Source organism: Hippopotamus amphibius, chromosome 16, assembly GCF_030028045.1.
Source record: "Hippopotamus amphibius kiboko isolate mHipAmp2 chromosome 16, mHipAmp2.hap2, whole genome shotgun sequence".
NCBI classification, from domain to species: domain Eukaryota; kingdom Metazoa; phylum Chordata; class Mammalia; order Artiodactyla; family Hippopotamidae; genus Hippopotamus; species Hippopotamus amphibius.
The window spans coordinates 61,368,510-61,484,268 of NC_080201.1; the positions used below are offsets into that span (position 1 = coordinate 61,368,510).

Sequence of the window (115,759 nt, forward strand, 5' to 3'; positions counted from 1 at the left end):
TATATATTTCCTGCATTTGTTCTTTACAGTTTCGTTACCAAAAAGAAGCAAACAAAAAATGTTCCTTTTGGCCCAGGCCTGGGCAGCAGGGCCAAGATGCAGTTTCAGGATCCATCAGGCCAGAGACCTAGCGGTGTGGTTGCCTCTGGAGCCCCCAGGGCAGTGCTGGCTCAAGGCATGGAGTGGGAACCCAGCTTCTGGTGTGACCAACCCAGGTTAAACTGAGGTGGGGTCAGTAGTGTGGGTGGCGTTCCTGTCACACGTGCCCGGTGGAGTTGGGGGTCTCGCTCAGGCCAGGGTGAGTGGCCTGACAGCACCATTTGGGGGTCTCCGTCCACACACCTTCTCCTCTTCTCCGAGGTTTAAGTAGGCCACTTTGGGGTCCAGATTACGTTCTGGCACCTGCTGAAGCCATGCACCTTGGATTGGGACTCGAACCCATGGTCTTTTAGTTAGAATCACTCGCCTGGTGTCCGGACTTACTGAGGCTCAGGCTCTTTGTGTCTCAGCGCAGAAGGAATTCAGCAAGAGGCAAAGCAACAGGCAAGAAGTAGATTTATTAACATAGGATGCTTGTGAGAGATGCAAGTGGGCAAGGGAGGAGGCTCGGCCCCAAGGATTAAGTGGACTACAATTTCATGATCAAAGGAAAGGGGGGACTTCCCTGGTAGCGCAGTGGTTAAGAATCCACCTGCCAATGCAGGGGACACGGGTTTGATCCCTGCTCCAGGAAGATCCCACATGCCACAGAGCAACTAAGCCCGTGTGCCACAACTATTGAGTCTGTGCTCTAGAGCCCGTGAACCACAACTATTGAGCCCGAGTGCTGCAACTACTGAAGCCCATGCACCTAAAGCCCGTGCTCCACAACCAGAGAAGCCACGGCAATGAGGAACCTGTGCACCACAAGAAGAGTAGCCAGCCCCCGCTTGCCACAACTTAGAGAAAGGCTGTGTGCAGCTGTGAAGACCCATTGCAGCCAATAAACAAATAAATAAATAAATAATTTTTTTTTTTTTAAAGGAAAGTAGGGGAGGGGAAAAGACCGCCTTCTTCATGTAGATTTCAGGCTTACATCACTAGCTCCTCCTTCATGTTGGGCAGGAGAGTGTCTGACCCTATGAGGTCAAACTAGGACTGTCGTAGCACTTATTCAAATCAGTAGAAGGGTGGTAACATTTCTCTTTCACCTACTGACCTGGGGCATATCTCCTGATTTTATTGATGGCTTTATGGTTAAGTAAGCCTGCTTCATTCCACAATGTTCAGATAGCTTTCCTGAGTGATCATTAACTTACAGTGGTCTCCCAAAGTTTCCTAGGTTTCCCCCTCTGTCTATCATCCCCTCCTTGGATTTCTACAACTACCTATAAAACTATCCTATTCTATCCCTATCATTACTGCTCCAGGTTCGGGATGACACACAAGGCCTGGTGCAGGATGGGTTTGGTCTGGGGCTTCTCACTGTTGAGGTGTAGCCGGCACATGCACCCCAGCTCCTTAAAGGCCTCACTGATGTTGGGACCGGCAGCCTTTACTGCTCGTCATTGGCCGCCTGGCGCTGCTTCTGCCGCTCATCCTTCCACTTTGAGAGGAGAAGGTCTTCCTCCTCCCGGCTGGGTCCAGGCGCGCGGGTCCCTCAGGTCCTTCTCCTCCTTGCAGGTGCCGTGTTCTCCTCGTCCGCCTGCTCCTGCTGTTTGATACCGCCTCCCCAGGCACCACACCCGAGATCGCCTTAGGACTCAGGCGGCAGGGAGAGGTCGGGGAGGCCACGTGCTCGTGCACAGGCCTCCGCTGCCTGGGAGGGCCTCCTCCGAGTGGCCGCCTCCCACCAGGCTGGTGTGCCGCCCCGGCCCAGCGGCACGACAGGGCCAGCAAACCCCGAGGCCAGCGCCCCGTGACCAGACCCAGCGCCCACGTGCTCCGCTGTGCCCAAGGCTAGGCTGCGGAGGGCGTGGATGACCTCTTCCAGGTGGTGCCACATCTTGCTCTGCAGGCCGTGGAGACCCCCATCAAATCTGGGCCATAAGGCACCGGGGGCTCCTGCTCTGGGCCCCTGCGATGTCCCTGCAAGGCCCTGTGGGGAGCCCACGGGGGGGTGGGCGTGATGGTGGAGATGGATGAGAAGTTATTGCTTGAGTGATCCAGAGAGTAGATTGAGGCCAGTGCCATCCCAGGGGTATCCCTGGAGCTGCCAGACGCCAACACAGTTTCAAACGTTGCATAATAATCTATCTAAGATACATCCCCAAATTTCTTCCAGTCACTGCATCTTTTAAAACTGTGATGTTGTTTGCATATTGTCTTACACCAGGACATTCTGATAATTTTGTCTGAAAATATTTTAAATATGCTAATATCCCTGTGTAAACATCATAATTGATTGCTATTTCTCTATGGATGAAATATTCCACCTGTAGGGATGTGGCAAAATATATTGTAGTAAATGTATAATTACAGATGTTGCCATAGAAATATTGAGGGCAGAAATGAAATTATTGCATAGTTGATAATCTAGTTTTACCTTCTCTAGGGTTCATATTAAAGAGAATATACCTCCCCAGTAAATGCCCTTAGAAATATGGCAAAGTTAATTATTCCTTAGATGAAAATAAGTCCCAGTGTCTTCTGAATATTATATATTTTACAGACTCTTATCCACACTTGACAGAACTTTTAGCAACAGAACACAAAGAGCTAAACTACATTACAGTTTAAAAATAAAAGGTAAATTTCTAATTACTCTCACAATGAACGTGTAGTGAATTTGAAATTGTTTCGTATTTAGTTATTATTGACTTAAATATATTAATGTAAACAAGTTTTTCTCAAAGATAGTTTAAGGTAATTCAGCACAAGTGAGGAATAGGATAAGTATTTTACAAAATAAGGCAATTATTTTGGCTCAAAGCCAAAGAATCGTTATTACGAAGGAGAAATATATGATCATATGTGTAGAAGAATCCAAATATATATATACGTCAATTCTCATCAAAAGAAAAAAATCTGTTTCTTTTATTTCCCTTTCTCATCTTATTTTATCTATATGAAATGACAGATGCTGATTAAATATATTCTGGTAATCATTTCACCATATAGGGAAGTCAGACTATTTTGCTGTACACCTTAAACTTATATAGTGATGTATGTAAGTATATTGAGTCGTTTATATAATTCTTATATGTCACTGTGTAAAGAGTTGGTTTTAAAACGGCACATGGGGGACTTCCCTGGTGATCAAGTGGTTAACACCCTGAGCTCCCAATGCAGGGAGCCTGGGTTCCATCCCTGGTCAGGGAACTAGATTCCACATGCCACAACTAAGACCCGGCGCAGCCACATAAATACAAAAACAGAAACAAAAAAAACAAGCCGGCAAATGGGACTTCCCTGGTAGTCCAGTGGTTAAGATTCCGCGCTCCCACTGTAGGCGGTGCGGAACTAAGAACCCACATGCCTCCTGCTGCGGCCAAAAAGTAAAAAAATGAAAACAGGCTAACACGGCAAATAATTAAAACACGTTAGCAAAAAGAAAGAACAATACAATTTATAACATTTTTTATCTTATTTATTTATTTTTTTCTTGAGGCCGCCCCTGAGCGGCATGCGGAATCTTAGTTTCCCGACCAGGCATCCAACCGGTGCAGAGTCTTAGCCACTGGACCACCAGGGAAGTTCCAATTTACAACAATTTTAAAAAACATTTTGCTCTTTTTAAAGCAATGGTTGTGCTTGCTTCGGCAGCACATATATTAAAGCAATGGTTAGTGTCCTAAATTATCAATCGCCTTAGTCCTCCAGTCTCAGACCCTATGTCTTGTCCCTGAGTCTCTGGAACTGAACAGATTGTTGAATTTGGCCTCTGGAGGGAAAGGGGAATAGAAACGGAGGAGCTGTTCTGCGGGGTGTCAGTTTGAAACAGCCCATTCAACCCAGGGAGAGTTTTATGTTTCTCATTCTGGTGTGTAATACAGAGACAAGTTCAGTTCTGAAATTAATTCTAATTGCACAAAGTGTTCCTGGATCCAACCACTCCCACGTGTCAACCAGTCTGGGAGACCCACATTTCCAGAAACCTGACTATCTCTGGCCTCATTACCAGGACACCAGAGCAACATGCTGGGAAAAATAGCTTTTATTTAAGTCGTTTTCAACTTGTTTAGAGGCAACATCTTAGTTTCCGACGTAACGGGCCCCCACAAATGTAATCTTTAGCTTAAAAGTGTTACAGACTGCAACTTAAGATAAGCCCGTCTAGCACCGGGAAGCACCTTCCGGGCCCGCCCCCTTCCCGCCCTCCCGGGGGGTCCCTGCCCAGACCACCTCACCCCAAGGGCCCTACCGCCCCGCCCACGCCCCGCCCACGCCCCGCCCCTTCACCTTGCGCATGCGCACTTCTCTTCGGACCCGGAAACGGAATGCTTGGAACGAAGGTCACACTGCAGAGCGTAAGTTTCTCTTTTCTGGTTTAAATCTGTGCCTCGCGGTCCCTTCACTCCATCCTCAGGGTCTGGGCGTCACTGCGGTGTTTAAATTCCCACTCCCGCCCCTCGTCGCCATATAAATCTAGACGTCACTGTTACATATCGTCAACCGTTTCCCTTTGGAGTTTAAATTTCTGAGACCAGTACTGAAGCCCTTGGCTTCTCTGCCTTCTCTCCACGTAGACACCGCCTTTCGCTGCATTTTCCTGCTTAAAACCCTTTAATACCTCCGCCCTCCCTATAAAGTCCTCTTCCGCGAGGAGAATTCGCGCCCCCAGCCTCTCCCTCCATCCCTGGAGGTCAGTGCTGGCCGCCCGGTTCCCAGGCAGGCCGCGTCCTCTCCCTGGTCCTGGGATCCTAGGGAGCCCGCCCCTCTCCTGAGACCCCCCCCCTCCCTCCCAGCGCCTCCGTTCTCCTGTCCTCCTCAGGCCGGTCCTTCTGCTCCTCCAACCTCCCCTTCCTGGTCAGCCCTTCCTCTGACCCCGCGCAGGGGGAGGTCACCTGGGCCAGCCATGTGACAGACATGTCCTGAGTTACAAACGGTCTTTTCAAGTACGCGGGCATCTTATTCAGTCGCCATGCTCGTAAATACAGGGGCGAGGGCGATCGGGAGAAGCAGACACAGAGAGTGACTGAGAGAAAAATTGAGGAGGATAAAGAATGAGGGAGAACCAGTGGGAACACAGTGGGACTTGTAAATAGACTGTAAAGTGAAAGTGGTTAAGCCTGGAAGGTAGCAGGTGAATAAAATAGAGAAGTAAATTTAAAAAGCCAGATCTCCAGGGATTGGAGAGCAACGAAGGGAGAGGGCCTCTGGATCTGTGGTTGGAGGGTTGTAACAAAGGTGAGGCATTTCACCCATAAGATTTGGGAGAGGATTAAAGGTGATACCATGGCCTTCAGAGCATCATGGTGATGGGAGAGAAGGAGAGGAAAAATATTGACTACAAGAGTAAAGGGAGAGAGAGAGCAGGAAGGAAGCATTGCCACTTGGGTGCCAGAGAGTAGGGAGGAAGGAAGTGTAACAGGGAGAGAAGGGGTGTAATCTGAGGACAGAGAGGGAGCAGAGATGGGGGATGAAAGAGGCAGAAATATGTAGAAATGTAGGGTAATTAGATAGAAAGGTTAGGGAGAAAGAGCATCGAGAGGAGGAACAAGTTGCAGAGTGGGGCAAGACAGGAGTGACAAGATAGGAGTGCAGAAACAGCAGGAGAGCAGAGGGGAACAAAAAGACAGACAGAAGGAAACAGGGAGACATAAACGGAATGAAATGGAAACACATAGTAGTGTAGGTAGAGACCTAGAGATTATCATACTAAGTGAAGTAAATCAGATAGACACATATGATATCACTTATATGGGGAATCTAAAAAAATGGTACAAATGAACTTATTGACAACGCTGAACTAGACTCACAGACATTGAAAACAAACTTATAGTTCCCAGAGGTGGAAGGAGGGGGAGGGATAAATTAGGAGTTTGGGATTTACAGATACGCACTACTACATACAAAATCACTAAACAACAAGGACCTAACGTATAGCACCGAGAACTATATTCAGTATCTTATAATAACCTATAATGGAAAATAATCTGGAAAAAAAATTCAATAAAAAAAGGATAACCTACACTATTTGTTCTTCAAAGATCTATCATGCACTGAAAGAAAAAAAGTGTAGGAACTTACTTGTTTGTGTAGGAGTTTACTGTCCTGAGTCCCTCCTGTGACAGTGGGCAGCAGAGGACTGTCTATTCCACTTGGTGAGGTCTTCCCTGTGTGTGTGTGGTTGTGGCATAGGAAGTGGGTATATTGATTCTAAGCATTAAACAGCATGTTTTCAACTTTCAAGACTGACTTCTAAAGACTCAGCCTGAGGAAGAAGCCTGGACGGGGAAATAAAAGGAGTCAGGAATGGCTCTTTCTCAGGTAAAGTCATATTCTCTGTTGATTCTTCTATCTGTCCTTCCGGAGATGCCCTTCTTCGGACTCACTAATCTAGTCTGCCTCTGAAGTATCCTGCCTGACACCTATACATTCACAGTCACCTGGGGCCTCCCTCAGGGCCTGTCAGATCCCATTTCCCCATGACCCAGTGACCTGGAACTTGTGAAGAGGCTCCGCTGGGCATCTTCCTGGGCAGGGCTTCACACTCATGGATTGGAGACCTGGTGTTAGTGCTACTGGGCAGCAGGGACTGTTCTTTTTTTTTTTTTAAGATTTATTTTATTATTTATTTATTTATTTATTTTTGGCTGCATTGGGTCTTTGGTATTGCACTTGGCTTTCTCTAGTTGTGGCGATCGGGGGCTACTCTTCATTGCGGTGCACTGGTTTCTCATTGCAGTGGCTTCTCTTGTTGCAGAGCAAGGGCTCTAGGCGTGTGAGCTTCCATAGTTGTGGGTCACAGGCTCTAGAGAGCAGGCTCAGTAGTTGTGGCGCACGGGCTTAGTTGCTCCATGGCATATGGGATCTTACTGGGGCAGGGATTGAACCTGTGTCCCCTGCAAGTCAGGTAATAATATGTACTTATGCCCAGTAAATTTTAGAAAACAGACTAAATATGGCATGTTCCAACTTTTTATACTGCATTAGAAGCTAAATGGTTGTCACTGATTTAAAAATCGTATTGCTTGAGAATGGAATGAAAAGTTCAGAGATACCTCAGTGATGGAGGGTGTTTCATTCTATCATTGATTTTAAACTATGAAATCAGCCTAAATCTCTGACACATGAAGATTCTTAAACCATTTTCATCATCTCCATTCCTTGGAGATTAGCTTTTCACTGTGTTGATTGCCTCCTTTGACACTCAGAACTTTCTCACTTTGATGCATGTAAGGTTCCAGCTTTTCTACTTTGCTGGTAGATACCCAGCTTCCCAGTGCCATTTGTTACTGAGACTATCCTTTTTCTATTGTGTGGTCTCGGCACCCCTTGAAAATGGGTTTTACACACATGCAAAATTAATTCTGAGCGTTCTGTTCTGTTGCATTGCTTTACGTATCTGTGTTTATGCCAGTACCACACCATCTTGATTATTTCATGATATGTTTTGAAACCTATGAAGGGGGTCATCCTTTTTTTTTTTTAATCATACAAAGCCATTTTTTTTCTATGTCAAGAATATTTTGGCGATTTGGGGTCCCTGGAGATTCCCTGTGAATTTTAGCGTAATTACTTCTATTTCTGCAAAAATTGACATTTGATAGGAATTAGATTGAATCTACTTTGGGTAATAGAGTCGTTTTAAGAATAGTCTTTCAATCCATGGGTATAGGATGCCTTTTTATTTGTTTCTCCTTGTATGTCTTTTAGCAATGTTTAATAGTTTTCAGTGTACACGTCTTTCACCTCCTTGGTGAATTTATTACTAAGTATTGTATCCCTTTAATGCTATAGAAATAGGATTGTTTTCTAATTTTCTTTTGACATTGTTCATTGAGTATAGAAATGCTCCTGATTTTTGCACATGGACTTTTGTATCCTGCAACTTTCCTAGATTTGTTCCCTCCCCCCACCAGATTTGTTTTTGATGTAGCAGTTTTCGTGTGGAATCCTTACTGTTATTTACATATAAAAGTTGTCATCTACAAAAAAATATAATTTTACTTTTTTCAACTTGGATAACTTTGATTTCTTTTTCTTGTCTCATTTCTCTGGTGGAGTCTTTCTGTATTTTGTTGGACAGTAGTGCAGAGAGTGTGTATCCTTACCTTCTTCCTGATCTGAGAAAGAAAGCTTTCTAGCTAGTTGAGTGTTTCTATCTTTTTTTCTTTTTCTTTCTTTTTTTTTTTTGGCCTGCGTTCGGATCTTAGTTCCCTGACCAGGCGTTGAACCTGGGCCACAGTAGTGAAAGCGCCGAGTCCTAACCACTGGACTGCCAGGGAATTCCTGGAGTTTTTATATCTTGAAAGGTAGTTGAATTTTGTGAAATTCATTTTTTCCACATCAGTTGAAGTGATCATGTATTTTCTTCCTTTATTCTGTTAATGTGGTTTTCCACATTAGTTGATTTTTTATGTTATCATCTTTGCCTTATAAGAATAAAATCCACTTAGTCATGATGTAAAATCATTTTCATGTTTCCTTGAATTTGCTTTGGTACTATTTTGTTGAGGATTTTTGCTTCAGGATTCATCGGGAATATTGGTATGTATTTTTCTTTGGTTCATGTGACTTTCTCTGGGCTTGGTATAGAATCATGCAGACTCTGTAGAATGAGTTTGCCACTGTTCCCTCTACAGCTCTTCAGAAGCTTTTTATCCGGAGTAGAGGTAATTCTTCTGTAAATGTTTGCTAGAATTATGCAGTGAAGTGATCTGGTCTTGGCTTTTTCCTTGTTTGAGATTTCTGATTACTGCTTGAACCTCTCTAGTTATAATTCTTTTCAATTTTTTCATTAGTTAAAAATTAGAGCTTAGTAGGTTGTATGTCTCAATGAATTTAAATTGAAATCTCTCCTCTTTCATATCTGTTTTTAGTTATCTGAATCTTCTTTTTTTTCCCGTGCTCTAGACAAGGTTTTGTAAATTTAATTTTTTCAAAACACCAACTCTTGGTTTTTTGACTTTTTTTTTTGTTTTTTTGTTTTTAATTATTTATTTATTTTTTTCCTTCAGATTTTTTTTTTTTTTTTTGGTGGCACACGGGCTTAGTCACTCCGTGGCATGTGGAATCTTCCTAGAGCAGGGATCGAACCCGTGTCCCCTGCATTGGCAGGCGGACTCCCAACCACTGTGCCACCTAGGAAGCCCGGTTTTTTGACTTTTATATTGTTCTCCTTCATTATATTACATTTATGTCTGGTCTAATCTTTTTTATTTTATTTTATTTTTATTTTTTTGAGGTACACCAAGTTCAATCATCTGTATTTATACACATATCCCTGTATTCCCTTCCTCCCTCGACTCCCCCTCACCCTCCCTGTTCCTGGTCTAATCGTTTTATTTACCTCTTTCCTTTTGCTAAATTTGATTTTAGTTTATTCTGATTCTTTACTTACTTGAGAAATAAAAATAGATTTCTGATTTGACTTCCCTGTTAGTACAGCTTTCACATTTTAGAAATTTTTGTATGTTTTCATATTCATCCAGGTATTTTATTTTATTTTAATTTACTTTATTTTATTTATTTATTTATTTATTTAAAAGAATTATTTTATTATTTATTTATTTAGTTTTGGCTGTGTTGGGTCTTCATTGCTGCACACGGGCTTTCTCTAGTTGAGGTGAGCAGGGGTTACTCTTCATTGTGGTGCATGGGTTTCTCATTGGGGTAGCTTCTGTTGTTGTGGATCATAGGCTCTAAGTGCACGGGCTTCAGTAGTTGCGGCTTGGGGTTCAGTAGTTGTGGCACATGGGCTTAGTTGCTCCACGGCATGTGGGATCGTCCTTTCCCAGGGATCGAACTCTTGTCCCCTGCATTGGCAGGCAGATTCTCAACCACTGCGTCACCAGGGAAGCCCCCACCCAGATATTTTAAAAATTCCTTTGTGATTTCTTCTTTGACCCATTGGTTATTTATGAATATGTTGGTTTTTTTCCACATTTTTGGGATTTTTCTTTTTTCCTTCTGCTGTATATTTCTAATTTCATTGCTTTGTGGTTTGAGAAAATTCTTTATGCTCTCAGTCTTCTTAAAGTTGTTAAGATTTTTTTTATGGCCTAACATGTGGTCTCATGGAGAATGTTTTATTTGTTCTTGAGAAGTGTGTGTTTTGTGTTGTTGGGTGGAGTGATTTGTACATATCTGTTAGGTCCAGTCAGTCTATAATGTTGTTCAAGTCCTCTGTTTCCTTATTGATGTTCTTTTTGGCTCCACCCATCCAAAAAACTGGGGTATTAAAGTCTCATACAATTATTTTTCTGCTATTTCTCTCTTTTTTAATGTTTCCTTCATTTTTAGGGGGAGAGCTAATGTTAGATGTATGTATATTTATAATTGTTATATCTTCTTTTAACATTGTATTGTCCTTTGTCTCTTGTATCAGCTTTTGTCTTTATTTTCTCTGACATTATGTAGTCACCCCAGCTTTCTTTAGGATGGACTTTTTTCCCCATCCTTTCACGTTTAGCCTTTCTGTGTCTGTAGATTTGTGAATATTAACAGTTCCAACTCTCTGACGGACCCTCTCTGTGTCTCTCGCTCTTGCCCTCTGTTTTTCCTCTAGTGGTACCTGCTCAGGCACCCTGTACAGTGGTGAAAGGCAGGAGCCCTGGCCAGCCCCTCCACTCCACTGTAACTTCAGAGGGAATGCATCCATTGTTTTCTTATGCTCATGACATTTGGTGAAATATTCTTGCTTAATAACAATATATTTTTTCCATATTCCTTTTTATCATGATTTTTAATTCTCTAGGAAGTTTGTAACTTTATTATTGTGGTCTTTTTCTTAATATGTTCAATTAATGTATAACAGTAATAACTTCTAATTTTGAGTCAGTGTTTTATTAGTGGAATATACAAACTCTGCTTTGCATTTGTTAATACCCACCTATTTTAATTTTAGTGGATAAAATTGTGTTTATATTTTTGAAGGTAGGTGTTGTATAGAGATAGGAGTTAAAGTTTTGTATTTTTCTCTTTATGTTTGTACCATTTTACTTTTACTAGAGTACTATAGAATAATGTTGACAAAATAAGTGCAGGTAATACTTTTCTCATTGTTTGAAAATGCTTGAATAAACGTGGGTGAAAATGATAACGGAAAATATTATCCAAAAATATGTCAATAGACAACTCCTATCCTTTTTTTTTTTTTTTTTTTTTTTTTTTTTGGCCAAGCCAAGTAGCTTATGTGATCTTAGTTCCCGCACCAGGGATTGAAGCCAGGGCCATGGCTGTGAAATCACTGAGTCCTAACCACTGGACTGCCAGTGAACTATCTTTTCAATTAATTGTGTCTTCACACGTGTGCATGAATGCATGGAAGTGCAAGTCTGTGGTTTTAATAAAGACATCATTATTTCAAACGTATCTTTTTGCATTTGAAATATATCTTAAATATATTCCTTGGCCTCGAATTTTTTCTACAGTATCGTGTTAATGGTTTAAATAGCAATAAGATTACTAACATTTTATGTGCATCTGTGTGTGAGCCCACGTATATGATGACCTTTTATGCCCTTCCGTGTCGTTCTCCTTGAACTTTTTTCAAATATTCTCGGGGAATCCGCTGTCAGTGTGCTTTTAATGCTCTTTCTGTTACTCAACTGTTTGATTCTTTAGCTCCAGTTCCAGACACCAGCCCCCTGAGTGATGATATTTGCTGTGTCATTCTTTTCGTTTTATGACCTAAGTGTCTCCAAGTGTGTTTTACACAGAACTATCCTCTGTAAGATGGGAACAGGTCTCTAATGAGCTATTATGTTTATAACAATTTCATACATGTAAAGAATTTATTTAGAATGATATTTAGCATATAGGAATTGTTCCAACACTTCTAGTCATTGCTCTTCTTATCCTTATCATAACCACTATGGACTTTGTCATCTCTGAAGACACCACTGATACTGTAGCTCATCTAGATTTTGAATATCACACAGTGTGTAAAACATACTATGTAACCCTTCTGCATAGACAACCTGTTACTGAATTTTATTTCTGAGTTTTTCATGTGTTGTCCAGAAAAATGAAAAACCTACCTTGAATGGAGGATACCATAATTTCTATGATAAATGCATAAGAAGTTAAAATTATGGGGACTTCCCTCTTGGCGCACTGGTTAAGAATCCGCCTGCCAGTGCAGAAGACACAGGTTTGATCCCTGGTCGGGGGAGATCCCACATGCTGTGGAGCAACTAAGCCCACAATCCACAACTCTGCTCGCTGCAACTAGAGAAAGCCCACATGCTCGCATGCAGCAACGAAGACCCAGTGTAGCCAGGAAAAAAAAAATTATAGACACATAATTTGCTCCAAATAACTTTACATGAATCTGTCAGAATACATACTTCAACTGAATTGTTCCTTACCCCTCTTTCCTCTTCTCATTTTGTGTGAAAATAGGAACTGTCTTCATGGCCCTTCCTGAGATGTGTTTTCATTTCAGGCACCGTTGACATTCAAGGATGTTGCTGTAGAATTCTCTCGGGAGGAGTGGGAATGCCTGGACCCTGCTCAGAGGGCCTTTTACGTGGATGTGATGTTGGAGACCTACAGCAACCTGATCTCCCTGGGTGAGGATAACTTCACTCCAGAACTTGGGATCTGCCCTTGGGTATCATTGCATTTCCCTTCTGTACCCCTGGGGAGCCCCTGTTTTGCTTGACTGATCTGAAATCCCTGTTGACTCGGACAGGAAAAGCTTCATCATGTGGCATCATGAGTTTAAGCTTCACTTTTCTGCAAATGATCTATCCATTTCATGATACATCAGGCGTTGTTCCAGAGCTTAAGTGTTTATAAGGCTCAGGGCAAACTTTTCAAATAACAAATTCTCTTTTTTCTACCCCTATGCTTTTGCTTCACTACTTCTTGGAAGAGAGCTAATTATCTGAATATTACACTGTTCCCTCTGCATTCAGAAGGAGGCAAGTGGTGGATCGATCTGTGAAATATTTTTCCAGACCCACCTGTAATGTCCTAACTCCTCAACTGAACAAAGAGCTGGGATTCTGGAAAAGCCACAGCTCTTCACATTTCTGTTTTCTGAGAAGCAGAAATTTCTATTTCTGATCTGTATATTGCTTGCACTTTGGAACAAGAGGAAGAGCCCTAGCCTGTGAAGAGTGATGTTAAAAATAGCAAGAAACTAAGGGGGTGGGAATGTATCAAAAGAGTGAGCACAGATCAGATCTCAGGAGGGCAGAGAGGAAGCAGCAGCATAAGTTGTCTTTGGGTAACTCTACCCAAGTGGGAGGGTTCTTTCAGAAAACAGAAGTTTATTTATTGTAAACTCTGAGAAGTCATTTTTCTTATTCCTGGGTTATCATTCTGTCCTTCAACATGTAAAATGTATTCTTTCACCCTGTGGTGGGGGCTGCAGCTCCTACAGAGACAAAGACAAAGTCTTTATCATGATCTATACTCTGCCATCTGACCTCTGTGAACTAGTTTTTACTTGACTTTGAGGCGCATAAAAGGGTTGTTTTATTTTTTTTTTAAATTAAAAAAATTTTTTTCAAGTATATTTTATTTATTTATTTAAATTTTATTTTTTATTTTCTTGGCTGCATTGGATCTTCGTTGCTGCACATGGGCTTTCTCTAGTTGCTGCGAGTGGGGGCTACTCTTCATTGCAGTGTGCAGGCTCCTCATTTTGGTGGCTTCTGTAGTGTGCAGGCTCAGTAGTTGTGGCGCACGGGCTTAGTTGCTCCGCGGCGTGTGGGATCTTCCCAGACCAGGGATCGAACCCATGTCCCCTGCATTGGCAGGTGTATTCTTAACCAGTGCACCACCAGGGAAGTCCCTTTATTTTTTCTTAGAATTAATTAATTAATTAATTAATTAATTTTTGGCTGCATTGGGTCTTTGTTGCTGCCCACAGGTTTCTGCTAGTTGCTGCAAATGGGGGCTACTCTTCATTGCGGTGCACGGGCTTCTCATTGTGGTGGCTTCTCTTGTTGCGGAGCATGGGCTCCATTAGTTGTGGCATGTGGGCTCAGTAGTTGTGGCTCACAAGCTCTAGAGCCCAGGCTCAGTAGTTGTGGCACATGGCCTTAGTTGCTCCTTGGCTTGTGGCATCTTCCTGGAGCAGGCCTCGAACCTGTGTCCCCTGCATTGGCAGGCAGATTCTTAACCACTGTACCACCAGGGAAGTTGTGAAGAGCGTTGTTTTAAAGGGGTCTTTTGCCCCCCTTCATTTCTCTTTCTGGACTTGATTCCACAGGATACTCAGTTCTCTGTCCATTTAAATAATAGTTGATGCCTCTGGACTCCAGTCCCTGGGCCTTTCTCAGTTCCATCCCTACTTGTGTTCTTATTAGAACCTGCATGGAGCTATCTCAAACCCTGTATTCTTGTGCAGATTTCACAGCCATTTCTTCTGTTCTAATTTTGCCACACACTTCAAGAGTGTGTGAAACAGGGACATAGATTGGATGTTGTGTAATTTTTACATAGTAAAACTATGATGACAGTGGACGAAGAGATCCTCTTTTATTTCCCAGTCCCTCGTGGGCAGAATATGTGAATCTTTCATTAATTAATTCTTTCTGGAGTTTGGTTGCTTTACAGTGTTATGTTAGCTTCTACTGCACAGCAAAATGAATCAGCCATACATATACATATATCCCTTCCCTTGTGGACTTCCCTGCCATTTAGGATACCGCAGTGCATTAGGTGGAGTTCCCTGTGCTCTACAGTACAGAGTCTGAAATGTGATCCAGTTTCTTTGCTGTGATAATACGCCTGCAGCAGACAGCTACGGATGGACACTCTGTGGAGTGGGTTTACTGGGCAACACAGTTTTTTGGTTTTTTTGTTTGTTTGTTTGTTTAAGAACTTTTATTGAGATACAGTTAACAGACAATAAACAGCATATATTTAGAGTGTACAATTTGGTATCTCCATTGAATCTGAATGAGATCCTTGCTGGGTAAAGTATTCTTGGTTGTAGGGTCTTCCCTTTCATCACTTGAAATATATCATGCCATGCCCTTCTGGCTTGCAGAGTTTTTGCTGAGAAATCAGCTGTTAACCTTATGGAAGTTCCCTTGTATGTTATTTGTCGTATTTCCCTTGTTGCTTTTAATAACATTTCTCTGTCTTTAATTTCTGTCAATTTGACTACTATATGTCTTGGCGTGTTTCTCCTTGGGTTTATCCTGCCTGGGTCTCTCTGTGCTTCCTGGACTTGGGTAGCTATTTCCTTTCCCATGTTAGGGAAGTTTTCAACTATAATCTCCTCCAGTGTTTTCTCGGGTCCTTTCTCTCTCTCTTCTCCTTCTGGGACCCCTATAATGCGAATGTTGGTGCGTTTAACTTTGTCCCAGAGGTCTCTTAGGCTGTCTTCAGTTCTTTGCGTTCTTTTTTCCTTATTCTTTTCTGCATCAGTAATGATCACCATTCTGACTTCCAGGTCACTTATTCGCCCTTCTGCCTCAGTTAATCTGCTATTGGTTCCTTCTAGTGTATTTTTCATTTCAGTTATTGTGTTGCATATCTCTGTTTGTTTGCTCTTTACTTCTTCTAGGTCTTTGGTAAACTTTTCGATCTTTGCATCCAGTCTTTTTTCAAAGTCCTGGATCATCTTCACTATCATTATTCTGAATTCTTTTTCTGGAAGGGTGCCTATCTCCTCTTCATTTAGTTGTTTTTCTGGGTTTTTATCCTGTCCCTTCATCTGGTACAAAGTCCTCTGCTTTTTCATTTTCTCTATTTTTCTGTGGCTGTGGTTTTCAGTTCCAGAAGACGAAATTACTGCTGATACTGCTTGATACTGCTGTCTGCCCTCTTGTGGCAACACAGTTTTTGATGGAGAATGCTTTTCCTCATATGTTGTAATATTTTCCTGCTACATACTAAGTCACCACTTGAAATTACTCAATAGAGTGGTCAGCATGTTGTGGGATATAAGATAGAAAGTATCATGAGAGTCTGACTGCTGAGTCTTTCCCATTTTTTTCCCCAGCTTTGAGAACTGTCTGAAAAGCCTTTCTTAAGGGCTATGTTGTTTCCATATACTAATGACCAACCCCTGTAAGCCTCAGGAAATGGTGTAGGAATTTATCCCCTGACAACGTTGTCCAAGTTCTCCTCTTCCTGATGTCAGACCCCTGGGCTGGGGGAGGTCTCATGTGGTGCTCAGAACTCTCACTCCTGTGGGAGAAATATTGTGTTATCAAATTCTTCATTTTCTATATGCCTTATTTTGTAATTCTATACTGCTAGTTATTTAAATTATTCATTAGATAAATCTGTTTTGGATTATGTATGGTTACAGTACATTGTGTGTTCTTTAGCATTTATTTATGTACCATAGTATACATAATATATGTGCAGTATAGTATATTTTGTCTCCTCATTTAGGAGACCACAGTATGTTTATTGATCATTGGTATATGCTTTGGTGTCATGCTGGGAAAATATGCTTTCTTTGAGAGCTAACATAAGTTTGTCTAGTGTAAATGTTCTTGTCATGGTGTGTTGGAACTAGGCTACCCTAATATTAGTTTGAATTACATGTAATCACTCTTTCTTTAGTAAAGAGTCCTGTTCCTTTAGTGTTCCTAAAATTTTTAAGGTCATGATTGTGAAGTTTCATAACCTTGTTGGGTATAAGTATTACTTTTGGATTATTATATTTTATTTTGGCCATGTGAGTAGTTTAAGGGATCTTAGCTCCCGGACTAGGGATTGAACCAATGCCCCCTACAATGCAAGCACAGAGCGCTAACCACTGTACTGCAAGGAAATTACCTACTTTTGGTTTAATATCATATATTGAACATTAAACTTTTATTCATGAATTGTAATGAATAATACACCTTATGGTTCTTTGTATCCTGTAGATATCTCTCATATACATGTGATCAAGAAATTGCAATCAAGAGCAAAGAGTGATAGAGGAGAAGTGTTCCAAACATTGACGTCAGCAAGACAGGAAAGCCATGAAATGAAACATTTTTACTTCGCGGAAATCCAGGAAGATACCTTTGGGTGTCAGTGGAAGGATGATGAAAAAAATGACAAAGAAATGCCTGTAACCTATAAGGAAAATGTAACTCACAGACGAGATCGCCAAGGTAGGTGGAATGCAGGAAAGAGGCCTGTTGAAAATAGGCTTGCATTAAGCTTTCAGGATGAACTGCAGATATTTAAGAAAGGAGTTTACAAATGTAATGAGTGTGGCAAGTGCTTTAATTATAGCTCATCTCTCACTAGACACCAGATAATTCATACAGGACAGAAGTTATATAAATGTGGTGAGTGTGGCAATGTTTTTCGTCTAAAGTCACACCTTGTAAGTCATTGGACAACTCATACTCGTGAGAAAACTTACAAATGTGACGAGTGTGGCAAAACCTTTAACCATAGCTCATCACTCCGTAGACATCAGTTAAGCCATACCGGAGAGAAATTGTATAAATGTGATGTATGTAGCAAAGTCTGTAGTCAAAATTCCTCCCTTAAACGTCATCAGAGAATTCATACTGGAGAGAGACCTTACCAATGTAACGAGTGTGGCAAAACCTTTAATCGTGGCTCTCACCTCTCCATACATGAGGTAATCCATACAGGAGTGAAATTATGTAAATGTGATGTATGTGGCAAAGTCTTTAGTCAAAATTCATGCCTTAGAATCCATCGGAGAATTCACAACGGAGAGAAACCTTACAAATGTAATGAGTGTGGTAAGGTCTTTCGTCAAAATTCACATCTTGGAAGACATCAGAGAATTCATACCGGGGAGAAACCTTACAAATGTAATGAGTGTGGCAAGGTCTTTAATCAGTATTCGAATCTTGCAAGTCATCAAAGAATTCATACTGGAGAAAAACCTTACAACTGTAATGTATGTGGCAAGGTCTTCAGTCAGAATTCAAATCTTGTAAGTCATCAGAGAATTCATACTGGAGAGAAACCTTATGAATGTAATGAGTGTGGCAAATTCTTTAATCAAAAGGCATATCTTACAAAGCATCAGAGAGTTCATAACGAAGAAAAGTCTTACAAATGTAATGTCTGTGGCAAGGTCTTCAATCGAAATTCAAATCTTGAAAGTCATCAGAGAATTCATACTGGAGAGAAACCTTACAAATGTAATGAGTGTGGCAGGTTCTTTTCTCAAAAGCCAAACCTTGGAAAGCATCAGAGAGTTCATACTGGAGAGAAGCCTCGCAAATGTAATGAGTGTGGGAAGGTCTTCAGTCGAAATTCACTTTTTGCAATTCATCAGAGATTGCATAATGTAGAGAAACCTTTCAACGGTAATGAAGTTGAAATGCCTTTACTCAGATCTCAACCCTCACTAAATATTAGATAGTGTACATGAGAGAAACCATATAACTGTGACATGTGTGGGAAGGTCTACATTCAGAATTTGCACCTTACGATTCCTTGGAGAATTCATAGTGGGAAGAAGCTCAGCAAATGTCATGAATATGGCAAAGATTTTGTGCCTGCAAGCCTCACTTTCTATCAGATAGTCCATAGTGGAGAGGAACCTTACAAATGTAATGAGTGTCTCAAAGTCTTCTTCAGTCCAAATTCATACCTTAAGATCTCCCAAAATACTTTATGCTGGAGAGAAACCTTTCAAATGTAATGAGTGTGGCAAATCCTTCAGTGTTCTGTCAAGCCTGATTTACTGGTAAGAGACTTTAATAATATAGTGATGTGACAGGGCTTTTAGCAGGTGTCCACACCTTAGGCTTCGTTAGAAAATTCATTCTGAATAGAAACCAGATAAATGTATTCATTGTGGCCAGGCCTTAAGAGGAGGAGGAATTTATTAATTGAAGAACTCATTCTGGAGATTACCTCACAAATGCCATGAATGTGAAATAAGAATCTTATTTCTCAGGTAGGACAGTTTTTATTAGTGAGTGACAGACCACCTGGAGAACGGTGACTGAAAGAAGTGGGAGCTTTATCATTCTCACCTAACGGGAAGCCCAGAGGGTGTAGTGTGGGATGCCATGGGTCCTCTGCCCCTCCTACCTCTGTGAGCACTTAGTCCTTACATTCCTATAGAAACATGACTGCTGTATGACTGAGAAGGCTGAAGGTTGAGGACAGAACCTCTTTTCATTTTAAGATTCTGTGTTGTTTTCATGGAAACATTCATCCCAGATATATTCCCTTTGGGTCATGCTTTTGTGATGTGTCTAAGGACTCTGCACCAAGTTCTGGATTCTGAAGATTCTTTTCTATAACGCTTTTCCTAAATCTCTTATAGTACAAAGTTTTATAATTTGTTTTCAAACTTTGATTAACTTTGAGCTAATGTTTCTACTGATGTAAAGTTTAAATGGAGATCTTTTTTTTTTCTGCTGTGAATGTTTCATTGGTTAGCATCTGTGCTGGAAAGTCCTTCCTTCATTGAATTGACTGGGTACCTTTGTCAAAAAGTAGTTGGAAGTACACTTGACCCTTGAACAAAGCAGGGAGTTGGGGTTTTAGACTCCCAAGCAGTCGTAAATCCACGTGTAACTGAGTGTTGTCCCTCTATATCCATGGTTTCGCATCCGCAGATTCAACCGACCTCAGATCAGGTAGTACTGTAGTAGTATTTATTGCAAAAAATGCCCATTATAATTGAATCCAGACAGCTCAAACCTGTGCTGCTCAAGGGTTAACTGTACTGATGTAGGGCTGTTTCTGGTTTCCTCATTCTCTTCCATTTGTGTCTGTCACTCCACAAATCCCACACAATCTTGATTACTGTTGCTCTACTAGAAATCTTGAGATCATGTGGAGTGATTCCAAGCATTTCAGTATTTTTCAGGTATTTTATCTCTTGTTCTTTTGCCTTTCCCTATTATTTTTAGAATAATTTGTTTGAATCTACAAAAATTTTTATTAAAAATGCATTAAACCTCTGTGTCAGTTTGGGGTGTTTAAATATCATTTCTATGTTGTGTCTTTCAATCAATTAATGTCATATGTTTTGCTAACAATTCAATGAATATGGTATGTTTCTCTCAGATGACCTAAATATAAGGTCATCTTTGATTCCGTTACCATTGTAGCTTTCAGTATAAAAGTCCTTACTTTGTTAGATTTACACATTTTTCTTCCACTTTTACTTTTTTGAGCAATGTATTTAATTTCAGTTTCCATTTGTAAATTGCATGTATGTAAAATTACAATAGACTTTTGCAGATTGTATCCTGACACCTTGCAGATTATACTTTTTTAGAAATTTATATAGATTGTTCTGATTCTCCACAAACATTGTTTCATTAAATTTTCTGTTTCTACTGTAACATATTACCACAAACTTTAGAGCCTTGAAGGAACACAGATTTATTCTCTTATGGTTCTGGAGGCCAGAAGTGTAGAGTGATCCAAAGCACTGTGCTCCTTCTGGGTATTCCAGGAGAATATCCAGAATTTGTTTTCTTGCCTTTCCTGGGGGCCAGAAGCCACTTACATCCTTTGTCTCATGGTGCCCCTGTGTATTTGCATGACACACTTTTCAATTAATTAATGATTTTATTGAAATATCTTCTTAGCATATGAGCATTTCCTGAACACATTGTTTAAATTAGGACACCCTGTCACTGGATCATTGTACGTGTACACCTTCATCGTACTCAACACCATCGTATCTGATTTAATTATTGCTGACTTTTCCTTGTAGAATATACGCTCCTTGAAGTCAGGGTATTGATTTTGTTTCCTGCTAGATATCCAGTGACTGGAACCATTCCCAACTGACAGGTGAGTGAATGCACTTTATCAGTGTGAGGAAGGTTTCTCTAATGCATAGGCTCATAGATCAGTAAGTCAGATGGTCAAATAAACATGTAATTATATTTGTGGCACCAGATTCCTAACTCCATTAACATTACACCCAAATGTTCTGAATGTTTGTCATAAATTCTCACGGTATGATTTATTCACACATTGTGAATTTTCTCCAACACGTGCTAAATAGATATAACTCATCAGTGAAGAGATATTTGTCTTCATGAAGTTTTTTTAATCCACAACATTTTAAATTTAAGATTCTTTCACTAATGCTCCATTCTACACCTATGATGAAATAATAATTCTGTTTCTCAAATAGTAACTGAAAGAAGTAGGTTTATCCTTCTCACCAAACAGGAAGTCCAGAGGGTGCCATGTGGGGTGTTATGAGTCCTCTGTCCCTTCTACCTCCCTGAGCACTTTGTCCTCAGCGTCCGCAAAGCACCATGGCTGTTGGATGACTAAGAGTCAAGGTTGAGAGGCAAAACACTTTTCAGTTTTAGATTTTGTCTCATTGTCATGGAAACAATAATCCCATTTATTATTTTCTAATATTATTAGTCATTTGCATTAAATGGCAATAGATGTGAAATTTCAAATTTCATATTTCTCTCTTGAACAGAGAAAAGTAAAGGGGAAAATTCTAATTATATAGTAATAGAACTGCTATCGTAACTCTGTGTGTGATGTTAAATATTGGGAAAGGTACATTAAATATTTTCCATGAAGTACTTGAGGCTCAAATAGAATTTACTTGCTACTATACATAAAATAGATAAGCAACAAGGATTTACTGTATAACATATGAAGTTATATTCATGACCTTGTAATAACCTACACTGGAGAATAATCTAAAAAAAATTTATATAACTGAAGCACTTTGTGGCACACCTGAAACTCACACAATATTATAAATCAGCTATCATTCAATTAAAAAAGAAGTGTGACTTCCCTGGTGGTCTACTGGGTAAGACTCTGCTCCCAGTGCAGAAGGACCTGGTTTGATCCCTGGTCAGGGAACTAGATCCCATGTGCATGACTCAACTAAGAGCCCGAATTCCACTACTAAAGATCCCACATGCCACAAGGAAAGTCCCTCATGCTGCAACTAAGACCTGTTTCAGCCTAAATAAATAAATATTTATAAATAACTATTTATAAATATTTCTTGAAAATACAGAATATATTCTATTGAGGGTAAACACTTATGTTATCTCAAAGTTATGTTGTTCTGGAAATAGGAAATAATGCTTTCTTATTTTTAGTTGTTACCATACTGTTTATTCAAAAATAGGAGCTTAATTAATTCAAAATGTTAGTTTAGTCACAAATGATTATTTCCTGGATGATTCATTCTCATTTTAAGATATCATTATCCAATGTAGATCTAATTTTACTAGTTAGAAACTAAATATGATATACATATCTGTGCTACATTTCATCTTATTAATTAAACTAATTTATAGATGAGCACAGGTGGACTGGGAACATATATGGTAATTAGTTTTGTAGCAACCTTTTGTACAGAGTATAACTTTTGGGAAATTGTAGGTCCTACTATAAATTCTTATTACCACTTTTTTATTCATAGTTCACAATAAAATATTATTGATCCTTAAAAATCAAATCAGCCAGTTTTGCCAAATAAGATGAGAGTAGAAATAACGAACTACTCATCTGAATGACCAAATCCACATTTCTTAAAAAATCACAATAACCCACCAAGCAATCAACATTTACATATCTACCCAAGAGATTTGAAAACATTTTCCACTTTGACATCTTTTGTTGTTATTGTTGTTTTTATTTATTTTTATTTGTTTTTGGATTGGGTCTTCGTTGCTGGGCACGGGCTTTCTCTAGTTGTGGTGAGCAGGGGCTACTCTTCATTGTGGTGCATGGGCTTCTCAGTGCAGTGGCTTCTGTTGTTGCAGAGCAAGGGCTCTAGGTGCACAGGCTTCAGTAGTTGTGGCTCGAGGGCTCTAGAGCACAGGCTCAGTAGTTATGGCGCACAGGCTTAGTTGCTCCGTGGCATGTGGGATCTTCCCGGACCAGAGATCAAACCTGTGTCCCCTGTACTGGCAGGTGGATTCTTAACCACTGTGCCATCAGGGAAGTCCTCTACATTAACGTCTTGCAAAAGATTGTTGATAGAAGCATTTTTTAAATAATAGCCAAACTGGAAAGAACCCAAAGCTCCACCAAATGATAAATGTATAAACAGGCTGGAATGTTACTCATCAGAAATAAAAAGTTATGAGGCACTGATAAAAATTGCAGCATGTATGACCCTTGAAAGACTTACGCCAAGTACTAGAAGGGAGATGGCCGCATGCTGTCATGACTTAATTTATATGAAATGCACAGAACAGCCATGTCTGTAGAGATGGAAAGTAGCTAAATATCTGCTTGTGGTTCAGTGTAGAGTGCTAAATAAATACCAAAAGGTACTAATGGATATTTTTAAAAAATATTTATTTGGCTGTGACAGGTGTTGGTTGCATAAAGCAGGCTCTTAGTTGCAATACACAGAAACTACTTCCCTGACCAGGGATTGAACCTGAGCCCCCTGCACTGGAAGGGTGGAATCTTAACCATTGGGCCACCAGGGAAGTCGCTGGGTACAGATTTTTTTTTAAAAGGTAATGTTGAATGATGAAAATGTTGTGGTTGGACAAGATTGCAAACATCTAAATCCCACCACATGGTACACTTGAACACTGTATATTGTATGCAGATTATGCAATAAAAGAAGCATAAGCTAATATCTCCATATTGAATTCAGAAAATAGTTCTGATCCACTAACAATGGCCTGCAAGGTGTTGGAGATGTGAGTTCCGGTTTCCATTGCACCAGTGGAAGGAAGGCACCATGATAGGAACAATGGCAAGAAGGGGAGGAACTGGAGGGAGAGATACATTGGAAGATAAAATTAATATATCGTGTTTCCAAATATCCCAGCGAGGCAACCTGCATGTTAGCAACAGACCTCTTGCTTTGCCATTATGAGACTCTCATTATCGTATCATTCCAGTCCTCTCACTGAACTTGAAATCTGAGGAGCTTCTATCTTTATGGTTATAGAATTCATACTTTGCATCTGTCATTTCTCTGTGTACATTTTTTCATGCCACACAAATCTTAAAACAACCCATTGACTTAAGCATCCTCCAGGCATTTCAATGAAGTCAAACAGAAGCAATGCAAAAGAAATATATAAATTGGGCAAAACTGTGCCTTTAAAAGTAATAATAAAACATATGATTCACAAATTCAGCTTCCTCGGAAACCTGACAATAGAACTACCATTTGATCCAGGAATTCCACTCCTCGGTGTATATCTAGAAATTATGAAAGGTCTAATTTGAAAAGATAAAGCATCCCAGTGTTCATAGCAGCATTATTTACAGTAGCCAAGATACAGGAGCAACCCAATGGTCCATCAAGAGACAGATGGATTAAAGAAGTAGCAGTATATATACATACAATGGAATATTACTCAGCCAAAAAGAATGGAATTCTTGTTTGCACCACCATAGGTGGACCTACAGCATATTATGCTAAGTGAAATATGTCAGACAGAGAAAGACAAAAACTACATGATATCCCTTACATGTGGAATCTAGAAAAGAAGTGAATGTATATAGTGAAACAGAACAGACTCACAAAGAAAACAAACTAAGGTACCAGTTCAGAGGAGGAGGGGCAGAGCAAAATAAGAGATTGTTTTATCTTAATCCTGTAGGATTGAGAGAGCCAAACTATCAATACTATGTATAAAACAGATAATCTTAAACAATATATTGTAGAGCACCAGGAATCATAGTGGTTATTTTGTAATAAGTTTTATAATCTATAAAAATTCTGAATCACTGTGCTGTACTTGTGCAGCTAATGTAATATTTTAAATCAACTATAGTTAGATAAATCAATATATATCTTGCATATATATCACATAGGATTCACAAAATGGAATTTTATAACAGTTGAGATAATGCTTATTACCATAACTTCAAAAATTTTTAATAGCCTTATGAAAAGGCTCTTTTGAAAAATTATGATTCATATTTATAATCTGATAAGTTCCTCGATATATTAATTTTCATGAAACAATTGGCAAATATCTTAGGCAATTCATCTGAATAGTATTTCACAAGTATTTCTAACAATTATTCTGCAATGAGATCTGTGTGCATCAGGAAGAGGAATGTTGTGTGTTATTAGTGTAAGGGATATTGTGGTGTTTCCTAAGCAAGAAGTCAGGAGTTTCAAGAGTAAACATTCAGTTTTATGTGAGTATGACTCCATTTTTGAAGTCTGACTACTAACACCTTTAAGAGTTAACTAAAACCTCTGCCTCTTCTGCCCATGTATGCAGGGCAGGCTGATAACAAAGCCTGAATGCTCCATCCCTTGGCAGTAGTTGTAGGTTGACACCACAAGCAAGTACTATGACCCCATTGGGGTCCTGTATCCAAAATAACACAAGCCCATCAGCGTTCCCTGCTCTTTCTAACCATTTTTGGAACAACCTGAGAAGTTTAGCCTGCTCTCCCCAGAAAGCCTCCTTGTGTGACAAACATTCTAACACTTTGTGTATGGAGTCATTAATCCTGCCATCCAAGCTAAACTTTGAGTGGCATTCCATCCTTTTACAAAGGAAAAAGCAAAAGTGCAAACTAACAAAAAATATGCTAGAGAGTGAATAGATGAAGTTTTGACTTTAACAAAAAATCCCATTGTGGATATTCATTCTCAGAGGAAACTGAAGAATACCGATCTTTTCCAATTATTTCTCTGAGCACTCCAAGCACAAAAGATAGTGTCATTTTAATCCCCACTCCTGAAATTTTCTTTCCTCATATTTTTCACATGCTTATTATGTTTCTATTTTCATTTCCTATAAATGTGCAAATCATGGGTCTAATTTCAGCACTAAAGACGCATGTAGAAATATAATCATGTGGTATATATGCAGGCATGGAGAGGCAGGTTATAGGGAGCTTGTGTCTGAAGTCCCACTGCCATGGTGTTTTCCTTATGGCCACAGAAATGATCAGGGGTACACTATGGAGTTCATAACTCACATAAATTGTGAATATATATTTCCAGAATTGTAAGTTGTTTTGTATCTAACGTGGAAGGAAATTGCTATAGATACCCCTCAACCTAGAGAGCCTAATGATGTATAATTAGTGATCATTATGAAGTGCCCCAATGAGGTGGGATTTGCTTGGGTCAATAGAAAGCTTATGACCATTTACGACTTTAAAGAAAAGGCTATCCTTCATTAATTTAGACATGAGAAGTAATACATTCTAAATAAAATGATATTAAAATGCAAAAACAGTGGCCAAATTTGAGTCCCTCACAAGCACTCTCTACTCTTGTCCTTTTCATTAAACTAACTTTTATAACACTGTGTCTACAGTGTTCTGAAATAAGGCTGCTTTTCCTTAATCTGTGTATACGACAGGTATTCCCTTTTAAAACGGAGGGAGACCATTGTTCCCCTCCATTTTTTTTTCTGCCATGTGTAGCCCATCATGATACGCATTTGAAAACCTAATTTTCTCAGTGTCTGGTTCTACTCTGTTTCATGACCATCTGGTAGAGTAATCTTTCCTATAATCATCAATGATGGCCCTCATTCATAACAACAAATCTAGAGAAGGAGTCGTGGCCACCGGAAGCATGATATTTCACATAATAGGTTTATACCTATACTCTGCCTCTCCCCATGCTCTCAAGTTTATACCATATTGCATCTTAAAATCAGTGTCCTCTTTTTTACTGGTCACATGGCTATGAATAAACCCCACCTAATGCAATAGATCCTTTCATCTTACCCATCTTTTCCCTGAAACCATCATGGTGACAAATGAAAGGCAGGTAATGGAAGAATAACATCAACAAATTTCAAACTTCAGGTTGTAGGTCGTTAATAACAATGGATCCTTTTTGAGAAACCTTGTATAATTGAATTAAAAACAGTTTACAATCTGCAGATAATTAGATCTTCCCACAGATGTTCTTGCTCCATTGACAGGTATCATCTCATGGGTTTTATAGAATTTTAACTTAATTCTCTGTGGAATTTAACATCTGAGTTTGGTTAATCTTAAAAAGTAATAGACTGAGAACGGACTTGAGGACACCAGTGGTGGGGGGGGTGGGGGAAGCCAGGATGAAGTGAGAGAGTAGCATTGACATATATACACTACCAAATGTAAAATGGATAGCTAGTCGGAAGCTGCTGCATAACACAGGGAGATCAACTCGATTCTGGATGATGACTTAGAGGGCTGGGATAGGAAGGGTGGGAAGAGTCTCGGGAGGGAGGTGATATGGGGATATATGTATAAATACAGCTGATTCACTTTGTTGTACAGCAAAAACTGGCGTGAGAGTGTAAAGCAATTATATTCCAATAAAGAAAAAAAAAGTAATAGACTTAGTTCCCCCCACTATGAATTTCCTTATGCTTAAGTCCATTGAAAGCATTGTTTGAAGATTTATCTCCTTTATTATATTTGTCATCTTTCTGTCTAGCATGAATTCTTTGTGGTGTATCCTGAGGTAATTGCTGAAAAGTCTTGACATACTTGTATGGTTTCCATAGTATATGAATTCTTTCATGATCACAAAGGTGTATGGTTTTTTTTTTTCAGTTGATGCAACTCAGTAATTTTTATTGCAACTGGAAGACAATAAATCACAGAAACTTTATGGTAGGTCTGGGGAAAAGGGTTATTTACAATAAATGATGAAATACTTTGTCTTTGGCAATATGATTACATACAAAGAATACGAAATGCAAGTGTGACTTCCCTGGTGGTCCAGTGGTTAAGGTGTATGTTTTTGATAAAGTTGATCACATTCATTATATTTGCCAAGTTTCTGTCTAGAAGGAATTCTGTTATGTTCCAGCAGGCTTAAATTTGGATAAGCTGTTTCATATATTTGTGTGGATTTTCCTCAAAAATGTATATTCTGATATCAAGTGAGGTGTGAGCCCTGGTTATGGGCTTTGCCACATACATTTATTTTATATGGTATCCCTCCACAGTGGAGTCTTTTTTTGTTTTTAATTGAAACATAGTTGATGTACAATATTTTATTTCAGGTGTACTATATACTGGTTTAATATTTGCATACGTTATGCATTGGTCACCACAGTAAATCTAGTATCCATCTGTCCCCAAACAAAATTATTACAGTATTATTGACCATATTCTTTATGCTGTAACTTGTGACCTAGCTATTGTGCAATTGGAAATGTGCCACTCCTGAGCTCCTTCGTGTATCTCACCCCTACTACCCCTTTCTGGAAATCGTGTTTATTCTGTGTCTGTTTTCACTGTATTTGGCATTACTTTTTTTTTTTTTTGGTTCTGTGTATAAGTGACACCATGTGGTATTTGTCTTTGTCTGACTTTATTCACTTTGCATATTACCTTCTAGATCCATCCATGTTGTTGCAAATGTTATGCCTGAGTAATATTTCATTCTCTATATACGTACACCACATTTCCACTATCCATTCGTTCATCTGTGGTGCTCATCCCAGGCTTCACATTAGATCGAAGAGGTATTTTGTAAATACATTTCTGCCCCTTGTCCAGATATTCCCTTTCAAATAAACGGGGCGAGGCCCAACTTTAATTATATCTATTTGAGGTGCCCCAGGTGACTCTAATCTGTATATATCATTGAGCATTGAGTCCTCCCATTCCTGAGGGCTGAGATCTGGGCTGAGGGTGAGGGGCTTTGCTGTGCATGGGGATGGATCAGGGCTGGTCTGTGACCTGAAGGGGATTGTCTGGTGCAACTGAGGTGCCTACTGCTGCTGTGTATCTGAGGGCCTCACCAGTACCCAAGCATGATCTGAATAAAGTGGAAAAACTCACCTGTTGGTCTCTGTGTAGGAGTTTACTTTCCTGAGTCCCTCCTGTGACAGTCTGTTCCACATGGTGAGGTCTTCCCTGTGTGTGTGGTTGTGGCACAGGAAGGCGGCATGTTGAGTCTAAGCATTAAACAGCATCTTTTCAACTTTCAAGATAGACCTCTAAGGACTCATGTTGCCAGAGGAAGAAGCCAGGAAGAAGAGGAATAGAAAAGAAAAGGAGTCAGGAATGGCCCTTTCTCAGGTAAAGTCATATTCTCATTGGATTCTCAGTCTGTCTTCCCTGAAATGCTCTTCTTTGGACTTGCTAATCTTGTCTGACTCTGAAGCATCTTGCCTGACTGTGGAGGTAACCTCCACACGAACGAACCTGAATGTGAGTGGCACGGCGGAATTAAGAGAATTCACACAACAGTATAGGAAAGCATGGGGTCAGGGGACTCAAGACCAAGCCAGTCAAGAGCCCCGAGCTCTGATTCCCATGGCATATTTATTGAGAAAGATCAAAAGCATTCTAGCAGAGACCAAATTATAGAACAAAATAATGAAAAACACAAGGCATGAGACTTCAGAAGAGCCAAAACAGAACGCCTTGTGTATATTATCACTACTAGGGAGTATAGCTAAGCTTCAACCTGGAGCTGGCACCATCGGGCTACGTGACTGCGTTATCTCAGTCAGTTTTCCTTTGAGACTGGTTCTGTTTTCAGAACATGTTTACAGTCACTCAGCTGTCATGCACCCTCCGCAGGTTTTTCCAAGTTACTGTCCTCTGCGTCCTCTGGTTTCCCACACCTGACACCTGTACATTCACAGTCACCTGGGCCCTTCCCTTTGTGCCTGTCATCTCCACTTAGATTCCATCTCCCCACTAGAACTGTATTTCAGAGTGACAGTCATAGTCCTTTCTGTTAATCTCTCTGAAGATGAAACAGATTTGCAAAAGCATCAGAGTAATGCCATAATTGTCTATAAATGACAGAAAGTCTTGAAAATGCTTATTATTAAAGACCCAATGAGAGATCATTACAATGGGATTAAGTAACAAATCTGCTTGTTTCTGTGACATACATTTTATTTGTTTATTTAAGTTTTTGGCCACGCTGTGTGGCTTGCAGGATCTTAGCTCCCCGACCAAGGATCAATCCCCAGCCCTTGGCAGTGAGAGCGTTGAGTCCTAACCACTGGACTGCCAGGGATTTCTCTCTGTGACATACATTTTAAAATTATGACTCATAACATTATACAAGACATCTTAGAATTTGAGGAATTTCATGCAATTTTGGAACACTTCTATTAGTATATACCTATACAAATATAAGGTTGAAATATTTAGGTTTTTTTTTTAATTTGACAAAGCTCCAGTGAAATTTAACATTATATAACCCTGATTAATTCAACATTTTACCAGGTGAGAGAGAAATCCTTCAATACATTCAAGAGGACATATAGAAGAGCCTAGAATTATTTCACAGTAAAAAAGTCTTCACTCAGATCCTGATTTTTGATAAATTTGTCACAAATATCAAAAGGTTTTTTACATTTGCTCATACAGGACCACAGGTCATTATGAAATGATAATTATCTGTTCAAAGTAACAATGAAGGATTTCAAAGACAAATACAAACGGTTATAGAGTTGTAAGGCAAAACTTAGCTCTTCTGTATTGAGAAGTTTTAGTTTCCTTTAGTTATTATAGACCTGTTTAAGACAGTATGAAGTATATGAAATAAGTCTGAGCAGTTTATGTAAAGTTACAAAACCTTTCACAATCTCGTATTGTGAGCAGAGTAGTACTCAAAAAACTTTCCTTTAAAAGAATAAACATTTTCCTTTTGTCACAGAGAATACTGAAATTTGAATTTTGCACCAGGGTATTTTTAACATTAAACTCAACTCCCTTTAAAGCCAAAAGTGAATGAACCTATTTTTCGCGTTTTATCTTACTTGGGAATGATCTAGATATTTATTAACTACACAGCGTTTTAAGTTAGCAAACGTGTAATGTTTCATGTTGCCAAAGAGTTTGGGAAAGCTGTTTAAAAGGTTTACCGGCAACCTTTTATGTCATACACGTTGTCAATTCATTTGGACACGCGAGCAAACTGCTGTCAGAAACAGCTTTTTATTGAAACCGTTCTCAACTCGTTAGGAGGAAACATCTTAGTTTCCTATATAACTGGCGCAAGCAACTGTAAGCTTTCACCTCAAAACTCTAACAAACGGTTAATTAAAATAAGCAGTTTCAAGCTGCTGGGACCAACCTCCCCCTCCCCCTCCCCGCCCCTGCCCCGCCCCTGCCCCGCCCCGCCTCCGCCCCGCCTCCCTGAGCTTTGGAGGAGCGGGCTCCCTGCTCGCCCCGCCCCTCCCCGGTAGCGCCCCGCCCGGGCCCCGCCCCCAGAAGCCCCGCTTCTAAATCCGCGCGCGCCGTTTCTGACGGAAGCGGAAGCGGACAGCGGCGAGAGAAGGTCACCCTGCTGAGAGTAAGTTTCTCTTTTCTAATCTAAATCTGTGCCCCGCGGCCCCCCTTATTCCATCCTCAGGGTGTGGGGGTCACCGCGGACCTAAAATCCCAGCACCCGGCCCCCCGCCCCCGGTAAATCCAGACGTCTTCGTCACAGGTCGGGTGTGTTTTCCTTTGGGTTTGAAATCGCTCTGAGGCGGGTCCCGGTGCCCTTGGCATTTCTGCCTTTGATCCAGGTAGATACCGCCATTCGCGACATTTTTGTGCTTAAAATCCATTAAAGTCCTCTTCCGCGAGGTGGTTTCGCGCCCCCCAGCCTCGCCCTCTTTACCCTGTGAAGCAGTGCCGCCCGGCTCCCGGAGAGGCCGTGTCCTCTCCCTGCTCGTGGGATCCTGGGGAGCCCGCCCCTCTCCTGAGACCCCCTCCCTCCCTCTCAGCCCCTCTGTCCTCGCCTCTTCCTCAGGCCGTCCTAACCTTTCGCAGTCAGCCCTTCCCCTTGCCCCGCGTGGGGAGTGGGGGTGGGGGGAGTGACCTGGATCAGACGTGTGACACACAGTTTTCATCCGTCTCAGATTCCACCCCGATGGAAAATGGTCTCTTGTGTAGGCCGGCGTCTTATTCCGTCCCAGTCTCTGTAAATACGTGGGCCACGGGGATCAGGAGCAGCAGCAGAGAGAGCTACTGAGAGAGAAGTAGAAAAACTGATAGGTACAAAGAATAGGGGAGAACGGATGGAGACGTAGACGATGGCTGAGGAGCTTGTAAAGAGACAGTGAAATGAAAGAGATTAAGCCTTGAAAGTAGCAGGTGAATAAAAGCGAGAAGTAAATAAAAAAGCCGGATCTCCAGGGATTGGAGCGCAACTTAGGGAGAGAGGGCCTGGATCAGTGGTAGTAGGGGGTGCAACAATGCTGAGGCACTTCACAGAGAGTCTGGGAGAGGAAAAAAGGTGGAACCATGGTCTTCAGAGCATCCTGGTCCTGGAGAAACAGATGACAGCTTGTGGCTAGCAGAGCAGAGGAAGAGAGTAGGAAGTAAGCACAGCCACCTGCGCGGTGCCAGAGAGTGGGGAAGGGAGGGAAGGCGTGTAACCGGCGGGCAGAGAGGAAGTAGAGTTGGGGGAAGAAAAAGGCAGAAATGTATGGAGATTTAGGGCAATCAGAAAGATTGGGGGAAAGAACAACAAGAGGAGAAGCAAGTTGCAGAGTGTGGCAGTGCAGCAGAGAGAAATAGGCCAAAAGGAACACCAGGCCAGTAGAAAAGATCAAAAAGGAGGAGACAGAAACAGGGAAAGAGACAATGAAATGGAAACACATAGTAGTGCAGGTCGAGGGGAAACTGGGTCCAGGTGGGGCTGTGAGATGATTGGGTTTGGAGGATTAAGTTATGATATACTGCTTTCCGGCTTTAGAATCTAATAAGTTTAAGTTTTGTTTGCTTAAATTATACAGATGAGGATTTGTATTGCAAAACTGTAAATTTTGTGCATTTTGTAATTGTTCATATGACAAGATAACTTCCCTTTGTAATCCCTTTTCAACCAAGCGGATATGAGCTGACTCATACAGTTGTGGGTCACCCCCTTCCATTTCCTGGCATGGGGTAGAGGATAAGGGAGAGACTAGTGGGACAAAAAATGACTGACTCTGTCACTACATGGTACCACTTTACAGAAGGTTTAAAAGTGTTGTTTTTCTGTAATGAATTTACTTTTTTCCCTCTGGTTTCTTTTCATTTATTTCTTTTTGTTAACTTTGCATATATCCTAGTGACAAATACTTAATTCCCTGCAAATAATTATTAACTTGTCAAATAAGTTTGATGGCCTTATGTATTCTACTCATGTGATTCTTTTCTAAATATGATACATCCTTAATTTTTGAAAAACATCGACAGCGGGATTTTTAGATTTAAAAACATTCACAAATTATTTCTTTTTATTGATTCAGATATATTTGGCACCTAAGTGCTTTCCCTGCTTTATCTTTATATATTGGAAAAGTTCTTTGGTAACTAATAAATAGTTTTAGACTCTTTTGATGAGTACTTGGTAGATATGTCAATGATCTTTTATATTAACAGTCAAAACCTAGTTTAACCATTAGTCTGATATTTTTTCCCCTTTTATTCCTCTTTTCATGATGAAGAAGTTTGAGCAGAGCTTATATCTAAACTGAACCCTTACAATGTTTTCTGCACCAGCAGCTGTGCTTTTGCAGTTGTTTATTTTTTAATTATTTTGCTATGAGTCTTCTGGAAAAGAAGAATTACTTGTTTGGTGTCAGTGTGATCAAAGCTTGAAAGAGAAGTTTCCTTAGATCAGGTACCTGAAAGGTGGTGTTTTAAATTGGATGGGCGATAAGGACAAACTCTGCCCACCGACCCCTCAGGATCTCATTTCAGAATTCAGTTACACCTGATTCTGTTCATTTAACCAGGACTGTCTCAGAAATGTCTCCCTTCTGGACCTCAGGGAGCCCACTTGTAACCTGGGGATGAGACTAGACCAGAAACTCTCAGTCAGAGCAACACCGACCCTGAATTGATTGGCAATTTGGGTGTATGTCTCTATTCGGCAGTTCTTTTTGGAGAGAATGTCTAGTTTTATTTAGGATTGTATATGGGTCCCTGTATTCCCAGAATGAAAAACAAAAATGCTGGAATGGAGACAAGAACATAGGCTCGGAGTAGAAGTGACCGTAGTCAGAAATATTTCTCTGCATTAAGTATAATTTGAGGAGAGTTTATGTCAGCCCTGGCACTTAGACCTCCACTGGCCTCCATTTGTCCTCAGGACAAAATCCTGACCCCTTGTGGCTACTCAGCCCTGTATCATCCTCAGGACCCTGCCAGTGCATCCAGCCTCATCCTGGGAGCTGACCCTTTTCTCATGGTTTCACTGCCCCAGTCACACTCAGTTTTTCTCCCAAACACCAAAACCTTTTCTGTCAGATCTTAGTTCCTCTTCTTACCTTTTACCTTTGAGTCACCATCGCTCAGGCCCTTTTTCCCCTTCAGATTTAGGCTCAGAGAGGTCTCCCCATCCTCTCCTGATGACCTCTGTCACAGTAACCATGTTTATTGCCTCTGTATCAATCACTCTCATCAGAAATGCCCTTCTCCATTGATTATTTGGAGTCTTTCCTATTTTCCCTTCATTGAAAGATGCACTGTGCTCCTCTTCCCAGGATGACGGCACCATCTCACTCTGGGGAAGTGTTTAGATGATAGAAGTGTTTCCTTGAGAGATGTTTGGGTCTCACTGGGGCATGTGCATCATTGGAAATATCTTTCTTTTATATGTAGTTTTTGGAGATGTCTTTGGTCACTGTGGATGAAAATATAGTATTTTGCATCTAGTGGTTCCTTGGGTGTCTTCATACGTATTTTTCCCTCTGGCATGATTTAGTAGTGTGTGGGATGTTTTCTGGTATGTTATAGCAGGATGAGTTGATCATTATGGGTTTTATCAAGACTGTGTTGGAACCCATGAGAGTTTGTAAGTTCATTTGAACCTAGAAGGGAAATTATGAATAATAAGCTTCAAATGGCAGAAGGTCTTCATTAGGGAGATTCTCCTAGGTGTGTTTCTGTGGATACGACTTGAGAGGGGCCATTGAGTTATTTAATATAGGGAGAGATTGTTCCAAGAATCCGAGGGCCAGCAGCCCCACAGTGATCAGTAGTCCAGAGGCACATCCTTGGGGAGATGTAGCTGCTCCTTTCTTGCTGCCAGGCCAGTGCTGGTTCCTCTACTGTCCTTACTCTACCTGTCTCTCTCCCTCTCTCTCTCTCTCTCTCTCACACACACACACACACACATACAGAACAGGGAAACCTTGTGCTTTGTTGGTGGGAATATAAAGGGTATGGCTATTACGGAAAACAGTTTAGAGGTTCCTCTGTCTAGATATCTACAGGAAATGAAATCATTATATTTAGGTAAATATTTGCAACATGTACATCTAATGTTCATCATGCTGACTATAGTTAATCATCCTGTGTTTCTACATACTTGGAATTTGCTGAGACAGTACCAGTTCAGTGTTCTCAGCACACAGAAATAAAATGGTAGTTGTGAGTTGATGGATGTGTAAATTTATTGTTAATATTACACAGTGTATACATCTGTCTAATAATCACATTGGGTATCTCATATGCACACCAGTGTTACTCATCTGTTATGCCTCAGTAAAGCTGGAAAAGAAAAAGAAAGTGGGAGGTGTGCTGAGCTTGCCTCCTCTGAGTGCTGCTGAACTCAGGCTCCTCCTTGGATTGGTGAAGAATTTTGTACATGTGTGTCTTGCACCCTCTGACCAGAGATTCCTTTTCAGATTGTCACTGTGGGGTCCAACCTCATTAATAGTTAACATGCCCCAGGATGTTCTAATCTGGATCCGTGATTGAGCATCACAGCTCTGAGTCCTCCCATTCCTGAGGGCTGAGATCTGGGCTGAGGGTGAGGGGCTCTGCTCTGCATGGGGATGGATCAGCGCTGGTCTTCAACCTCAAGTGGATTGTTGAGTTCAGCTGAGGTGCCCACTGCTGCTGTGTGTGTGAGGGCCTCACCAGGAGCAGAGCGAGATCTGAATAAAGTGGAAAAACTCACCTGTTGGTCTCTGTGTAGTTTACTGACCTGAATCCCTCCTGTGACAGTGGGTAGCAGAGGACTGTCTGTTCCACATGGTGAGGTCTTCCCTGTGTGTGTGGTTGTGGCACAGGAAGGGGGTATGTTGATTCTAAGCATTAAACAGCATCTTTTCAACTTTCAAGATTGACTTCAAAAGACTCACTTTGCCTGAGGAAGAAGCCTGGAAGAGGAGGGAGAGGAAAGCAAAGAAGTCAGCAATGGCTTTTTCTCAGGTAAAGGTGTATTCTCATTGGATTCTCAGTCTTTTCTTCCTGAGATGCCCTTCTTTGGACTCACTAATCTTGTCTGACTCTGAAGCATCCTGCTGGACACCTGTACATTCACAGTCACCCGGGTCCTTCCCTCAGGGCCTGTCATCTCCACTTAGATCCCATCTCCCCATGACCCAGTGACCTAGAACTTGTGAAGAGTCTCCACTGGGCATCGTCCTGGGCAGGGCTTCACACCCATGGATTTCGATGTGTCAGTGCTGTTGGGCAGCAGGGAGTGTTGAGGGGCCCAGTCTGGGTGCACTGTCTGCTCTCTGTCAGGCAGGATAAAGAAACTGGAGATCAATTTGCATAGTATCTGGTAAAATGTGGAAAACAGACCAATAAGGAGTCATTTGTTTTCTTCACTTTTTTTTTTGGCTGCGCCCTGCAGTGGCTTGCAGGATCTTAGTTTTCCCACAGGGATTGCACCCAGGCCCACTGCAGTGATAGCGCTGAGCCCGAACCACTGGACCACCTGGGAATGTTACCACCAGGGAATGTTTATTCCATTCTTGAGTTTAAACTATGAAATCAACCTAAATCTCTTGACAGTTGGAAATTCTTTAAATCTCTTTCATCCCCTCCATTCCTCAGAGGTTGTCTTTTCACTCTGTGGATTGTATCTTATGATACAGAAGTTTTCACCTTTAATGCAGATAAGCTTCCATCTTCATTCTTTTGCTGGTGTGTATATAGTTTCTCAGCATCATTTGTTATTGAGACTTTCCTTTCCCCTTTGTGTAGTCTTTGCACCTGTACATTTGTCTATACATTTTACATATATTCTCGGGATTATATTTGGCATTCCAATCTGTTCCATTGGGTTGTATGTGCTTATGGCCATCCCACATCATCTTGATTACTTTGTAATATGTTTTAAAATTCAAAAATGATGGCCTTCACCTTCTTTTTCAAGAGTATTTTGGCTGGTTGGGGTCCTTTTAGATTCCCTATGAATTTTAGTATAATTTTTTTTTAAACTACAAAAATTGCCTTTGAAATTTTTTTTTAACACATAATGATGATTTTATGGTAAAGCATTGATAAATGAAGCTCATACCAAGATTTTTTTTTTGACACAGTTAACTTCTTACCCAACATGTGTTTCCAAGTCTATCCCAATATTGGGACTATTGTGACAAATCAAAGCATAGGTACTTTGGAGCCCTTACTTTTTCTCCAAGACCTTTGAGGAAAACCCCCATATCACATTGAAGGCAGTGACTTATCTTTCCTTTTTTATCTTTTGGTTCTGCCAGTCTCCTAACAATACAATGGTGGTACTACAGAACATTATAAAATTATGAGAAATTTTTATTATCTAATAAACTGAGATTCTCCATATTACCAGACATTTTTTTTCATGTCATATAAACTCATTCAATTTGATATTTTTTTTCTTATTAGTAATGTATATATGGCAATCCCAATCTCCCAATTCATCCCACCCCAACATCCCCACCCCCCCAGCTTTTGAAATTTTAACAGAGATTCTATAGAACACTTTAAGTAATAAAGTCATTGTTGTTGTTGTTGTGCAAAAGCTTTTAATTTTTTTTTTAAGCTCTTTATTGGAATATAATTGCTTTACACTCTTGTACCAGCTTTTGAGGTACACCAAAGTCAATCAGTTGTAGTAATAAAGTCATTTTAAGAATTTTTTTCCCCAATAAATGATATTTATTATTACATTTTCATGGCAGTTAATCTTTTTTTTTTTTACAATAAATGGAATTTATTTAAAGTGTACAATTTGATATATTTTTTCTTATTAGTAATGTATATATGGCAATGCCAATCTCCTAATTCATCCCACCCCAACCCCACCCCCTCCCCAGCCCCATCCTGGCCTTTGAAATTTTAACAGAGATTCTATAGAACACTTTAAGTAATAAAGTCATTTTAACAATATTAAATCTTCCAGTTCTTGAGTATAGGGTGTCTTTTAATTTATTTTTATGTCCTTGTATTTCTTTTAGCAACGTTTAGTAGTTTTCATTGTCCAAGTCTTTTACCTCCTTGGGTAATTTTTCCTATTCTATCTCTTGATGCTATAGTAAATAGGATTGTTTTCTAACTTTCTTTTGAATTTGTTAATTGTGTATAGCAAGCCAACTGATTTTTGTGTGCTGCTTTTTTTTTGTGCTGCCTTTTTTTTTTTTGCCTGTGCCTTGTGGGTTGTAGGTATTGAACCTGGGCCCACGGCAGTGAAAGCACAGAGTCTTAATCACTGGACCACCGGGGAATTCCCTGCTATAATTTTTCTGAAGTTGTTTTTTGAAGTGGCCGCTTTCTCAGGGAGCCTTTTCGGTTTGTACACATGAAACCTTGTTACCTGGAGAAAAAGAAAATTTTACTTCTTTTTCAATTTCTATAACTTTGATTTCTTTTTTTCTTGTCTAATGGCTCTGGTTAGGACTCTCAGTACTTTTTTATAAATTTATTTATTTTATTGGCTGTGTTGGGTCTCTTTTGCTGTGCACGGGCTTTCTTCACTTGCGGCGAGTGGGGGCTGCTCTTTGTTGTGGTGCACGGGCTCTTCATTGCCGTGGCTTCTCTTGTTGTGGAGCACGGGCTCTGGGCGCGTGGGCTTCAGTAGTTGCAGCACATGGGCTCAGTAGTTGTGGCTCACAGGCTCTAAAGCACAGGCTCAATAGTTGTGGTGCATGGGCTTAGTTGCTCCGTGGCATGTGGGATCTTCCCAGAGCAGGGATCGAACCCGTGTCCCCTGCATTGGCAGGCGCATTCTTAACCACAGCACCACCTAGGAAGCCCAGTACATTCTTGAACAGCAGTAGAGTTTGCATCTTTCCCCTTGTTTGTTGTAAGCATTTAGCATTGTAGATTTCCCTTGTACTATGGTTTTGACTGCCCGTTATTAATTGTGGTATGTTGTGTTTTTATTTTCATTTTCAGATATTTTTACCATTTCCTTCTGATTTCGTCTTTGACCCATTCCTTCTTTAAGAATCAGCTGTTTAGTTTGTACATTTTGGGGGTTTTCCTGTTTTCCTTCTGCTCTTTATTTCAGGTTTCCTTTCACTGTGGTTAAAGAAGATACTTTTTATGTTCTCAGTCTCTTTAAATTTGTTAAGATTTGTTTTCTGGGCTAAGATGTGGTCTGTCTTGGAGAATGTTTCATGTTTGCTTGAGAAGGATGTTTTTTGGTGTTGGGTGGAGTCTTACATCTGTTAGGTACAGTTGTTTTTTGTTTTTGTTTTTTAATTGATTGATTGGCTGCATTGGGTCTCCCTTGATGTGTAAGGGCTTTCTCTACTTGCAGCAAGCGGGGGCTGCTCTTCATTATAGTGTGCAGGCTTCTCATTATGGTGGCTTCTCTTGTGGAGCACAGGCTCTAGGTGTGCAGGCTTCAGTAGTTGTGGCACACAGGCTCAGTAGTTGTGGCTCTAGAGCACAGGCTCAATAGTTATGGCTCATGGACTTAGTTGCTCCATGGCATGTGGGATCTTCCTGGCCCAAGGATCGAACCCGTGTCCCTTGCGTTGGCAGGCAAATTCTTAACCACTGTGCCATCAGGGAAGTCCCACAATTGTTCTTTAATGTTGTTCAAGTTTTCTGTTTCCTTATAACTTTTTGTTTCCATGCGTAAATAAGAGTATTGAAGTCTCATACTGACATTTTGCTATTTTCTATTTCTGTATTTCTGTTGTTTGCTTCATATTTGGGTGAGCTCTAATGTTAGATATATATGTGTTTATAACTTATATCTTCTTGGTGAATTGACCCTTTTATCATTAAATATCCTTTGTCTCTTGTGTCAGTTTTTATTTTTTCTATGATATAGTCACCTCTTCTCTCTTTAGGATGGAATATCTTTCCTATTCTTTCTCTGTTCTTAGATTGCTGTGTCCTTAGATTTGTGAATGTTTACAGTTCCAACTCTGACGCATTCTCTCTGTGTGTCTCCCTCTTGCTTTCTCTTTTCCTCCTGTTACTTCCTCTAGTGGTCCCTGCTCAGGCACACTGTACAGTGCTGAAAGGCAGGAGCCCTGGCCAGCCCTCTTCACTCTACTGTAAGTTCAGAAGGGATGCATTGAGTATTTCCTTCTGATTATGACATTTGGTGAAATGTTCTTTCTTAATAACAATATATTTTGTTCCATATTCTTTTTAGTCATGAAATTTAATTCTCCAAGTAGTTTTTAACTTTACTATTGTGATAATTTTTCTTAATCTCTTAATGTGTAATAGTAGTAACTTTTTAAATTTTGAGTCAATGTTTTGTGAGGAATACAGAAATAAACTCTGCTTTGAATTTGTTAATACATACCTATGTCAATATTGTGGTTTAAATTGTCTTTATATATAGATATTCCATAGAGATTGCAGTTAAAGGATCCTATTTATTTGCATGTTAGTACCATTTAGTACAGTTGATACTTTTTCATTGTTCCAAAGATGCTGAAATTAACATAAATAAAAATGATTATGAAAAAAATCATGTAAAAATATGTCCAGAGACAGCTTTTTTTTTTTAAAGTTCTTTATTGGAATATAATTGCTTTACACTCTTGTGCCAGTTTTCATGTACACCAGAGTGAATCAGCTGTATTTATACATATATCCCCATATCCCCTCCCTCACATGACTCCTTCCCACCCTCCCTATCCTGGCCCTCTAAGCCATCACCCACCATTGAGTTTCTCTTCCTATGTTATGCAGGAACTTCCACGAGCTATCTCTTTAACATTTGGTAGTGTATATATGTCAATGCTACTCTCTCTCTTCATCCCAGCTTCCCCTTCGCGCACCACCCCCCCCCCCCCCACCTCCCCCAATCCCTGTGTCTTCAAGTCTGTTCTCTACATCTGCATCTTTGTTCTTGCCCTGTCACTGGGTTCATCAGTACCATTTTCTTAGATTCCATATGTATGAGTTAGCATACAGTATTTGTTTTTCTGGCAGAGACAGCTTTTGTCATTTCTGTTATTTGTGCATCTGCATGTGCTCCCATGAGTTCATGGGTGTGCAACTCCATCATTTTGATAAGAGACGTCATAATTTTATAACTATGTACTGTATTTTACTGCAGCTGAAATTATATCATAAATATATTCCATGGCCTTGAATTTTTTCTACACTGTCCTGTTAATGGTTCAAGTACTAGTAAGATTACCAACATGTTATGTGTATGTGTGTGTGTGCCAACATCTATAATGACCTTTTATTGCCTTCCATGTTGTTTACCTTGAACTTCTTTCAAGTTTTTTCGAGGAACCCTCTGTCAATGTGCTTCTAATGATCTTCTGTTACTTCAGTTTTTGCTTCAAGTCAAGACTCCCATCTACCATAATTCAGGTGCTTGCTGTATCATTTCTTAGCTTGAACTGAGTTGTTTATCCAAATATCTCTGACAGTTTTCTCCTCTGTAAGATAGGAACAGATATTTCTGTACTCAGCTATGATGCTGATAAAAAAAAGTTCATACCTATAAAGCATTTAGGGTAATACTTAGCATCTTTGAAGTATTCAAACACCTTTAGTCACTGCTGTTGTTATCATCATAATTTTAAGATTTTGATTTTTTTTAAAGCGTTGTGGACTTTGTTGTCTCTGAAGCCACCACCCATAGTGCAGTTCATCTAGATATTAAATAGCACTCGTGTGTAAAACACAATAATCTAACACTTCTGGATAGAGAACTCATTGTTGAATTTTATTTATGTCTGTTTCATGAATTGTCCACACAAATGAAAAATCCACATTGATTACAGGTCGTACTCTATGAAAAAGCATAAGAAATTAAAATTCGAGACCCACAGTTTCCTCCGAATATCTTTGTGTGGATCTGTCAGAATACATACTTCAGCTTGATCTTTTCACCTCTTCTCATTTTGTGTGAAAATAAGAACTCTCCTCAGGGCGCCTTGGTGAAATGTGTTTTCATTTCAGGCACGGTTGACCTTCAAGGATGTGGCCATAGAATTCTCTCAGGAGGAGTGGGAATGCCTGGACCCTGCTCAGAGGGCCTTGTACAGGGACGTGATGTTGGAGACCTACAGGAACCTGGTCTCCCTGGGTGAGGATAACTTCCCTCCAGAAATTGGGATCTGTCCTTATGTATCTTTGCGTTTTCCATCGTGTGGCTCTTGGGAGCCCCTGTTTTGCTTGATTGATCTGAAATCCTTGTTGATTCAGACAGGAAAAGCTTCAGAGTGCAGCATCAGAAGTTTAAATCTACCTTTTCCTCTCATGGTCTACCCACCTTGTGATAAATCAGGAGTTGTTCCAAAGCTTACATACATATAAAGCTCAGTGGGAAACTTTTAATATACCCATTTTCCTGGTTCCTAGCCCTGTGCTTTTGATTTAGGAGTTTTAGGAAAACAGCTACGTTTCTGCACATTATACTGTTCCCTGTGTATTAAGTTGGAGGCGAAGAGCAGGTGAATTTTTGAAATATTTTTCTATTCCCATCTACAGTCACCTGAGTTCTCAGTTGAGCAAGGGACTAGAATTCTGGAAAAGCCACAGCAAATCATGTTTCCTTCCTCCTATGTGGAGGAATTTCTGTTTCTTATCTGAATATTTTACCCACTTTGTAACAAGAGAAAGAGCCCTGGGCTGTGGAGAGTGATGTGAATACCTTTGGGGATGTATCAAGGTGTGAACACAGGTCAGATCTCAGAAGGGCCGAGGGGAAGCCTCATTATTAATAGTGTCTGGAGACTTTCCCCTCGTCAGAGAGTTCTATGGGAATAAAAAAATTTACTTATTATTTGAACTCTCAGAGGAAATTTTTCTTCTCTGTAACTTATCCCTCTTGTCGTTCCACATGTAAAATGTATTCTTTCACCCTCCAGTGGTGCAGGAGCTCCACCAGAGACAAAAGCAAAGTCTTTATCATGATCTATAACACTTGGCCATCTGGCTCCTGTCAACTCCTGTTGCTTGACTTAGAGGAGCATGAGGTGGACTTTTTTAAAGTGGCCTCTTACTCATCTCTCCTTCTTGATTTCATTCCGTTGAATACTCAGTTCTCAGACCATATAGATAAGAGCTGATGCCTCTAGACTACAATCCCTGAACCTTCCCTTGTTGCATTACCACTTGATGTTTTTAAGAGACCTCGTCAGAAGATGAGAAACTCTGGCTGCTCTTTGATTGAATCTGGCTCCTTAGAACCTGCATGGAGCTGTCTCAACCCTGTCTGTTTATTTAGATCCCTCAGCCGTTTCTTCTGTTCTGCTTTGGCCACACACTTATGGCTTGTGCCTTCTATCTTCTGCAATTATTACTTAGGAAAACTAAGGACAGTGGACAGAGAGATCCTCTTTTTGATTCCCTGTCCTAATGAGGAGCATATGTGTATGTTTCAGGCTCTTAGTTTGGCATCCGTGGCTAGAGCTGTTGGTTCCATCTAAAGGTCCTATGATATCTGACACACGTATCTCGTGTATTTTTCACTTCTGTACTACTCTACCTAGTCTGGGAATGTATTTGCTTCCTGATTTCATATTCTCCTAAGTTTGTGTGATTTTGCCTCTGAAACTTGTTTATGAAATACATAGTCCTAGGTCCTGAAATTTTATCCTATTTTTTTGCTGTGATAATCCACCCTTAGTTAATCAACAACTTCTGGTGGACTCTCTATGGGGTGGGTTTACTGGGTGACAGGTGATTTTGATGGAGAATACTATCCCTCGTATATTGTAATATTTTCCTGCTAGTAGAAAATCACCACTTTGGGCTGTAGCGAAGTGGTCTGCATATTCTACGATTCGAAATAGAAAGTGTCACCGGATCCTGGCTGATAAATCTTTCCAAGGTTTTCTAGTTTTGACCAATGTCACGAAAGCCTGTCTCCAGGGCACTGTGACAGTCTTGTTCACATGTACTGTGACCATCCCCTTTCAGCCTCGGTAAACGGTATAGGACTTTCTCCTCAGGATAACATTGTCCAAGTTCACATCCTCATGTTTGTGAAGCTGTTGTGTAAACTGTTGTTGGTGCCATTTTTTGGTCACCTGTGTGCCGTTGTTCTTTCTACAACAACAGCTAATTTTGAAACATCGAAATCAGAGAACTTATGAAGTGGGGTGATACCTTCAGTCTGAACCATAATTTGTTTTATTTAATAGACAGCCCTTCCCCCATTGAGTGGTCCTGACACTCTTGTGGAACATCATTTGATCATATACGCAAGAGTTTATTTCTCATGTCTCTGTTGTATGCCACTGGTCTCTGTGTCTTTATGCTGGTACCACAGTGCTTTGGTTAGTTTAGGTGTCTAGGAATTTTGAGATAATTGTGAAACCACCAACTTTGTTCTTTTTAACCTTGGTTTTGCTATTGAGTGTCTTTTGAGATTGCATTTGAATCTTAGGATGGATTTATCTATTTCTTCAAGACACACTATTGGAATTTTATTAGGGATTGGGTTGAATCTGTTGATCACTTAGGATAATATTTAAATCCTGAGAATATTTACTTCTAATGCCTGAACTTGGTATAGCTTTGCCTTAATTTGTATCTTTTCAAATATTTTTTAGCTGTGTTTTTAGTTTATAGTGCATGTATCTTTCCCTTCTGTAACGTTTTGCTGAGTACTTTATTTTTACAATGGTATTGTAAGTGGAATTGTTTTCTGACTTTCCTTCTTGATTTTTTATTGTTAATGTATATGAACAGTATTGATTTTTGTTTGTTGATTTTATATAGTCATTTTTCTGAGTTCATTATTTCTATCAGGTTCTTTTTGCAGAATCTTCAGGGTTTTTTAATTTTAATTTTTAATTTTTTGGCTGTGCTGTGTGGCTTGCGGATATCTTAGCTCCCCCAGTAGGGATCAAACCTGGGCCCCCAGCAGTGGAAGCTTGGAGTCCTAACTACTGGACTGCCAGGGAATTCTCCAGGGTTTTTTACATATTAGGTCATTTCATTTGTCAAAAGAGATGGTTTTCTTTCTTTCTTCTGTTGGGATTGTTTTCATGTCTTTTTATGCTACCTGCATGTTCTTGCTAGGAATTCCAGTAGTCGTGTTGTTTTTTTTTTTGTAAGAAATAGTGCAACTACCATATGACCCAGCAATCCCACTACTGGGCATATACCCAGAGAACACCATAATTCAAAAAGACACATGCACTCCAATGTTCATTGCAGCACTATTTACAATAGCCAGGACATGGAAGCAACCTAAATGTCCATCAGCAGATAAATGGATAAAGAAGATGTGGTACATATGTACAATGGAATATTACTCAGCTGTAAAAAGCAATGAAACTGGGACATTTGTAGAGACATGGATGGACCTAGAGACTGTCATACAGAGTGAAGTGAGTCAGAAAGAGAAAAACATATATCGTATATTAACACATATATGTGGAATATAGAAAAATGGTACAGAGCAACTGGTTTACAAGGCAGAAATAGAGACACAGATATAGAGAACAAACATATGGACACCAAGTGGGGAAAACTGGGAGGATTGGGGGGGAATTAATTGGGAAATTGGGATACCAAATTGTACACTCTAAATATATGCAGTTTATTATAAAAAAAAAAAATTGATGCAATCACTTTAAGTGGGAGGATTTTATGGTATGTGAATTTTATCTCAGTAAAGCTGTTAAACAGTAAAAAAAAAAAAAGAAAGAAAGAAAAAGAAATAGTGCAAGTGTCCTTATCTTGTTCTTGATCTTAGAGGAAAAGCTTTAAGTCATTCCCCATTGAATATGATGTTAGCTGTGGGCTTTTTTTTTTTTTTTCTTTCAGTAGGAGGGGCATGGATTTCATTTATTTTATTTGTTTTTTAAAGTTTACTTATTATTTATTGGCTACATTGGGTCTTCATTGCTGCACTCGGGCTTTCTCTAGTTGTGGTGAGCGGGGGTTACTCTCTGTTGCAGTGTGCAGGCTTTTCGTTACGATGGATTCTCTTGTTGCAGAGCATAGGCTCTAGGTGCTTGGGCTTCAGTAGTTGTGGCTCGCAGGCTCTAGAGCACAGGCTCAGTAGTTGTGGCACATGGGCTTACTTGCGCCATGGCATATGGGATCTTCCCTGACCAGGGATCAAACCTGTGTCCCCTGCATTGGCTGGCAAATTCTTAGCCACTGCGCCACCAGGGAAGCCCCCTAGCTATGGGCTTTTAATACATGTCCTTTATTATGTTGAGGTAATATATATTTTTTTCTATTTCTAGTTTACTGAGTATTTTTATCATGTTTTTAGCATTTCCCCCTGAGGGCATCTCTGGGAATTGGGAGGTTTCTGCCAGTTCAATGTCAATGCAATATACGAAGGAGGTGGGGAGTCAAAGGCCAGGAAATTGTTGTGAACTTTCCTACATTTTTCAGTTTAGTGCTTTCAGATTAGACAGTTGCTTGGGTACTGCCGCTTCTTTTCCTGGTTTGTAGAGTTTTCCTAAATTCTTTTTTGGTTATTGTTTTTAACTTGGCTTCCTCATGGCTACTGAGTGCCTGTGGTTTACTGTTCTGCTCTTCTGTTGACAACACTCCTCATGGTTTTGTTTTCCTTTGCAGAGTTTATGTTAAGAAATTTAATGATATAATTTCCAGTATTTAGAAAGGCCAGCTCAAAGAACATTGTCATGTTTAATAACAAGGAGTGTTAACATAAACATTTTATATACCAAAGTATGTTATGTAATTAATATTTTACTAACATTTTTTTCTTTCTTTACTTACTTAATTATTGTGATCGTATCCTGCAATTGCTCAAGGTTTGGCAAACACTTTCTGCTATCTTTGTTTCCTCGTACAAACTCTGCTCACCCAGAAATTTTGATCTCCCTACTTTACAGTACTGTTGATCTGATTACATTGTTCTGCATGTGTGTGTACAGAATAGACAGATCCTTCTCCTGCTGCTGGTCTTCTCCTGATTTTTCCTTCTCCTTTCTGCTAAGCATATTATTGCACAGCCTCTTGGACTGTTATATATGTTTTTACCAAATATATGCATGGAAATACAGCCTTTGGAATATTCAGTTTAATACCTTTAATACCTTTAATAGTGTAATAGGTTTAATTTCTTTCTACAGTTGTTTAAATTTCTTTTGTTTCTTTCCCATACTCATAGTATAATTCCCATAGTTAAAAAAACTGTGCTCTACTTAGACCCCTTCTCAGTCCTGACCTTTCCTTACATGGTACATTTTTTATTTTTCAATGTATATATTTTTAAATAAATTTATTTATTTATTTATTTATTTATTGGCTGAGTTGGGTCTTCAATGCTTCACGCGGGCTTTTTGTAGTTGCGGCGAGCGGGAGCTGCTCTTCGTTTTGGTGCACAGGCTGCTCATTGCCGTGGCTTCTCTTGTTGTGGAGCATGGGCTCTAGGCACGCGGGCTTCAGTAGTTGCAACACGTGGGCTAATAGTTGTGGCTCACGGGCTTAGTTGCTCCTCAGCATGTGGGATCTTCCTGGATCAGGGCTTGAAACTGTGGACCAGGGCTTGAACCTGTGTCCCCTGCTTTCACAGGCAGATTCTTAACCACTGCGCTACTAGGGAAGTCCCCTTAGATGGTACCTTGATGTGGATGGGAAGATTGTTATTTCCTAGCACATTTAAATTATTCTCCTGAACTTCCCAGTTTCCACAGGACTCCTTCAGCCATCCCTCCACCTTCCACATCATTCACGCTGTAAAACTAATGCCTCTTTATACATTGAACAACTTTCTTATGGCACAAGCTAAATCACTGTGTGCAGCTGTGATGACTCAGCAACCATTTCCAGGAAGGATGGCTGAATAACTTTAGTGGTTACACAGTTCACTTCTTGCATCTCCCTTGAAGTTTTCTTTCTAAAGTGCTGATATTTGTTGTTGTGTTTTGTAATCTGTACTGCTTAGGTGGGCAGTCATGTTTAAGAATATGTTGTCTCAGTCTGTCGGTCAAGGTTCACACCGTGGCTCTCACTGCTTTCCTGTACATAGACCTGTGATTCCACTTTCCTTACTTGAATAATTCTGATAATTTTCCTCAAGCTTTTCAAAAGAAATTAGTAACGTTTGATGGCTTGAAATAGTGTGGGTTTTTTTGGCCACACCGCGCTGCTTGGGGATTTTACTTTTTCGACCAGGAATGGAACCTGGGCCCATGGCAGTAAAAGTGCCAAGTTGTAACCACTGAACCGCCAGGGAATTCCCAGAAATAGTGCCTTTTTTTGCATTAATGAATCAAAAGTGGCTTCTGTATAAAAAGATATATTAATACGCTGGCATGTTTATTATGATATCCCTTTTTTTCCTCATATTCTATGCATTTCTTTTGCAATTTGTTGTATAAACCTAGTTAAATAAATTCACAGATTGCTCATTCTTCATTACATATATTTTGGAGTCAATGAACTGCATATTTTAGGGCGCTGCACAGGTAGGGAATTGTTCTATTTAATGGCTGTTAATATAAACTGGAGAACATTTCATTTATTAATGTTTAACTTAGATTTACAGAAGGTGGTCTTTCAGAATGTTTTACACTTCTTCACGGGTACATAGTTTTATGGGAGGTATTTAGAACAACATTTTGTTTTTAAAAAACTGTTCTATCGTATTGGCCATTTTCCGTGTGCTCTATTCATTTCCCAATTGAAAATTGCCACTCATTGAGATTATTCATTGACTAAATTAGTTTTGGATTATTTACTGTTACAATGCATTGTCCGGTTTTTTTAGCATTCATTTCTGTTTAACAAGTATGCACAATATATATATAGTATAATATTCTTTTCTCTTAAGTTATGAGGCACCAGTGTGTTTACTGCTAATTGGTATTTGCTTTGGTATCGTGGTTGAAAAATACACTTTGTTTGATAGCTAACAGAAGTTTTTCCAATGTGAGTGTTTTTATCACAGGTTGTTTGAAAATTGGGTGCCCTAAGTTTAAGTGGAACTGCCTCAGATCACTTTATCATCCTTTAGTAAAGAATCATTCCTTTTGTGTCTGTAAAGGTTTTAATATCATGGTTGGGAATTTTCATAACTCTGTTTTGTGTAAGTGCTAGTTTTAGTATAATATCCTGTATTTAACATGAAATATTTACTTATGAATTGTAATGAATAGGATACTTATGGTTCTTTATATCTTGTAGATATCTCTCATGTACATGTGATCAAGAAATTACTACTAAATTCAAACATTGATAGAGGAGGAGTATTCCAGACAGTGATGTTGGGAAGACATGAAAGGAATAAAATCAAACATTTCTGCCTCAGGGAAATCCAGGAAAATATATATGAGTTTGAGTCTCAGCCAAGAGATGAGGAAAGAAATTACAAAGGAAAGCCTATAACCCATAACGAAAATCTCACTGATATGAGAGATGGACTTGGTGGAAGCATCACAGGAATCAAGCCTGTTGAAAACAGACTTGCATTAGGCTTTTGGGATGAACAGCATATGTTTAAAAATGAAGAGGAAATTGATGAATTTAATCAAGCTGACAAGAGTAGCAACAGTAGTACCTCATTTTCATCGCTTCAAGGAATTTCTCCTACTGTCCAAACCAGCATTTCTAATCCAATTGGGAGTGATTTTATGTATCCTTCAGTACTGACACAAGACCAGAGCCCGCACACAGAAAGCCCTTACAAATGTAATCAGCGTGGTAAAACCTTTCATCAGGGCTTAAACCTCACTCAGCATCAGTTGAGCCATACAGAAAAGAAAATTTTTAATTGTGATGTATATTACAAAGGCTTTAGTCAAAATTCAGACCTTGCAATTCATCGAACAGTTCATAGTGGAGAGAAACCTTACAAATATAATGACTGTGGCAAAACCCTTAATCATGGCTCACACCTCAGCGCACATCAGATAGTCCATACAAAGGAGAACTTGTATAAATGCAATGTATGTGAAAAAGTGTTTACTCAAAGTTCATACCTTGCAGTTCATCAGAGAATTCATACTGGAGAGAAACCATACAAATGTAATGAATGTGGCAAGGTCTTTAGTCAAAATTCTTATCTTGCAAAACATCGCAGAATTCATACTGGAGAGAAACCTTACAAATGTAATGAGTGTGGCAAGGCTTTTAGTCAAAAAGGAAACCTTGCAAGTCATCAGAGAATTCATACTGGAGAGAAACCTTACAAATGTAACGAGTGTGGTAAGGTGTTTAGCATTAGATCAACCCTTGTCAGTCATCAGATAATTCATACTGGGGAGAAACACTACAAATGTACCGAGTGTGGCAAAACCTTTTATTTTGGCTCACACCTCATACAGCATCAAATCATCCATTCAGGAGATAAACCATATCAATGTGATGTATGTGGGAAAGTCTTTGGTCAAAATTCATATCTTGCGGTTCATCGGAGAATTCATACTGGAGAGAAACCTTACCAATGTAAAGACTGTGGCAAAATCTTTAATCACAGCTCAAACCTCAGGAGACATCAAATAATCCATACAGGACAGAAATTATGTAAATGTGATATATGTGGCAGGGTCTTTAGTTATAATTCGTACCTTGCGATTCACCGGAGAGTTCATACCGGAGAGAAACCTTATAAATGTAGTGAGTGTGGCAAGGTCTTCAATCGGAATTCAAATCTTGTAATTCATCAGAGAATTCATACTGGAGAGAAACCTTACAAATGTAATGAGTGTGGCAGCTGCTTTAGTCGAAAGGCATACCTTGCAAAGCATCAGAGTGTTCATAAGAAAGCAAAACCTTACAAAAATAAAGACTGTTGAAAAACCTTTACTTAGCTCTCAACTCTCACTACATATCAGGCAATAAATACAAAGGGGGAATCATATTAACATGATATATGTGGGAAAGTCTTCATTCAAAACTGACACTTTAAATTCATGGGAGATTCATAGTGGAGAGAAACTATGCACGTCATGTGTGTGGCAAAGCCTCACCATCACATAATCTATACTGGACAGAAGCTCTAGAAATGTATTGAATGTCTTAAAGTCTTCACTGAAAATTCATAGCTTAAGGTGCATGGGAGTTTCATATTGGAGAGAAACAGACAAATATGGTGTGTGACAAACCCATCAGGTACTTTGAAGCCTACCTTAATGTCAGATAATCCACCCTATAACGAGTTTTAAGCAAGGGTTTTAGCAGGTGTCCACGTCTTAGGTTTCATTGAAAATATCATCCTGGAGAGAAATCAGGTAAGTGTGTTTAATTAGTATGACCAGTCCTTTAGACCAGAAATTCATTCACCAAAGAATTCATTCTGAAGATTGTTACCTCACAAGTGCCATAAATGGGCAAAACATTTACTCGGGTTTCATATCCTGCCAATCATCCATTAATCTGTACTGGACAGAACATTACAGATGTACTGAATGTGGCAAAGTTTCAACTTAGTGCTCACGCATCACTAGATATTGGATTATTTATCCTGGAGAGAAACCACACAAATATAATGTGTGTGGCAAAGATTTTATCCAAAGATCACAAGATGGGAAGGTACTGGAATGATCCCTTACTAATGCAATGAGTGTGGCAAAATCTTTCCCTTGAGTTCAAGTATTAGGCAACAGTGGAGAGTTCATTGAAGAGGAACCCTGCAAGTGTATGAGCACAGGCTTTATTCTGGCTGCACAATTCATCAGATTTCTCAGTATCTATCTTTGAGAGATACCACACAAACTAATATGTGTACTAAGGCTTGTACCTGAAGATTAACTCTCTGCAACAGAGGATTTAGTTTGGAGAGCAAAGTTTCAAATGTAGTGAATGTTATAAAAGTTTTCATCAAGTTCACTAGTAATTACTGGTATAATGATATAATTCATACAGGTCAGAAACTATAGAGATATACTGAATGTGGAAAGAATTTGATGAAATGATGTGTCCTGAGGTTTCACCGCAGAACTCATCATGTTGGGGATAATCCTTACAAATGTAATGAATTGGGTAAATTTTTTTTGCACAATTCTTAGAACAGATGACGTATCAGCAAATCTATATTAGGAATAAATACGTCTTATTTGCCCAAAGTTAATGTGAGATACTATATGCTGCAGAATCATTGCTGACAATATGTTGAAACATATGACATGATGTGTATAGTACCGGAAGAAGGATATACGTGGAAATATGCCAGTATCTTCTCTGTATAAATATTTAATTATTGGTGTTATTTTGAAAAGCCTAACTTACTATTTATACCTTTCAGCCTCAAGTTTGAAGTCTTTTGATCTTATGGCTTCATTAGAGGCCTTCCATCATAGTCTGTGGAAAGGAATCTATAAAATCAGGGGTCCAATTTGATTAGGTGCGAGTCAGTCACATTTGTCTTTAGTTCTCCCAAGACTAATGTCAGATTGTTATGCACTTCAGAATAATTACAGGTCATAGTATGTTAAAAATTATGAAATGATACATATATGACAGGAAAAACAACATATGTGTAAATGGCCAATTATCTTCACTGTGTAAATATTCTGTTAATTGAGTTTTATTGAAAAGGCCACATTACTATTTATGGCTTTCAACCTGAAGTTTGAAAGTCTCTTGATCTTATGCTTTCATTACAGGCTTTTGATGATGGTCTCTGGGAAGGAATCAATAACATAAAGGGGCTGACTTCATTAGGTGTGGTTCATTCACATCCATGTTCCCTGGAAAAACAAGTACCTTGAATAACCACATCCAATAGTTGTGAAATTAGCAACAGGGAGGAGCAGAGAATAATATAAAGCTGCCTTGAATCATCATGCTGGTTATGTCTGGGGTCCGTGGATAGGTCACTGTGGGTTATAGGACAGAATTCTCTATCAGGTGACCATGAACTGAGCAATGAGGACATTAAGGGAGTGGACTTTTCATGCGAGGAGAATGACAGGTTACTAGGGACTGATTTTGTGGTAGGAACAATACACAGGAAAAGTTGATCACTTTCTCCATTGCATCTGTGTTTAATGAGAAATTAGTCTTATTCTTAGGAATTGAAGGGAGAACAGTTAACTTAAGAAGAAAATTTAATTACTGATGGTGAGGCTTGGTGAAGGATGAGCTTACTGTTTGACCGTCCAGTTTGTCTCAAAGGAAGGAGCCCTTAGGCTTTGTTATCAGTTTGTCCAGATAGGCTGAATAGGAACAGGTTTTTCTGGGGATTGAAAGGTGTCAGTAGTCAAACATCAATATGTGGCGTCAGGGGAATTCCGTGGCGGTCCATTGGTTAGAACTCCGGGCTCTCACTGCCGTGGGCCTAGGTTCAATCCCTGGTCGGGAAACTTAAGATCCCACAGGCTGCGTGGTGCAGCCAAAAAAAAAAAAAAAAAAAAAAAAACACAGAGAGAAAAGAAGACAGTGGAGTCAAACTCTTTAATAAAACACTTAAGGCAGAGCCCCCTCGCCTGCCCACATATATCCCTCACAAGTGTCCTATAGCAATGTCTCCTATATTAATAAGTCTGCTTCTTGCCAATCAATCCTTCTGTGCTGAGACACAAAGAACCTGAGCCTAAGTCCAGACACCAGATAGTGAAACCCCCACCAGGTGGGTGAAATTAATGATATGCTGCCCACAAGCATGTAGACCCCACACTGGTTGCAACCCGAAGCTTCATGATGCTGACTCCTGCTTACCTCACCACCAACTAGTCAGAAAGAACGTCCATGAGCTGATCACGCCCTCTTTGAACCATTACTGTCAAACTCCTCACTACCCCCTCCAGGTTGGGACACAGTTTCGAGGGCATTAGCCTGCTGTGGCCCCTTTGCCTGGCAAAGCAATAAAGCTGTTCTTTTCTACTTCACCCAAAAAGAAACAAAGAAACATTGAATGCTTACTCCTGAAATTCCAGAGTTCTTGACTTGGCAAGCCACACTTTTCTTCATAATAATAATTTATTACCTTCCTTATCCTGTAGCACACATACATTCCATTGTTCAATACGGTTCTTGAAAATGATTGTACAGTACTATTTAGATAACTTGCCAGAGGTATTTTTACCCTAGTTTAATAAAATTAATGTTTGGAAATCTTTATTAGATGATATAACTAAGTAATATACTCAAAGAGCAGTTTTCTAAATTCTGTTACAATTTGAGTTTCAAATTATGCAAGTACACAATGTGTTACATTGTTGGCTTTTCTATTGTAATAAAAAATATTTTGAATTGTTTCCTTAGCAGTAACTTTTTCTGTCACATGTATTTCTCCTATTTTATAGCAAGGGGTATGTAAATTAGTTGTTTAGGGACTTTCGTGACATGATAATGCCCATAGGCAATGACAGTTGCAAAGTAGGTGGAATATAAATATGAAGACAAACAGTTTGGGCTTTAGTTCAGTGAAAGAACTTGAATGGCAAAATGGTGACATGAAATCTTTCTTGTGGAAATTGGCTATGGTCAGGTGCTTGAAAATCAAGTGTGTGGAGTTTAACAAACATGCAGTGAAGTGAAAGAAATTATAAGGATAAATTAAAGGATAGGCCTCAAAATTCCAATTATAGTTTGTGACCAGAGACTCTCCATTCTCAAGTGTCTGGAAGCCGTGCTGCTCTTTCCCAGTGATGTATTTACTTTCAGAACCAGAAGATCTTGCAGAGGAAATAACATTTGTGTTACTTTTAGTTTGTCAACTGACATCCAGTATCCTCCTCATAGAATTTGTTCCCAACCAAAATAATGTATTTTCTTTGATAAGTCATCTCGATTATGATTATGATTATTGGCTGCACCCCGTGGCTTGCGGGATCTTAGTTCCACCACCAAGGATTAAACGAGTCCTAACCACTGGACTGCTAGGGAATTCCCCGATTTAGATTGTCTTTAATATGAATTATTTCTGTCTATGATTCATTTCTGTTACTAATATTTTATGATGAATTTTTGAATCTTCATGTGAGATTTAATTGGTCATTTTGTTTACTGTCTCTTTTTTTTTTCCATATTAACTTTGTCTAGTTTTTTATCCTAGTAATACAGGCCTTATAAATTGAGTTGACAAGTACTCCCTCCTTTTCTTTTCTTAAAAAGAGATAGTATAACCTGTTGTACAGCACAGGGAACTCTATTCAGTACTCTCAAATGGCCTATATGGGAAAAGAATCTAAAAAAGCAATGAAAAAAAGAGTGTATATGTGTATATGTATAACTGATTCACTTTGCTGTACACCTGAAACACAACCTTGTTAATCAATATACTCCAATAAAGTTTTTTTTTAAAGAAAGATATCGTATAGAATTACTGGTAATTTTTCATTATAAATTTGATAGAATTGTTGAATGCCGTTGTTGTGACTTTGTTAAATTACCTTTCGTAAAGTCGAGCCACTGAGTGTTGAATGTTAGGCATCTCCACAAAAGACTGCACGGATTCTGGAGGAGCTACAAGGTACAGCTGGAGGGAACATGTAAAAAGTCCAGGCAGGGTGCAGGCAGAGAACATGGGGCATGACCTGGGGGATATACCTTCTTTAGGGTCCATGGATGGGCTCTTTGAATTGGATTGGTGAATTAAAAAAGAATAGGAAAAAAAAAAGAATAGAAATTACTAAGCTTCAGTGGGGGAAGGGGAGACACATCTAAAGAAGAACAAGGGAAAGGCCAGGGGTGATAGGCATGTATGGTTATCATGAGGGCAGTTCAGGGAGTCCTATCCTGTGACTCTATGGGCTGTTACGTAGGATGTGCTGTCAAGGGAAAGATTGGTGTGTCAGTTGACCCCAGCAGGCCACTAGGCTACACCCAGGAGATACTGAAACAGCCAAATTATGGAGTAGTTTAACTAGGATCTCACAGTCACCATCTCTGCAGAGTTCTTTGTTGGGTAGTGGAGATTTTGAAATTACAATTTTACTTTGTAATTCAACGTAGTTATAATCTTTCACATTGGTGATTTGTCGTAGGTTATTCATTTAGTGGAATTAGTCTATTTCGTCTTAGTTTTTAAGTGTGATTGTGTAGTTTTTGTAAGATTTCCTTTCTATCCTTTTCATGTCTACATGCTCTGTAGTGATATTCCCTGTTTTATCTAATATCAGTAGTTTTAGTGTGAACAAAGAAGGGAAAAATCATTTCTGATAAAAAGCTGCAGTTATCATATGTAGTATGATATTATTTACAATCATTTATCACTCTTCTGTGAGATCATACTTTTGATATCAAGCCTTTTGATATCAAGCTTGGCCACTTGACTTAGGCAACCCTTCCTTTCACTTGAGAGGATTGCACTTCCTTGCCCTTTTTCGCATGCTTGACTTTTTGAGTTCCTGGGACAGTTTGGTGGGAGTAGAAAGGCATGTTTCAAGTTTAAATGGAAGCTTTCAAAGCTTGTGTTTGTTTTGTATAACCCTGTCTTCTCTACTGCAAGAATGGTCTTGGATAGACTGAAATTTTATGCTGAATGACAGAATCAAAATACAGAAACAAGCAAGAGGTGAATAATGATAGACATGATGTGAGGAAGAAATGAATATATGTTGTAAAACATTGAAAATTCAGGGATTCTTGTTACTTAGCAAAACATGTAAAAAGGTGACTGGTACATTTTCAATAACCTTTTCTTTTTTCATGCCCACCTTAACCTCCCAAAGTCAAGGTTATAGGTCATTGTCTCCACTAATTGTTCCACCTTTGAAATCTTGATTTCAAGAATTCCCTTCCTAGATTATTATCCTCATTTCTTCTCTCATATATTGCCTTTTTCCATTTAATTTTGATTCAACTACAAATATGTTACTTTCTTTTTCTAACTGCATTCGGGTGACTATGGGTTTTCAGTTTTAACACTTCCAACTGGTTTATCATCAAACATTTGTAAAATAACCTTACTGAAATTGCCCAGTTACATGGTGCTGCCTTCACCTGAGGAAGAAAGCCTCAGAACTACATGAGCTCAGTTCATACTTAAGTCCTGCTACAAATAGGAAGTTCACACTGAGGGCCAAAAAGCCAAGCAAATAAAAAAGTGAAAGACCCTTAGTCTTTTAGTGTATTGCTAAACTGCTCTTTCTTTCTGATGGGCTCTTATCAACTCCACATTTAATTTAATAATAAACTATAACAATATTTTTTAAAATTTTTATTTATTTATTTATTGGCTGCGTTGGGTCTTCAATACAGCAGACAGGCTTTCTCTTGTTGTGGCAAGCGGGGGCTACTCTTCATTGTGGTGTGCAGGCTCCTCATTGCAGTGGCTTCTCTTGTTGCAGAGCACAGGCTCTCAGCACATAGGCTTCAGTAGTGGTAGCACACAGGCTCAATAGTTGTGGCTCACGGGCTCTAGAGCGCAGGCTCAATAGTTGTGGCGCATGGGCTTAGTTGCTCCAGAGCATGTGGAATTTTCCTGAAGCAGGGATCGATCCTGTGTCCCCTGCATTGGCAGGCAGATTCATAACCACTGCACCACCTAGGAAGTCCTATAATGTAACAATATACCTGTTATATCTGAGGGATGTTCAGAATTGGAGAAGCTGCTTTAAGCATTTCCTATAGAATAATAGAGACTGAAATAGGATTTCCTTGAAACTACACAATATATTCAATTGAGGGTAGACACTCAAAATGTTATTTTAATTTCTATTTTATTATTTATTTAATCATTCATTAAAAGAAAAAAATTTGGCCCCACAGTGCAACTTGTGGGATCCCAGTTCCCCAACTAGGGACCAAACCCATACCTCCTGCAGTGGAAGCGCAGTCTTAACTACTGGACCGCCAGGGAAGTCCCACGTTTTCTTTTTTTAATAAGATACCTGGGACTTCCCTGGTGGTCCAGTGACTAAGACCCCAAGCTCCCAATGCAGGGGGTCTGATCCTTCGTCAGGGAACTAGATTCCACAATAGATCCAGCCTGCTGCAACTAAGACCCGACACAGCCAAATAAATCGATAAACATTAGAAAAAAATAAGACACCGGTCATACGATTTTAGGTGTCTTTTTTACAACAACAAAAAAGTGCTATACATCATATTTATACTTTGCTCGTTGTGTATGATAAGAGACCATTCCAGTCTACTGACTCCTCACTCTTACTAGCTTCTCACGCATAGCCTTGTATTCCCCTAATTTCTCAGTCTCCTTACCTAAAAGCAAGGCCATAAAACCAGTTTTGCCAAATGCAGAGATACTAAAGGGTTTCAAGCAGGAAAATGTCGCAAAAGACGGCGTCTACGTGGACGGGGAAGGCAGAAAAGCCAAGGGCTTCCGTACTTGCCTCAGAAAAATTTAAAACCAAAGGGAAACGGTCCTAGATTTGTAACAGTGATGTCTGGATTTACATGGGGAGGAGAAGCGGGAGTGGGAATTAAAAGACTGCAGTGACTCCAAACCCCTGAGGACTGAGAAAAAAATGACCGCGAAGGACAAATATAACCTAGAAAACAGAAACTGCAGTGTGACCTCCGTTCCAAGCATTCTGTTTCCGGGTCTGTAGAGAACTGCGCATGCGCATGGGGAAGAAGCTGGGCGGCCGGAGCAGGGGACTGGGTGGAGCGCTAGGGCCGCGGGGTTGGGGTTGGGGGTGGGCAATGAGGGGAACCCAGGTAGGAGCGGGGACCAAGGGAGGGCGGGGAAGGGGGCGGGCCCAGAAGATACCTGTACTTGATGGGCTTTTTTTAGGTTGCAGTCTGTAACAATTTTAAGCTAAAGTTTACATTTGTGGGGGTCCGTTATGTCAGAAACTATGATGTTTCGTCTAAACAAGCTGAAAACGGTTTAACTAAAAGCTATTTTTGCCAGCAGGTTGCTCTCATGTCCTGCTAATAAGGCCAAAGATATTCAGGTTTCTGGAAATTCGGTTCTTCCAGACTGGTTGACATGCAGCAGTGGTTGGGATCTAGGAGCATCTTGTGCAATTAGAATTAATATAAGAACTGAACTTGTGTCTGTATCACACGCTAGACTGAGAAATGTAAAACCCTCCCTGGGTGGAATGGACTATTTCATACTGACACCACTCCTCCCTTCCTTCCCTCTCTCTCTTGGCTGTGTTTGGTGTTCTTGCTGTGCTCGGGCTTTTCTCTAGTTTTGGTGAGCAGGGCTACTCTTCCTTTTGCTGTGGTACGCAGCCTTCTCATAGCGTTGCCTTCTCTTCTTGCACAGCGCTGGCTCTAGTCGCATGGGCTTCAGTAGTTGCGGCACGTGGGTTCAGCAGTTGTGGGTCCTGGGCTCTAGGGCGCAGGCTCAGTAGTTGTGGCACATGGGCTTAGTTGCTCTGTGGTATGTGAGATCTTCCTGGACCACGGATCAAATCCGTGCCCCCTGCATTGGCAGGCGGATTCTAAACCACTGCGCCACCTGGGAAGACCCAGCTTCTCTGGTTCTATTCCCCTTTCATACCAGAGGCCAAATTCAACAATCTGCTCTGTTCCAGAGACTCAGGAACAAGACGTAGGGTCTGAGACTGGAGGACTAAGGCAAGTGATAATTTAGGTTACTAACCATTGCTTTAAAAGGAGCAATACGTTTTTTTAAATTGTTATAAATTGTATCATTTTCTTTTTGCTAACGTGTTTTAAATATTTGCCATTTTAAAACCAACTCTTTACGCAGTGGGTTGTATAAAGAACTCTTTATACAATCGCATAGGTCATTATATAAGTTTAAGGTGTACAGCAAAATAATTTGACTTCCCTATATAGTGAAACACTTACCACTATATGTTTAATTACCATCCATCATTTTATGTAGATAAAATAAAAGGAGAGAGGGAAATAAGAGAAAATTTTTCTTTCTTTTGATGAGAATTGTCTTATTTTATAAAATGCTTAACATACTCCCCACTTATACTGCATTACCTTCAAATATCTTTGAGAAAAACGTTTCCATCATAAAACACTTAAGTCAATATTAACTAAATATGATGCAACTTCAAATTCACTATATGTTCATTATGAGAGTAATTAGAAATTTACCTTTTATTTTTAAACTGTAATGTAGTTTAGTTTTTTGTGTTCTATTGCTGAAAGTTCTGTCAAGTGTGGATAACAGAGCCTGTAAAAGATATAATATTCAGAAGACATTGGGATTTATTTTCATCTAAACAATGATTAACTTTGCTGTATTTCTAAGGGCATTTAGTGGGAAGGTATATTCTCCTTATTATGAACCCTAAAGGTTATCAACTATGCAATAACTTCATTTCTACCCTCAATATTTTTATGGCAGTATCTGTCATTAAACATTTACTACAAAGTATGCTTTTCCACATCCCTACAGGTGGAAGATTTCATCCATAGAGAAACGGCAATCAATTGAAATATGATGTTTACATAGGGATATTAGCATATTAAAAATATTTTCAGTCAAAATGAGCAGAATGTCCTGCTGTAGCACATGTATGAAATATCACATTTTTGGGACTTCCTACGTGGTGCAGTGGTTAAGAATCTGGCTGCCAATGCAGGGGACACAGGTTCAATCCCTGCTCCAGGAAGGTCCCACATGCTATGGAGCAACTAAGCCTGGGCACCACAACTAAAAAAAGAAAAAGAAGAAACATCACATTTTTAAAAGACTCAGTGACTAGAATAAATTTTGGGATGTTTATTAGATAGGTTACTTTGTATTATGCAACATTTCAAGCTAGCCATGTTGGCAAAAAAGATGTTTTGGTGTGGAATTCCATGATTCCAAGGAAGGAAATGAGTCACTGGTGGAACGTTTCATTAAACACAAAACAATAGAGGAGAAGCTGATTATAAGGCAAAGTCATGAATCCAATTTTTAATGGGGAGTTTTGTTCCTACTATAATTATCAAGGCAGCCAAATGAACATATTCATAAGAAAAAAAGAAAATTTCCTAAATCACAGGAATATTTTGACACAGGTCTCCCTGTGATATCATTATGAAACTGATACAAATTATTGATTCAAAAATGTGAAAAACACAAGGATATAGTATGATGTGTCCTCAAAAATTGAAGAATACACATTTTGTGGGACTTCCCTGGCAGTCCAGTGGTTAAGACTCTGAACTTCCAACGTGTGGGGGCCCGGATTCAATCCCTGGTTGGGGAACTAGATCCCGCAGGCATGCCACAACTAAGATCCTGTGTGCCACAACTAAGTCCCAGCACAGCCAAAATAAATAAATAAATATATATTTTTAAAAAGCAAATAGGGGGACTTCCTAGGTGGCGCAGTGGTTAAGAATCTGCCTGCCAATGCAGGGGACACAGCTGCGATCCCTGCTCCAAGAAGATCCCACATGCCACAGAGCAATTAAGCCCGTGGGCCACAACTACTGAGCTCACGTGCCACAACTACTGAATCCTGTGTGCTTAGAGCCCGTGCTCCACAAGAGAAGGCATCGCAATGAGGAGCCCACTCACTACAATAAAGGGTAGCCCCCCACTCGCCCCAACTAGAGAAAGCCCAGGTGCAGCAAAGAAGACCCAACGCAGCCAATAAATAAATAAATTTATATATATTAAAAAAAGCGAATAGGACAGTGAATACAGCAATAGCCCTTTTCCTTGTATTCTCCAAGTATCAAGGCAATGAATTGTTCAGGCATAGAAGTCATTCCCAAAACTTACACCCATGAAGGTGTAACCTCGAAGTCCCACACATAAGTGCTAGTATCTGTGGATTCATTCAATTGTATAGAAGCATTAGCTTTATTGAACTTAGACTCAGATATTGTGTTCTTACACACAGAGAGATTACCTGTATATAGAGCTACCTCGTGAAGTTTTCAGATGACCTGACTTGCATTGGCAGTTTGACAAACCTTTTCATGAAAATATTCCAAAGGTTTTGTTTTCCTATCCCAAGGCTGTATCAAATTGAAGCAAGGAGGAGTTCTGATAGGCTTAGCACCCTAACTCCATAAAATGGGCCAGTGGAACACTTTGGACAGAAAAGAGCATCTGGAACCCAAGTGACATATAGGGTGAACCAAAGGGTCATTCCTCCTTGGATGGAGTGAGATTTCTGGTGGCAAATCTAGCTATCAGACATGCTTCCTGTTATACAAGTGATTGGGGAATATGGACGAGGGCATTGACCTTGCATGGAAGGGAAGGACAAAACAAGCTAAGAGATGGTATTGAAAGAAGGTCATACAAGCTTGCTCTGGATAGCTTGGGAAAGGCATCAGCCTCAGACATCATCTGCTTCAGATTCTAATGAGCTTTATCTGCAGATCGAGAGATGCTGTGGTTCCAGTTGGGGCTGAGTGTCTTCTTTAGGTGCACCATGTGGATCCAGAAGTGTACTCCCTGGAGTCTGGCATCACAAAGTTTAGTCGGCAATCCTGATAGGGTCCCTTCCAGTGAACCTGCAGAGAGGACATTTGGAAGTGTCTTTTTGAGTATACATCTTCAGGCTGTAGAGTGTGATGTTTTCTTCTCCTGGGAATATACCAAGAAAAGCCTGCTCTACAGAGCACTTTTATTTTTAGGACTTTAAAATACTGATTTAGGGACTTCCTAGGTGGCACAGTGATTAAGAGTCTGCCTGCCAATGCAGGGGACATGGGTTTGATCCCTGCTCCAGGAAGATCCCACATGCTGTGGAGCAACTAAGCCCGTGTGCCACAACTATTGAGCCTGTGTGCTGCAACTACTGAAGCCCGTGTGCCTAGAGCCTATGCTCCACAACAAGAGAAGTCATCGCAATGAGTAGCCCGTGCACCACAGTTGTAGCCCCTGCTTGCCAGAACTAGAGAAAGACTGTGGGCACCATTAAAGACCCAATGCAGCCAGTAAATAAATAAATAAATACAATGCTGACTTAACTTTTACTTTATCAGTTGTGGATCAAATGAAGCAGGAGGTAGGTACACTGGGCATCATATTACAAGGAGAACACACCCCCACTGAACCCACTTCAGTGTTATGATGTTAAAGTTAAAAGAACTGTATTTCTGAGTGTCTGTCAGAGTCCTTCATTGAATTTCTCTGAAGAGGAAACACAATCTCAAAGGCATCAGAGTAAAGCAACAACAGTCTATAAATGACAAAAAGTCTTTAAAATGTTTATTATTGTTATTATTTTTAATTTTTATTGGAGTATACTTGATTTACAATATTGTGTTAATTTCAGGTATACAGCAAAGTGAATCAGTTATATATATACATATATTCACTCTTTTTTTTTTTATTCTTTTCTCATATAGCCCACTCCAGAGTATTGAGTAGAGTTCACTGTACTATACAGCACAGATATTAGTTATCTGTTTTGTATGTAGTAGTGTGTATACATGAATCCCAACTTGTTCCTCCCTCCTGAAAATGTTTATTATTAAAGGCCTAAGGAGAGATCATTCTAATGGGATTAACAAACAGATTTGCTTATTTCTATGACATAAATTGTTAAATTAGGACTGATAATATTATATCAGGGCATCTTAGAATTTCAGGAATTTCATACAATTTTGGAACAATTCTATTAATATATACCTATACAAATATAACTTTAAAAGAGATAGTTTTTTTTTTTTTTTTTTAGTTTGACAAACCTCCCCTGAAATGTAACATGTTAAAAGCCTGATTAGTTCAACATTTTACCAGGTAAAGAACAAGTCCTTTAAGATATTCCAGGGGACCTCTACAAGAGCCCGAAGTTATTTCAGTGTCAAAAGTCTTCATTCAGATCCTGATTTTTGGGAAGTTTTTCAAAACTATCAAAAGGTTTTGGACATTTGATCCAAGAGGACCAAACGCCATTATAAAATGTTGCTTAATTATCTATTTGAACAAAGTAACCATGAAAGATTTCAAAGAAAAATAGAAAATAATTATAGAGTTTTACGTGAAACTTTGCCCTTTTATAATGAGAAGATTTAGGTTTATTTAGTAATCCTAGACCTGTTTAAGACAACATTAAGTATAGGAAATACTTTGAGTAAAACCAAATCTTTGTAGGGACTCCCCTCGTGGTCCACTGGTTACTGCAGGGGCCATGGGTTCAACCCCTGGTCACACAACTAAGATCCCACATGCCAGGCAGCGTGGCCAAAAAATAAAAATAAGACAAAAACCACCAAATCTTTGTTTTCTAAGCAGTTTTCATGAAGATAAAGGCAAAAATTTTCAAAATATCATGTCAGGAGCAGACCAAGAGTCAATGAAAAAAAATTTTTTAACAACAAACATTTTTCTTTTCACAGAAAAACCAAAATTTCAATTTTGCACTAGCGTATTTTTGACATTTAGCTTAATTATCTTTAGAACATTTGCAAAGGAAGCCAAAAGTGGATAAACCTAGTTTTATTAATTTTTCAGTATTTTATCTTATTTGGAAATGATTTAGATATGTAAGGACCACCCATCATTTAATTTAACTTAGGAAAAGTTGAAGGTTTCATGTTGCCAAAGATATTTGGGAAAGCAATTTAAAAGGCTTACCTAGAAACTTTTACCTCATACATATATGTTCAATTCACTTGTTTCCAAGTAATGTTTAGATTATTCATAAAAAATTTTATCATATCAAGTTATGTCTCTTGCTGACAATTTTCTGACACAGATAACATAAACTTATCACACCTATAAACCCAGGTGCTTATGTAAAATCTCAGAAATGAAAAATAATCTGGCCAGAATGAATTCCAGGTTCATGTCATCTGGAAAGTCGATGTGAGGAAAAAAACAACAACAACAAGATTTTTACACCCTGACAGGCAGGGTTGATGCCTCTACTCAGCCTTGAAGCTGTTACACTAGAGAGACTGTCCTCTCTGCTTCCTATAGGAATATGGGAGTAAAATCTCTGAGGGGGGAATGACACAGGAGGGAAGCGGGCAGGGCACAAACTTTAAAAGAACGACATAGTCGGAGGACACGGCATAAAATGATTAGAACCAAATAGGTCTAAGTAGACTTCTACTAGACCTTGAGCCTCAGTCTATGCTCATTGCAACACATCAGCAAGCTAAGTAACACCCCACCACAGTTCAGAGGGCAACCATCAAAGATCAAAAAGTGGGCGGCGGCTAAGTTCCTGGAAATTCCCACCCCTTCCCAAAATAGTTGGAATAATCCCCCCACTCATTAGCCTATGAATTATCCAGCCCATAAAAATAACCATGCCATGTTTGGAGGCTTGCTCTCCCTTTCTGAGATGGCTCACACTCTATTTGTGGAGTATGTTTCTCTCTAAGTAAATCCACTTTTTACCTATCCAAAACAAAAACAACAACCCACAAAACCTGTTACAGACAGTAACTTAAACTAAGCACAGACAACTTACCCGGAAGCACCTTCCTTGCCTGCCCCACGCCCTGCCTTCTTGCTCTCCCTGCTCAACGCGCTCGCCATCCTCGCTCCGCCCCTCGCCGGAAGCGCTCCGTCCAGGCCCCGCCCAGGAAGCCCAGCTTCCTAATGCGGAGGGCAGTTTCCAACCGACCTCCCGGCGGGAGAGTGGACCTGAAGAGGGTGAGTTTCTCCTTTCTAGTGAAAATTTTCGCTGCGGGGACCTCTCTTACTCCCTCCTCGGGTCTTGTGAGTGACTGCGGACCTAAAAGCCCACTCCCGGCCCTGAATTTCCCTCAGGTAAATTCAGCCTTGGCCGGTGCAGGTCGGGGATCTTTTCTGTTTGGGTTGTAAGTTTCTCAGACCGTGGTCTCTGCCCTTGGCCTTTGTGCCTTCGGTCCACGTAGACACCACCTTTCGCAAAACTTCGGTACTTAAAACCCTTTTATGGAACTTCGCTTCCTGAAGTAAAACCCTGTTCCGTGAGGTGGATTCGCGACCCCCAGCCTCGGCCTCTCGGCCCCTGGAGGGCAGCGCCGGCCGCCCGGCTCCCGGAGAAGCCGCGTCCTCTCCCGGGTCTTGGGATCCTGGGGAGCCCGCCCCTCTCCTGAGACCCCCTCCCTGCCAGCGCCTCCGTCCTCGCGTCTCCTCAGGCCGGTCCTTCTGCCCCGCAGGCCTCCCCTTCGTAGTCAGCCCTTCCCTCACCCCGCGTAGGGGGAGGTGACCTGGGCCAGCCTTGTCGACCCTTGGTTCTTCCGTCCCAGATTCAACTCAGTTGGAGAGTGGTCTCTTACGGTAGGCGGGCATCTTATTCACTCGGCATCTTTCAGAATATGGGGGCGAAGGGGAATCAGGAAAAGCAGAAGCAGAGCGACCGAGGGAGGAATAGAAAAACTGAGGAGAAAAGAATGAGGGAGAACCGATGGGAACTTAGACGGCGGCTGAGGGACTTGCAAAGAAAATGTAAAATGAAATAGATGTAGCCTTGAAAGTAGCGGATGAATAAAATAGAGAAGTAAATAAAAAAGCCAGATCTCCAGGTGAGCGTTATGGGGAGAGGTCCTGGATCAGCGGCAGGAGGGAGGGCAACTGTGGTGATGCCCCCCACACACAGAGAGTCCGGGAGAGGATAAAAGGTGGGACCACGGCTTTCAGAGCAACTTGCTGCTGGGAGGGAAAGAGGACAAAGGGTGACAAGAAGAGCAGAGGAAGACAGAGCGGGAAGGACCATCGTCAACTTAACAGCTGGAAAGTGGGGAGGAAGGGAATTTACTGGGAATAGAAGAGGTGTAACCAAAGGGTAGAGAGGGAGCGGAGGTGGAGGGAGAAAGAGCATCAAGAGGGGGAGCAGGTTGCAGAGTGGGGGCAGGACAGGTGTGAGGGAAGAAGTAGAGAGGAGGGCGGGAACAGCAGGAGGCAGAGGGGAACAAGAAGATGCAGGCAGACAGAAATAAGGAGCAAGATAAATGGAATGAAATGGTAACACATTTCAGCTGGAGGGGGAAACTGGATGCAGATGGATGGTGATTTAAGTTGTGATATGTGACTTGTGGCTTTAGAATACACTAAATTTAAAATTTGCTTAAATTATACAAATGAGGATGAGAATTGCAAAACACCTGGCTGCAAGGCTTATGCATTTTGTAATTATTTATATGAGAGGATAACTTCCATTTGCAATCCCTATTCAGTCAGGGGGCAGTGACTTAATTCACTTAGTTGTGGGTCACCGCTTCCCTTTTCCTGGCGTGGAGTAGAGGTCAGGGGAGAAGATCCCTGGGGCATGAAGTGACTTTGTCACTACATTGTACCTTTTTAGAGGAACAGTTAAAGTGTTGTTTTTTTGTAATGGATTTACTTTTTCTTTCTTGATTCATTGCATATAACTTTTTTTGTAGGTTGGAATAAATCTTAGTTCATTCGATTTCTCCTTTCTTATAAATAAGTATTTATTTCTGGAGTAATTGTTGGTGGTCTTCTGTAATCAACTCATATCATTCTTTTCTAAATATTATAGTCTCAATTTTTTATAACTTTAACCCCAGAATTTTTAGAGGAAAAATAAATTCCCATATTATTTCTTCTAAAAATGTGTTTCAGGTTCCTTTGAGGCATGCCTGCTTTCTCCTCTTTACCTTCTATATGGGAAAAGTTATTTGGTAACTAATAAATAATTTTAGGGTATTTTGATGAGTACTTGGTAAACATATCAATGACCATTTATATTAACAGGCAAAACCTAGTTTAACTAGTTAGTCTGATATTGCGTTTTCTTCCTTTTTGTGTGATCTGTTAAAATTGTGAGCTGTGAGGTGATATAAACATGTTTCCCTCAGGTCCTTTTTTTTTTTTTTTTTTTTAATACTTATTTATTTAATTTTTGGTTGTTTCAGGTCTTAGTTGGGGCACGCAGGCTCTCTAGTTATGGCGTGGGGGCTTCCGATTGTGTGGGCTCTGTAGTTGTGGCTCGAGTGCTTAGTAGTTGAAACACTCTGGCTTAGTTGCCCTTGGCCTGTGGGATCTTAGTTTCCAGACCAGGAATCAAACCCCAGTCCCCTGCATTGGAAGTCGCATTCTTAACCACTGCACCACCAAGGAAATCCCCCTCAGGTCCTTCTTATTGTCACTGCAAATGAGGAAGGATGGGCTGGATTGACTTGGAACCTTCTTCCAACAGAGCCCCTTTATTCATGATGAAGAAGTTTGCTCACAGCTTATTTCTAAGCTGACCGCTTTCAGTATTTTCCCACCAGCGGCTGTGGTTTTGCAATTCTGTGTTTTTAAAGTATTTTTCTTTGATTTTCTGAAAAAGAATTAAATCCTCGGCATCAGTGTGATCAGAACTTGAAAGAAAAGTTTCCGTTGTTCAGGAACATGAAAGATTGTCCTAGTGTTTTAAGTGGGCCGGGCCGTAAGGACAAACTCTGCCCACTGGCCCTTCAGGGACCTTTTCAGAATTCAGTTCCACGTGGTTCTCTTCACTGCATTCAGACCTTCTCAGAAATATCTCCCCTCTGGCCTCAGGGAGCCTACTTGTAACACGGAGATGAGAGAATAGACCAGAAATTCTCAGTGTGAGCGACTCTGACCTATGAAATGATTGGTAAAATTGGTTATGTGTCTGTGTGTGGCAGTTCTTTTTGGAGAGAGTTTCCCATTGTCTTTGGAATTTTAAATGGGTCCCTGTCTTCCCAGGATGAAAACGGAAAACAAAAGCACTTGAATGGAAACAAGAACACAGGCTCAGAGTAAAAGTTACGATAGTCAGAAGTATTTCTCTGCATTAAGTGTAAGGAGAGTTTATGTCAGTTCTGGCACTCAGACCTCCGCTGGCTCTTATTTGTCTTCAGGACAAATCACAACTCCTCACTGTGGCTACTCAGCCCTGTATCATCCTCAGGGCCCTGCCAGTGTCTCCAGCCTCATCCTGGCAGCTGGCCCTGTTCTCATGGTTCCCTCCGCTCTGGTCACACTCACTTTTTCTCTGCTTCCAAACACCAACACCTTTTCTGTGTCAGATCTTAGTTCTTGTTCTTCCATTTTGCCTTTAAGTCACCATGGCCCAGGCCCTTTGTCCTCCTTCAGGTCTAGGTTCAAGGAGGTGTCCCTACCCCCTTCTGACAATCTCTGTCACATTCACAAGGTTGTATTGCCTCTGTATCAATCAGCATCAACAGAAATGCCCTTCTCCATTCAGTATTTGCAGATTTCCCTTTTTCCCTTCATTGAAGGTTTCACAGTATTCATCTTCTTCCCGGGATGCCTGCAGCATCGCACTCTGGGGATGTGTTTAGATGCTAGGACTGTTGGTTGGGCTGAATAATCCTCAGGGGAGACCAAGGGAACCAGGTAGGTGATAAGGATGGTTCCCATATTCGTTCTGGACGTTTCAGGTCTAATTGATCCTTACCTCATGTGGCTTCTTAATTACAAAAATAAGAGCAAAAAAGATGTTTGGAGGCCTTAAAAGTCCTAAAGAACTAGTGTCGTCATGCAGTGTCCTGACTGTGCCTGTTGTTAGTGTGCTGTGCCACTGGCCCGCTGTAGCCCCCAGGTGTTCCAGGCTGTGTACATCCAGGGACCAGTTGTCCCCTTGGACAGGCACCTTCCCTTCCAGCAGATCATCTGCTCAGAGTCAGTGATAGTGATTTCACTGTGCTAAGGGTGGGCAGAAGTCCACAGCCTAAGGGGGCATGAAGGAGGCCCCTCTTAAAGAGCTAGAATATCTTCCACGTAGTTGTGAGTGGGGAGAACAGGAGACAGTGAGACCTGGGGACCCTCTCCCTCTGAGACTTTCTCACTGAACTCAAATGCCTTTGTAACGGGATTCCATAATGTCCCCAGTTGCTGGCAGGGGGGCCACCTCCGTGATCTTCACGTGGAACACCCAGTGCCCTTTGGGTGGCAGCTCGTGTGCATTCCTGCTGCTGTGCCTATGCCAAGAGATCCTTGTGCCTTTTAGCACCATTTGCTCAGTCATCCATGGCGGGAAGGTAGGAAAATGGGGGAAGTGATAAGGAGCTTGTCGGGGTCTGCAGGAGGGACGTGGCAGCAATGTGGGTGTCCGGGTGAGCTCAGTGAATGGTGTGTGCCCGTGTCCCAAGTGTAGTTGTGGGTTCAAGGGCTGTGTGGGTTTGTTGGACAGGAATGTCTCAGTTCGGGCTGGAGAATCTGGAAGTGGGTTTGTTGGTAGTTGTGGGCTGCGTGGAATGGTGTGGGGTACCATAGGATCTTAGCTCAGGTTTCTAGAGACATAGATGCTGAGACTAAGGCTTGCATGCATGGGTTTAATTGGGAAACTCACATTACACTTGAGGAATACTGGAAGTGGAATTAGGCTGAGAGGAACAGTTTCCTTCAGTGGTGGTAGAAACAAGGCCTGAGCTGAGCCCACAGGGAGCTGTGGGTGTAAGCGGGTGGGTGCCTTAGTCCCAAGGGACTGGATCCAGAGGTTGCCCCACAGCATCTACTCCACAGGCTGACTTTCGATGGCTTTTTTGGGAGGGCGAACATCAACAAGCAACCCGTAGAGTAATACAGGGAAAATCTCAGAGATCATTTTGTGGTTTACGTTTGGTGTCTTTGAGTATGTTGGGTTGCAAGTTAAGAAAGTTTCAGATGCAGTTTGTTTTGGCTGCGTTGAGTCACTGTTGCACGCGAGCATTCTCTAGTTGCATTGAGCGAAGACTACTCTTTGAGGTGCGCGGGCATCTCATTGCAGTGGGTTCTGTTGTTGTGAAGCACGGGCTGTAGGTGTGCAGGCTTCAGTAGTTGTGACTTGCTGGCTCTAGAGCGCAGGCTTACTAGTTGTGGCACAGGGGCTTAGTTGCTCCGCGGCATGTGGGATCTTCCAAGACCAGGGATCGAACCCATGTCCCCTGCATTGGAAGGCGGATTCTTAACCACTGCGCTACCAGGGAAGTCCCTCAGATGCACTTTGAAAGATACAAAAGAGAATCTGGAGTGTTTCCTCAGAAGATGTCCACTGGGACATATACATTGTTGGAGACATCTTTCTTTTCTTAGTCGTTTTGGAGGTGACAGTGTTTGATTTGGGTCACTGTAGTGTGACTTGGGTTGAGTGGGCCCTTTGGTGTCTTCACATGTATTTTCCCCTCAGGCATCAGTTATTAGAGTGTGGGATGTTTTCTGTTATTGTATAACAGGATGAAGAGATCGTTATGGGTTCTCTGGAGACTGTTTTGGACCCCATGAAAGTTTGTAAGTTTGTTTGAGGCCAGAAGGGAAATTATGAGTACTAAGCTTAAGATTGCAGAACATTTTCAGTAGGGAATACGTCCTGCTAGATATGGGTCTATGGGCTGAGGCTGAGGGGGCTCTGCTTGGCATGGGGATGGATCAAGGCTTGGTGTGTGACCTGAAGGGGATTGTCAGGTCCAGCCAAGGGGCTCATTGGTGTTGTGTACCTGAGGGCCTCGCAAGGAAGGGAGTGTGATATGAAGGAAAGTGTGGGAAAACTCCCGTGTTTGTCTGTGTGTAGGAGTTTACTGCCCTGAGTCCCTCCTGTGACAGTGGGCAGCAGAGGACTGTCTTTTCCACATGGAGAGGTCTTCCCTTTGTGCGTGATTTTGGCCCAGGAAGGGGGTATGTTGATTCTAAGCATTAAACACCATGTTTCCAACTTTTAGGATTGAGCGCTAAAGACTCAGGCTGCCTGAGGAAGAAGCCCAGAAGAGGAGCAAGAGGAATGAAAAGGAGTCTGGAATGCCTCTTTTTCAGGTAAAGTCCTATTCTCAGTTGACTGTTTCTTCTGTCCTTCTGGAAATGCCCTGTTTTGGACTCACTAATCTTGTCTTACTCTGAAGTATCCTGCCTGACACCTGTACGTTCATAGGCACTTGGGGCCTTTCCTTGCGGCCTGTCATCTCCACTTAGATTTTATCCCCATGACCCAGTGAGTTGAAACTTGTGAAGAGGCTCCAGTGGGCATAGTCCTGGGCAGGGCTTCACACCCATGGATTGGAGACAGGGTGTCAGTGCTTTTGGGCAGCAGGGATTATTTAGGGACCCCCATGTGGATGCTTTGTCAGCTCTCTACAAACCAGGATGAAAGAAGCTGCACGTGGAGGTCAGGTATTAATACGCACAAATGCCTGGTAAATTCTGGAAGAGACAAGTAAGTAGAAATTTGTTCTGACTTTTTTGAAGCTATATGAGTGAGTCACTGGATTCAAAGTCTTAATGATTGGGAATAGATAGTTGAGAAATGGACATGAGTGATAGAGGTCGTTTTATTCCATCATTGATTTTATTTTTTATTTTTTTATTTTTTTTAGTCTTTCCATCATTGATTTTAAACTATGAAATCAACCTAAATCTATGAGAGTTGGAAATTCTTTATATCACTTCCATTACCTCCATTTAGAGGTTTTCTTTTCAGTTTGTTGATTGTGTCCTTTGACACACAGCAGTTTCTCTGATTGACGCAGGTAAGGTTCCAGCTTTATTGTGTTGCTGGTAGAGATTCAATTTCCCAGCACCATGTGTTATTGAGACTGTCCTTTCTCCATCATGTAGTCTTAGCACCCTCCTCAGTACATTATACAAATATGCAAAGGATTATATCTGAGTATTCTGTTTTGTTCCCTTGGTTTATATATCTATGTTTATATAAGTACCACACCATCTGGATTACTTTGTAGTATGTTTTCAAATCTAGAAAAGGGAGGCTTCCATCTTTCTTCTTTTTCAAGAGTCTCTTGATAATTTGCAGTCCTTGAGATTCCCTATGACTTTCAGTTTTTTTTTGTTTTTTTTTTTTCCTTTTCTGTTTCTGCCAAAATTGCCATTGGAATTTTGGGAGGGATTCCATTGAATCTGTAGAACACTTTGGGTAGTTTGGACTTTTTAAGAATTTTAAGCCTAACTCATAAGTACTGGAAATCTTTCTATTTATATGTATTTTGGGGGGTTTCTTTTAGCAATTGTTTAATAGTTTTCAGTGTATAAGTCTTTCACCTCCTTACGTTATTTATTCCTAAGTATTCTTTTTAAAAAAATATATTATTTATTTTTAAATATTTATTTTTGTTTATTTATTTATTTGGCTGCGCCCAGTGTTAGTTGTGCCATGTGGTATCTTCGATCTTCGTTGTGGTATGTGGGATCTTTAGTTGTGGCATGTGAACTCTTAGTTGTGGCATGCAGGATCTAGTTCCCCAACCAGGGTTGAACCTGGGTGCCCTGCATTGGGATTATGGTGTCTTAGCCGCTGGATCATCAGCAAACTCCCTGTCAATGTAACTTTAATGCTCTATTGCTAAACTCTTCTATTTTTTAGCTTCAGTTCCAGAGCCGAACCCTCTGAGTTCAGGTGCTTGTGGTGTCATTTCTAAGCTTCTTGACCTGAGACCTCAGAGTGTCTCTTACAGAGTTTTCTCCTCTGTAAGATGGGAACAGGTCTTTTCCTAATAACCTATTATGTTGATAAGAAGTTCGTACCTGTAAAGTACTTATTTAATGTTTACATATTGGCAGTGTTCAAACACTTTTAGTCATTGCTGTTGTTATTATTACCATAATTGAAGATTTGACCTTTCTCTAAAGCTTCGGTGGACTTTGTCATATGTGGGGACAGCACTCATACTGGAGCTCATCTGAGTATTGAATATCACTCAGTGTTTAGAATATAAGATTTAACGCTTCTGCAGGGACAGCCTGTTCTTGAGTTTTATTTCTATGTGTTTTATAATTGTCCACAAAGATGAAAAATCCGTATTAATTGGAGGGTATGATCATCTGTTATGAAAAAAGTATAGGAAATTAAAATTAGAGACACATAATTTGCTCCAAATACCTTAACATAGATCTTTCAGAATATGTATGTCAACTGAGTCAGTCTAGACACCTTCCTCCTCTCCCATGGCCACTTGGTTAAATATTTTTTTTTATTGACGTATAGTTAATTTACAATGTTGTGTTAGTTTCAAGTGTACAGAAAAGTGATTCAGTTATATACATATTCTTTTTCAGATTCTTTTCCATTATAGGGTTATTTCAAGATATTGAGTATAGTTACCTGTGTGATTCAGTAGATCATCGTTGTTTATTTTATATACAGTAGTGTATGTATGTTAATCCCAAACTCCTAATTTATCCTCTCCTCCCCCGCCCCAGAATATGTTTTTGTTTCACAAACAGTTGGCCTTCGAGGATGTGGCCATTGAATTCACTCAGGAGGAGTGGGAATGCCTGGACCCTGCTCAGAGGGCTTTGTACAGGGATGTGATGTTGGAGACCTACAGGAACCTGCTCTCCCTGGGTGAGGATAACTCCTATCTAGAAGTTGGGATCTACCCTTTCGTGTTATGCAGTTTCCTCTGAGTGCCTGTCGGGAGGCCCCCTGGACTCAGACATGGTGTAGCATCATGAGTTTAAATTGACCATTTCGTCAGATGATCTGTCCCATTCATGTTACATCAGGGGTTGTTCCAGAGCTTAGTTGTGTATAAAGCTCAGTGGCAAACTTCTCAGAAATATCTGCTTTCCTGTTTTCTGCCCTTTTCTGTTGACTCAGTGTTTGTTGGAAGAGTTAGATGTATGTATGACACTGTTCCCTATGCATTTGGAAGGAGGCAAGCAGTGGGTGAATTCGTGAAATATTTTTCCAGACCCACCTGTCATTTCCTCACTCCTTAGCTGAACAAAGAGCTATGATTTTGGAAAAACCACAGCACGTTACATTTCTTTCTTCTGATAAGTAGGAATTTCTATTTGTGATCTGAACATTATCTCCATTGTAGAGCAAGAGAAAGAGCCCAGGACTGTGGTGAGTGGCGTGAAAATAGCAAAAAACCAAATGGGTGGGACTGTATCAAAGTTGTGAACAAAGATGGGATCTCAGGGCAGAGAGGAAGCCACAACATTAATAGTGTTTGGGAACATCATCTCAGGGTAGGGAGTTCTTTGGGAAAACCGGAATTTATTTATTGAAAACTCTCAGAGGACATTTTTCTTCTCCCCAGCATATCACTTTGTCCTTCATTGTGGAAAATGTATTCTTTCACCCTCCAGTCGAGCTGCAGCTCCAGCAGAGACAAAGGCAACATCTTTATCAAGATCCACAACACTCGCCATCTGGCTCCTGTGAACTGGTTTTTGCTTGACTTTGAGGAGCGTGCGGTGGGCTGTTTTATTGGGGTCTCTTGCCTCCTCATCTCTCCTTATGGCCTTGATTCCACTGGATGCTTAGTTCTTAGTCCCTGTAGATCAGAGCTGATGCCTCTGGAGTTCCATTCCTGAGCCTCTGAGTTTGATCAGAGTTGCTGTACTAGGAAGAGGTAATCAAAAGTTGAGAAACACTGGCTGTTCTTTGACTCCATTTGGCACCTCAAAACCTGCATAGAGCTGTCTCAGTCTCTGTCTGCTTATTTAGATCCCTCAGCCATTTCTTGTGTTCTGCTTTTGCTATGTACCTCAGGGTTGTGTGTAACAGGGAGATGGATTGAGCCTTCTGTATTGTTGCTTAGGAAAACTTAGGTCAATGGACAGAGAGATCCTCTTTTTGGTCCCCAGTCTTACATGGGGAGTGCATATGAATCTTTCAGGCTCTTAGCTTGGCATCTGTGAATCGAGTGCATCATTCTATCTCAAGGTTCTAGATTATCTGACTCCCACATCTTATAAATTTTTGGCTCTTGTACTGCTCTGCCTAGTCTGGCAATGTGTATTCTTCCTGATTTCCTTTTTTTTTTCTTCATAACTTTCTTTCTTTGTTTATTGGCTGCATTGGGTCTTCATTGCTTCACATGGGCTTTCTGTAGTTGCAGTGAGCAGGGCCTACTTTTTGTTGTGGTGAGTGGGCTTCTCATTGAGGTGGCTTCTTTTGTTGCAGAGCTTGGGCTGTAGGTGTGTGGGCTTCAGAAGTTATGGCACACAGGCTCAGTAGTTTGCAGCACATGGGCTTAGTTGCTCCGCGGCATGTGGGATCTTCCAGGATCAGGGATGAAACCCGAGTCCCCTGCATTGGCAGGTGGATTCTTAAACACTGCACCACCAGGGAAGTCCCCTGATTTCTTATTTTCTTAAGTTTGTACAATTTTGCCTCTTAAATGTGCTTTTGAATTATGTAGTCCTAAAGACTGAAGATTTTTCCAGTTTCTTTGCTGTGATAATCCACCTGTAGTTTATGGAGAACTTTTGGTGGAATTGTTTTACTGTGGAACTCTCTGTGGAATTGGTTTACTGGGTAATAAAATTATTGATGGAGAACACTTTCCCTCATATGTTGCAATACTATCCTCCTGCATACAAAGTCACCACTTGAACCTATTCAATAGGGTGGTCAGCACATAGGAGACAAGATAGAAAGTATCATGAGTGCCTGACCTATAAATCTTTCCAATTTTTTGTTCTGATTTTGAGTACTGCCACAAAAGCCTGTCTCCAGGGCACTGTGACAGTGTTGTTCACAGATACTAATGACCATCCCCTTTGAGCGTCAGTAAATGGTATCTTAATTTCTTCTATGGATAACATTGTCCAGGTTCACATCCTCATATCTGTGCAGCTGTTGACTAAACTGCTGGTGATGCCATGTTTTTTGTCGCCTATGTGCCATTGTTTGTTCTACCCACACACCTCATTTTCAAGCATCTTAATGAGAGAGCTTATGAAGTAGAGTGAGACCTTCAATGATAAACCATAATTTGTTTTGTTTAAGACACTGGGACTTTTATTTTGTACTTTTCCATGTGTTATAAGTGATTTTGATTTTTATTTATTTTGTCATCAGTTTCATACTTTTTACATAAAAAGTACATTTTTTACATTTGTAATGTGTGAGATGGGTGATTGTGGAAGGGTCCCCCTTCATGGTGGAATTGGTGATTAGTCCCTTTTAGGGTTCTTTTTATATTTTAGACATTAATCTATTATCAGATATCTGACTTGCAAATATTTTCTCTTATGCTGTAGGTTGTGTTTTCACTCTGCTGAATGTGCTTCAATGCACAATAGTTTGTGATTTTGATGTAGTCTAATTTATCTGTTTTTACTTTGTGGCCTCTGCTTTTGGTGTTATACCTGAGAAAGCATTGTTGAATCCACTATCAAAAAACTTTCCTGGACTTCCCTGGTGGCGCAGTGGTTAACCATGCGCCTGGCAGTGCAGGGGACACGGGTTCGAGCCCTGGTCCGGGAGGATCCCAAACGCTGCAGAGCAACTAAGCCCATGCACCGCAACTACTTAGCCTGTGCTTTAGAGTCCATGAGCCACAACTGTTGATCCTGCGTGCCACAATTACTGAAGACTGTACACCTAGAGCCTGTGTTTCGCAACAAGAGAAGCCACCGCAATGAGAAGCCTGTGCACTGCAAGGAAGAGTAGCCTCCGCTCGCTGCAACTAGAGAAAGCCTACGTGCAACAACAAAGACCCAACACAGCCAATAAATAAATAAATAAATAAATAATTTTTTTTAAAAAACGAAAGAAACTTTCCTATATGTTTACTTCTAGGAGTTTTTTGCTTGTTTTTAAAGATTTGTTTAATTCTTATTTATTTATTGGCTGTGTTGGGTCTTCTTTGCTGCGCATGGGCTTTCTCTGTTTGTGGCAAGCGGGAGCTACTCTTCATTGTGGTGCACAGGCTTTTCGTTTTAGTGACTTCCCTTGTTGCTGCGAGGCATGTGGCATCTTAACCATTGCACCACCAGGGAAGTCGTGGGTGGTCAGTCTTAAGAATATGTTGTCTCAGTCTTCAGGTTCAGGTTCACATGTTGGTTCTGTGTCAATTGGGGTCGTGTGCACAGAGCTATGAGTCCACTGCCCTGATTTGAAAAATTATGTTAATTCACCTCTAGCCATTTGAAAGAAATTTGTGCTTAGATGGTGTAGAATATTGCATTGTATATACTAAACACTTAAAAGTTACTTTTGTATGAAAAGATAGTATTAACATTGTTTCTTGTTTTGTTTTTTAGTATTTTATTTATTTACTTATTTGGTTCTGCCAGGTCTTAGTTGTAGCAGTCATGCTCTTTAGTTGTGGCCCACTGGCTCCTAAGTTGCGGCACATGTGTTACTTAGTTGCATCTGGTGGACTCCTTAGTTGTAGGTTGCCAGCTCCTTAGTTGTGACATGCAAACTCTTCATTATGGCAAGCGTGTGGGATCTAGCTGCCTGACCAGGGATTCAACCCCTCATTGGAAGCACAGAGTCTTAACCACTGCACCACCAGGGAAGTCCCGTTCCAGGTCTTTAATATCCCTTTGTCTTTATTATATTTTGTATGCTTTTTTTTGCAATTTTTCTCAACATTTTGTCTGACCCTGGTTTAAAAATTTACAAAGTGCTCATTCTTTATTACGTATATTTGGAGCCAGTAACGTAGATAATTTAAGGATACTGCACATGTATGGATTGCTTTCTTTATTGCCTATTTGATACCTGGATTATATTTTATGTATTAATTCTCAGTTGCAGTTTCCAGATGATGGTCCTTCAGCATGTATTCTGCAATACAACTGATATGCACTACTTGTTAATGTTGTAAAATGCCTTTTATTTATGGATACATAGTTTGTTTTTTCAGTTCAGGAAATAAGGTTTTATTATTTTTTTTTAATAGATGTTAATGTAACAGTTGATTTTTTTCCCCCAGATCTGGGTACATAGTTTTATAGCAGATATTTAGAAAAATATTTCGTTTTCTTAAAAATTGTTTTATCAGATTCTTCATTTTCTCTAGCATGTATTAATTTTTTAAATTCTAAACAGCCAATTAATTAGTTTGTTATATAAGCTTGTTTGGATCATTTAGCATTACAATATATTGTCTGTTTTTTAGCATTTATGTATGTACAGTAAATATGCAGAATATACCTATAATATAATATTTTTTCTCCTCAATTATGAGACAGCAGTATGTTTACTGTTACTTGGTATGTACTTTGGGGTCATGGTGGAAAAAATACCCTTTCTTCAATAGCTGATGTCCAATGTGAGTGTTTTTAATATAGGGTCTGTGAAACAAGGCTACCTTCAAATTAACTTGAATTGTATGTTCTTACTCTTTCTTTAGTAAAGAATTCTATTCATTTAGTGTTCCTAAAACTTTTATGATCATTGTTGGGAAGTTTCATAACTCTGTTTGGTATAAATATTCCTTTTGGTGTAGTATATAGTCACCATGAAGCATTTATTTATGGGTTGTAATGGATAGGATCACTGTGGATCTTTGTATCTTGTAGATATCTCTCCTATACGTGTGGTCAAGCAGTTACAACCAAAAAGGAACAGCGATACAGGAGAAGTATTCCAAACAGTGATATTGGGAAGACCTGAAAGTCATGAAATCAAACATTTTTACCTCAGGGAAATGCAGGGAAGTATATATGACTTTGAGTCTCAGCAGAGAGGTGATGGAAGAAATTACAAAGAAGTGCCTATAACGCATAGCAGACATCTCACTGATGGAAGACACTGCCATTGTGGAAGGGAGGCAGGAGTCAAGCGCATTGGAAACAGGCTTGGTTTAGACTTTCAGGATGAATTCCGTATAATGAGAAGTGAAGGGGAAATATATGAATTTAATCAAGCTGATGAGAAAATCAACAATAGTACCTCATTTTCACCACTTCACATAATTCCTCCTAGTGTTCACATCAGTATTTCTAGTACATATGAAAATGATTTTCTGCATTCCTCTATACTGACTCAACACCAGAAAGCACACAGCAGAAGACCTTACAAATGTAACAAGTGTAACGAAACCTTCCTTAACATCTCAGACCTCACTAGCCATCAGATAATCCACACAGGAGCGAAATTATATAAATGTGATGTATGTGGCCAAATCTTTGGTCGAAATTCACACATTGTGCCTCATTGGGAAATTCATGCTGCAGAGAAATGTTACAAATGTAGTGAGTGTAGCAAAACCTTTAGTCATGGCTTATACCTCATTCAACATCAAACAATCCATACAGTAAATAAACCATATAAATGTGGTGTATGTGGCAAAGTCTTCAGTCGAAATTCAGTCCTTGCAAATCATCGGAGAATTCATACTGAAGAGAAACCCTATAAATGTAATGAGTGTGGAAAAACCTTTAATCACCGCTCAAACCTCATTAGACATCAGAATATTCATACAGGAAAGAAGTTATATGAATGTGATATTTGTAGCAAAGTCTTCAGTCAAAATTCAAATCTTGCAGTTCATCGGAGGGTTCATACTGGGGAGAAGCCCTATAAATGTAATGAGTGTGGCAAGGTTTTTAGTCTAAATGCAACCCTTGCAAGCCATCAGAGAGTTCATACTGGAGAGAAACCTAACAAATGTAATGAGTGTGGAAAAACCTTTAATTACCGCTCAAACCTCATTAGACATCAGAAAATTCATACAGGAAATGTTATACTGTCTTTTCCCCCTACCTCTTCAGAACAGTTCCTCGGAGGTATGTGAAACATTGTCTCCTGGGCTATAGTCCTCATTTTGCCCCAAATAAAACAACTCAGAACTCTCGCGTTGTGCTTTTTTTTCAGTCAGCCATCTCATTAAAAGAAAAATAATTTTTCTGTTTTTGTCTTTTTTGTTTTGTTTTTAATTTTTTTGTTTTCTATTTTTATGGTATCTATATGGGATGATGGATTCTTATTAAACTTATTAACTATTTCAAAATGAGAGTCAGAACAGTATGCTGTACACCTTAAACTCATACAGTGATGTATGTCAAGTACATCTCAATAAAACTGGGAGGAAAAGTTTTCAAAGGCAAATAAAACACTTGGAGAAATAAAGAGTGAAAAATGCAATTTAGAACAATTTTTTAGAGTGTATTGCTTGCTCTTCTTAAAGCAAGCAATGGTTAGTGATGGAATTCATCACATGGCTTAGTCCTCTGGTCTCAAGACTCCGGGATTTGTCCCTAAGTCTCTGGAACTGACAGCGTATTGTCCTACAGCCTCATTCAGGCTCCTGGCGAATGAGGAATAGAAAGGAAAATGTGTTCCATAGAGTGTCTGTGTGAATGCCCCATTCTACCCAGGGAGAGTTTCGTATTTCTCATTCTAGTTTGTAATAAAGGCAAGTCCACCTCTTCTTTCCTTGAATTGCCTAAGTTAATTCTAATTGCAGGAAATGTTCCCGAATGCAACTAGTTCCCCACCAGCAACCACTTGGAGACCCAAGTTCCCAACCCCTGAATTGCTTGAGCCACAGGAAGGGGACCTGTGAGAAACCTGCTGGTAAACACAGCTTTTTATTGAAACCGTTTTCAACTTGTTAGGAAGAAACATCTTAGTTTCAGACACAACATCAAGCTTTTATCTTAAACCTGTTCCAGATAGAAACTTAAAATAAGCATTTTCTTTCCTTTTTTTAAGAACTTTTATTGAGATACAGTTAACATACAATAAACTGCATATATTTAGAGTGTACTATTTGGTATCCCAGTCTCCGAATTCATTCCCCCCCCAACCCTCCCTGCTTTCCCCACTTGCTGTCCATATGTTTGTTCTCTACATCTGTGTCTCTATTTCTGCCTTGCTAACTGGTTGATCTGTACCATTTTTCTATATTCCACATATATGTGTTAATATATGATATTTGTTTTTTTCTTTCTGACTCACTTCACTCTGTATGACAGTCTCTAGGTCCATCCATGTCTCTACAAATGTCCCAGTTTCATTGGCTTTTACAGCTGAGTAATATTCCATTGTATATATGTACCACATCATTATTTTATAAGGCCCTTAAGGCCTTGTTGTTCAAACATACCAGGCAAATATTGACTCTTTTTCATGATCCACTTTTTCATCTAACAGCAGGAGGTTATTTGGGGCATAAGTCATGGGCATTTGTTTGTTTGTAGCCGCTTCTGTTAGTCTCCGGGTTAATCCCCTTACACAGGGCATGATAGAACGTCCTAGGATTGTCAGCACTCCTGCTACAACGACCAGGGAAGTCAGGACCGAGTCAACCATCCTCTTCCACTTGCCAAACCATCCCTCTAGCCAACCTGTGAATGGGTCTTCAATTCCTGAATTTTCAGCTAGTTCATTGGCCAAGGTTGTCAATCCCTGTAATGCTTTAGTTATCGTGCTATCTCGGGCTGTGTTGTTAGGGATGCAAGTGCAACATTTTCCTTCCAGCATGACACATACTCCCCCTTTTTCTGCCAAAATCATGTCCAGGGCTATTCTATTTTCCCAAGCCATCCGACTGGTTGCATCCAGCTGGCTTGCTATTCCTTGCAGTGCATCTCTGGTATAATTAATAAACCTCTGTTGGTTGTAATAAATGTAATTGATCCAATCAACATTTTTATTAGTGGTGGACCACAAAAAGAGGGCTGACTCAAACCCTGCAGCGATCTGATTTCTGGCTTTGAATTTGTTAGGAATTCCCCTAGGTACCCCTATTGAGTCCATGTACACATTAGAATCAAATGACCCTTGTGTGGACTTCTTCTGTGTTGATGTTTACCTTCAGAGTTGGAGCAAAATGCCAGGGTGAATGGAATGGCCAATTGGACCAAAGTACAGGTCCCAGTCCAGTTGGACGTCAGTGGTTTCGCAGGCTTTTTCCTCGGGGGATGTGCAGACTTGAGTAGTTGCTGCCAGATTTATTGGGGACATCTAGGGCGTCGGCACAAGTCAGCAGTTGTCCCACAGGAGTTGTGAAACCTCCCCCTTGCCTAGAGAGATAGGAGGAGTGATGCATCGTTGCTATGGAGAAGGAGGGGCTTGCCCTCCGATCTGACCTCTGCAGTGCAGGGAAGAGCAGAGAAAAGCTCTTACAAGTCTCCTTTCCCCAAGCGTCCTTGTCCTGGTATAAGGCAAGTATACAACTCATCCCAGTGGTGTCTGTGTCCCAGTCAAGAGAGAACGGAACTACTTGCGTCTGTGGCCATCCTGCAGCACATACATGAAGTCGCTTTTGTTCAAAACTAGTACTGAAAATTTGATCCATTCTACACAGGCATTCGTGTCTCCATAACCTGTCTCAATTTCAATCTTAAGTCCTTAACCTCAATTACTTTCACCCTTTTAGGATCATTGGTTGGTTGAGCTGATTTTGTGGACCCGGGGTTGGAGTGGATCCAAGAGAAGGTGGGGTTGGAGTTATAACTAATTGGAGAACTAGTTTTCCCAAGGGATCTTTTCCAGATACATCCGCCCCTAAACCATACATTTAGGGTGTGACCTGTGGATTCCAATATATTTCAGCAGGGTTATTAATGATAAGGAGCACAGGGTTACATTGCAAGTCCTGGCAGTTGGGTGTGGCGGACCCCTTATATATGTGTAGCTTTGGTTGTAAACGATCCCATCCCCTAGGATCTCCAAATGGAGTAGCAGCAGTCCACCCCGGTCCTGCGTGGTCCACCATACATCCCCCCAGCTAGGACAGGGAGGTCCCCGATTACCTGAGATTTGTTCAGGACAGAGATATTTGTCTACCTGTGAGAGCTGTCTCTGAGCTTCTAGATTTCCAAAAGGTAAAACCTGACAAGCATCAAACTTTACAGTTAAGGGTATAGCTGACCTTATTATATTAATTGTTAACTTAATGGGGTAGTAATTGGGATCTTCATTGTAGTGTGGACCCTACCCTATGGAGTATGCGCTAGAAATCATTATCTGGTCTACCCATATTAACACCCCCCCCCCATACAATCTGCCAGTATTTAGTTGTCATGTTTGGACGTCTTTCTTAAGACGTCTTTCCCCCCTTTAAGTCTTTTGTCAGTCCCTTGACACGTGTATAATGTGTCAACCCCTTTTCTGTTGTCCATATGGCGGTCTCGGCGGTCAGGAGCACTTGATGGGAGCCTTCCTAGCTAGGCTGGAGTTGATCTTCTTTCCGAGACTTAATATCAGGTCTCCAGACTGGGAAAGTGAGCGGAGAATTTAAGGGCGGCGGGGCGGGGCCGGGGGGGTCTGGGCAAGCCGGGTAAGGAGTCCTTTTAACCTTAAGGAAGACAAAGTGGAGGATACAGCCAGCACATATTCTCTTAGAAAGTTACATAATAACTGACAAGGAGGACTGGACTATCTGATTTATTGTCCGTAGGTCTTGCATTATATTGGAAGCCCTTGAGTATTGTATGGCGACATACAGAGTTCTAGCAACCAGTCCTCAATAATGCCCTCAATTGCCGGTTGGAGACCTCTTTTTCTTTCCACTGATATATAGTACTGCTTTCTACAAACTATTCCACCCAGTTGTTTGAAAGAGGCTTTTATTGGGGAGGCTTGTAGTCTTCCTCTGTTTTTCTCTTTGACCCATACCTCAGGATTAATCTATTCTTCCTCTTTCGTGAGGTATGCTATCAGAACTTCAACTTGGCCCTTTCTCTATCCCTACATTTAAACCCAATTGAATGATCAAACCTGTGCCTAAAACATTAACCCCTACCTCGGGAACAAATAAAAATGACCGGTCTATTGTTTCAGTTTCAGTCTTCACAGTCATTGCTTCAAATATAGGAACTTGAAACCGTTCTCCTTTCAGCCCTGAAACTAGAAGCTTCTCCAATAAAATTTGGTCCCTTGTGGTTTGAATGTTAGGGAGGAAAGGGCTGCCCAGTGAGATTATTCTAAATTAGTCTTTCTCTCTGACTTAATTTCCTGATTAAATACCTTCAGTGTCCACTCGTGGTGGTACAAAGAGACTGATTTCCTCCTTTTTCATCAGTAAATAGTATTACATTGTGTGTAGCTGCCAGATTTTTTTTTTTGCCCATTAGTCTGTTGGACACTTAGGTTGTTTTCAAGCCTTAGCTGTTGTAATTACTGCTGTAGTGAACGTGGAAGTGCAGGAACGATTTCATATGACAATGATTTCATAGTGGAATTACTGCATTTATGATATATATATGTATGTGTGTTTGTGTGTGTATATATATATATTTAAATATTTTTAGGAACCATAAACTGTTTTCTGTAGTAGCTGCACCAATTTACGTTCCCAAAGCAGTTACCCAAATTTCATTTTCTCCCCTTTCTCAACAATCCTTTTCATCTCTTTTCTTTTGATGACAGCTGTTCTATCAGACATTAGATATTATCTCTTTGTGGTGTTCTTATTATTCTTAAGCAATGCATTCCTGAATTTTTCTTAGTTATTAATTAAAGGTGGGTAGGGGAGGAAGCGAGGTTGTTTAATTCTGCTTCCTGCAGGGTGACTTTTTCTGTTTCTCTTTTTCTTTCATTACTTTGTAGGCTTTTCTCAAATTTCTAGGAAAGGAAATCCTTGGTATATAGTGGCAAAAAGTTTAGTGGAATTGTTTTTTATCATTATATAGAAAGCAGAAGTTTTAAATAATAAAGTTGAATATTTCATCGAGGAGATTCCAAGCAAGGCGGTGAACATGTGAATAGTTTCATTCTTGCTGCTTCTCAGAAACTGTGAGGGGAACGATGTAAATTCAAGAAAGAACTTTTATGAGAAATGAACCAGGACTTGACACGTTGGAAAATGCTTAGCCTGTTCAGATTGCAAAAGATGCTAAAATAAAGAGACCTTTCTTAAGAAATGGTGCTCTGGAGAGAAAATTTTGATTGGGTCACTGAGTATATTTTCACTAATAACTCAGAAAAGAAAATCAGTAAGAGTATGCTGGCACTTAACAGATTAAGCACTGCAATTCACAGATCCCCTCAGCAAGCTAAGCAGAAGCCAGGGATAGAGGTGGGAATAGCCAGGGAAGCTCTGCGAAGGAGGAGCCTCTTGCCTACTGAAGTGAATCCCAAGACATACATGAGCTACCTATGAAGTTCTGAGCGATGTTAGCAGTCAGAACACTGCCAGCTTGGACTGACAGGGACAAAGAGCATAAAAGACGTCTGTCTTTTTATTATCATTAATAATAATACAATGCAATTTGTTCTAACATGTAGTTTATTCATTGACATTTCTTCAGATCCAGATTATTTATTTATTTATTTATTTATTTATTTATTTATTTATTGGCTGTGTTGGGTCTTCGTTGCTGTGTGTGGGCTTTCTCTAGTTGAGGAGAGCGAGGCTACTCTTCGATGCGGTGCTCAGGCAGGTTTCTCATTGCAATGGCTTCTCTTGTTGTGGAACACGGACTCTAGGCACGTGGGCTTCAGTAGTTGCAGCACGTGGGCTCAGTAGTTGTGGCACATGGGCTTAGTTGCTCTGTGGCATGTGGGATCTTCCCAGACCAGGATTGAACTGGAGTTCCCTGCATTGGCAGGCAGATTCTTACCCACTGCGCCACCAGGGAAGTCCCGTGAATGTAGTTCCTCATGTTCTTTTTCTTGCCTCAATAAATCTAACATAGTGCACCTTGATTGAAATGAAGGAAAAATAGGAATACAGAAGCATATCAAAATATTACAAAAAGTAAAACATCATCCAGTTTCACTTTTGTCCTTGAACAGCTCAGTACAATAATTTGAAAATAACCATGTTCTTGAGTATTCTCTCAGCACTAAACAATATACAATGGGAAGATTTTTGTTTGATAGATAAACTAGAAATTTTATATATCACCCCCAAAACATTTTTTTTGTTGCTAGTTTGCAGTTGTGGCTATCCACTGGAATAGGGTGGAATTCCCCCCAAAGGCTACTTTGGTCATTTAGAATGATATTAAAGTTGCAGTGTTATGAGAATGTTTGTTATGTAATTCAGCTTTCTGGGTGGGGGACAGGGAAGAATACCAAGGTGTTCAAAGAATGGTTTGAGGTCACAGGGAATGATGACTGGCTTGATGTGTTAAGGTGATTACTGGATCAGGCTTAGGGGAGGATACCCACTTATGGTTTGAACTTCCAGTTGGTATCAAAGAAGGAAGCCCTTAGACTTTATCTGCTTCAGCCAATAGGCTAAATAAGGAGAGGTTATGGTGAAGCTTAATAATTGTCAGTAGTCAAACATCAAAAAATGGTGTCAGATTCTAATAAAACACTGAATGTTTACTCTTGAAAATCCTTTTTTTTCTTGGTTAGAAAAGACCACACCTTTCTTCCATGATATTAATATATTTCCTTTTTTTTCCTGTGTCACCTGTACATCATGTACATTGCATTGTTCAATTTGGTTTTTATGGGGTTTTTTTTTGTTTTTGTTTTGTTTTTGTTTCTCCCACTGGGCTGCCAAAAAAAGGATGTGAACAGATGAATGGATATGTATGGTACACATATACAATGGAATACTACTCAGCCATGAAAGAACGAAATAATGCCATTTGCGGGAACGTGGGTGGAACTAGACATTATTATGCTAAATGAAGTAAGTCAAAGAGAAAGATGCATACCATATGATATCACTTACATATGGAATTAGAAATATGACACAGGGAATTCCCTGGTGGTCCATTGGTTAGGATTTGTTGGAGGCCTGGGTTTGATCCCTGGTTCTGGAGCTAAGATCCCGCAAGCCAAACAGCATGGTCAGACATGTAAAAAAATAAAATAAAATATGACACAAATGAACCTATCTATGAACCAGAAACAGACTCACAGGAATAAAGAATAGACTAGGGGGAGGAGGGATAGGGGAGGGATGGGCTGGGAGTTTGGGGTTACTAGATGCAAACTATTACATATAGAATCCGTGGACAATGGGATCCTACTGTAGAGCTCAGGGAGCTGTATTCAATGTCCTGGGTTAAAGTGTAATGGAAAAGAATATAAAAAGGAATGTAGGGAGTTCCGTGGTGGTCTAGTGGTTAGGATTCGGGGCTTTCACTACTGTAGCCTGGTTGAAAGCCTGGTCAGGGAAGTGAGATCCCAACAAGCTGTGCAGTGTTGCCAAAAAAAAAAAGATTTGGTTTTTGGAAATGCTGTAAAAATACTCTTTAGATAAATTATCTGAGATATCTTTATACTAGTGTACTAAAAATTGGAAGTGCTTAGTTGATAATATAAGTAAACAATTTACTAGAGAAGTTATCCAAAGACTATTAAAACTTTGATTTCAAATTTCAGAATTAAGCAGTATGTTCCATCGTTAATTTCCCAGTGTAGTAAAATGTTTTTTATACTCTTTTTGTTACAGAATTATTATTGCCTTCCTTGCATATTTCCCTTGTTTTGCAGCAAGGGTTATGTAAATCAGTGAGTTGTTTTGGGACTTCTGTGATGTGATAATGTATATATGCAATGACACAAAGTAGGTGCAGTATAAACATAACGAAAGAGTTATTTGGGGGCTGTAGTTCCATGAACGAACTTACTGGCAAAATGGTGCCATGAAATCTTTTTTTCTGGGAATTGGCTATGGTCGAGTGCTGGAAAAGCAAGTGTGTGGAGTTGAACACGCATGCAGTGAAGAGAATGAAAACGTCATGCTACATAAGAAAGACCCCAAAGAATCTCAGTATAGTTTGTGACAAGGAGATAATCCCTATTGCCAAATTCCTGGAAGTCATTCTGTCCTTTCCCAGTGATGTATTCGCATTCAGTGCCAGAGGATCTTATAGAGAAAAGATTTGTTCTCCATTGAGCATGACAACTGACACCCAATATCCTCCACTTAGAATTCCTTCCCATCCCCAAAGGATATATTTTTCTTTCATAAGTTATCTTGATTGTGATTTATATTATCTTCACTATATATAATACTTTTAGTAATCAGTTACTGTTAGTAATGCTTTATGCATAATAAGTTATTGGATTTTCATCTCTGAAAAAAGTACCGTTGTTTATTCTTATTTGATGATTGAAGGAACTTGGCACATCGATAGATTTAAAGACTCATTTTGTTCCCATCCCAGCAAGTGGGTAAATCAGCAATCGAATCCACATTGACTGGCTTCAAAGACAAATTTCTTAACCATTTTGCTACTCTAACAAGCCAACTGATTTAAATCTTTCAAGCACTCAACATCTGTTGTTAATTATACGAGCATCATTTGCCATTTTAAAATCAACTATCTTCACATATAGTTATGGTTATGGTAACTTCCTATTACGTCAATCCAATTATACCACTTTTATTGCAGTTTGGTTTACTGTGCTTCAAGATACTGTATTTTTTGCAAATTTAAGTTTTGTGGCAATTTTGCATGGAGGAAGTCTTTGCGCCATTTTTCCAACAGCGTTTGGCCACTTTGTGTCCCTGTGTGACATTTTTGCAATTCTCCCAATATTTCAAACATTTTCACTGTTATTAAATTTGTTATAGTGTCTGTATTAAAAAGTAAATCTGCAAAAAAAAAAAGCAAAAAAGAGTAAAGCTGCACAGTTCACACCTGTGTTGTTTAAAGGTTAATTGTAGTTGTGTAGGGTTCTTTCTGTTTTCATCATTCTGTTCCCTTGGTCTATGTGTGAAATCCCACACAATCTTGATTACACTATTAGAAATCTTGAGATCATGTGGAGTGATTCTGGCCACTTCAGTATTTTTTTTTTTTCACTCCAGTATTTTTGTGATATTTTGCCTTCTCTAGTTCTTTTGCCTTTACGTGTTAATTTTAGGATAATATTGGTTTATTCTATAAAAATCTACATTGGAAATGCATTAAACTGTATGACAATTTTGGGTGATATAAGATGACTTCTCTGTTGTCTTCCAGTCAATGAATATGGTACGTCTCTCTAAGATAATGCAAGTAAAAGGTCAGTGATTTCTTTCATTACTGTTTCATAGTTTTCAGCATACAAATCAATGTTTTATTAGATTTACACATTTTTCTTCTACTTCTTTTTGAAACTTCAAACATGATATCATATTTTTAATTTCAATTTCTATGTATAAATTGCTAGTGTATACAATTATAATCGATTTTTGTATGTTCTTATATCATGATAACTTGCAAATCACACTTTTTGTATAAGTTTCTGTGGAGGCTTTTGACTTTCTACATATATTATTTCAATAAATTTCATGTCTTATTTAATTGTTTAATGTATTTAATTATTGCTGGCTTTCCCTCATAGAATACAAGCTATTTGAAAGCAGAGTATTGACTTTATTTCCTAGTGGATTATCAGTGATGGAATCATTCATGACTGACAGTATGGTTGAATTCACTTTGTCAATGTAAACATGTTTGCTGGAATGCATACACTCATTGATCAGTAGATTTAATGGTCATAGAAATAATGTAATTACATTTGCGGTACTAGATTCCTTACTCCTGTAACCTTCCAACCTAACATTCTGAACATTTGACACACATTCTCATGCTGTATTTTGTTAACATGTTGTGAATTTTAGGCACCATGTACTAAATGAGTCTTACTCAATTAAGTGGTATTTTCATAAAGTTTTTTTAAGCCATAAAATTTTAAATTCAAGATTCTTTCTGAAAAATTCTTTCATTCTGTACTCATCACAAAATAATAATCCTATTTATCAGGAATACCTGGAGAATGGTGACTGAAAGAAGTTGGAGGTTTATCATTCTCACAAATGAGGAAGTTCAAAAGGTGAAGTGTGTGATATAATGGGTCCTCTGCCCCTTCCATATCCATGACCACTTATTAGTCTTTACTTTCCTTGTAGCAAAATGGCTGCTGGATGACTAAGAATGGTGATAGGTGAGAGCAAATGTCTTTTCATTTTTAGATTTTGTCTTGTTTTCAGCGAAACATTAGTCTCACATGTTTTTCCAAATATTAGCTACTCGTTAAGTAGCCATCATAGTTTTTTTTTTAATTTATTTATTTTATTTATTTATTGGCTGCTTTGGGTCTTCATTGCTGCACACAGGCTTTCTCTAGTTGCTGAGAGTGGAGGCTACTCTTCATTGTGCTGCGCATGCTCCTCATTGTAGTGACTTCTCTTGTTGTGGAGCTCGGGACCTAGGCGCGTGAGCTTCAGTAGTTGCGGCACATGGGCTCAATAGCTGTCGCTCACGGGCTCTACAGCACAGGCTCAATAGTTGTGGTGCATGGACTTTAGTTGCTCCGTGGCATGTGAGATCGTCCCAGAGCAGGCTCGAACCCGTGTCCCCTGCATTGGCAGGCAGATTCTTAACCACTGTGCCATCTAGGAAGTCCAGCCATCATAGTTTTAATAAGAAATGTGAGTTTTTGAATTTCATATTTCCACCAAAAGAACAGAGAGAAGTAAAGGGAAAAGATGTTAGGGGACATGGTATGTCAATGGAGTTTGTTCTTTATCCTGAAAGTATGAAATGATAGATGCTTACTAAAGTTATTGCAGTAATTATTTCAATATATAGGTCACAACATTATGCTGTACAACTTAAACTCACACAATGATTGATGTAAGTCAAGTACATCTCAATAAAATGGTGGGGGGAGTGGAACGTGATATTAAAAGGCAAATAAAACACTTTAGTGAAATGAAAGAATAATGCAATTCATAATTTGAAAAAATATATTTCATTTTTGTATTGCATTTTTAAAAGCAACGGTTAGTGACAGAAATTATCACATGCCTTCGACCTCCAGTCTCAAATGCAAGGTTTTGTCCCTGAGTCTCTGGAACCAAGAGAGTGTTGAGTTTGTCATGCTGCCTGAATGAGGACGACAAAGGAAAATCTAGGGACTTCTTTGGTGGCACAGTTGTTAAGAATCCGCCTGCCAGTGCAGAGGACCCGGGTTCTATCCCTGGTCCGGGAAGATCCCACATGCCTCACAGCAACGGAGCCCGTACACCACAACTACTGAGCCTGTACTCTAGACCTGAGAGCCACAACTAGTCAGCACAGATGCCGCAACTAGTGAAGCCTGTGAGCCTAGAGCTCATGCTCTGCAAGAAGAGAAACCTCCGCCCTGAGAAGCCCGCACACCACAATGAAGAGTGGCCCTCACTTGCAACAACTAGAGAAAGCCCACAGGTAGACAGAAAGACCCAATGAAGCCATAAATAAATAAATAACTAATAAATTAAAAAAAAAAAAAGGAAAATCTATTCTGTATGGTGTCAGTGGGAAATGGCCCCTTCTACACTGGGAGAGTTTTTCATTTCTCTTTCTGATGTGTAATATAGAGGCAAGTCCAGGTCTTGTTTCCTTAAACTGCTTAAATTAGTTCTACTGCAGGAAAAATTCCAGGATCCAACCACTGCCCCACAGCAATCACTTGGAGACCCACGTTCCCAACCATTGAACTGCTTGAGCCTCGTGAGCACAACGTGCAAGCAACCTGCTGGCAAAACCAGGTTTTTATTGAAACTGTTTTCAGTTTGTTAGGAGTGAAACAGATAGGTGTGGTTTTGGGGGGCTCCGAGGAGCCCGGTCCTTTACGTCTCAGTGCAGAAGGAATGCAGCGAGAGGCAAAGTGATAAGAAGTGATTTATTAAAATAGGGCACTTGTGAGGCTTACAAGCAGTTGGGAAAGAGGGTGCCGCCCCGAGAACATAGTGGGCTACAGTTTTAAAATCAAAGGAAAAGTGAGTAGCGGGAAAGGATCTTTATTTTTCTTGAGTTGACGTCATGCTTCCATCATCAGGTCCTCCTCCAGGTTGTGCAGGGGAGTTTTTTGTCCCAACGTGGTTAAGCCAGGGCTGTTAAAGTTATTTCAGGTCTCTGTACAATGAGCAGCTTTCCAGAAATTATTGTTTTTTATGTGTGCAGAGAGCATGTCCTAGGGATCATTAACTTACTGAGCTCACTGGGCAGGATGTGGGTCTCGTGCCATCATTGTTTTATTGTTAAGGGGCACGTCTTGTGCTTCTGTTGAATGGCTTTGTTGCTAAGCAAGCCTGATTGGTTTTGTGGTAAAGCACATCTAGTTTCTTCAGCAATCATTAGCTTGCAGGGGTGTCCCATCCTTTTTTCTACTTAAAATCCCCTAGTGGGATGAACTATTGAATCACCTACTTTGTTCCTATACTCTGTCCTCATCAGGAGGAAACATAATAGCTTCTCACATAGGTAGCCCACACAAGTGTAAACGTTTACTCCAAAGGGTTCAAGATAAAAAGGTAAAAAAAGCCCTTCCAAGGTAGGGGAAGGCAACATCTCCTGCCCGCCCCGCGCCCCGCCCCGCGCCCCGCCCCGCGCCCCGCCCCGCGCCCCGCCCCGCGCCCCGCCCCGCGCGCGCGCACCTTGGCTCCGTTTTGGCCCCGCCCATTCGATAACGCTCCGCGCAGGCCCAGGAGCTCGGAAGCCCCGCCTCTACGACCGCTCCTCCAGTTTCTTTCGGGTCCGGAAGTGGGGCTGGGGGAGTGAAGGTCGAGCTGCAGAGGATGAGTGTCTTTTTTCTGGTGTAAATCTGTGCTGCGCCGCCCCCCTGACGCAAACCTCCGGCCGCGGAGCGACTACGGACCTGAAGTCTGAGTCCCCCGCCCCCCGCCCCAGTGAATGCAGACGTCGCCGTTAGCGGTGGCTTTGGATTCGCCCCGAGGTTGCTCCCTGCCCTTGGCTTTTCTGCCCTCGGTCCACGTAGTGACCGCCTTTCACTGCGTTTTCCTGCTTAAAAGCCTTTAGTACCTCCGCCCCGCCACGTGAAGTTCTCTTGAGCTAGGGGCCCCCCGCCCCCCAGCCTCGGCCTCTCGGCCCCTGGAGGCGGCGCCGTCCGGCTCTGGGAGAGGCCGCGCCCTCCGTCTGGTCCTGGGATCCTGGGGAGCCCGCCCCTCTCCTGAGACCACCCCCCCCCCAGCCCCTCTGTCCTCGCGTCTCCTCAGGCCGGTGTTTCTGTCTCGCAGGCGTCCCCTTCGTAGTCAGCCCGTCCCCTGACCCCGCGTGGGGGGTGGGGGTGACCTGGGGCAGCCGTGTGACACATAGTGTTCTTCTGTCCAGAATCCCACCCTGTGGGAAATGGTCTTTTGCTGTAGGCGGCATCTTTTTCAGTCTCCATCCCTGTAAATACGTGGGCCAGGGGGATCACGAGAAGCAAAGAGCGACTGAGAGTGATAAACGTCAGAACGAGAAAATAATGGAGAATCGATGGGAATATGACGGGTGGCTGAGGGACTTGTAAAAAGACAGTGAAATGAAAGCGATTAAGCAGTGAAAATTGCAGCTGAATAAAATAAAGAAGTAAAATTTTAACAAGTCGGATCTCTAGGGATTGGAGAGCAACTGAGAGGGGCCCTGGACAGCGGCGGGGCGGGGGTAACAAAGCAGAGGCACGTCACACAGTGCGGGGCGAGAGGGTGAAAGACTTAGAACCTTGGGCTACAGAGCAACGCGGTGCTGGGAGAGAAAGTGGACAGAGTGTGACCAGAAGAGGAGCGGAAGAGAGAGAGCTGGAAGGAAGCATAGCCACCTGGGGTGCCAGATGGGGAGCAGGAAGGGAGTGTAAGAGCGGTAGAAGGGGTGTAACCTGGAGGCCAGAGAGGGAGCAGGTGGGGGAAGAAAGGCCGAAATACACAGAGATTTAGGGCAGTCAGACAGGTTGGGGAGAAAGAGCATCAAGAGGGAGGACTGGTTGCAGAGTGGGGGCAGGACAGGTGTGAGGGAAGAGGTAGAAAGGAGGGCAGGAACAGCAGGAGAGCAGAGGGGAAAAAAAGACAGAAACAGGAAGGGAGAGAAACTAAATGAAACGGAAACACAGTAGTGCAGGTAGGTGGTGGGAACTGGATGCAGAGGGATGGTGAGTTATTTGGATGTGGATGATTAAGTTGTGATATATGTTTTTTTTGGAATGTAGTAAAATTAAATTTTCTATAATTATGCAGATGTGGGTGAGAATTTCAGAACTCCTTTCTTATGCATTTTGTAATTATTTGTATCAGACGATAATTTCCATTTGTAAACCCTATTTAGCCAGTTGGCAGTGATTTAATGCACTCAGTTGTGAGTCACCCCTTCCCTTTTTCTCCCTGACATGGGGCAGAGGAGTAGGGAGAGGCCACGTGGGGCAAAAAGTCATTGAATCTGTCACTACATGGTATGTTTTAAAAGCAACATTAAAATTGTTCATTTTTTGTGATGGGTTTTCTTTTTCACTTCTTTACATATAATTCTGTTTGTAGCTGGGAGTGAATTTTAGTTCATTCAGTTTCTACTTCCCTATAACTAATCATTAATATCTGTAACAAGCTTTGGTGGTCTTTTATAGTCAAGTCATTCTTTAAACATGATATATTGTCGTCTTTTTAAAACGTTGACACCACAATTATGAGATGAAAAAAACTCACAAATTGTTTCTTTTAAAATTGTATTTCAGATGTCTTGGAATCCTGCCTGCTTTCTCCTCTTTATCTTTTATACTGGAAAATCTCTTTGGTACGTAATAAATAATTTTATACTATTTTGGTGGACCCTTGATAGAGTTGTCCGTGATCTTTGATCTTTTATATTAACAGTGGAATGCTAGTTTTAGCAGGTAGTCTAATAGTTTGTTTTCTCCTTTTTCATGTGTTCTGCAAAGAGGAAGAGGAGGAAGGGGAAAGAAAAGGAGTTAGGAATGACTCTTTCTCAGGTAAAATCATTTTTTGAATTGATTCTTAGTCTGTCCTCCCAAAATGCCCTTCTTTGGTCTCCCTAATCTTCCCTGACTCTGAAGTGTCCTGCCTGACACCTGTGGGTTTACACTCACCTTGGTCCTTCCCTCAGTCCCTATCATCTCCACTTAGATTTCACACCCATGGATTGGAGAGGTGGTGTCAGTGCTCTTGGGCAGCAGGGAGTGTTGAGGGGCTGCATCTGGATGCACTGTCTCCCCTCCATAAACCAGACTAAAGAAGCTGCACATGCAAGTCAGGTATTAATATGCACAATACCTGGTAAGATCTGGAAAACAGACCGATAAGGAGGAAGTTTTTTTTTTAATGTCTAAAATTTGTTTAAGTGAACAGACAATGAAAAACCAATAAAGGGATCAAAGTCAACAGTGGTCTGATTAGATTTGTGTTCTAGCACATTATATTGGCAGCAGAGTTATCTGATTCGCTTACCTAGTTGGCTGAAAAGAGACAATAGATGTCATTTAGGTAGGGATACATTGAAAAGCTGATCTTTGCTGGCCTCAGCCTACCGAGGCTTGAAGCAGTATCTCATCTCCCAGCTAGAGGTTGAAGTCAGGTGGAGACAGTGAGAGCGCTGAATCCATTGACAAGGCCCCTGGCTCGAATTCGTTTGTAGAAACAAATTTCGATAGAGAGACGAAAAGTAGTGAAGCAAGTAGAGGCAAAGGAGTTGGTGTGAGTAGAGGCACACAGGCAGGTCCCGAGAAACATTTGCACCTTCATAGTAGTTTGACTCACTTATATGGGCATTCCTTCTGGGTTTCCTCTGGCCCGTCATCTTGCTTTGCCTGGCTTGAGTATATACTCGCATCTCTCAGCCAAGGTGGATTCCAGCGAAGTGGCAACAAGGGGAAATTTGTTCTGACTTCCTCAAAGGCAATTGAAGCTAAGGGAGCAAGTCACTGACTTAATCTTAATGATTGGGAATGGAATGGAAAGTTCAGAACCTTACATCCGTGGTAGAAGGTGCTTTATTCCATCCTTGCATTCAAACTGTGAAATCAACCTGAATCTCTGACAGTTGGAAATTCTTTGAACCACTTTCATCACCTCCATTCTTAAGAGGTTGACTTTTACCTTCGATTGTATCCTTTGACACACAGAAGTTTTTACCTTTAATGCAGTTAAGGTTCCAGCTTCACTCTTTTGCTGGCTAGTATCTTTTCTCAGCACCATTTCTTACTGAGACTATCCTCTACCTTTTGTGTAGCCTTGGCACCCTTGTCTGTGCATTTTACATATATTTCTAGGATTATTTGAGTTTTCTAATCTGTTTCATTGGCTTATGTATCTGTGTTTATGCCAGTACCACATCATCTTGATTATTTTCTTTAAATTTATTTTTATTTACTTATTGGCTCCATTGGGTCTTTGTGGCTGCAGACGGGCTTCCTCTAGTTGCAACAAGCTGGGGCTACTCTTCATTGTGGTGTGCGGGCTTTTCACTGCGGTGGCTTCTCTTGTTGTGGAGCACAGGCTCTAGGCCCTCAGGCTTCAGTAGTTGCAGCATGCAGGCTCAGTAGTTGTCGCTTGCAGGCTCTGGAGTACAGGCTCAGCAATTGTGGTGCACAGGCTTAGTTGCTCTGAGGCACGTGCGATTTTCTTTGACCAGGGATCGAATCCGTGTCCCCTGCATTGGCTGGCAGAATCTTAACCACTGCGCCACCAAGGAAGTCCCTCTCTGTGTGTCTGTTATTCTCTGTCTTCCTCCTGTTGCTTCCTCTAGTGGGTCCCTGCTCAGGCACCCTGTATAGTGGTGAAAGGCAGGAGCTCTGGCCAGTCCGATTTTCTCCCCTGTAACTTTAGCAGGAATTAATCAGGTGTTTTCTTCTGATCATGATGTTTGGTGAAATATTCTTGCTTAATTACAATATCTTTTTTCCATGTTTCTTTTTGTCATGATTTTTAACTGTCCAATAAGTTTTTAATTTTATTATCATGATAATTTTATTAATCTGTACAAATAATGTATAATAGTAATAACTTTTCCAGTTTTGAATCAGAGTTTTATTAGTGAAAAAAAAAATAAGGAAACTCTCTTGCCTTTCTTAAAACCTGTAAGTGTAAGGCTAAATGGACAAAATTATGTACATATATATATGCGTTTTTTCGTTCGAACTTTATTGGAGTATGGTAGCTTTACACTGTTGTGCCAGTTTCCACTGTACAGAAAAGTGAATCAGCTTACTTATACATACGTCCCCATATCCCCTCCATCTTGAGCCTCCCTCCCACCCTCCCTATCCCACCCCTCTAGGTCATCACAAATCTTCAAGTTGATCTCCCTGTTTGATGCAGTTGCTTCCCACTAGCTATCTATTTTACATTTGGTAGTGTATACCCCCGCCCCATGTCCTCAAGTCCGTTCTCTACATCTTCCTCTTTATTCTTGCTCTGCCACTGGGTTCATCTACCATTTTTTTAGATTCCATATTGTCAGACAGGCTCTAGGTCCATCCACCTCACTACAAATAACTCAATATCATTCCTTTTTATGTATATTTTTAATATAGTTATTTTATTGAGGTTGGAATTAGAGTATTGTGCTTTTTTTTCCTTTCTGTCCTCTTATTTTTCAATAGCCCATATGGAATCATGTTGATAAACACAGTTGACTACAGTTGATACATGTTCGGTGTCTGAGGGGTTTGGAAATGCACATGAATAACAGTGATGAAGAAAACTGAAAGTCTGTGCAGAGGACACGCCTCTCCTTTCAGTTACTGTAGTGGTGACATGTGTGCGTGTGTGCATGGATGTGCAATTCCATGCTGTATATAAAAGTCATCGTGATTTTAAAACTGTGTCATATTTTTTTTTGGTAGAAATTGTATTTTTATAATATTCCCTGGCCTTGAATTTTTTTATACTATTATGTGAACGGTTTAAACAATACTAAAATTACTAACATTTTGTGTGTGTGTGTGTGTGTGTGCATGTATGTGTATAACGGTCTTGTGGGCTGCTCCCTGTGGTTCACCTTGAAGTTCTTCCATGTTTTTTCAGGGAATCTTCTGGCAATGTACTTTTAATGCTCTATGTGTTACTTAACTCTTTGATTTTAAAGTTCATTTCCAGAATCCAACCTTAGGAGTTCAGCTTTTTGCTGTGTGATTCCTTAGGTTCTTTTTTTTTTTTTTTTAAGAACTTTTATTGAGATGCAGTTAACAGACAATATACAGCATATATTTACAGTGCACAATTTGGTATCCCTATCTCCCAATTCATCCCCCCCAACCCTCCCCGCTGTCCCCACTTGGTGTCCATGTGTTTATTCTCTACACCTGTGTCTCTATCTCTGCCTTGCATTTCCTCTTTCATAGTTGTTAGCATTTGCCTTATGTATTGAGGTGCTCCTATACTAGGTGCATATATATTTAGAATTATTATCTCCTCTTCTTGGATGGATCCCTCGATCTTTATGTAATGTCCTTTCTTGTCTCTTGTAACATTTTTTATTTTAAAGTCTATTTTATCTGATGTGATTATTGCTACTCCAGGTTTCTTTTGATTTTCATTTGCATGGAATATCTTTTTCCATCCCCTTACTTTCAGTCTGTACGTGTCCCTAGGTCTGAAGTGGGTCTCTTGTAGGCAGCATATATATGGGTCTTGTTTTTGTATCCATTCAGCCAGTCTGTGTCTTCTGTTTGGTCCATTTAGTCCATTTACATTCAAGGTAGTTATCGATATGTATGTTCCTATGACCATTTTCTTAATTGTTTTGATTTTGTTTTTGTCGGTCCTTTTCTTCTCTTCTGTTTGCGGCTTAGAGAAGTTCCTTTAACGTTTGTTGTAGGGCTGGCTTGGTGGTGCTGAATTCTCTTAGCTGTTGCTTGTCTGTAAAGCTTTTGATTTCTCCGTCGAATCTGAATGAGATCCTTGCTGGGTAGAGTGTTCTTGGTTGTAGCTTCTTCCCTTTCATCACTTTAAATGTATCATGCCACTCCCTTCTGGCTTGCAGAGTTTCTGCTTAGAGATGAACTGTTAGCCTTATGGGAGTTCCCTTGTATGTTATTTGCTGTTGTTCCCTTGTTGCTTTTAATAACATTTCTCTGTGTTTAATTTTTGTCAGTTTGACTACTATATGTCTTGGCGTGTTTCTCCTTGGGTTTATCCTGCCTGGGACGCTCTGTGCTTCCTGCACTTGGGTAGCTATTTCCTTTCCCACGTTAGGGAAGTTTTCAACTAGAATCTCTTCCAATATTTTCTCGGGTCCTTTCTCTCTCTCGTCTCCTTCTGGGACCCCTATAATGTGAATGTTGGTGCGTTTAACATTGTCCCAGAGGTCTCCTGGGGTGTCTTCAGTTCTTTTCATTCTTTTTTCCTTATTCTTTTCTGCATCAGTGATGATCACCATTCTGTCTTCCAGGTCACTTATTCGCCCTTCTGCCGCAGTTAATCTGCTGTTGGTTCCTTCTAGTGTATTTTTCATTTCAGTTATTGTGTTGCATATCTCTGTTTGTTTGCTCTTTCATTCTTCTAGGTCTTTGGTAAACTTTTTGATCTTTGCATCCAGTCTTTTTCCAAAGTCCTGGATCATCTTCACCATCATTATTCTGAATTCTTTTTCTGGGAGGGTGCCTATCTCCCCTTCATTTAGTTGTGTTTCTGGGTTTTTATCCTGTCCCTTCATCTGGTACAAAGTCCTCTGCTTTTTCATTTTCCTGTCTTTCTGTGGCTGTGATTTTCAGTTCCACAAGACGAAATACTGCTGATACTGGTTCATACTGCTGTCTAGAAGGTGGACGGAGCAGAGACTCTAGAGCTGAACCCTTGGCAGGAACCGCTGTTGAAGCAGGGAAATCTGAACCACAACTGAATTGAAGGAGTCTCCAAGTGGACAAGTCTAAGGGTTAAAAACTCCTGGGGACCCAGTCGTAGTGAGTCCGCTCCACATTTTTGTGAGTTTTACCTCCAGGAGCTCGACCAGGTCCTCACAATGAGTATCAGAGAAAAATCTCCTCTGCATCTGGCAGGCAGAGGAGAAAAAGAGCTATTTTCTCGATTCCTTAGGTTCTTGACCTGAATTGAGTTTCTCAGAGTGTCTGACACAGTTTTCTCCTCTGCAAGATCAGAACAGATCTTTCTCTAATGAGCTGTGATGCAGATAACAACTTTGTACACGTAACACATTTAGAGTCATGCGGAGCACACGGGAAGTGTTCAGACAGTGTTCGTCTCCGCTGCTCCTGTCATCATCACGGTTGGAGGTTTTGGGCATTCCTCAGACCCACTGTGGCCTTTGTCATCTCTGAGGGCAGCACGCACGCTCCTCCTCATCCAGGAGGGTGGTGACCCCTCAGTGTGTAGCACGTGGTATCTAACCCTTCCACAGAGACAGCCCAGTGTTGAATTTTTCTTTGTTTGTATTGCATGTGTCGCCCACAAAAGTGAGAAATCTACCTCTCGTTGGAGAATATTGTAATCTCTATGACAAAGCATAAGGAATTAAAATTAGACACACAGGTAGCTCCAAATAGCTTTACATGGTTGTGTCAGAATACAGACTTCAACCTAATTGGCCTTTTCACCTGTGCTCATTTAAGATGCACATAAGAACTCTGTTCCTGGCCCTTGGTGAAATGTTTTCTTATTTAAGGCATGGTTGACCTTCAAGGATGTGGTCATCAAATTCTCTCCAGAAGAGTGGGAATGCCTGAACCCTACTCAGAGGACCTTGTACAGGGACATGATGTTGGAGACCTACAGGAACCTGATCATTGTGGGTGAGGATAACTTCCTTCCAACAGTTGGGAGGGTATTTTTGCATTTACCCTTGTTTGCATTTTGTAATCTCCTGCCTTGCTTAACTGAGTTCAAAGCCATTTTGACCGGGCAAGAAAAGCTTCATGATATAGCATTAGGAGTTTAAACATGCCCTGTCTTCATATGATCTGGCCACTTCACGATACACCAGGAGATTTTCCAGTGTTTGAGTATGTCTAACGTGTTCTACCCCTGTGCTTTTTATTCTGTACTTCTTGGAGGAGAGCTGGATATCTGAACATTACATTGTTCCCTCTGCATTGAGAAGAGGCAAGCAGTGGCTGAGTTTGTGAAACATTTTTCCAGACCCACCTGTAAGGTCCTCACTCTCATGTGAACAGAGCTGGAATTCTGGAAAAGCCACAGCAGTTGCCTTTTTTTTTTCATAGGCAGGAATTTCTGGTTTTGATGTGAATATTCTTTGCATATTCAAGCAATAGGAAGCATGCTCTCTGGAGTGTGAAGAGTGACATGCAAATAGCAGAAACCCAAATGCGTGGGACTGCATCAAACTTTGAACAAAGGTCACATCGCAGAAGGGCAGAGAGGAAAATGCAGCCTTAGTAGTCTTTGGGAACGTCTACCAAGATGGAGAGTTGTTCGGGAACATACAAGTTTATTTGTTGTCAAGTCTGAGAGGAAATTTTTCTTCTCCCTGAATTATTACTCTGTCTCTCAAGGTGTAAAATGTATCATTTCACCCTCCATTGGTGCAGGAGCTCTACCAGGACAAAGGCAAAGTCTTTATCGTGGTCTACATCACATGGCCATTTGGCTCCTATGATCCTGTTATTCCTTGATTTTTGTGTGTGTGTGTGGGTGTTCCCAAGAAGCCAGCATATTTATTGATGCTTGTTGAGGTCCTGCAGACTCCTTGGTTTCACTTCTTGTGAGGGAAGGAGGCCCAGCCAAGGCAGTACAGGCTGTAGATAGTGCCTCCCAGACACAGAACCATAGTCACTCAGTACAGGATGTTTTCGGTTAGACTGCCCTTCAAGTGCGCCGGGAGGTCATTGTCCTCCTGGAAGAGTTTTTGTTTGTCAGCCACTCATTTCTGGAAGCGGTTCCAGGCGGTTGAGCTAAAGGATGGTACCAGTGCCTGGGAGACCCCACAGGGCCCTCATCCTGTGTCCTCTTCGGCCAGAGTCCTATTCCTTGATTTTGAGGAGCATGAAGAGGGTTGTTTTAAAGGGGTCTACTTCTCCCTCAGCTCTCCTTTTGGACTTGCTTCCCTTCAGTGCTCAGTTGTGGCTCCTCACAACCTGCACGTAGCTGTCTCAAGCCCTGTCTGCTTGTTTAGATCCCTCAGCCATTTTTTTCTGTTGTGACTTTGCCACACACATCACAGCAGTGTGTAATAGGGAGGTGCGTTAGCTCTTCTGTATCTGTCACTTAGGAAAACTATAAAGACGTGGACAGAGAGATCCTCTTTTTAATCCCTAGTCCCTCTTGGGGAGAACCTATGAATCTTTCTGACTCTAGCTTGGACTGTGTGGGTGGAGCTCATGAGTCCATGTCAAGGACTCATAATATTTGATCCTCATATCTTGTATTTTTTTTTCTCTATTAGTGCTCTACCTAGTAGAGAAATATATATTCTTTCTGACTTCATATTCTCCTATGTCTGCATGATTTTGCCTGTGAAACTTGCTTTGAAATACATACTCCCAGGGTCTGATGTGTTATCCTGTTTCTTTGCTGTGATCCTGTATCTGCAGTTAATGGACAACTTCTGCTTGGCACTGTGGAATGGATTTACTGTGTAACATTAAATTCTTGATGGCAAATACTTTCCCTCATTGTTGCAATATTTCATGCTACATAGAAAATCACCAGGATAAGCTAGTTCGTAGGGGGGCAGCATGTTCCAGAATATAAAATAAAGACCCTGATTGATAAGTCTTTCCAGTTCCTTTTCTGGTTTTGAGGAATGTTACCAAACTATGTCTCAACAGCCCTGTAACACTGTCGTTTACATGTACTACTGATCACCCTCTTTGATCCTCAAGAAATGGCATAGGCATTTCTCCTAGAGATAACGTTGTCCAAGTTCACATCCTCAAGTGAGGCTATTGACTGAACTGTTGTTGATGCCATATGTTTTGTCGCCCGTGTGTGCTGTTGTTCATTCTACATCCGCACTTACTTTTGCAGCACCTTAGTGAGAGAACTTTGGAATTCCCTAGTGGTCCAGTGTTTAGGACTTTCACGGCCAAAGGTGAGGGTTTAATCCCTGGTCAGGTCAGGGAACTAAGATACCACAAGCCAAGACGCGGCCAAAAAAAAAAAAAAAGGTGAGACAGCTTATGAAGTGCATTGATACCTTCCTTCAGTGTTGAACCATCATTTGTTTTGCTTATGGCACTGTTACTTTCATTTTGTATGTTTCTATGCATAGTAAATGATCTTGATTTTATTTCTTTAATCATCAGGTCTGTGTATTTGATGTTACTCCAGTGTTGTTGTTTGTTTCCCCTGTTTTCCACTTGTGGGTTGATTGATTGGGGAAGAGCTAGCCCCCTCATGGTACAATTAGTGATTTTTATTTTTAGAGTTCTTTATCTATTCTTGATGTTCTGCTACTACATAGATCATTGGCAAGTATTTTCTCCCATAATGTAGATTACTTTTCACTCTACTAAGTGTGGTCTAATGCACAGTAGTTTATAACTTTGTGGTAGTTCAAGTTTCTGCTTTTACATTGTCACCTGTGATTTTTGTGTTATATTTGATAAATCATTGGTGAATACCATGTCAGAAAGCTTTCTTGGGGCTTCCTAGGTGGCGCAGTGGTTGAGAATCCGCCTGCCAATGCAGGGGACACGGGTTCAATCCCTGCTCCAGGAAGATCCAACATGCTGCGGAGCAACTAAGCCCTGCGCGCCATAACTATTGAGCCTGCGCTTTAGAGCCTGTGAACCACAGCTATTGAGCCCATGTGTTGCAACTACTGAAGCCCATGCACCTAGAGCCTGTGCTCCGCAACAGGAGAGGCAACCACAATAGGGAGCCCGCGCACCTCAACGAAGAGTAGCCCCCACTCACCGGAACTAAAAAGAGAGCCCGCACACAGCAAAAAAGACCCAACACAGGCAATTAAATAAATTAATTAATTTAAAAAAACAAGAAAGGGAGAGAAAGCTTTCTTCTATGTTTACTTTTAGCAGTTTTATACACTTCGATCTCTGGTTTAGATCTTTCATTAGTTTTGTATATCATATATGTTATTGGTCCAACTAAATTGTTGTGTATTTGGATTACTGGTTTTCTCCACATCTGTTTTTTCTTTTCTTTTTTTAAATTAATTAATTTATTTATGTATTTATTTATTTATTGGCTGTGTTGGGTCTGCGTTGCTGCACACAGGTTTTCTCTAGTTGCGGTGAGTGGGGGCTACTCTTTGTTGTGGTGTGTGGGCTTCTCATTGCGGTGGCTTCTCTTATTGCAGAGCTTAGGCTCTAGGTGCGCGGGCTTCAGTAGTTGCGTTATGTAGGGTCAATAGTTGTGGCTTGTCGGCTCTAGAGCACAGGCTCAGGAGTTGTGTCACACAGGCTTAGTCGGTCCACGGCATGTGGGATCTTCCCAGACTAGGGATCTAACCCATGTCCCCTGCGTTGGCAGGCAGATGTTTAACCACTGTGCCACCTGGAAAGTCCCCTATTCAGTGAAATTCAATACTACAGCTAATTGACACAAGTAGCCATTTTATTTTATTTTTAAAAAATATTTACTTATTTATTTATGTATTTTGGCAGTGCCAGGTCTTAGCTACAGCACTTGGAATCTTCATTGTGCATTCAGGCTTTTAGTTGAGGCATGCAGACTCTTTAGTTGCAGCATGTCAACTCTTAGTTGTGGTGTGAATGTGGGATCTAGTTCTCTGACCAGGGATCAAAGCTGGGCCCCCTGCACGGGGAACACGGAGTCTTACCCATTGGGCCACGAGGGAAGTCCTGGTATTTTGTACTTGTAAGATGTTTTATTTGGGTTGGATGTTTTTGTTTTTGTTTGTTTTTTTTAATTTATTTATGTTCAGTTAGTAAACCAGGACTTTTTTTGTCTACTTATTAGTATTGTCTCTTTCTCTGACTTATTAAAATTTAGTTAATGTAGATCATGGGTAAGTTTAAGGTCTATAGTATATTTTGATAGTTACATGGCAAAGTAATTACCTTGGTAGGTTACTTAATATATTCATCTGTGATATAATGATCCCTTTTTGTGTGTGTGGTGAGGACATTTGAGGTCTAATGTCTTATTAACTTTTAAACATGTAATATAGTATTGATCTGTCATTTCCATGATGTACATTAGATTTGTAGAACTCTTTCAATTTAGAGCTGTAAATTTATTCCTTGTACTAATTTCTCCCTGTTCTACTAATCCCCTGAATTTAGTAATAAGTATTCTACTCTATGTTGTTGTTCCTTTGCCTCTTGTTTTTTGTTTCTTTTCTTAGAATTTATTTTTAAATTCATTTTATTTTATACGTAAGTAGGATCATTCTGTATTATTTTTTCTCTGAATTAGTTTACTGAGCATATAGCCTCATGGTCCGTCTGTGTTGTTAAAAATACAATGGTTAAAAAAAAATACCATGGTATTTTTATTCTTTATGGGTAAAGGATATTCCATACTGTACATCTCCCAGATTTTTTCTGTTTTGCTTGATATATTCCCCAAAGCCTTATTGTTCCATTATACGATAGTTTTGTTCTGTTTTGCAATGTTTTGTGGAACTTTTATACTTTTCAGTTTCTTCCCATCTGTATGTTTGTATATGGAAGAAACATCCATTTCCTTTTTAAAAAAAAATTATTTTATTTATTCATTTAGCTGTGTTGGGTCTTCGTTGCTATGCATGGGCTTTCTCTTGTTGTGGTGAGTAGGGGCTACTCTTCATTGCGGTGCACAGTCTTCTCATTGCAATGGCTTCTCTTGTTGTGGAGCACGGACTCTAGCTGCACGGGCTTCAGTAGTTGCAGCACATGGGTTTAGTAGTTTTGACTCATTGGCTTAGTTTCTGTGTGGCACGTGGGATCTTCCTGGACCACGGATTGAACCCATGACTCCTGCATTGGCAGGCGGATTCTTAACCACTGTGCCACCAGGGAAGTTACATTTCCTCTTGGTGGCTGTATTGTAGTTTTTCCTCCAGCTTTCAGCTAAGGACATTCTTGCCCATCTCATGAAATATATCTGTTCTTTGTGGAAATGTACATGGAAATTGGACTTATCGAATATTGAATTTGTTGCCCTACATAGCAAATAATATAATAGATGTACAGCTGCTTTATATGTAAAATATATCTGTTTTTAAGTCCCTTTCGTTTTGGCCTCATACTCATAGTAGAATTTCCACAGTTAAAAATGGAACACTGTTGTGTTACTTGTTAAGCCAGTTCTTCTTTTAACCTGAGTAATTTTAGTTGCCTCGTACACTTTTATTCACACATATATGCAGTCACAAGCAATGATACCCCATGTTTATTATTCCTTGTGCACCACTTAGGCTCCTTATCAGTCCTGGTCTTTCTTTACATGGTCCCTTGAAGCAGATAGAAATGTCATTTGCAGGCTTCCCTGGTCGCACAATGGTTAAGAATCTGCCTGCCAATGCAAAGGACACGGGTTAGATCCTGGTCTAGGAAGATCCCACATGCCATGGAGCAACTGAGCCCGTATGCCACAACTACTGAGCCTGTGCTGTAGAACCCGGGAGCCACAACTAATGAGTCCATGCTCTGTAACTACTGAAGCCCGCGCATCTAGAGCCTGTGTTCCTCAACAGGAGAAGCCACTGCAATAAGAAACCCGCGCACCACAATAAAAAGTAGCCCCCACTCTCCACAACTATGGAAAGCCCCCGTGCAGCAATGAAGACTGAACGCTGTCAATAAACAAAAGTAAATAAATAAATAATTTTAAAAAAAGAAAGGAATGGCCTCAAAGTATAAAAAAAAAAGAAAGAAATGTCACTTGCTCACATATTTAAGTTCTTCTGATCTCCCCAGTTTCCCTAGTACTTTTCTACCCATCACTCCACCTTTTTCATTACTCACACTGAAAAAATGATCCCCTTTCATCCATTGACGAACTCTCTCAGGATATGACTTAAATTAATATGTGCAGCTGTGATGACTCAGAAACCATTTGAAGGAGGGATTGCTGAATAACAGCCTTAGTTACACAGCTCACTTCTTGCATATCCTTTGAGGTTTCCTTTCTGAACTTCTGGTTTTTGAATATTTAGTCTTTTTAATGAATTAGTTTATTTTATTGGTTGCATTGGGTCCTTGCTGCTGTGCTCAGGCTTTCTGTAATTGCAGAGAGCGGGGGCTGTTGTTTGTTGTCCTACATGGGCTTCTTACTATGGTGGCTTCTCCTGTTTCAGAGTACAGGCTCTAGGCACATGGGCTTCAGTAGTTGTGGCATGCAGGCTCAGTGGTTGTGGCTCAAGGGCTGTAGAGTGCGGGCTCAGTAGTTGTGGCACATGGGCTTAGTTGCTCTGAGGCATGTGGGATCTTCCCGGACCAGGGATTGAACCCGTGTCCCCTGCATTGGCAGGCGGATTCTTAACCACTGCGCCACCAGGGAAGCCCTGTATGTTTAGTCTTAATGTATTTATGCTTTGTGGTTATGGTGGGAAAACTTTTCTTTTTTGAGAGTTAATATAAGTTCTTCTAATTTAAACACTTTGTCATAGTGTGTTTGAAGTTAGGCTACCCTAAACTTAAATTGATTTACGTGTAATCACTGTTTCTTTAGTAAAGAATCCTATTCTTAGTGTTCCTAAAATTATTTTTATTAATTAATTTACTCTTATTTATTGGCTGTGTTGGCTTTTTGTTGCTGCACTGAGGCTTTCTGTAGTTGTGGTGAGCAGGGACTACTCTTCGTTGCGGTGCATGGGCTTCTCATTGCCGTGGCTTCTCTTGTTGTAGAGCACAGGCTCTAGGCACGTGGGCTTCAGGGCATGTGGGATCCTCCCAGACCAGGGATTGAACCCGTGTCCTCCTCTTTGGCAGGCAGATTTCCAACCACTGTGCCAGCAGGGAAGTCCCAGTGTTCCTAAAATTTTTTAACATCATGGTTGAGAAGTTTCATAATTGTGTTTGGTAAACGTATTGCTTTTGGTGTCATATCATATATTCACCATGAAACATTTATTCATGCAGTGTAATGAATAGTATATCTATGGTTCTTTATATCTTGTAGATATCTCTCATATACACGTGATCAAGAAATTACAACTGAAATCAAACATTGATAGAGGAGGACTCTTGCAGCCGGTCATGTTGGGAAACCGTGAAAGCCGTGGAATCAAGCATTTTTCCCTACAGGAAATACAGGAAAATATGTATGACCTTGGGTGTCAGGGCAGAGATGATGAAAGAAATTACAAAAATATCCCTCCATCCCGTAACAAATTTGTCACTTATAGAAGAGTTCTTCCTGGTGGAAGGGATTCAGGAAAGAAGCCGATTGCAAACATGGCTGCATCAAGCTTTTCAGATGCACTGCATATGTGTAAAAGTAAACAGAAAATTGATGAATTTCATCCAGCTGAGAAGAGCATCAGCAGTAGTGCCTCATTTTCACCACCTCAAGAAATGTCTCCTACTGGCCAAGGCAAAATTTCTAATATATGTGGGAGTGATGTTCTACACCCTTCAATACTGACACAAGACCAGAAAGCACACCGGGAGAGACCTTACAAATGTAACGAGTCTGGCAAAACCGTTCCTAAGGGCTCAAACTTCAGTAGACATCAGATAATGCATAGAAGAGAGAAATTGCGTAAATGTGATGTGTGGCAAGGTCTTTCGTCAAAATTCACACCTTGTGAGTCATCGGAGGGTTCATACAGGAGAGAAACCTTATAAGTGTAATGAGTGTGGCAAGACGTTTAGGCAAAATTCACATCTTAGAAATCATCAGAAAATTCATACTGGAGAGATGCCTTACAAATGTCATGTGTGTGGGAACACCCTTTATTCTACCTTAGGACTCAGGAGACATTTGATAATGCATAGAAACGCAACATCATATGCCTGTGGTGTATGTGGCAAAGTCTTTAATCAAAATACATTACTTGCCATTCATCAGAGAATTCATACTGGAGAGAAACCTTACAAATGTGGTGAATGTGGCGATGTCTTTCGTCAAAAAGCACACCTTACAAGTCATCTGCTAACTCATACTGGAGAGAAATCTCACAGTTGTAATGAGTGTGGCAAGTTCTTCCGCGACAAGAGAACCTTTGCAAGACATCAACAAATTCATACTTTGTAATGAGTGCGGCAAGTTCTTTTGTGAGAAGCCAACCCTTACAAGGCATCAACAAGTTCATACAGGAGAAAAACCCTACAAATGTAATCAGTGTGGCAAAGCCTTTAGTCAAAATTCAAACCTTGCACATCATCAGAGAATTCATAATGGTGAGAAACCTTACAAATGTAATCAGTGTGGCAAGCTGTTTAGTCGAAAAGGAAACCTTGCAGCTCATCAGATAATTCATACTGGAGAGAAACCTTACAAATGTAGTGAGTGTGGCAAAGTCTTTAGTAAAAATTCAAACCTTGTATGTCATCGAAGAGTACATACTGGGGAGAATCCTTACAAATGTGATGAGTGTGGCGTGGCATTCCGTTACAAACAATGTCTTCGAAATCATCACAAATTACATAATGGGTAGAAACCTTTCAAATGTACTGAGTGTGGCAAGCTCTTCAATCAAAATTCGCAAGAATCCTTTCCAACATATTGAGTGTGGAAAAGCCTTTCCTCAGGTCTCAACCCTCTGTACACATCAGAAAATCCATACTTCAGAAAAACCATATAAATGTGCTGTATGTGGGAAGATCTTCCAAATCGAAACTTGAAAAAAAATTCATACTTGAAAATCCACACTTGACAATCCTTCTGAGAATTCGTACTGGGGAGAAGCTACAGGTATTGTGAGTGTTGTGAAGTGTTTGTGTGTGCAGCCTCACTTATCACCAGATAATCCATAATGGAAAGAAACCTTACAAGTATAATGACTGTCTCCGTGTGCTTAGTCAAAATTCATACCTTGAAACCTGCCAAAGAATGCATACTGGAGAGAAACCTTTTGAATGTATTGAGTGTGGCAAAGTCTTCAGTGTGCTTTCAAGTCTCACTTACCATCAGGTAATCCATGATCTTGAGAGAGTTTAATAGTGTAGTGAAGTGACAAGGCTTTTAGCAGGTGTCCACATCTTAGAGTTTATTAGAATACTTCTTGTGTAAAGAAAGCAGATAGATGTAATTATTGTGACCAGGCCTTTAGACAAGGAATTTATTCACCAAGGAATTCATTCTGAAGATCCCCTCACCAATGTTATGAATGGAAAAACCTTTCCTGGGGTGACATCTCACCAGTCTTCACATAATCCGTACTTGATTATTATGAAATGATTCCTCCTACATTTGCGTCTGTGCCACTGTACTGTTGTCTAGTAGTAATCCTGCTTGAGGTGGGAGCACTTCCATCACTTCTCATACACACTCTGCCTCTTAGTCTCAAATTGCAAAATACTCCTCTGATTCCTTCCTGCTGCCCGGACCAAGGGTTTATTGTTTTGTACCACTGTTTGGGGGAGAAGGTGACAGGCAGGCTCTGCGATGTGTTTGTGAGCCTTATGTATCATCTCCTAGAACTGTAACACCACTTCAACTGTAAGGCAAGAGCAGTGCACACTTGGTGACACAAGAATGTTTCTGCAAAACATTGTTCCCAGTTGCCAGTTCCCTCAAACAATTACAAGTTCCTAATGAACATCAGTGTGGTGTAGTAGAGACTCTTCCTGTTCCTTAACCCGTTGTTTTGTTAGATTTACACGTTATTATTTTACTTTCCTGATGGATCACCAATATGATATTACATTTAAATTTTCAGTTTCCATTTGTAAATTTCCAGTATATAAAATTGTGATTTATTTTTGCACATTCTACTTGTGTCTTGACATCTTGTAAATTATTCTTTTCCTAGAAATGTTTCTAGGTTCTTTTGTTTTTCTACATACAGCATATCATTAAAGTTCCTATTTCTGCTGTAGCAAATTACCACAAAGTAGGTGCCTTAAATAAACAGATTCTCTTCTTTTTCCATCGAGAATTTTAAATGGTTTCAAAGCCCTGTGCTCTTTTGGGTGCTCCAGATCACAATTCATTTTCTTCGTTTCCTGAATTCCAGACACCACTTTCATCCTTTGCCTCATGGTCTCCATGTGAATTTGCATGTGCTCTTTTAATTAATCAGTGCTTTTGTTCAGATATTCTCTCATCATTTGGGCATCTCCTGAATACATTGTTTAAATTAGGGCACCATATCACTCTGTCAGTGTATTAATACATATACCTCTTCATCTTACCACAGTCATGTCTTATTTCGTAATTGCTGACGTTCCCTTATAGGATAGCTCCTGAAGGCACGGTATTATTTCTTGCTACACAGTCAGTGATTGGAATCAGTCCCCACTGGCAGAATGAGTGAGCGTACTTTATCAGTGCAGAGACGGTGTAATGAATAGGATTACAGATGAGTAGGTCAGGTGGTCAAAAATGTAATTATACTAGGATGTCTCAAAAATTATCCGCACTCTGGTTATATTAAAATTTCTATAAGTTATACAGCTAGAGTGTCGATCATTTTTGACTCACTCTCCTATTTGTGAACCAAAATTTAATTGTCCCGTACTTTACAGGCTAATGTTCTGAAGATTTGTCATAAATTCTCACACCATAATTTATACACATATTATGGATTTTCTGTAACATGTGCTAACAAATGTAACGCATCAGGGATGCCTTCATGAAGTTTTTTGAATCCACACTATTTTAAATTCAAGATTCTTCCTGAACTGCTCTATTCTACCCCCATCACTAAATAACAATCCTATGTCTCAGGTCGGACAGTTTCTATTTGTGATAGCCCGCCTGCAAAACAGTAACTGCCAGTAGGAGGTTTATGAGTCTCACCTAACAGGAAGTCTGGAGGGTGCCGTGTTGGCTGTGATGGATCCTCTGCTCCTTCTTCCTCCTTGAGCATGTAGTCTTCAGTGTCTTTATATCAACCTGGCTGTTACATGACTAAGGAGATTGATAATTGTGGTGTAAAATTTTTTCCAGTTTTTATTTTGTCTTCTTTTCATCGAAATATTAATTCGGGATGTCTTTTTCAAACATATTAGCCATTTGTGTTCAGTGTTCACCATGAGTTTAATAAAAATCTGAATTTTCAAGTTTCATATTTGTATCTTAAGAACAGAGAAAGGGAATGGGAATGGCACCAGATTATATCTATGGACTTTATTCTTATTCCTCATAGTGCAATATTCCAGGTAGCACCTGGTCACTCTGCCCAGTGTCCATGTGTCAGGCAAAGATTATTAAGCCTGTAGTGTTTTCTACCTCACAGATTTATTTCCTTGTTGCTGTGATTCTAAATACTGTGAAATAATTCTTTAATTTTAATATATTCTGGTATCATGGTAAGAAATAAATTCACTATTTTTTTTTCCCTGGACCTGCTGTGCGGAGACCAGCTCCGCGACTCAAGGTGAGTGACGGGTGCCGCAAGCTTAAAGAAAACACAGACACAGATTTAAGAGAAAGATGGGACCGGGGGACTCAAGACCTCTAGGATCAAGAGCCTTGCTGATGGATCCCAGGTTGCTTTTATTGAGTTCTTGGCATAGCCTAAGGGTCTAACGCTTCCAGTTTAGTCCCATAAACAAGGCTATCTTTGAAATAAACACACAAAGGCCTCACATGACTGGGGCAATGATCTTTGTTTGCCTCCTGGGTTCCATTTGAGCAGATGTGGCTCTGAGCAGGGTGCAGATTTGAGCTGGGCGTGGAGAGCAAAGCAGTCCTGAGGGCAGGAGACCTCTCTCAGAAGGATTAGGGGTCTGTGCCCCACCCCTGTTGGCCCCTCTGCGACTGTGCCTGTCTTAGGTTGTTCCTCCCCTGAGGAATCTTACCCGTCTTTGGCTAACCAGCCATCCTCCGGGGCCAAACAGGGTGATATGAGGTGTGCAAGTGAGAAAGGGGCTGCGCCCCCAGAGAGGGTCAATATTCTGTTTCCACGGTAGCCTATGCCCCCATAGTCTCCACGCCCAGCACCCTTAGCTCCTCCATTGCTCAAGCAGGACCTTCTGCATCCAGTCACTCGGCCCACATACTTTAATTACTTTTAGTAACATTTACAAGGTTTCAGAAAGACTTTTGAATGTCTTCCCACACTGCTGAATGCCTTGATCTTAGTTCTCTGACCTGGGGTCAGACCCCAGGCCCATAGCAGTGAAAGTGCCAAGTCCTTTTTTTTCCCCACTTTTTGGGGCTGTTTTTGGTCTTTGTTACTGCGTGCCGGCTTTCTCTAGTTGTGGCAGGTTGAAGCTATTGTTCATTGCTGTGTGTGGACTTCTCCGTGCTGTGGTTTCTTCTATTGTGGAGCGTGGGCTCTAGGCATGCAGGCTTCAATAGTTGTAGCACACGGGCTCAGTAGTTGTGGATCTCGGGCTCTAGGTTGCCCAGGCTTAGTAGTTGTGGTGCACAGGCGTAGTTGCTCTGTGGCATGTGGGATTTTCCTGGGCCAGGGCTCAAACCAGTGTTCCCTGCATTGACAGGTGGAATCTTAACCACTGTGCCACCTGGGAAGCCTGAAAGTGCCGTCTTAAGCGCTGGACCAATAGGGAATTACCCCAGAAGTATCCATTTTGAGGTGTTTTCAGTTTATGTCATCCTACCTAAAAGTGAGAGATATACCAAAGGCTTGTAGTTCAGAAATATTCTAATGTACCCTCCAAATATATTTTACTATTGGACCCTATATTTATAATAGTATAACTGTTGTATCATTACTGAGGGAAGCTACATTAAATATTTTCCATGACGCACTGGAAACTGAAATAGGATTTTCTTGGCACTATACATAAAATAGATAAGAAAGAAGGATTTACTGTAATAGCATAATAATAACTGAAAATGGAAAATGATATATATGTCTCCAAATGATTTTTCGGTACACTGGAAAGTGACACAATATTGTAAATCAACTATCCTTCAGTAACAACAACAAAAAAGGATTTTGTTGTCAGTACAGAATATATTCAGTTGAGGGTAAACACGTACATTGTTGTTTTTGTTTTGTTTGGAAAGATATCAAATAATTGTTTCATTATCATTTTTAATTTTTTATTGGTCACAATAAAATTGTCTTAAAAGTCAAAAGTATCAGAAACATATACTACAAGTATCCACATTACAATATTCATTCTCAAGTATTTTTTTGAGTAAGATACCTTTCATGTGATTTTCTAGTGTATTTTCTAATACAAAAAATGCTGTATATATTTTACTCTTTGTTCTTCATATAAAGTGGAGATCATTGCAATATAAGACCTTGTCAAGCATAGCCATGTGTTCCCCTAATTTCTCAGCCCCCTTGTATCAATGGATCGCCAAGAAAACAGTTTTGTCATATAAGGTGTGAGTGCAAATAATGCTGTACTCTTCTTAATGACCAAATCCATCTTTCTTATAAATTACAATATTAGACCCAGAGATGCCGCTGTTACAAATGCACCCACGATATTTTAAAACATGTATCCACAGGAGCATCTCATCCAGGCCTCAGTGTGCACTCGACCTCAGAATGTACATCTTTGTGAGAAACCAAACATAGCAACAATATGTGTGCTAAGGCTTGTACCTCAAGGTCAAAACTGTGGCACACAGAGGATTTATGTTGGAAATCAGTCATTCAGGTGTAGTGAATGTTGTAAAGTGTTTCACCAAATATCCACACTCTTGGTATAATGAGCGAATTCTTACAGGTCAGAAAGTATACAGGTAATATTGACTCATTATGTTGTATACCTGAAACTAATATTATGTTATATGTCAATTATATCTCAATAAAACAAAAGGGATAGGCAAAAAAAGAAAAGAAAAGAAAAAATATACAGGTATACTAAACATGAAAACCCTTTTAAGAAATAGTCCATCCTCAGGGGTTACTATGGAAGTCATATTTGTGAGAATTGTCACAAATGTAATGAATATGGTGAATTGTTTGAGCAATTCTTCAGTAGACCACACCTCAGATAATTCATACTAGGAATAAATAAGCCTTTAGATGTCTGAGATTCACCTGAGATATGACATACATCACAATAATTACAAATCACAGCATGTTAAAATTTATGACATGATGTGTGTATGAGAGGAGGAAGGAGATTTGCGGAGATGCCCATTATCTGCAGTGAAAGCAACCCCTTGCTTTATGCATCCTCCAAATATTTCTGTGAAGTAAAGGGAGAAATGCAAGTTAAATATATACATTTGGGAAAAGAGTATCTTTAAAAAATAATATATATGATTGACAAGATGAGAGTCCTCAAAACATGAAAGCCAAACTACCAAATGACCCTGCCACTTCACTCCTGTGTACATTACTGGGAAAAAAGAAAACGCTAAGTTGAAAAGATAACATGCAGCTTACTGTTCGTAGTATCAATTTAGAGCAGGAGAGCTGTGGAAACAACCTAAATGTCCATCAAGATGTGCATGGATATGGGGGAGTTCCCTGTTTGTCTAATGGTTAGGATTTCAGCAAACGTGCAGTGAGATCAAGGAGGGTAAGTCAAAAATTATCTACACTGTGGTTATATTAAAACTTCTGTTGGCCGCACTGTCTTATCAGCACTTTCCGTTCAAGGCTACTGTCTCCCGCATCACTGCTGTGCAGGTATGAATGTGTTACATCAGTTTATTTGTGACTGTGGTGTGAGCAAAGATGGATGCCCCGCTTGTAATTTGCATAAAACAAGAGCAGCATGCAGTGATTAATTTTTTGTGGACTGAGGGTGTACCTGGTGCCATTATTAACCAAAGA

The 115,759-nt window shown here is 40.4% G+C and overlaps 1 long non-coding RNA gene and 2 pseudogenes across 1 annotated transcript; all 3 read left to right on the forward strand.

Moving 5' to 3' along the window:
- The first annotated feature begins 4,408 nt into the window (after positions 1-4,408).
- On the forward strand, positions 4,409-55,206 carry LOC130838161 (zinc finger protein 160-like; annotated as a pseudogene).
- A 10,132-nt stretch (positions 55,207-65,338) lies between these two features.
- On the forward strand, positions 65,339-112,103 carry LOC130838299 (zinc finger protein 836-like; annotated as a pseudogene).
- Positions 92,814-97,776, forward strand: LOC130838300 (uncharacterized). The gene is made up of 4 exons (XR_009049651.1): positions 92,814-94,487; positions 94,767-94,825; positions 94,971-95,021; positions 97,650-97,776. It is a non-coding gene; the product is annotated as an uncharacterized LOC130838300 (long non-coding RNA).
- Positions 112,104-115,759: the final 3,656 nt, after the last annotated feature.